At 33.5% G+C, this 144,179-nt stretch overlaps 1 pseudogene; it reads left to right on the forward strand.

The window, feature by feature from the left end:
• The first annotated feature begins 12,523 nt into the window (after positions 1-12,523).
• LOC149575854 (autophagy-related protein 18b pseudogene) lies at positions 12,524-104,247 on the forward strand (annotated as a pseudogene).
• Positions 104,248-144,179: the final 39,932 nt, after the last annotated feature.

Consider the following 144,179-nt stretch of genomic DNA (forward strand, 5'->3'; position numbering starts at 1 on the left):
ATCATCAATAAAAAGTTGCTCATGAAGTAGGAATTTGAGCTATTTTAGAGGACCGAATTCAATATCATTAGTAGTAACATCCACAAATTTCAGAGCACTTGAATGGGGTGAGTGCACTTTCGCCTCTTGAATGTGGTGAGTGCATCGATAACCACAAAGAGAATGGAAGCAGAAATATGTTCAAATAGTGAGGTTTTTGAACTAGAGAAGACATGGTTCTGTTGAGATTGGGCTTTAACAGAATGATAGTAGCAAGGGAGCAGCTGGTAGTCTTAACCCTCTCCATCCTCCTTCTGTAGTCATGACTTGAAGTTTCCAGAATGCTAACAATTATTATTATTATTATTTAGATATTGATTTTTTTAGAGTAGAATATTTGAAGTATTAGCTTTGTATTTTAAGATTGAAGGGAATGTCATTATAAGAAGAAAAATACTATTGTAAAAAATAATCTATTTAAACTATTGTTAAAAGTGTAAAAATAATTGAATTGTAATTTATTTAGAATGTTGTAAAAAATTAAAAATTAAATGAATTATTATTTATTATTGTATAGATACATGCAAAAATTTAAGTTTTGCATATTGTAATAGATTTTGATTCTATTTTCTTTGGCGAAATAAATGATTAAAAAATAGAACTATTTGTTAGAGTAATTATTTGTTTGCACTTATTAATTAAATCACTTTGATTTAATTAATTAAGTTGCCTATTACTCTAGTTTGCTTAAGCTATCTTGTAGGTGCATATAATTAATATTTTATTAATTGTATTGTGCAACCTAGCCTTTTTAGGCTTTAGGTTACCCTTTTTCGGGTTTCGATCTCCTTTATAAGGATTGATCTCTTTGTATTTTTCATTATGAAGATCCGTTGAATAATATTTTCTTCATCTGAGTTTTTCAGATCAAATCCTTGCCTCTTCTTGTCTTTTTCTTCTCCTTGACAAGTTTTCTGCATGCAGTTTTTTTGGGCTTCGTGGATTTGTTGTGCGCTTTTGCTCAAATCCTACATGGTATCAGAACCAGATCTGTTGTAGCTTGTTTGGTGTTTCAAGAAAAAGGGAGAACAAGGGTTTGGCAGATCAGATTTGGTGTTTTTTCGAGCTTTTTATGAGAAAACAGGGGGGTTACTGATTTTCAGAGCAATTTGAGGCCAAACAGACATCACGGATGGATTCAGAAGACATCAAAACCCTTGTTTTGATATAAAATTTGTCCGATTTGGACAACGTTGATCTGGGAGGCAAAAAATTTTTGCCGTACAGGGCCGTACGACCTCTGCACGCAATCCGAGAAAAAAAAAATTTGCAAAAAAATTGCACAGGCATTTTTTCAGCCCGTGGCAGTTAGTTAACCGCGGCGGAACCGCTAGCGGTTAACCGTTGCGGTCATCGCTGGCAGAAACCATGAGCAGTTACTGCTGGCGGTCCGCCAGTGGCCCGCAGTGGCTCCCGCCATAGCTCCACCCCGCGACGGCCCTCCGCCCTCCTGCCACCCCGATCGCCGCTCCACCGATGGTGCAGGGGTGGCGCCCTTTTTTTGTTTTTTATTATTTTTTTATTAAAAAAAATATTTTTTCATGCATTCTGGAGGCCCTGGTGGTTTTTTCTCCGTAACTTGAGCATACAGACGTATTTTTTCGATCCGAAAAGTGCATCGGAAAGCTGGTTCCGAGACGAAGATGATGGTACAGGTGTTTTTGGGTTTTGATGCAGTTTGGTTGCCTGTTTTGGCAATCAAAGCCAGATGTTCTGTTTTGCACTCTGGGAGGCGTATCTTGAGCATCCGATTTCTGATTTTGGACTTCTTTATATCGCTGGAAAGCTCTTTCTGTGCTCTTTCTAGTGATGCTAATTGTTGTTCTAGATTTTGTTTCAAGCACATCCTATTCATTCTTTTGCATTTTAGCATTCTGGTGGATATCCTGTTTGTCTCAAGTCTGGGGATCGATTTTGTTGCTTCAGTTGCTTCGTTTTGGGCTCTACCTTCTATTGTTTCAACTTTATATTTTTCTGATCATTGTTGATATTCATTGTAAGCATCTTTATGCAACACACTGAGATAAAGTGCCACTCTTGCGTTTCGGGATCCTTTTCATCATTGTGATTCATTGTACTCACACTATTTTATAAAGTGCCATGGGGGGGATAGTTGTCTGCTGCTTATAGGCCCTCTTTCTCTTTTGCCTCATGCAGTGTCGATGACACGTGCCTTTATTGGTGTCCGTGCCTCACTCTCGATGTGTTTGGTTCCTGTGTTGTAGGAGATTTTTGGCCCATCTTTTTAGTTGCCTGTCACCTCACCCCGTTTGCATTAAGGGGGGGTTATATTGTTTTTCTATGCTTCCTTGGTTCGATGGTTCGTTGGCGTGAGCTATGTATTTAGTACTTGATCCTACATACTAGGCGATTGCAGTGGCTGACTACCTATGCATTTCGGTGAGATGGATCATCTACCATATAGACACGCTCGGTTCATGCCTTCTATTTCCATGGAGGTTCTACAGATCAACTTTTTGACAGAGTTTTGCAGTTCTTCATGCTTTAGTGATTCTTTTCTGATCTCTCTTTGTTCCTTCTTCTGGAACATTCTTTGCTATCTCTTTTTGGAGTAGGGTTTTTCCCATGTGGTTTTCTCTATTTCTCCTCTTTATAGAGATTTTGTTGTGATTGGGTACCTGATTAGGCCTTGTTGTCAGGACCCAATTTTCCTGCTTTCATAGCTATGCTAGGTTAGCTTACCTCTTGAGCTTCGCTTAAGGGGGGGTGTTAGAGTAATTATTTGTTTGCACTTATTAATTAAATCACTTTGATTTAATTAATTAAGTTGCCTATTACTTTAGTTTGCTTAAGCTATCTTGTAGGTGCATATAATTAATATTTTATTAATTATATTGTGCAACTTAGCTTTTTTAGGCTTTAGGTTACTCTTTTCAAGTTTCGATCTCCTTTATAAGGATTGATCTCTTTGTATTTTTTATTATGAAGATCCGTTGAATAATATTTTTTTCGTCTGAGTTTTTCAGATCAAACCCTTGCCTCTTCTTGTCTTTTTCTTCTCCGTGACAGGTTTTCTGCATGTAAGTTTTCTTGGGCTTCGTGAATTTGTTGTGCGCTTTTGCTCAAATCCTACACTAATGTCTATTTGTGTTTAACTTCTTAAAATACCAAAAATATTAAATTCTTCACTCTATTTTGATTATTGAATATCTTTTTGAAGATAAAAATAATTTAGTTTTATTTCTATTAAATTAAGATTAGAATCAAAATTATAAAACAAAATATAAAATGTAAATGATTATATTTGAATGTTCATCAAATTATTAAAAACAAAAAATAAACCTTTGAATGCATTTATCCATTTCAAACTCTCACTTTGTTTTGGTTAGTAAATATTTCTTAAAGACAAATATTAGTTAGATTTGTTTATATTAAATTAAATTAAAAATATAAAATATAAAAAATAAAATAAAATGCAAGGACAAATATTTGAATATTTCAGATGTAAGATTAAACTACAAGTCACATGCTTTTGTACATGCAACAAGTGTGTTGATAGGAGATGAGATTTAAGTGAATAATGTGAATGAATACTAAATAATGTAAATATAAGTTTTTAAAAAATGAAAATACAAAAATAAAAAAGTTGAAGATTAAAATATAGATATAAAATTTACAGTATTTAGGAAATTTGAATATTGCTTAAAAAACTTGTTGAATAATTTCAAGATTTTGCAATTAAATTTAATTTATCAAATATGAAAAAAATAGTCATTTAAAAAAAAAACCATCAAAAAATGTATTATGCAAAATTAATAAGAGAAATAAAAAATAATAATATAAAAAATAACATCTCTTAACAAATATTCTATTGAACAAATAAATTATAAAAACTGAAAAAATAATATTTAAAGAAAAAACTAAACTAATATTAGCAGTCACATGCTTTTGTACATGCAATGAGTGCGCCGATAGGAGATGCGATTTAAGAGAAAAATGTAGAATGAATATTAAATAATGTAAGTTTTTTTTTTTTTCAAAGTTAAAGATTAAAACATAGATATAAAATTTACGATATTTAAGAAATTTGAATATTGTTTAAGAAACATGTTCAATAATTTCAAGATTTTACAATTAAATTCAATTTATTAAATATGAAAAAAAAATCATTTAAAAAAAAATCTCATGAAAAAATTTATTACGAAAAATTAATAAAAGAAATACAAAAAATAGTATGAGAAATACCGACATCTTTAACAAATATTCTATTGACTAAATAAATTGTAGAAATGAAAAAACAATATTTAAAGAAAAAACTAAACTAACATAAAAAGGAAAAAAAAAATTTAAAGTAATTTAAAAACTAAAACTTAAATCAAAATTTCAAGTAATTATTTTTTAAATAAATAAGAAAAAAAAAACAATAGTTAAAAGTGGATATTTAAAATATAGTCTTATGTGAACAAATTAGATTATTAATAATTTTTAATTTAAATAAAATAATATTTACTAAAATCTTTTAAATAAATTAATAAATATTATTTATTTAAATTAAATTTATTAAATATGAAAAAAAATCATTTAAAAAACCCATCAAAAAATCTATTATAAAAAAGTTAATAAGAGAAATACAAAAAACAATACATCTAACAAATATTCTATTGACTAAATAAGCTATAGAAACTAAAAAATAATATTTAAAGAAAAAATTAAACTAATAAAAAATAAATTAAAAATTAAAATCTAAATCAATTTTAAAAATCAAAAGTTAAATGAATAAATCACAACATGAGCTAATGTGGAGATCACAACTAATAAATAGTAAAAGAAAAACAATAGTTAAAAGTGGAGATAACAACTAATGAACATGAAAACAAGAGTTAAAAGTGGAAGGAAATAAAAATTGGCCGATAAATAATTAATGAGAAGGATTTTCAAATTTTCGGCCAAATTGACAACTTTCCAGCCAATTTGCAATTTTTTCGTAAAAAAATAATTTTCGAGAACAAAGTTCCCACAAATAGCCTATTCGTTAAATAAAAATAATAATTTAAAGTAATTTAAAAACTAAAACCTAAATCAATTTAAAAAATTAAAAGTTTATTAAATCGAGATCACAACATAATCTAATGTGAAGATCAACAAGTAATTATTTTTTAAATAAATAAGAAAAGAAAAACAATAGTTAAAAGTGGAGATAACAATTAATAAATATCAAAACAAAAGTTAAAAGTGGAGGGAGATTAAAAAACTAGCCGGTAAATTATTAATGGGAAGGCTTTTCAATTTTTCGGCCAAACTAACAACTTTCCGTTAAAAATTTAATTTGTGGAAACAAAGTTTCCACAAATAGCCTATTGGCTAAATTATTAAAAAGAATGGCAAAAGTTTTTACATTTTAATCACTAGAATCAAAATTAATTAAATATATAGATAAAATGATTAAATTTTTGAAAATAACTCTTAATCCCATTCAAGATAGTAGACAAAAATAATGTTACTTATTCCAATTTGTATAGAACAAATATAAGTCATCGTAAAAGGTATAATCTAAGTATGTTTTTCTTAAACAATAGGTAGAGACTCTAGCTCTACAAGAACTCTTGTTTAAATTAGTTTAATTTACTTCTTGTAATTTAACTTAATGATTTGTATTAATGGTCCTCCATGATATAGGTAATTTCATTCCATTCTACTCATGACATGTTTACTATTATGTTTTTATTTATAATCATCATTAAGATGAAAGATATTTAATTTTTTATTAATGTTTGCAATCATAAATTGATAGAAATATGATAATAAAAATATTTTTTAAAATATAATTTTAAGTGAATAAATTAAATTATAAATAATTTTCAATTTAACTAAAATGATATATATTTTTAATTATTATTTATTTATGTCTAATTATCATATATGAATATTTAGCTTATATATAATTATATATATTATTCAGCATATACAAATATGTTCAAATAGTGAGGCTTTTGAACTAGAGAAGACATGGTTCTGTCGAGATTGGGCTTTAACATAATGACAATGGCAGGGGAGCAGCTGGTAGTCTTAACCCTCTCCATCCCCCTTCTGCAATCACAACCTGAAGCTTCCAGAATGCTAACAAATATTATTATTATTTAGATATTGATTTTTTTAGAGTAGAATATTTGAAGTATTAGCTTTTTATTTTAAGATTGAAGGGAATGTCGTTGTAAGAAGAAAAATACTATTGTAAATTTTTTTAAAATTTAAACTGTTGTTAAAAGTGTAAAAAAAATGAATTTTAATTTATTTAGAATGTTGTAATAAATTAAAAATTAAATGAATTATTATTTATTATTGTATAGATACATACAAAAATTTAAGTTTTGCATATTGTAATTGTAATAGATTTTGATTCTATTTTCATTGGTGAAATAAATGATTAAAAAATAGAACTATTGTCTATTTGTGTTTAACTTCCTAAAATACTAAAAATATTAAATTCTTCACTCTGTTTTTATTATTGAATATCTTTTTGAAGATAAAAATAATTTAGTTTTATTTCTATTAAATTAAGATTAGAATCAAAATTATAAAACAAAATATAAAATGTAAATGATTATATTTGAATGTTCATTAAATTATAAAAAACAAAAAATAATTTTTTTAATGCATTTATCCATTTTAAACTCTCACTTTTTTTTATTAGTAAATATTTCTTAGAGACAAATATTAGTTAGATCTATTTATATTAAATTAAATAAATAATAAAAATAAAATAAAATGCAAGGACAAATATTTGAATATTTCAGATGTAAGATTAAACTAAAAGTCACATGCTTTTGTACATGCAATGAGTGTGCCAATAGGAGATGAGATTTAAGTGAAAAATGTAGAAGAAGTTTTGAAGATCTGGAAATTTTGGAATTATAGAGCGAACTTCAGCAAGAAATCTTCAGCAGCGAATGTGATGCGATTGAGTTTTGCTTTCTCCAGACTTTTTTTCGGCTCTCGCGCACGACTGGTTGGAGCAAATTTTGATCCGAATCTTGACTTCATGGAGGAGAAATATCTCCTCCACGCAGAGTACCTTCTCCCTTCCCTCTACAATTAATTTTAATTCATTTTCATTCTCTCTGTCTTGTGTGCTGTTTGTTATTTTATATTCTCTATGGAGCCCGAACCTATTATTGCGCCATTTCCCCCTGATCTCGGTGCCCTAAATCCGCCAAGGAGATCCTTTGCTGAGACGGTTGCCCCTCCCAGCAATGGTATCTCCTCTTCTGTGAGATTTATCCATGCTCCTCTGTGTGAACGATCCGGAACCGAAGGTAAGGGCTATGGTAACTCCTTGGAACAAGTTTTCATTATGCCAAATGATGAGATGTTGCAAGAGATTTCAATGGAGAAATGTAGGTTAAGTTCTACTGCTATTTTCTTCTCTTGTGTTGATGTTGATAAATGCCCTCCCCATAAATTTATGGATGATTGATTTCGTAGCCTTTGGAACTTGAAATTGGGTTTAAAAATATCATTCTGTAGGCAGATTCAAAAGGGCTTGTTTATCATTTTCTTCAGCACTCATGAATCACAGGTTGAGGCTTTGAAAAGGCAATATTGGACTGTTGGTAAGACGTCCTTTCGTGCCTTAGCTTGGTCTCAGGATGCGATTAATGAGGAAATTATTGCCTTGTCATGCCCTCGGTGGGTTATTGTTAAAGAGCTTCCACCATTCCTCTGGAAATTTCTTCCTCACTTAATGGACAATCTTGGGAAAATTATCCGTATAGATGAGACATCCAGATTGGTGCCTAATCTAGATGCTCGGATGTTGATCTCTATCAAACCCGGGATTGACATCCCTCCAAGCTTAAATCTTAATATTGGTGGAGACATTTTTACTTGCCCTATTGAGATTCTAGGCGGCCTAAACGCTTGCTTTCTTTGTAAGAAAGAAGGGCATCAAAGGAAAAATTGCCCTATTATTGTGAATAAGAAGAAGGCTTCCTCGACTGAAACCTTAGATACCTCTAAAAATGCCAATACCCCTGTGATTGCTCCCAACTCAACTTCTCCCACGACTATTTCTGTTAACCCTGTTAACTCCAAGGTGACTATAAACAATGTTAGTGATAAGGGTGCTTCTTCTTCACTCTCTATTGGTACTCAAAACCAAATCACTGACTCTAGGGGAATTATTAACCAGACCCCAAATGTCATGGCTCTGAGTCTGATTGTCTTTTCCTCTAGTGAACTTGTTGCCATTGATGATTTCCAGACAGTCGGGAAGCGTAAACGACAACGAAAAAATGCTCAACAGTTAGCCCTAGAGTGCATTTGTGCTATCTTGCCTAATGCTAATAGGTTTGATGCCCTCAGTTCTCTCCAAAAATCTGAATCTAATCCCTTGCCTTCTCCCTCTGACCTCATTAACCTACATCAAGTGTTTCCCCCATGGAGGAGATAAGGGATTTCAGCCCTGACATGGTTCCTCCTCCTCCTAACCTTGAATTCAACTCAGAAGAGATTCCTCCCAACCCCACTGTGCCTTCCCTCAAAGAGCTTGATGATAATGTGGTTATCGAGGTTATTTATGCCAAGCCTAACCCGGTCCCTTCTAACTCTAAGATGACTCTTAAAGACTCTGCTCTTCTTACTGATGATATCGGTGAGGATGGAGATGCTTTGATTAAGTCTGGCTCGAAAAAAAGGGTCGACCTCTTGGTTCTAAAAACAAGAAGAAATGTGGGGATTTTGATCCCCTTACTAGCTCCAACAAAATGCCTTCACAATGAATATTATCTCTTGGAATGTGAGAGGCCTTGAGTCTCCTGACCATAAGATTATTGTGAAAAATTTCATGGACTCTTAGGCTAAGTCTGATATTATGATGTTACAGGAAATTAAGACTGTTGGCTTCAACCTTGATACTGCCCTTAACTTTATCTATAAGGATTCCTTCAAGATCGTGACTAACCATACCAAGGGAAAGGGTGGAGTTGCTCTCCTTATCAACCCTAAGTGGACTCAATTTATCACAAATTCTGGAATCTCTCCTTGCAACAGAGCTGCCTGGGTGACTTTTACTATTAATAACTCTCACTTTGGCATTTGTTCTCTATATGCTTCTAATGATTATAATGAACGAATCATCCTTTGGGATTGGCTCACTTCCCTCCCTGGCATTCCTTGGTTTTTTGGTGGCGACTTTAATATGATTGAAAACACCAGAGATAAAATTGGGGGCTCCCCCTTTGAATGGAAATACACTGAAAAATATCACTGGGATAAGTTTAAGCATCACTTTCATCTCTTCGATCCCCTTGAAGGAGAAACACCTGGGAATAGGTCTCTTTGGTTCACTTGGTGTAATTTCCAATAGGGAGTTAACCGAATTTACTCTAGGCTTGACATATTTTATGCTGACAGTAATTTCTTTTCCTTTTCTCTGAATCAACTCGAATCTCCCATTACCATCCTTCCTGCTACTTTATCTGATCATTGTCCCACCCTGGCCCAGATCAAATTTAGGTCCCTCACCTTTCCGGTTAGTAGTTACCCCCATAGATTCATCCTTAATACTTCTCTTCTTGAGGACCAAGATGTTAGTGTTGCTGTTAATATGATTAGACTCATCAACCTGCAAAACAACTCCTTGACTCATAGTGATAGATGGCAGCTAAATATCTCTTCCTGGACTAAGATCTTTCAAACCTTCAGCCAAATGAAAGCCAAAAACTATAGACGAATTGAGAAGGTGCTCTCTGATTGGCTCTTTGTGGCTGAGATCAATATCCAATCTCAATCAGACTCTACCATCCTTGCTGAGCAGGTGTCCCTTGCTAGGAACTCTCTCAGGAAACATTAGCATATTAAAGCCAAAGGGGCCTTCATCAGAAACTGCAATCACTGGCTTCAGTTTGGTGATAAAGGTACTAAATATTTTTTAATCTGCTCAAAGAGAAACAAAGGAAAGAGAGGATTGATAGAATCTTTGATAATGATAAGGAGTTGCTTACGGGCCAGGATATTTCTTTGGCCTTTGAAAATTTTTATAGGAACCTGTTTACTTCTGAAGATGATGATAATTCTAGATTAAGGAGACTTAGATGTTCTGAGCTTATTCCCAAGAAGCTTGCGGAGGATGATATTTCTGCCCTCCAAAGGCTTCTTTCCTAGCAAGAAATTGCTGATGCCATCTGAAAGCTAAAAGATAACAAAGCCCCAGGCCCGGATGGCATTCCTGCTGAATTTTACAAAGCCAACATTGATTGGATCTCTAAAGACCTCTATGATTTATACTTTGAGGCCTTCTCGCATGGCACTCTAGGGATTGCTATTAACACTGGTATCATAAAACTCATCCGTAAAGAGGGAGAAAGAGCTTTGATTAAAAATTGGCGCCCTATCACTTTACTTAATGTTTCCTATAAAATTCTTGCGAAAGTTTTGGCTTCTCGGTTAGAGACTATTCTCCCCAAGTTTATCTGTTCCACTCAGACTGGATTCATTAAAGGTAGATTCATCCTTGAGAATCTCCTTACTAGCTAGGAAGCCATGGAATGGGCCAATACTTCACATCAGGAGTCTGCTATGCTTCTTCTCGAGTTTGAGAAGACCTATGACAAAGTTGAATGAGACTTCATCTTGATGATGTTAAAAGCTTTTGGATTCCCTGATATTTTTTGTAAATATATTCAAATTCTTCTAAAAGATGCTTCTGCCATGATTGATGTTAATGGTATCCTATCCAATCCTATTTCTCTGTCTCAGTCCATTCGGCAGGGGTGCCTGCTTGCCCCTGCTCTATTTGTTATTGCTTCTGATGCTCTTTATTATATCCTCAAAGATGACACCATTTCCCCTAAGGTGCATGGTATCACTCTTCCTAATGACTCTGAGCTTCTTAATATTCAATTTGCTGATGACACCTCTCTGTTCTTGGAGCTCAGCCTAGATAACTTCATTTGCCTTCGCAATAAACTTGATATGTTTGGTAAAGCTTCTGGAGCTCGTATCTCCAGCTCTAAATCCATTTTTTTAGGATGGAATGATCTTCCTCTGGACTCTTTCTCAATTTGGTTATTCTTGGGGAGGACCTAACAAGATTGTTAGGTATCTTGGTATCCCATTTTCTGTGAGCCCTTCCCTTAAGGATATGTGGTTATGGATAAAAGGAAAAATCTTCAGAAAACTTAATAAATGGAATCATAGGCTCCTCTCCCTTGCTAGGAGAGTTTAGGTTTGCCAGAAGATTCTTTCCTCCTATAGCATCTACTACTTTTCTATTTGGATGTTTAGTAACTATCAGATTTTTGAAATTCAGAAGGCCATCAGACATTTTCTTTGGTCAGATGACAAAGGTACTAAGAAAGCCCATTTTGTTAAGTGGGCTTGGTGCCATCTAGAGAAAGGTCTTGGTGGGATTGGTTTGAAAGATCTCAAACTTCAGGGAATGGCTCTTGCCTCTAAATGGATCCTTCAATCCCTTGTTGGTAATGAGCCCTGGAAAGTGCTTGTCAGAAGTAACATTCAAAATGGTGTGCCTAAACCTGCTAAATCGTGGAAACATCTGCCCCTTAGTGATCTGATTTTTGGCAAATTCCACATTTTTGTGTAGGGATCTTGGGTTTTTCGTTCCATTTGGAAAGCGTGGGAGAACATTCGCCACCATATTGATAACTCAGCCTTTGACTATCACTATACTCTTCATGGTGAGCGATCATTATGGTGGAATCTTCTCCATCAGGGAAAACCTCTTGCTTTGACCAAAGGCTGTTTGGCTAGATTTTGGGCCAACAAAGGTGTTAAATATATCATGGACATCCTTGAGCACAATCAGCTCATCAGCTGGGATGTCCTTGCCAATCAATATAATCTTCCTGCTTCTCATAAGCGTACTTACAATCTTATCAAAATTATTTTTTCTCAGCTTAATCTTCCCCATAATACTGATGTGGATTCTCACCGATTTCTCTCCTTTAGATGGCAAGATGGTACTCTCCTCACTTCTGTCAAAGCTAAACATATTTACAGATTTCTTAATCATGATAGCTCTATTTCCCACCATCTTAATGGCATTTGGTACTGCTCCTTTACCTCCTCAGACTGGCATAATTTTTTTGATAAACTCTGGAAAGCTCCTATTCAGCCTAAAATTCAATGTTTTAAGTGGCAACTCCTGCTAGACAGACTCCCCAAAAGAAACCAGCATGCTAATCTTGATATTTGTTCTATCTACAGAGTTCTTGAGACTATGAGACATATATTTTTTGATTACTCTTTTGCTAGAGAAATTTGGCTCATGTTTGGTATATGTGTCACTCATTATGTTTACACTTTGGATATTATTTCTAGTTTTATTGAGGGCCTTAGAAAAGATGCTAATTTGTTCTAGCAGATTCTCTCATCGCTCATCCTTTGGCATATATGGAAATTTAGAAATGATGCTAAGTTCCAAGGTTTTTCCAGATCTCCTACTAGATTTCATAGAAATCTCATACATTTTAAAATTGCTTCATAGGTTTGCTGCGTGTTGAATATGGAAAAAAGGAAGTTGCTTAGATTTCTGAGGGATGGTCAGGCTACCATGTTTATCTACGAGATGCAGAATGGTTACGAGCTGGCCAGTATAACAGAAAATCAGGTGGCGTTTGATGAAGCCCTTGCCAAACTCATGCAAGAGATCAAGAACAACAAGAACCCCTCTACGGATAATCTCCACATCTTTCACCAGCTGCTGAATCAGAAAAAAGCCATATGGATGGAGGGGCCCTTCGATTGGACATCCTGGATCAATAAGTTTGAAGATGCTATCCCGTAGCTTTCCATTTGCTATGACTCTGGCTCACCTTTCTCCTTGTATTACTCTGATGTATTTGTATTTCAGATAGCAGTCCCTCTTGGTGGACTGTTTCTTTTGCTATTTTTTCAATTAGTTGGTTGAGGCTCTGCCTCCCTCCTTTTTGATGTACCTTTTTGATCCCACGATTTATAATATTAAAAAAATGTAGAATGAACATTAAACAATGTAAATATAAGTTTTTTAAAAATGAAAATACAAAAATAAAAAAGTTGAAGATTAAAACATAGATATACAATTTACAATATTTAAGAAATTAAATATTGTTTGAGAAACTTGTTGAATAATTTCAAGATTTTACAATTAAATTCAAATTATCAAATATGAAAAAAATAGTCATTTAAAAAAAAAAACCCATCAAAAAATTTATTACAAAAAATTAATAAGAGAAATACAAAAAGAAATACTTGAAAATCAGAAATATAGAAGAATATTTTCCATTCATTGTATTCACATAAAACTGTACAGGTACATATATGGTTGTGTGCCAAAAAACATAAAGCTACAGGGAAGGAAACAACTACAGGAAAACTATAGGAAAGGAAAAAATCATTTTAGGAAAGAATAGTTTAGGAAAGAATTAGGGAAAGAATCAGTTCAATATTAGAAACAATCTAATATTGCAACACTCCCCCTTAAGTTGGTGCATAGATATCCCACATGCCCAACTTGCCCAAAAACTTTGAGAACACTCGACTTGAAACCACTTTGGTAAGAATATCGGCCAACTGATCTTCTGATCGAATCTTAGGTAGCTCCACAATCTTCTCATCCAACTTCTCCTTAATAAAGAATTTGTCTACCTCCACATGCTTTGTACGATCATGTTGAACCAGATTATGAGCAATATCACATGTTGTTTTATTGTCACAATATAGTTGAATTGGCTGCCTAGGCAAACAACCCCAATCTCTCAAGAGAAGTCTTAGCCACAATGCTTCACATACTCCAAGTGCCATACCTTTAAATTCTGCCTCTGCACTTGATCATGCAACAAATTCTATTTTTTGCTTCTCCATGTAACAAGATTACCTCCTACAAAGGTGAAATAACCTGAAGTAGAACACCTATCATCTACTACTGTAGCCCAGTCAGCATTAGTATATGCATCCACACTTTGATAATCCTCATTTTTAGTGAATAAAATTCCTTTTTCAGGAGCAGACTTCAGATACCTCAAAATACACATAACTGCATTCATATGTTGCTCTCAAGGATTATGCGTAAATTGGCTAACAATACTTAATGCATAGGCAAGGTTTGGCCTTGTGTGTGCTAAGTACATCAATCTTCCTATGAGTCTTTGGTATCTTCCTTTATCAACTGGTACCTGATTAGACTCAATACATAACTTTAATCCTTCTTCCACGGGTGTATCAATGAGTTGACATGTTGGCATACCGGTTTCCTATAACAAGTCCAAGGCATACTTTATTTTCAAGACAAAAAAAATCCCTTTATCAGATCGAGACACTTCGATCCCAAGGAAATATTTCAAGGGACCGAGGTCTTTCATTTCGAATTCTCTGAACAAGTAATCCTTGAGAGCCCTCCTTTCTTCAGGATCATTTCTTGTAACTATCATGTCATCCACATACACAATGAGTGTAGTGATCTTACCCCGTTGATTCTTTATGAATAAAGTATGGTCTGAATTGCTCTGATGGTAACCAAAGGCTTTCATTGACTTTGTGAATCCTCCAAACCATGCCCTTGGAGATTGTTTCAACCCATATAGCGACTTCTTTAATCTACACATCTTCAGACTATGTATTTCTAGTATCATGCAGCCAGGTGGGAGTTCCATGTAGACTTCTTTGGACAACTCTCCATGTAGAAAGGAATTCTTCACATCACACTGTTGTAATGGCCAACCCAAGTTCGCAACTAGAGACAACAAGACTCATACTGTATTAATTTTAGCTACAGGTGCAAATGTCTTTGTATAATCGATCCCATAGGTTTGGGTGTACCCTTTTGCCACTAGTCTCGCCTTAAAGCATTCAATTGTACTATCTGCTTTGTACTTAACAGTATAAGCCCACCGACATCCAACTAGTTTCTTTCCTGGTGGATGGTCAACAAGTTCCCAGGTATTATTTTGCTGTAATGATTTCATCTCATCATTCATAGCAGTTTTCCACCTTGGATCAGCTAAGGCTTCCTACACATTGTTAGCAATAGATACAGTAGATAATTGATTTACAAATGACTGATTTGATTCTGACAAATAATGGTTAGACACATAATGACTCATAGGATATTTAACTTTACTAGAAAGTTTGGGTTCATATGTGGATTTAGGGATACCTCTGGTGAGACATTGAGGTAGCTATTTTCTAGATGGTTCAGGAACATCCTTGGTAAGCGATTGGTGTGGTGTGAGGGACTCAGATGGAGGTGGACCCACAACTTCACTTTCTAGGTGTTCATCACTGCTTTGATCTAAAGTTTCACCTACTTCTTGATTAACAATTTTAGAGAGTTCCCCTTCTTTAGAGATGTACAAGCTACCCACATCTTCAGGAATGTGAACATCCACATCTTTAGAGGTGTTATCCACATCTTCAAAGATGTCCAAGCTACCTACATCTTCAGAGATGTGAGCATCCATATCTTTAGAGATGTGATCATCATTGTCTAGAGTTTGAATTTCCTTCTGGTACTCCCCATGAAGTTCAGGCTCAAGGAAAAATATATTGAGTCTTCATGAAAAACTACATCCAATGTAATAAACATTCGTTGAGTTGGAGGATGATAGCATCAGTACCCCTTTTGATAAGTAGCATATCCTAGGAAGACACATTGCATCGCTCAAGGAGATAACTTGTTGCGCTGATGCTTATAGAGGTGTAAGAAAGCTACACAACCAAAGATACGAGGAGGTAAATTTGGGATAGCAAGAGCAACAACTGCCTCAACAAGAGCCTGGGATGGTATCTAGAAATCAATAGCATTGGAGGGTACCCAGTTGATCAAATATGCTGCAGAGGTAAGTGCTTCACCCCAATAGGATAATGGCATATGGGTTTCTATTAGAGAAGCATAGACAACCTCCAACAAGTGACGATGTTTTCTCTTGGCTACCCCATTCTGCTGAGGTGTATTGGAACAAGTAGTTTGATGAATAGTCCTATGTTCTTCTAGATACTACTAGAGTTTAGAACTCAAATATTCACCTCCATTGTCACTATGAAGAACTTGAACTTGTGCATTGTACTGAGTACAAATCATGTTATAAATTTTTTGAATATACAAGTTCACATCACTTTTAGACTTCATTACATATACCCAAGTCATCCGAGTACAATCATCAATAAAAGTAACAAACCAACGTGATCCACCCAAGGTGGTGACTTTGGATAGACCCCAAACATCAGAATGTATGATCATAAATGGAACTGGACTTTTATTCAAAGTTAATGGAAAAGAAGCATGATGGCTTTTTGCAAGTTCACAAATTTCACACCGAAAGTTAGAAACATCAAATTTTGCAAATAAACAAGGAAATAATTTCTTTAGATAACCAAAGGAAGCATGTCCCAGATGTCAATGCCATAACCAAATTTTAGATTTTTGCTTGTCCCCCTCAGAGCCATCCATCACTAGAGCTTGACGCAGCTTCTCCGAACTCTTTGACACCAAGTCCAAGTAATATAGCTTCCCTTGCCTAACATCACAACCAATCATTTGCCTCATTTGGATGTCCTTAAACACATCAAAATTAGGCCAAAAAATTACAACACAAAGTAAAGTAGTAGTGATTTGGGAAACTGACAACAAATTGTAATCCAAAGATAGAACCACTAAAACATAATCTAGATTCAAAGTATCAGTGAGAGGTAAGAATCCTTCTCCAATAACTAGGGCCGAAGAGCCATTGGTAGTGGAATTTTTCTTTTGTGAGGATGGTTTAAGGGATGAGACCTGTCTAGAATCAAATGTCATATGATCCATAGCACTAGAATCAATTATCCATGCACTATTAGAAACAAGTGTAGACATATTTAAAGACTTACCATCATTACCTGCCACTGTTGTTAATGTCAAGATCTGTCCAACAACATTATCCTCTATCTTTGTTTCAACAAATGTTGCACTGGAGGTCTTCTTGGAATTCTTCTTCCATGAATTGTGGCTACGATCCCACCATTCTAGATACCTAATAAGTTCAAAGCGGTGAATTTTGGTATGACCAGTTTGATTACAATGTGTGCATTTGTAGGTGGATTTATCAGTACCATTAGTGATCTTAGGTAGGTTTTGAGGAGGCCCATTCTAATTAGATTGGTTTCGAGTCACCATGGCTGAGGCTTCTGTCTTTTCTAGTTCTCCAATCATTGTTGTGTGTCAAAAAGATTCACAACGAACTAATGCATAACATGCTTCTAATTCGAGAATAGGATCCTTTCTCAAAATTTCACCACGAACTTGTTCGAAGTCACCATCTAATCCAGCAAGAAAAATATGCACCCTTTTTCACTGAACTGATTTTTAGTAAGATTCAACATCGTTCTCACTTTTCATGATCACTTTATCATGATGATCCAAATCACCAAAACTCTTGATTAATTCTCCATAATACACAAAGAGTGTTTTGCCATTTTGTTTGGCAGAGAAAGCCCTCTGATTCAAGACAAACACTTGCAATTCATCCGCTCCATCATAAAAAGCCTTAGAAAGAGCTTTCCAAATATCTCGAGCAATTGGTAAGCGAATGTATCACTTTATAATTTCTAGGGACATAGATATCAATAGCTATCTTTTGACCTTATGATTGTCTGCATACCACTTCTCATATCCATCATCCTTCTTGGTAGGTGGCTATGAGTTACCATGAATGAAAGAGAGTTTCTCCTTCTCAGCAATATGCATCTCCATGATTTGAGACCACAAATCATAGTTTGCTTCATCGAGTGTAATCCCTACCTTGAATGATGAACCTTTGGATTGAATAATAATGGGAGTAGATTTGCTTTCAAATGATTTGTTTTCAAATACTTCCAAATCTAAATCAGCCATAGTTCAATAAAGGGATACAAATAATTCAAGCTTCAAATCTTTGATACCAACTTGAAAATTAGAAATATAGAATAATATTTTTTGTTCATTATATTCACATACAATTGTACAGGTACATATATGGCTGTGTGCCAAAAAATATAAAGCTATAGGAAAGGAAATAGCTACAGGAAAGCTACAAGAAAGGAAATAATTATTTCAATAAATTAGAAACAATCTAATATTGCAACAAAAATAATATGAAAAACAACAACATCTCTAACAAACATTCTATCGACTAAATAAATTATAAAAACTAAAAAAACAATATTTAAAGGAAAAACTAAACTAATATAAATATAATAATTTAAAGTAATTTAAAAACTAAAACCTAAATCAATTTAAAAAATCAAAAGTTTAATAAATAGAGATCACAACATAATCTAATATGAAGATCAATAAGTAATTATTTTTTAAATAAATAAGAAAAGAAAAACAATAGTTAAAAGTGGAGATAACAAATAATAAATATCAAAACAAGAGTTAAAAGTGGAGGGAGATTAAAAATTGACCGATAAATTATTAATGGGAAGGATTTTTAAATTTTTGGCCAAATTGACAACTTTAGGTCAAAAATTTAATTTCTAGGAACAAAGTTTTCATAAATAGCCTATTGGCTAAATTATTAAAAAAAAATGGCAAAAGTTTTTACATTTTAAAATTCATTAGAATCAAAATTAATTAAATATATAGGTAAAATGATTAATTTTTTGAAAATAACTCTTAATCTCATTCACAATAGTAGACAAAAAAAAAAATGTTACTTATTCCAATTTGTATACAACAAATATAAGTCATTGTAAAAAGCATAATCTAAGTTTGTTTTTCTTAAGCAATAGGGACTCTAGCTCTACAAAAACTCTTATTTAAATTAGTTTAATTTACTTCTTGTAATTTAACTTAATGATTTGTATTAATGGTCCTCCATGATATAGGTAATTTCATTCCATATTTTGTTCCATTCTACTCTTGACATGTTTACTATTATGTTTCTATTTATAATCATCATTAAGATGAAAGATATTAATTTTTTTTTAAAAAATGTTTGCAATCATAAATTGATAGAAATATGATAATAAAATTATTTTTTAAAATATAATTTTAAGTGAATAAATTAAATTATAAATAATTTTCAATTTAACTAAAATGATATTAATTTTTAAATTATTATTTATTTATGTCTAATTATCATATATGAATAACTACCAATTTTTTTAAATAAAAATTAATAGGAGAAATAAAAAGATAGGAATTCCTACATATATCTCATAAGCAATATTATTTATTTTTTAATTAATTTATCATATATGAATAAAATAATTATATAAAAAAAGAATATTATTTATTTATATTCAATTTATCATATATGAATTAAAATAATCATTTAAAAAAACTCCACCAAACAATCTAATATAAAAAAATTAATAGAAATACAAAAATTAATATTAAAATAGTAACTCCTCTCACAAATACTAATTTTTTTTTATAAAAACTAAAAATCAATATTTAAAGGAAAAAAATTCATAAATTAAATATAATCTTATATGAAAAACAACTAATAAGTAATTTTCTTTTTTCAATTTATTTTTTAATCGGTAAACGACCTTAGTCTTGATTTTTTATATAGTGATAATTGTTCACAAATCTTGTGTCTTATGAGCAAGAACATGGAACTTACAAACTTATTAAAGATCCTTATGAGCAATCACACTAGAAACAACATTTGGAAGACCAAGATTCACAACTTAGAATTCCACAAAGACGTCCCACTTGGGTTTTGAACCAAAGTCTTCACAATGAGAGCTCATTTCTTCAACCAAACTAAACCCCTTGGACCTTAGCTTTGATTTTTATTTATTTGTTTTTAATGTTTTTTTACATTTACCTCCATTTAGTGCAAGCATTGGAAGGAAATAATGAAGGGAGGAAAAACCTTCAGTATCACTCATGATTGAAGTCGTGTTACTAATACAAAGATCACTAGGAGCATACCCCTTGTTAGAATGATAGAGAATAGAAAAGATGAAGCTTGCAAAATCAGAATTTATTATAAGGATATCAAGGGCTTACCTTCGTTTTGTGTTTTAAGTTACAATGTGTACATATTATCAACATATTGAGATTACATTTAACTTAGTTTAGAGCAAAACATAACTTTCCCTTTCTCAAACTTGGATTCCTCTGAGCAACAAACAAAGCCTACTAGAGTTGTGTTCTTTTCATAGGTTCTAATGACAATCCTACATTGTGTTTAAAATAATTCTCACCTAAAACAATAATTAGGTAAGTTAACAGTATGGGCATAAGTACCTATAGACTGATCATCAATGATTCTTACCTCAAGATCTATCAACAATTAATGAAGGACCTCAAATTAAGCAAAAGGTCCAATAATGCCTTTATTGATTTTACTTGAGGCCATTAAGAGAAAAATTAAGATAAAATTCATGCAAGAATCAAATGAATGACTTTCACTTCATTGAACTCCTTATATAGAACTAGGGTATTCAACGACAAGTTGTTTGAATGTAAATGTAAAAACAATGTAGATCTAAAAGGAACACCTTTATTGTGTCTTCCTTACTGCAAAAAATCAGTTTCGAGCTTGGGCTTCATAATCTTATTATTGTTAAAAGCTATAAGAATTGACCAAACTAAAGGGGGAATAATAGATTGAAGAGAAAAAATAAATGTAATTCATGCCTAGTAGCTAACTTGATTATATGGTGGGGGACTAATGATTGTCTAGACTCATATCTACTTATTGAGAAAATCTAAAAAATGAACTATGATGAATCATGCTTGCAAGTTATCAACGAATAAAAAAATAAGTAGAAAATTGCTTGTAATGTCACTAGGATGACTTGTCAAACCATAAAAAGTGTTAAAACATAATTGAAATAATAATGTTTAACTTTTAGAGGTCTTAATTACCTTAGAGGGATCCTACAAAACTAATTTCTATTTACTGAAGGACATAGCATAAATGTACTAATTTCGAGCTGGGAGATAAAATACTTGTGGTTCTCTGGAAACTTGCAAATATGTAAGATTAAACAAAATATACGATACTTTAATATATTAATTTCTACAAAGATTGAGGATCTATAGAAATTATCTAATTATATGATAAAACAAAGTCCACCTATCTACCGATTAAAAAGTAGACTTACTTACAATATATGTGTTAGTTCAAGTTTGAATTTAAGTAGGCCTAACTATGGGCTAGGGATAAATGAAAAAACAACTATTTTAACCAAAATGGATAAATATATAAATAATTTCCAATTTATATAAGATTATATATATATATATATATATATAAGACTAAGAAATATTACTTATTTATATTCAATTAGTTTTCTTAGCAACAATCGAATACTTTTTTTCAGTTGAACACCAGTCCAAGAACTTTTTGATTTTTTTGATTTCTCTAATGCCAAGAAATCTTGTTATCAAACTTTGTACCCTTTTACAATGCAATTTCTGCAAGGATTGGGTGCGGCTATCCAAGTTTTCTTTCTATCATTTTCATCTCAAGAAGATTTATTTATGTGTCCTTCCTAGGACAACTTTGAATCCAAGGCTCAATGGAAATGTAGATTACATGAAAAAACATGGAGGTGACTGAGTTAACAAATTTGGAGATTTCATGCTAATGGCAATGCACAATGTTGGCTCGGAAGATCCTTCATTTCAAACTTCTAGTAGGGGATAGGTTGAAATGTTTGATTATTCAACATAACACTTTTCCATTTTGCTGCAATATTGAGAACTTAAAGCATATTTTTTGGGAGTGTTCATTTGCCAAATAAAATGGAAGTCTATCCTCATTCACTTCCCTATGATTTTTTAGCATGGTTTGGGCTGAAAATATACTATTCTAGGGCTTGACCTTCATGATAATGTGGTTTCTAATACTCTAAGACATTCTATTTTACTCAATATTTGGAAATGTGGGTGTATGACTAGGATATCTTGTTTCAAGTTGTCTCGCTCTATTTTTCAGTGAAGGGGGTCTCCAAACAACTCAGGATTAGACATTTGTTGGACACAATCAAACTTCAAATTCTCAGACTTTATAGGAAAGACTTCTTTTGTTTTGTCTGACTACAATATTATTTCAACTTTAATTTGTAAGCAACTATTATTTCATGTACTATAGTACTTTATGTTGGTTAGTAGGTTTCTCTATTTTTATGGCCTATGCTACCCTACTCAACTAATATTCTTTTATATTCTAAACTATTTCAATAAAAAAAATTCATTTTAAAAATAATCTACTTATGAAAAATTAATAAGAGAAATATAAAAATATAATATTAAAAAAATAGCTACTCCTACAAATATACTATTACTTAAATAAAATATAAAAGGTAAAAGTTAATATTTAAATTTAAAAACTAAACCAATTTTAAAAATAATTTAAAAAATTAAACTTAAACAATATTAAAAAAAATCGATTTAAATAAGCCAAAAAAGCAAAGAGATTAATATGTTATTCAAATTTCAAAAATAATTTGTTAATTTTTAAAAAAAAATAGAAAAACTCAAGGTTGTAAAAAAATTATTGACAATTTTCTATGATTTTTTTAATTTCGACATGTAAAACCTATCGATTTGATTAGGAGAAAACCATTTATGACATGATTTTGAATTTAATATTACATAATTAAAATATATTTTATAGACATTATTATTATTATTATTATATATACACAACATTTAAAAGTAATTATAACAATTCATGTGTGTGTGTGTGTGTGTGTGTGTGTGTGGGTAAAAGCACAAACCTATGTCACCCTTTTGTAAAGGAAAATGCTAACAAAAGTACAACTATTCATCTTCAATGACATAAAACTAGTATTATTATTTAGAATTTAAAAATAAAGTAAACTAATGATATGTGTAGAAATGGTTGAAGTTTAAGATTATAATTTTAAATAATTCTTTGGAATAAGAAATGATATATTTTCCTATTTTTTTATAAAAAATAATTTAGTTGCTGAAAAATACTGAAAGTTAGGGGTTTAGTTCCCACCACAAAACTATATGGAAATAAACTTATTTCCATTTGAACTTGGACTATGTCATAAATAACACATATAGGTAGAACAATCAAACATAAAAATTGACTTTAGACCTATATTTCCTCTTTTATAATGATTCAAATTTCAACTCACCTAAAATTGATAGTTTTCATCTCTCACTACATTTTTAAAAACATATCTATTCTAACCAAAAAAAAATTATACATTTTGAAAGAGGACTCTCTTTTCTAGAACGTCATATAATTAAATTTTTTTTTTTGATATGATTTAATATTATTTTCTTTCTCAAAATTGACATCTTTTCGAGTGTTAAAATACATGCTTGTAGATTTTTTTAATTATAATATACTATATCTAATTAAAATACTATAAAATCTATATAAGAATATTTTTGACTTTGACCTCTATAAAATGGTGTTTATATTATACTAAAAAATATTTTAAAAAAATAGTAAGAATTATTGAAACATCAATTTTCTGAAATAATTCTATTTCTTTAGTAATTGGATACAAACTAGAATAAAACATACATTTAATAGACATTTTCGATTAGAAAAGTGTGAGACCATATATAACATAGCTAGAATGAATTTATCTAGATCATATGTTCGAGCAAAATTGATTTTTGGATAGAAATACTTTAATTCAGTTGTGCTGATATGTTAGCCTAAAAAGTGACACAACTTTGTACTTTTACCCATATATATAATAATAATAATAATAATAAAAAGAAAAAAAAAAGCTGGTTCAATGGCTCATGAAAGGAAGAACTCAGCAAGAAACCCTTCAGTCGTTACCAAATACAAAAAATATTGTAATATAATTCTTTACAATGATACATCTCCTGAAATTATCAAGCAAAGACAAATTGCAATGTTAAACAAATGAAATTGCCATCTCATAAAAAAGAAAAAAAAGAAAAAGCATAAGGCAACCACCTCAAAAATCCATACTATAAATTTGTACAATGAACCACAAGTATATATCAAGAGATGGAACTAATGACACATATATACCCTTGTCCTTAATCATCCACACATATGGCCATTACATACTAACCCATATTTTACAATAGCTGATAAAATAAGTATTGTTTAAACTTTTTAAACAACACTTTTGCAAATCGAGCATGAACCAGTCAGTATGAAGGTCGGGCACGAACCAATTGTTATGAAGATCAAAACTAAATACAACGAAACTTAGAAGATCAAAATGATTCCCATTCCATCTTAGCTAGTTCATTCCCTGCAAATAGCTTCAATCTCCTCATTGGATTATCAATTTGCATAATACCAATATTCTAGCTACTAGAGACCCCCAACGACACAAGTGTTGGAGCTACCACATAGTTACTAGTAACATCCTCATGATCATGAAAAAGTATTTCATCAATTTCCCTGGCTTTGGACTTTAATGCATCAATGACCTAGGGCATTAAACATTTTTGGTATCTCCAAATATAATGATCCACTTGGCCTGAACTCCCACCTCTCAGAGCATTGGAAAATGATGCCAAAAAAGAATTAAAATCTACTTTCCCTTTATCTTGAAGAAAACTATTAACTCCTATATAAGGTGTCTTTCCCCCTATGAAATCATACTAACGCAAAGCACCCCTAATAACTTTCATCCCAAACAAATGACCTAACCTAAGCTTGTTTGTGATACATTCCACACTGCCCATGTCTTGAAGAAGGTTTGAAGTGTAGGTGAAGAAAAATGAAAGTAACTAAGATGATAGGATGACATTTGGGCTAGAAGAATATAGCACATCAGTGCCCAAGATTTCCATGAAGCACCACAGACATATATCACATCTTAATTTTAGTGCTTCCTTTAATTCCCTTTCTGGAATATGCCCATTTCATGGCTGTTCACATCATTGTCCTACAATAAAGACTTTGAGAAAGCTTTTCCCATACTTTGAATTTCCCATTGCTCATAAAAAAAAAACCAACAAAAAATTCAAAACAAAGGTACAATTTTAAAGCTTGCATCACCCCAGTGACTATTAATTACAACTCCTTAAACTTGCCACCTCTGCTTACCAAATTCTAGGACCAATGCAATAAAAAATATTTCATCTTCCGTGAGAAAATCACATGGAAGTAAATGTTACCATGTAATGTACTTCCAATGTCAATTTGTAGTCATGAAGAGATCCATACCATATGGAAATCTACTTTGTACTTGCCCTAAATTGTAAAATCCTCTACAAAACAAGTTGCTAGTAGTAAACCCACCAATGCTTGTACCTGATAAATCTGCTTACCTCCATAAGTTTCATAAATTTTGAATCGTGAAAAATAAAATCACATGCTTTACAAGTGATCATCTATCATTGCATACTAATCAGTAAATATATTATTAATTATGAAAAGTTTTTTTCTTGTTCAATTAAACTGAATAGAGTGGGGAAGTTTTCAAAGGAAAAGTTCATAATCCTCATCTCAACATCCTATAAGTCACAACCTAGATTAGAAAAACAATCTGCAACTCGATTTCCCTCTCTGAGGGTGTGAAAAATGGAAAGCATTTTAAATTTTTCAATAATTGACCAAGCTTTCTCTAATATATATCCAAACTTCCAATTCTCTGTTTTTCTCTTTAGGCATGAGCTAATGACTAGTGTTGAATCTCCCTCAATATGAATATTATCCATTCTTAGATTAAGTGCCGACTCTAATCCTATTAAGAGTACCATGGCTTCTGCTTTATTGTTTGTACCTACCAGTAATTTATGAGCCAGCATACCCACCACTTGCCCATTATGGTTTCTAATACATACTTTGACCCTCGATTCCCCTAGATTACCCCTAGAACAACCATCACAATTCATTTTATAAACACCTGCTCTAGGAGGAATCCATTTCACGCCTTGCCTATTCACTTTAACACTAGGTCCCATAGTATTAATGAACTTATAGCATGGAAAGGATAGATATGTCCATCTATTTGCCAATGCAATATCCCATCCAGTAACAATAAGATGCTCAAAAGTTCTACTAACATAAGCTACCACTACTTCCCTCACTACAGATTCTAATGTTGTTAACACACCTTCTATAGTTGAAGATTGATTCCTTAAAATTATTTTATTCCTCTCCCACCAAATAGCCCAAATAACAAGTGCTAGAATTCACTTCCAAATACACAAATAATAGGAATGATTTTCTAAACATGGCCAATCTTGGAACATATCCCATATTGTATTTGGAAGAGGCATCATAAGATTTAGTTTTTGTAAAATGAAGACCCAACATTGATATGCCACTTTACACTGAATGAAAAGATGATCAACATTCTCCTATTGCTCCATACATAAAAAACATTTCATATTGTGTACTATATTCAATTCTGACAACTTTTCCCCTAATAAGATTCTCTTCTTCAGGGATAACCAAGCAAAATAGCCCACCTTTGGTAATACAACCACATTCCAACAAAAATTAAATGCCCAGAATGACTTGCTGCCTAATTCTAGGCTTTTAATAGCTAGATATCCCAACTTAACTGAATATCTTCCCCTTGATGTAGTGCCCTAAACAACACATCTGGTTGGTTTGACACTAAGACAATTCTAGCATTGCATAGACTTACAAATTCTTTTTTAATCTGGTCTAGAATTGGTAACCTCTCTAGATTTTTCCAAATGACTCCACCTGAAAGTGGATCAATAAAATGAAAGTAGTCTACCATATGTGAACTCCATTCATCACAAAATATATGCCTCCAATCTTCAAAGATTTGAGATTTACATAGTGGTGAAAGGCCATTCCATGAATCTAGCCAAAAAAGTGCCTTGACCCCATTATTAATTTTCCAAGACAAATATTTGGTGGCTAAGTCATGGGACTTCACCATAAAATTCCAAACTGCTAACCCTTAAGGAAGCTACTCCAAAGTGAAAATTCTAGTAGGATCAAAAGAATCTAAGTATTTCCTTTGCATTATCCTGCACCATTTTTTTTAGCTTTCTCATACATAAACCAGACCAAATTTCCACCAAAAGATAGATTGCTTAAAGTTAGTTTGGGAAAATTAATCCCTTCATCAAATTTCTCAAAAGATATTTCCTTTAATGAAATTAACACAATCTTTCTAGTTCTTGACATATTATTTGTCCATAAGAAGTCTCGAATAATACCTTCAATCTGCTTAGTGATAAATCTAGGTGCTAATAAAATAGAGAAATAATAATTTGGGATAGCTACTATAACCGACTTAATCAAAAGAATTCTACCCGAGAATGATAACCATCTCACTTTCCAAGACATTGTTCTAGCTATGATTTTGCCTACAATATTTTTCTAGTAAGAAGTTTTGTTACTACCCATAAAAAATGGGACACCCAAATATGTAGAGGCAAATTTATCCTCCTCAAAATCTAGAATCTTTCTAATATTTTTTGCAATATTGGAACTGGTATAAAATAAAAAGATTTTTTATTTTTCCACACTAATCTTCGAACTTGAGAGTGTCAAGTACTAATACAAGATATATTTTATATGCTTGGCTTCCTTTACATTTGCTGATCCAAACAACAAAGTGTCATCTGCAAATAATGAGTGAGTAACTACTAAATCCTTACTTCCAAATTGAATGCTTTTCCACAACTCTAGTTGCTAAGATTGAATAATAGCCCTGCTAAACACTTATGCCATAAAAATGAATAGGGATGGTGATAATGGATCACCTTGTTTGATGCCTTGAGAAGAATGAAAGTAGCCCTTCGGAGAACCATTAATAAGTACTGAGAATTTAGCCCCCAAAACACAAGCTTTAATTCATTTACACCAAGCTTTGCTAAAACCAAATTTCTCTAGAACTTTCATAAAAAAGGACCAATTAACCCTATCATAAGCCTTCATAATATCAAGTTTAATCACAAAAGAAGGATTTTGGTTTTCTTTAACATGGTGTAGAGTTTCACGAGCCACGATAACTCCTTTTGACATTTCTTTACTAGGCACAAAACACCCTATTCTGAAGAGATGATAGTAGGCAAGATAGCTTGAAGTCTAGAATATATGACCTTAGTGAAAATTTTGTAAATAGTATTACACAAGGAAATTGGTCTAAAATCAACAAAAGTATGAGGACCCCCAGATTTAGGAATGCCAACAATATTTGTAGAATTAAAATTTTTGAGCATGATACCCTTCCATCTGGAATATTCTAAGGCCAGAAGCAATCTCAACCTAGAACATCCTAGCATTTCTGAATGAAAAGAGCAGTGAATCCATCTAGACTCGGGGCTTTGTCTGGTGGGAAGGAATGGACAACTTTCCAAATTTCCTCCATAGAGAAGGGTTTCATAAGTTTAGCATTATCTTGATCCGTTATGATACTGGGATCCGCCTCTAAGAAAGAGCTAATTTGTTGTTCATTAGCATCCATATGACTTGATGGATCAAGGAGCTCTTTAAAGAATCTAACTCCTTCCACTTTGATGCTTTCTTCATCTAATAAAAGTTTACCTATAGGTTGTTATGTAATTGAAAAAAATGGATTTACTTGCCTTCCTTTGACTTGCTACTGCATGGAAGAATTTTGTATTACGATCTCCATCACTAAGCCAAAGCTCCCTTGATTTCTGCCTCCAATATTCTTCCTCTCTATTACAAAGCTCCACCCATTATGACTATTTTTCTTTTTGTTGAGAAAATGAATTTGGGTTTAAACCAAAATTGATGATTTCCTCATTGATTTCTTATAGTTCCTTCTACACTTCAATCTTCTCCTTGAATATGTTTTTGAAGACTTGTTTATTCAAAATTTTAATTTTGTCTTTAAGAAATTGAAGTTTCTTGTAAAAACAAAATATACTATTACCTTTTCCTTCGGAGCATTGACCCACCATTGTTGAATTAAAGGCAAGAAATGAGGATGTCTAAGCCACATTCTTTCAAATTTGAATGAAGATTTCTAATTGGAAGATGTCTAAACCACATTATGTTCTAAAGTTAAAGCTGTTGGAAAGTGATTAGAGCTCGAAAAAGATAAAATTTCTGCCAAAAATTGAATGGAGGATAATTTCCATGCTTGAGCTAATATGAATTTGTCAAGTTTTTCAGAAATTTGCAAGAAGCCATTTCTTCTATTATGCTGAGTGAAACAACCATTGGACATTCCAACCTCGAATAATTCATTAATAGTAATAAAATTATCAAATTCTTCCTTAATTTTTATGGATGGAAAGATACCTCCTATTTCTCCTTCTTGTTCCTTATTGCATTACAATAATACAATTTTGTTCTGATAAAGATCTAATCTCATTTGAAATCAAGTTCCACAATTTTAGCTTATTTGAAGCACTAGATGGGCCATAAATATTGAAGATTACCATTGAAAATTCAAAATATTGAAATTGAAAACATTGTCAACCCAAACCTTGATCTATCAATCTACTAGAAACTGACCTCAGATTCCACAAAGTAGTTAAACCTCCCGAGGTCCCCACACTAGGAAAATGAGTAGAATTCCAATGCTTCCATTTAATAATTGATTCCTAATATTTTTCATCTAATAATTTTGTCTCTTGAAGTAATATAATATCACCTTTCAAATCATCAAGAAGTTTTTTAATCCTACTTCTTTTGTCAGGAGTGTTGATACCCCTGACATTCCATGTAATAATCTTCATCCTACTGCTAGAGGAAACTTGGTCCTTTTGGTTGTTCTTTTAACTACTTGAAATTTTTCTTCCAAGGTAGACTGGATGCCTACTACAATTTCTTCCTTTTCTTTCATACTTTTTCTCTTTCTACCATGAGTCTGTGGTGTAAAAGACACCAGAATCTGATCTCCTAGTGTTTGCATAATTGATAGGGTTTGTGAGAAATCAAATTTAGGATCACATCCAACTTTCCTAAATTGACCTTCATTAACCACCTAATTTGATTTGTAGAATCGATCTCTCAAAATCTCCATTTTTCATGTGATCTCCATCAAAAAGATGTGATGGTGTTTGGAGCATGTCTTCTTGCAAAACTTCATTTGCAATTGACTAAAATTGTTTAGAGACTACAAATTTAGATATTTCTTGAGTCAATTGTTGGATTTGATCACTCTCCACATTTCTTCCCAACCTGACTGCTTTCATAGTCTTCTAACATGTTGGAATAAAAAAATCCAATGAAGATTTATTGAACATAACTTCATGTGTGACTATATCTTCTATGGACCATCTCTTCTTATTCCAATAGGTCGAGAAACATTCCTTATCAATCATTTTTTTACAAATTATTACTCTAATGAAATGTTATGAACTTTATGAGAATGAGCCATAAAAGCAATTTGATCTTTAAAACTAACTTCTAAGAGATATAATGAGAATTACATGGCAAAATGACATTTTTCCAAGCCCCTCATAAGCATTAAATTTTGGCTGTTCTTTGCACCTTTTGTAGATTTTTGTTGCAAGGGATGTAGATGATTAAACTACATATTTGTCTTACTATGGAAGTTATTATAGCCCCCCACAATAGAGCAGATCAATGGTTGATTTGAATAAAAATCATCCTAATTCTGGGTACCGCTAGTCTCATCCTTGCCACTAGCACCCTCTTCCAAGTCACTTACATAATCTAGGTTTGGAAGAAAATTCTATAGCCTAGGATTTTTGTGAACCTTATTAAGTGGAGAAAAAATTACCTCGCTTACTGACCCTAAATCTAACCCATAAATAGCCACATTTCCTTATTATTAACTACTATTGTGGTTGCTAAGACATTTTGTGCAACATCCTTCCTGAATTTACAATTTTCAGCCTTAGTAGAGTGATCTTCACATACCATAATCCAATCTTTAACAACACCTTGAAAGTCCAAATTGAAATGTCCTAAGGATGATGCATATTGCTCAATTACCTCTGGCCCCTGAATTTGCATTTTTTGGCTCCAATCTCCCCATTTCAAATGAAAAATAATACATTCTAGAATTGGCTTTTGATTGCTCAGAAGAATACATACCCTAATTGGGCGATAAACATGTTCAAATGGGATCAGATCATGTTTGATGAAGGTACCCACCTTGTTTGCTATCAATTTAACAATCTCTATATCTCTATATTCTAGGAGCAACTTTGGTAATTCTATCCAATGAGGAAAAATATTAACATCACCCATCTTTTGAAAAAAGTTTGGGGAGAATGGACAAGTCGAGATACCATATCCCTTACAGAACCAACCTTTGAATTCATGTACCCAATCCCTATGCTCAACTGAACTAAAAAGGACTATAAAATAATTTAAAACTTGGTCATGAAATAAAACCTCTTTTGTACCTGGCCAATTGATACTAATCCATACTTGGATTTCATTTCTTCGCAATTTGTTGTCTTGAATCTACACCCTCAGTGCTCTACTTCTTAAAAACTCCACATGCAGAGACAACAATCTTTTTGGGATAGTGATTTCAATGATGCTTTGACATGCAAGCACATTATCCCCCTTCTTTATAATACCCAACTATTTTCTTCTCCAAATCTGCTTTGATTTTGTAGTACTCTCTATGCCCTTGCTTTTCCCTTGCTTTGGATTGAAGGTAGCTCTATTTGATTCCCCAAAAATCCTTTGATTTTTACTGCCCTATAGAGAAGACTCACCCTCCTCCAAAGAACTATTAAACTTATGATTTGCAATCGTACCTCCCAATACCCTCTTATCTAGATTTGAAACAATCTATTCCCCAAATTTATGGCTTTCTCTCCCTACACCCCTTGATCTAGAGCTGACTCCACTTTCAGTCCATTAAAGGATGTATCTCTTTCACAAATATCGAATGACACCTATTGTTTGGGTTTTCCATGGTGTTTAACCTGAAACCTGGGGTCAACGAAGAAGGGTTTGGCTAGCTACACAATCACTTTTATGAAGAAAATTTCTTCCCAAGACTTATCTCATCCTCCTCCAAGATACTGAATGCAATCAAGTTTTCTAGAACCCTTACTGCATTGCAACTTCTCTGAAAATCTTGTTGTCTGTAGTTTCTTGTCCTCTCCTTGCGTCTAGTTCTCCATCATTTCCCTACCATGCATTTACTTGGCCATCATTTTATGATCTTTTTAGTGTTAATTAATGATTATACAAATAATTTTTTTAAATTTTAAAATTTGGTATTTTATTATAAACTTCTTGTTTTCTAAAGTTTAGATGCAATAATTTAAACTTTTTAATTTGTATAAATTAATGGTTAAACTAGATTAGGTCTTCTTTATTTTTGCCACATTTTTATATAAAAATAATTATTTTATTTTTTGAAACTACTTTTCTAATTTGCTTATATATTTTTAGTATTTTTTTAACCTTATATATATATATATATAAGCTATAAGTAGTGATGTAATTATTGTCATTAATGGCAACACATGATGTGCATGTTGTAGAAAGCCTCAAAAATAAAAATACTTAGCTTTTTGGTACTTAGAAAATTATCAAGTATGAAACTGGTTTACAACAATGTATCGTTTTGATGTATAACTTGTTTATACAATGTTGTTCTTGAGAGAGAAGATATATGGAAATAATATAAATGTTGATGATGATGTGTATAACCTCAGACATCAGTACGAGTAGTATGAAAGAAAGATATTTAAGATGTATAGAAGATCAGAATAAAAGGTAAAGAGATTATTTTGTTTACAAAATAATTATTTGACCAATCAAGGCCGACATCCTAGATGTTTATTCTAGGTTGGAAAAGTATACTATGGTCCTAGCTAAGCCAACAAAAATTTGTGTAAAGGCATGGTATTTATGCAAAGACATCTTGCGAGATTATTGTGAAGTGATTTTGGAAGTGTAATGTGAAGTTTTGCATCATATGCAAAAGAAAATTTTGATAACCTAATTTTGTGATTTGAGATCAAGATGAGGTCAGAGATTAGCTAAAAGAAGGTACAACATTGATACTTATGTATTCAAGGAACTTTAATTACTTTTTTGGGCAATGAGCTCTTCTTGTAATTGAAAGTGCATGTTTGGGCAGTGACCTCTTCTTGCACTCATTGTACCACAACTCCTAACAGGGTTGAAATCTCCTAATAGGGACTCATATGTACTAAATGAGTTTATAGACTCCTAATAGGTTCCATCCTCTAACAAGAAAAATTTATATTAGTACATCATCTAGTGGGTATCATCCCCACTAGGGTTTTCCCTTGGCCAGGGTTTCCCTAGTTAACAAAATATTGTGTTATGAGTTCTATCTATGCATGGTTACTTTTACTATGCAACATTACTTGTTTACTTTCTTATGCATGGTTCAAAGTAATAAATAATATCCAGTTGGCAACAAAAGTTTGTAGAATATTGATTCACCCCCCATCTCAGTAGTCCTTATTTCTGACAATTGGTATTAGAGCACAATTACTTAGAAGAGGGTTAACAACTTGAGTAAGATCCCTATGGATATGGAACAATTGACGAAGACCCTTGAAGAGACACTTGAAAAAATTGATCTCCTTATTGAAGAAAGAGATAAGCTGAAAGATAGATATGAAGACTCCAAAGTATACTATTGAATCTGAAAGTAGTGAAGATAAATATTCAAAATTGAAGACAAACTACAAGATCTTGAATCATGAATTGAAGTTTACCAATCTAAATTTGAGTTTGAAGAATGATCCTAGAAAATTTGAATCTGATTTGAAGACTAAAAAATTCAGATCTTAGATTGAATCTAGCAAAGAGGACATCTGAATTTGAAACATTAAAAGAAAATCATGAAGAACTTCAGAAGTACAACACTATTGTGAAAGGTGAACTAACTCTGTGCAAGCTACAAATTCAAAAGCTTTATTCTAGTAGAGAAAAGCTTGATGAATAAATGTTAATACAAAGACCTTCCTATGATAAGACTGGTCTTGGTTACCTATTTAACACGATTGCAAATAAACCTAAAAGTGGTCCAGATCTAAAAGAAAAAGAAAAATTTGATGATACGATTGAATCTAGTCAATCTTCTAATAAATCCAAAAAAGTTGGACAAGAGAAGTAAACTATGAAATTGGATGAACCTAAGCAAGTGGAATCTTCTAAGGAAACTAGGTATGAATTTAGAGGTAAGTGTTTTTCATGTAATGAAATAGGTCATATGAAAAGATATTGTACAAAAAAGTCATTTAATCATGTTACAAATTTTTATTGCCATAATTGTCATGGCATGGGTCATAAACCAATTAATTGTAAGAAACCTAAATATGATAATGATAAAAGAAATAGCAGAATGTTTAGAAATACTAACCCTGCAGATAAAGAAGATCTAATGAGAGGACATCAAGAGAAAGAAGACCTTTTGATAAATGAAAACAAATCATGTGTTATAAGTGTAATTACTTTAGACACACAACCCAAAATTTTCAAGCACATATTGATCAATAGAATCATAGAAGCAAACCCCGATTTGTCAATTATGCAACAACTTTAGACATACAACAAAATACTGTAGAATGGATAGAAGCAACAATGGAAGAAAATTTAGAAATGAAAAGAAGGAATCATGAAAGAAACTTCAGGAATAGAATAAACAATGGAAGAAACTTTAGAAATGACAGAAGGAATCATGAATGCAACTTTGGAACTAATGAAGATCGAACAAATGTAGTTAGTGAATTTCGAGAAGCACTTGATGAGGTATTTGTAAAAGGATTAAATATTTCTAAGGAAAAGTTAGATGATGCAGAGATAGGAAGATTGAAGTTATGAATTGAGTTTGATTCAACCAAGTTGAATTAAGCTTGTTGACAACACTAGAATTTGAAACTTCATTTAGAAATCAAGCTGTGAGTAGCGAGGTTGAGAGAAGATGTATATAGAAGAGTTGACATTGTAGCTAAACTCACTTGTGATTTTGAGCTTATCGAAATAAGTTACGAAGGAAATAAGAGTTATTGTTATAGTAGAGAAAGTTTATGCTATGATAGAAGATGAAATCTATGTTTTCACAATAAATTTCATGGAGTGAAGTTTTGTGGAGCATTTTCATGATGAAAGGAAGCTATGATTAAACTTAGACAACATCTTAAGATCATACAGATGATCTTGAGTAGATATTTGATTTCAAAGAGAAATAAACAAGTTTTTTGATTTGGCAAAGTATGCAATTAATACAAGTTCTAGCTAAATAAATGGAGTACGAACTTGATTATTTCCACATTGTGATTATCTCAAAATCTTTGAGCACTCAAAAGTGATTTGACAAGGCTATTTCAAGGAAAACCCTACTTCAAAAAAAGGTATTTTATCATTTTCATTCATAAATTCTTCAATAAATCTCTATTTGGTGAAATTATGGATATGTTAGTAATTCAGAATGTTGAGAATGTTGAAAGACCCAAATTGAAGGTTGTTGCTATGAAACCCTTAGAAGAAAACCCTAATTCAACTTTACCTACTACTCTGAACAACGTAGTATATTTGGAAGATGTAGGAAATTATTTCTCTAGTAAATTTGAAATTATTGGAGGAGAATTCATGAACAAAGATATGGAATTTTTTTTTTCAATCATGATATGATTGTAAAGTTAAAATATAAGCATCTGAAGGATTTAGACTTAATCAGATATTACTTTTACCATGAGGTTGATACCAAAGAATGGACTCAAATTATATTAAGCAGAATTCATAATGGAAAGATTTGGATGGGAGAAGATGTAGTTGACATCTCTGCTGACCTTATTCATGAGGATACTTGTCTCAGCAAACAAGGTAGTGTAACCATTGGTGAGAAATTAGTTAAGAAGAAGGTGGAACTTAACACTAAGGTAGTTTATAATGGTAAGGCAATGGTGATCAACACCATCAGACAACATGATGTGAGATTCTTGAGCATAATAATTGCATATTCTATTTGTGCAAGTTCTAAGAGTGATGATTTGTCAATAGGATTTATCTATGTAGCTTATAAGATTTTCATTGAGAAGGAGCAAGTAAATTTAAGTGAGATTCTGAGAGTACAACTGCTTGAGAATTTGGAGAAGATTAAGATAACTAAGAATGGTGTATTCAGATTTTAGTCTCTGATTAATCATATTTTCTTTCATGTACTTAAGAGATTTCCATTTTTATTAGTTACAAAGATTATAAGCAGTGAAAGATGCACTATGGATAAGATAACAGATGTATGTAGAAGGCATCCTACAGAGGAAATCTTGGATAGTGGTAATTTAATCATGAGGACATTTTAGAATGAGATGAAATAGAGATTCAAAATTGAAACAACTTGTTGATAGATTTAAGAATGATATATGTTTTATGATGGATATAGACCTAACTTATATTAAAGTAGTCAAACCTCGAAAAACATTTCTTAATTCATAGTCCACCTCACAATAGGTGTGTGATAATCATGCCCAAAGCCTTACTTACGAATAGTTTATTCAATCTAATGATGATTTCTCCCACCATGAGGTGCATTTAGTTTGTCAACCTAGGGATGTATACTTGAAATGGTTGGCACAGTATGTGCACTAGGTTCCTTGAAGATTCATTGTGCTTATGCTATAGGAAAGTAAAATGCATATAAAGAACCCACAGTAGTGCTGCAGGAAAGTAACACACTTAAATCTTTACTGAAATGAATGCTAGAAATGTAGCTCTATGCTAACCTATATTTCAACCTAGACCATCCACTATAACTACTCTTGTAGATGCTACAGGAATATTTACAAAGTACGATGTTGTAGGAAGAAACTGTAACTTCTATCTAAAATACTGGAAATGGTGAAAGTAAATCTACACTACTTTAATCTAATCCACCTCCTAAGTGGGCCTCCTTGGTTGGCTTATGCTAATATACTAACATAGAATGTAAACCAATAATTACTTCATTATATTTCAAAAACTCCTTACATAAGAACAATATATAAAACTGCAAATAACTCGCTACAAGAGACAACAATGTTTTTCCATAAAAATTTTTCAACCAACTTAAACTATTTATCTAATACCTATAAAGAGAGGATCAAAACTTATTCTAAAATAGAAAAGAAAACAATCTGACTGAAGATCTATGAGAGAGGAAGAGGGAAATATAACAACCCACAGAATAAGCAATAAAGTTTGGGCAACCAATTCAACACAATAGTAAATGTAGAGGGAATATAGCAACACTTCAAACCCTGCATTCTTGGAATAATGGCTTCTCCTTTGTAGTAGCCATGTCTTCTGGTACCATAATGATTCCTCTGCCATAGTTGGGCCTTGACGCTCCTTCTTGAATGCTACTGACCACTCTCCAGCTTCTTCCTTTCCTAGCAAGTTAGTTGTGATGCAAAAATATTTACACAAATAGGCATAATAAAAATAAATCCAAATATTAGAACACACATTCTGATGGTTATATGAAATACTACATTATATGTATAATATTGGCAAATATGACATAACTATCCACCCATGGTTTGATAGTTCTATCTAGACTTTATCATAAGTTCAACTGGTTATGAGTTCACAAATGTCCTAATAGTATTAACAAAAAAGTATTAAAATTAATATAAAATAGAGGCAATAATTGGCCTCATCATCTACCCCCTGGTAAATTTAATGCTTGTCCACAAGCATTGTATCTTCTAGAAATTGATCAAAAGTCTCCAACCCTAGTCCTCCCTCTCCTATTACTCTTGAAAGTGTAGTAGAATCCTCTTCTTCTTTCCTAAACTTCCCTCCTATGATCCTCCTTTAACTTATCAAGTCATTCAAATTTGATGTCATATAGGGGCCGAGGGAGCATGGGTGGCTGCATTGTTAATGGACACCAAAGTTTTTGTCTAATTTACCTTCCCATCTACATGTATATTGGTGCGTGGTGAAGGGCTACCTCAGGGTTGATAGGGCTATGTGGTTAGCAAGCCTTAATTTTTATCTCAAAGAGCCATGGTCGGTGCCAGAAGCAGATGGAGTAGACTACCCAAGGAAAAGTAGATCCAAGTAAGGCATGCTATCATACTCTGCATAGACTTTTGTTCTAGCCTCAAAGATTTTTTTTCTTATTTCCTTGTGAATTTTTCCATAGGTCAGCCTAAACCAATCCCTAAGGATTTCTTCTAGTGTAGTGCTTGCTTCTCTTAATGGTAAGGGTTATGTTCTCTCCTATTCTCTATAATTGTTCAGTTGTCTATCATAGTCAGCCTCATTGTGCATCCAAGACATTAGGGCCCTAAGGTGTATATCCCCTATATAAAGTAGAGGGTTTCATTGAGTTTCTGTAGGGATAATGAAATTATGCATATACAATTCATAGAGTAAATTTTGCTACCATGATGGAAGGGTCTGGTAGAAGCCATAAAATTCCTGCACTGAGCTAAATTTTGTATCTAAATTTTTGAGGTTCATCATCAACTTGAATAAGAGAAATTGTTCTTTTAAAAAGATGGCATAGATCTTAGGTGGTAGCCTACAAGTAATTATTTGGTTAGCTAGCTTAAGGGAATGATCCATCTTTTGCTTCTATCTCATCAATTTCACTTTTAATTCTATAATTTCTTCACCTTGGTTTTTTATTACCTTCTTCATTTTCTTTTTCTCTTCTTCCCATAAGGTTGTTGTTAACACATGTTTATTATATAGCTAAAAAAGAAGCATTTGTAAGTAATTGGGCCACTTTCTTCATCCTAGTTATTTTTCTTCCTCTAGTTCATCCACAAGAATTCCAAGAAGCTTGTACACCATGTTTGCTTATAGGAAACTAGGATAGATTTTGAACAAGCTAGTTGGTACGTTATTGGGTCTTCTTCGGCTTCATGGCTTGGGGTATTTTGTTGCCTTACTTGGGAATCATTTTGGCATTCATTCATCTCAGATTTACATTTCTCATGAAGATTCTAAGGAATGTTCTAAATTTTAGGTTGACTGGGGGAATCATCTAGGATAACTTGTATTGGAGGTTCTTCATCAGATTGTTTAGGTAAAGTGGGCTAGGTTTTTGAGGGCACTTTAGGAATTTGTTCTCTCATTCTAAGGCTTCTTCACATAGGGGTTTCTTCAAGCACCACAACCTTTTTCTTGTTAACCCTCTTTGGTGTCTCTACTGTAGGAGTAGCTATTGTAGGAACCAACTTTGTTTTCTTCCATTTTGAGACTGTAGGGTTTCATTTTTCTACTACTAAAACTAAAGTTTCTTCTTGTAACTTCTTTTTTTCTTTTTTTTTGGGCAAAAGTAGGTACATTCCTCATTTGAGTAGGTAAAGGCACATTTTCTTGCACATTTTTGGTTTCCACTCTTGGGTGCCTTGCTCAATAGCTATGTCAAGGAAGATTGCATTATCTTGGCTAGGCTATACATTAGGGGCAATCTGAGCTTGCAAGGTTTTATGGTAGGAAAATTCTGCCCATAACATAGGAGAGACATCCCTAAGAGATCTTTCTATGAGCAATTTAATTAGGGCATGGTGAGTAACATAATTTTCCTTTCATTTCTGGGTTTCCTCAACACTAATGCATAACATATTGAATAAGAAATTGGGGATATTTACTGCAAAATTATGCCTTAGACAACTAAATAACTTAAAATGATGTGCATGCAAATTAGAAAATCTTCCTTCATAGGTAAAATACTTGATAATATGCATGGCCAACTTTGTGTATGGTACAGGAATAGACATTCTATTGCACCCATACTTAGTAATCTCCAATGGAGGGTCACTTGGTAGGGAAAAATAGGCCCTAGCTATTCTAGCATCATTCTCATTGGGTAGTGTTCCCCTATTTCTGGCAGCCTAGTTACTTCCACTATTTGTTCCTCTATGGGAATGAGTGTCAATCCCCATACTGTTGCTTCACCTTCCTCAATTGTATTTGTAAATTTAGTAGTCACTTCATCAAACTCCTTTGATTTCAAAAAATATCCTAGCCAACCACATGCATTGAATCTTCTTACTACTTCTACATTAGAAAGTAAAATACTATGATCTATTGGCTCACATCATATTTTCAAAAATTACCCTCTTCCCTTCTATAAATTTTAGACTTCTTTATAAAACCATAAACCCTTTTCACATTCTTTTGGTGTCTCCATCATGAACAATAATAATGTGGTTTTAACAAAATGGATCATAGATATGCTAGAATCACTTCAAAATTTAATTTGGGTCATATATAGTTTAATTTGGGTCATATCTAATTTAATTTGAGTCACATCTTAGTCTAACAATGAGAGATTATTTGGGAATAAAGGTACAACACTTGACACTTGCGTACTATGGCAACTAGATTTTAATTAAGCAAAGGGAAAGTACATATTTGAGGATCTTTAATGAGTAAATAGGAATATCTTTTGGAATTAGTAACCTTCCTTGCCCCCTACAAAACATGGTCAAGTGTCCTCACTTGTCATATTTGGCATGAGGTATAGAACTGGCATACTGCTGGAACAATATATTTAATGTAGTAGTAGATATAACCAACTAAATCTATGTGCTAAAAATGAATAAAATTTAAAAAGCTTATACTTGTCAATTTGATTATCACACGTGCTAGATAAAGGTGGTGAGAGTGGAAGAATGACAATTATAGCATATGTCAGTAGACTCACCATATTTTTAAAATCATAGAAAAATGATGATGTGGAAGGTGGGTGGGTGGTAGAGAAAGAAATGAAATGAGTTGAAAAAGAAGAATGTAGAAAGTGAATGGAGAATTGAACTTTAAGTAAACATAAAGTTTTTATTATGAACCTGCTCAAAGAAATTCTTATTGAAGAGCTATAGGAAGAAGGTTGGCACCCTCTACTACAGGAAGTGTTACCTATTGTTCATTTGAAACTGACTGTTGAAATTGCTGAAAGAAGTCTTCTTTCATTTGGGGTTGGTCATACAACTTTAGTTGATGTCTATTGACTAATAACTTGAAGTGTACTGGACCAACTATGGTTAACTAGACTACTCCATTTGCAAATACATGGTTTAGTTCATAGGGAGCCAACCATCATGTTTGTAGCTTGCCTAATATTTCTTTGAATTTGGAATCATAAAGCAATGCCCAATCTCCAACTCGAAATTGCTTACTCTTAATGTGGGAGTTGTGCCATTGTTTCCCTTGCTTCTGTATGATTTCTATGTGTTCTAGGGTAGAATTGCACATTTCATCCAAAGAATTAAGATGTAGTTAAGTGCTCTCTCTATGCTATAGGAAGATTAATGTTTAACTCCAGCACTATTCTTAAAGTTTTGTTTTCAAATTCAATGGGTAGAATTGCTGCTTTTCTATACAATAGTTTGAATGGTGTGAACCTTGTGTTGGTCTTCCATGTTCTTTGATATGCCCAGACAACTTATGGTAGTATGCTACTCCAATCTCTATGGTGCAAATGAATTGTCTTTGTTAAGATGGCTTCTATCTCCCGATTTGTAACTTCTGCTTGTCCATTAGTTTGAGAATGATAGGGGATTGATTTCTGATGTTTGATATTATATTCCTTCAAGAGTTCTATTATTAGATTGGAAGTGAATTAAGCACCCTGGTAAGTAACAAGTTCTCTGGGTAAGCCATATCGAGTAAATATTTCTTCATACAAAAATTTGGTAGCTTTATGGTTGTGGGCATGCTTTATGGCTTCGACTTCAACCCATTTTCTCAAGTAGTTAGTGCATACAAGGATGTGTGATTTCCCATTGGATGGAGGATCTATTGGATGAATGAAGCTCATGCCCCATTTATTAAATGGTGTTACCACCACCTGTGAATTGAGAGGCATTTCATTTGATCTTGTTGGTCAGCCCATCCTCTAACATTTATCACACTTTTGTGTATAACTAGTTGCATCTTTATGAATTGTAGGCCAATAATAACTAGTTGTTAAAATCTTCAATGTTGTTCTTTTTGTTGCAAAGTGTCCCCCACATGGTTCATTATGACATGCACATAGAATGTCATATATCTCATCTTATCACACACATCTCCTCATAACTTGATTAGGTCCAGTGTAAAATAGTGTGTTATCAATCCAAGAGAAATGGAAGATTTTCTCTACAAGCAACCTCTTATCCTTATAAGAGAAATGTGAGGGCATTTTGTTAGCTATAATGTAATTAGCCATGTTTGAATACCATGGGGTTTGGACAAAAATATGAAATAAATGCTCATTTGGAAATGTATCATCTATCAAAGTAGTATCTTCTTCATCATGGTGGATTCTAGATAGATAATCAACTACCACATTCATTTTCCTAGGTTTGTCAATGATTATGACATCAAATTACTACAAAAGAAGTAGCCATCTTGCTAACTTGCTTGTGATGGTAGGTTTTTTCATAAGATACTTAATGTTGCATGGTCAATATGAACAAATATGGGATAACTAGTTACATAATGCTAGAATTTGTTTAGAGCATAAACTACTACTAATAGTTCTTTTTCAATCATTGTATAGTTTAGCTCTGGTCCATGAAGGGTCTTACTAATATAGTAGATTGCATTTTCAAGGTTTTTAGATTTTTATCCTAGGAATGCACCTATGGCATAGTCAGAAGGATCTATATGTATTTGAAAATGAAAGTTCCAATCAGGACCCCTAAGTATTGGTGTAGTTGTCAAGAGTGACTTGAGCTTCTGGAAGGAGTCATCACATTCCTTTGTCCACACAAATTCAGCCTCTTTGGTAAGAAAAGTATATAGAGGGCTATCTATCTGAATAATTCATTTGATAAACCTCCTATAATAGCTAGCATGTCCTAGGAAAGATTTGACTTCTTTTTTCTTTGTGGGAACAAGGAGTGTGAGAATTACCTCTATTTTTGTAGGGTCTACCTAGATTCCAGCTTTAGAGATAAAATGTCCCAAGACCACTCCATCCTACATCATTATAAAGGATTTCTCACTGTTGAGAGACATGTTGTGTTCTTTACATTGGATTATTTCTTTCTCCAAGTTCTTCAAGGATTTCTCAACTATGACACCAAACGTAGTGAAGTCATCCATTTATATCTCCATGCAATCATGTGATATGTTAGCAAAAATGCTTATTACAACTCTCTAAAAAGTAGTAGGTGCATTGCATAAGCCAAATGGTAATACAAAATAAGCATAGGTACCCCAAGGACATGTAAATATGGTCTTCACTTGATCTTCTGGAGCAATACTTATCTTATTATAACCACTATATCCATCTAGAAATGAGAAGTATTTCTTTCCAACCAAAGTATCCAAAACTTGATCAATAAGGGGCAAAGGAAAGTGATCCTTCTTTGTGGCATTATTTAACTCTTTTTAATCTACAAATATCCACCACTTACCCCCTTTCTTATGTATAATAACTAATGGTGATACCCATTTTCTATCAGAGAATAGATAGATGAATTTAGTCTTAACTATCTCATGCAATGCTAGATTTATTCTCCTCTGAGGCTGACAGAGTGGCAAGCTTCCATAATTGATTTAGATCCTATGGGTGCAAAGTTTAGGGCTCAGTCCTACCATATCCCCATAATCCAAAACAAAGGCTTTCTCATGATTGAGGAGCTTGGTTAACAATCCCAATTGTGATTGGAACAACTTGTTATTTACTTGGAGATTATGACCAGGAGAAATTTCCATAGTAGTTGTTAACTCTACCATTAACACTTTTGGTATTGGACTTGTAGCTACTTCACTTGGTAGTAATTGATCAATTATCTTAGGGCTTGCTAGCTAGACACAATCTTCATAGGTACATAGCTTTAAGACATAACTCTCAGCAATATCTCTAGCCACTATACATTCATTGGTAAGAATGCTCTATATTACATCATCTTCCTCCTAAATTTTCAAAAGGAGTGCTTATGAAACATCATGAGTTGGGGTACAAAATTCAACTCTTCCTCTTTATCCCCTAAATCTATCCAAATAGGTTCTCCCTAGTTTGGCTGGTGTTGGGAAGGTGGATATAGCATTAGTTTCTTTATAGTTTGACCATTTGAAATTGTCATACTGCCTGATCTGCAATTAATTTTAGCATCAGTGGTGGCTAATTAGGGTCTCCCTAATATGACAAGATAGCCATCAAGTTTTAATTTAGGTGATAGGATAAGAAAATCAATAGGGTATTCCCATGAATCTATAGTCACTATCACATCTTCTATGAGACCATCTAGAGTGATATTTGAACTATCAACAAGTTGTAACACTGTGGGAGTTGCCTTTAACCCTTCTATGCATAACCTATGCATTGTATCTTTACTCATCACATTTATTACTACTCCCAAATCAAATAAATTATTTTTCACAGCTTGTCCATTTATGATCAGATTAACTACTGGACTACCAGGATCTGAATACTTTGGTATCACTACCTTCCCTAACATGATATGCTAATTTCCTAACAACATGATTTTTTAAGGATCTTTCTTCTTCTACCATGGCTTCGTAAGGCATGCTTCCTCAGCAATCTTTCTATAAAGAGGGACATCCTTGATAGCTTGGAACAAAGGATTTGGATGTGCATGCTTTTTAGCTGCTCAATCAATATCAAATGTCTCTTCCTCTTGGGATATAGATATCTCTTTATTTAGCCAATGTGGAAAGGGAGGATTCACTAAGGTGTGGTTAGTAGTCCTATTGGGTACATCAGTTGGCAAGTTGGTATTCGATAGTGTAGCTTCTAGAAGTGGTGCTGCTGGAGTGTCTATAACTTCTATGATAATAGGATATTTTGGTGTAGGCAGAGTTGTACCAGATCTCAAATGGATATTAGATATCTCTAGTGAATAAGTAGGGCACTTTTGAGTATCAATAGTGTATGTTTGCTACTGATACTATTGCTTGTTGTTTGGATTTGGTTGAGATTGAGAAGGAAATTGGGTTGGCTTAGGATTAGCATTATTTGGTGTAGGAAGTGGCATTGTTGCAGGTGGTTGCATTGGAGGTGATAGTTTTAGGTTGCCAAAATTTTGGTTAGGCCACTATGGAGGCCCCCTCCATTGGTTATTTTTTTGCCAATTTCTTTGAGGTGGTTGTCATTGATTCTGTTAATTTTTCCACTAGTTATTCTATTGATTAGGCCACTAGTTATTTTGCTAATTTTTCCATTGAATATTTTTCTGATTAGTACACTAGTTGTTTTACTGGTTTTGTCAGGGAGGTTGGGAGTATTGAGAATGATTTTGATAACTTTGGTTTTTCCACTGATTATTGTAAGGATTTGAAAATTGTAGAAGATTTTGAGGCATTCCTTGTCTTGAAGTCCATGGTTTACATTGAGCAAAAAAGAACACTTCATCATTGTCCTTGTCTATCTTCATATACTTAGTTGACAAATGTTGATTCTCTAGGTTGGATACCAGCTTACATGTGTAGTCTTGCTTTTGTTTGATGTAGTGAGGACATTATTCTGCCAATTGTGATTCATCCTCTACATGCTTCTTCTTTGCAGTCATGGTGTTGAGATGTGTAGCGACATCATTTATGATGTCCTTCTTGAAATATGAGATTAAATTAGATATCTTGAGCTTTGAAATTTCATGACTAATCCCTTTAGTGACTGTGGACTGGTACCCTCTACATTTCTTCATAGTTGACCTTGAGTAGTTAAGACAGATTTTCTTGAGGTCATCCCAAGAAGATTGGTATATATTGCCACTAGCCATCAAGTATAATGCTTCCAGACAATTAATGTTTACCCCTCTCAAGAAGACTAGTTTCTAGGAATCTTCTGCTAGTACATGCTAGGGGTTCTTTTACATTGTGTACAAAAAACATGAAACATAGTCTTCCAATGTTTCATCCTCCTTTTGTGTTATTCTAAAAATTTCATCTTCGCTTGGATCACTCCCCTTGTAGTAATATTTGTGTTTCTCCAGAAATAGAGTCTGCATCTCATCCCAGGTACCTACTACATTAGATCCTAAGCCCATGAACCATTGTAAGGATGATTCTTTCAGTGTTGTTGGAAATAACTTGAGCTTGTGGGCATTAGTGTTATAGTCAAAGCTATGATAGAGTATGTCGAACTCAAACAAGAAAGTATCAGGATCCTCAATTAAAATGCCATAAAATTTTAGAAGAGTAGTTGTGGTATATTTTTGAGATTAGCATTGTTTATGAGGCTCGAGAGTGGAAATGGAAAAGTAGGGCATGCCATTACTAGAGGTATTTGATTATGGGGTTGCTGCTAAGAAGGGGCATTAGCTATGGGATTGTTAACAAAAGGTCAATTTGGACCACAACTATCAACAAAGTTGGCCAAGATTCTAGCAAAAGGCTGAAGACCTCTTATATCCAAAGATTCTACTCTAGAGAAAGATGTTGTAGGAAAATCAAGACTTGCATCCTCAAAAGGAAACTCAACTTCTTCAATTTTGTCATTCAAATTAATAGACCCTCATTGAAGAAATTTTCCATATTCATCTCGTTGCCTTCCTTTTTGGTGCATGCAATTGAATTCTTTACACTTGTGAAGCAATTTTTAGGACTGTAAATCTCTAAAAAAAACTAGCTATAAAAAAACTATGACTCAAAAAGATGTTCCTAGCTTTGCACCATCCCCAACAATGGCACCAAAAAAATGGTCTGCCTTACAATAGGTGTGTGATAATTATGCCCAAAGCCTTACTTAGGAATAGTTTATTCAATCTAAAGATCACTTCTCCCACCATGAGGTGCATTTAATTTGTTGACCCAAGGATGTATACTTGAAATGGTCAAAACAATATGTGCACTAGGTTCCTATAAGAGTCATTATGCTTATGTTGTAGGAAAGTAAAATGCATATAAAGAACCCACACTAGTGCTGTAGGAAAGTAGCACACTTGACTCCTTACTAAAATGATGCTGGAAATGCAACTCTATGCTAACCTATATTTCAACCCAGACCATCCACTATAACTACTCTTGTAGATATTGTAGGAATATTCACAAAGTATGTTGCTGTAGGAAGAAACTGTAACTTCTATCTAAAATACTAGAAATGCTAGAAGTAAATCTACACTACTCTAATCGAATCTACCTCCCAAGTGTGCCCCCTTGGTTAGCTTCTACTAATCTACTAACATAGAATGTAAACCAAGAATTACTTCATTATATTTCAAAAACTCCTTACATAAGAACAATATATAAAACTATAGATAACTCGCTACAAGAGACAACAACATTTTTTCATAAACTTTTTCCAACCGACTTAAACTATTGATCCAATCCATATAAAAATAGGATCAAAACTTATTATAAAACATAAAAGAAAACAAACTAACTAAAGATCCACCAGAGAAAAATAGGGAAATACAACAGCTCATGGAATAAGCAATAAAGTTTGGGTGACCAATTTAGCATAATAGTAAACATAAAGGGAATATAAAAACACTTCATCCCTGCATTCTTGGAATAAAAGCTCCTCCTTTGTAGTAGCCATGTCTTTTGGTACCATAATGATTCCTCCACTGCAGCTAGGCCTTGATGCTCCTTTTTGAATGCTATCGACCACTCTCTAGCTTCTTCCTTTTCTAGCAAGTTAGTTGCAATGCATAAATATTTATACAAATAATAATAATAAAATTAAATCCAAATATTAGAACACACATTCTGATGGTTATATGAAATGTTACATTATATGTATAATATTGGCAAAATATGACATAACTATCTACCCATGATTTTACAGTTCTATCTAGACTTTATCATAAGTTCAACTAGTTATGAGTTCACAAATGCCCTGGTAGTATTAAAAATAGAGTCTTAAAATTAATATAAAATAGAGACAATAATTAGCCTCATCAATCCCTTAGGTTATGATTTAAGTGATGATGTAGCTATTGGTTACATTGATTTAATGTTGAAATCCAAAATAGATCAAGCATCATGTAGATTTGGAACATATGAGGAGATAACTCATTCAGCTTACCAGACATCATTAGAGAAAGCATCACATAAGAAGGTTGCAACTATAGTGAAGAAAGCACTATTCGAGGCCAATATATTAGAAAGTGAATCACGGGTAGTTAGGAAAACTATCTCCACAATAAAACAAATTGGTGAACAAGAGGTGATGTATGTAACACCTCTGTCAGTTGACCAAGCATCTGGTGTATCCATTGTAGAAGCTCCTATAGAAAAAAGCATCCCATATGCTATTGTATCAACCAAGAAACCTAGTGGATCTAAAAGGTAGTCAAAGAGAGTTAAGAAGAAAGCTATTAGACAAAGAAAAGAAAGAAGAGATTGTTGACAATTAAAGATTCTAGTAATGAAGAAGAAGAAGAAGAGGAACAAGAAGACAATTAGCTAGAGAAAATTATTGTTTCCAAGTAGCCAACAAGTAAAACAAGGCAACTCTAGAAACCAAAGATAGAGAAAATTAACACAACCATTGTTAATGAAGGGAACTTTGTGCAAATGGACAAGTTCTATGATTTGTACAATGACATCGAGAAAGAATAGATTGATATCTCTACTCTGAGATATATGATTATTAATAGTTTTAAATTCAAAGATATTAAAGGTTCTATCAATTAGAAAGTATATGATAGAATTATAGAAAAGAAGGCACCAATTTGGGAAGAAGATATGGAACTTCAAAAATCAATAATAAGAACTATGTACAAGATTAAAGATGAAGAAGTAATAAAGAAATTGATGGGTAAACTTGCACCCTATCTACGAAACAAAATGAGGCCAATACTATTTATGGGTGGTGATAAGAACATAATTAGAAGTGAAAATTTTGCAGTTATCAATAAAATGATGATTGAGGTAGAGGTAGCTCCTATTACTATAGAGAAAACTTTGGAAGTGTTAGTAAGTGGTGACACCATGCAAATTGATCAAACTAATGTTACTATTAACATTGATGAGAATCCTTTTCAAAGCTTTAATCAACCTAATCCCCATTCTAAAGCTATTTAGGATTAGTTAAGACTGACTGAAGAAGAGAAAAGATAGTTAGAAGAAGAAACAAAGAAGATTTAAGAAGCCAAGCTGAAATTGCTTTAAGAGGAGAAGAAGTAGAAAGAAGAAGAAAAGAGGAGAAAAGAAGAAAAATAAAAGAAATTGGAAGAAGAAAATAAAGAAGCATAAAAAGAAATAAAAATAATGAAAAGAAGAGAGGAAAAGGAAGAAGAAGAGAGAAAATCAAAGAACACAACAGAGAAGAAATAAGAGGAAGATGAGGTGAAAGCATCTAGCTCATCCACTCCTATATCTCTTGCTAACCTTATGGATGATGATGAAAATCAATCTAACGTTATCTCATCTTTGAACAAGTTAATTGAGAAGAATAGAATGGTCAAGAGTCTACAAAGAATATTAATGAAGGTGATAAAAAGATTGCACAAAACCCTCATAGCCAAACATACATAAGTAGACCCTGAATAGAGAGCTCAATGCAGTTGTAAAATTATTTGATGATGAGTTTACAAATTTGTTGAATATTGCTGAGTCTAAGGCTCAAATTTCACATGTTGCTAATCTTTTTAGCACCATTTGTCAAAACATTTAGAATGAATTTTTGAGTCTTGATACTTGTATCAAGGAACTGCAAAGATGTCAACAAGTTTGCAAGGTACTATACATCAAATGTACTTTAAGCTAAGTGAGCTAGAAGCTCTAACTAGTCATATACATCAATCCTCTTGTAGAGTTGATGAGTTTGAAGGAAAAGTTGTCAGTGTTCACATAGACATCAGGAAACTACAACTTGAAAAAGAGCAAGTTCTAAGAAGACTATTAGAATTTAGAGAGTCTATTGCTTTGAAGATATTAGCCAATGAGAGACAGTTGGAGAAATATGTCAAAGCAAAGGACACTTATTCCAATCTCACCTACTTTGAACTTAATGTATTTGAGATTATATCATATGCCTTATGTGCAATACTCACTACTACTGAAGCAAAAAAGGACACATGGGATAAAGGTATGAATAATCTAAAGGAAAAATTTGATGATTGTATGAAGATAATAGCAACTTGAGGTAGCAAGATAGAAATTTTGATAGTTTTTGAAAGTTTTGTTTTGACAGTAAACAAACAACACTTTTTGATATTTTAATCTTGTAGTAAGTTATGTATGTAGTAATCATATAAAAAAGGAGAGCATTTTTAATATGAAGCATATGTAATAGATGATAAGTTTTGTAAGTTTTGATAAGGTTTTTTGTTACTTAGCCAATTTTCCTTACTTTGTTTCCATCAATGCTAAAGGGGGAGATTTTTGATAATTGGCTATAAGTAGTGACATAATTTTTTTCATTAATGGCAACACATGATGTACATGTTGTATAAAACCTTAGAAATAAAGATACTTAGCTTTATGGTACTCAGAAAATTGTCTAAGTATGAAACTAGTTTACAATATTGTATCATTTTGATGTATAACTTGTATATGAAATGTTATTCTTGAGAGAGAAGATATATGGAGATAGTATACATGTTGATGATGATGTGTATAACCTTAGAGATCAATACAAATAGTATGGAAGAAAGATATTTAAGATGTACAAAACATTGGAATGAAAGGTAAAGGAATTTTTTTTTTTACAATATAATTACTTGACCAATTAGGGCCAACATCCTAGATGTTTACTCTAAGTTGGAAAAGTATATTATGGTCCTAGCCAACCCAACAAAATTTTTTGTAAAGGCATGTTATTTATGCAAAGATATCTTGCGAGATTATTGTGAAGTGATTTTGGAAGTGTAATGAAAAAGTTGTGAATGTGAAGTTTTGTATCATATATAGAAGCACATTTTTATAACTTATTTTTGTGATCCAAGATCAAGATGAGGTTAGAGATTAGCTGAAATAAGGTACAACATCCATACTTATGTATTCAAGGAACTTTAATTACTTGTTTGTGCAGTGAGATCTTCTTGTAATTGAAAGTGCATGTTTGGCTAGTGAGCTCTTCTTGCACTAATTGTACCACAATTCCTAATAGGGTTGGAATCTCCTAATAGGGATTCAAAGTCTCCTAATAGGGACTCATATTTACTAAATGAGTTTATAGACTCCTAACAGGGTCCATCCTCTAACAATGAACATTTATATTAGTACATCATGTAGTGGGTATCATCCCCATTAGGGTTTTCCCTTGGCCAGGGTTTCCCTAGTTAACAAAATATGGTGTTATGAGTTCTATCTATGCATGGTTACTTTTACTGTTCAACATTACTTGTTTATTTTCTTATGCATGGTTCAAAGTAATAAATAATATCCAATTGGCAACAAAAGTTTGTAGAATATTGATTCACCCCTCCCTCTTAGTATTCCCTATTTCTAACACACACACATATGGTCAGTAAACAACCAAAGCCTTTAGATTATATTGATTAAATAAAATAAATTACAAGTATCTCTATTCAAATAGGCATTGGTAGGAAAGACTAGAGAAGAAAACCTCTAGTCTAGCCCATGATTGAAGTCCTATACAAATTACATACTTAAAAGGGGTATACCCTAGTTTAGAATTTTTATAAAAGACTTCCCATTTGATCACCTAGAGCTTAGTTTCATGATGAAAAGACAAATTTTAAGTTTTAAATTCTATACATCTACCTTTATGAAATTTAGGTCTTAAGAAAGCATAGCTTCCTTTACATCAAGATTTAACAATGTGAAAGGGTCTAATAAGTGAGGAGGTGCATGATTGTCTAATGAAGCATCACATTCCATCAATAATGAATAATGATTTGATATAATGATCCTTCTTGTCCCCCTACATTTTAGAAACTATAGGCTCACATTAAAAATTAATTCTTGATTACCATATTTTATTGATAAGTAGCAGATAATTTCCACATCAAGTCAAATTGTGATATTACTATTAGGATTTAACTGTGTGATTTTTGAGTCAAACTCATTGACCCATGTTTCATGAGTAGTGATTAAACATGAATCCATATCTCATAAGAATAAATGGAACACTTAACACTCATTGGATGTAAGTGATGCTCATAGGGGTGAAGCACCAAGACTTCCTAAGAGGTCACCCATCCCAGTACTAGTCTAGCCTGATTGCACTTAACTACGAAGTTTCCTCCATGGTTAAACCCAAAGCCTAAAACCCCATTTGCATAACCTTCACCAAGTGTTGTGCCTTATGAACCATTCATTAGAAATACCCTTAAGCTCATCAATTAGCCTTGTGCTTTATGTACAATATTTTAGTCTAAGCATCTTACTCCTTTTTTAACTTTGTCTCTCAAGAGGTATTGTTAGAATTAGCCATCTTGATAAAAAATTAATTTTTTGAAAATTTTAATGGCTACATCATTGAAATATTGATTGAAGATAAAATAGAGACAAAGGAAATGTGAAGTCATGATCTAGAAAGAATCTCACCAAAATATCCTTATTTTAATTCATGAAATAGGAAGGAGAAAAACTTAGTCTTATTCTTACTAAATAAGGATGCTAAGATAAGGAGCAATAAGAAGTCTAGGCAATAACTCTTTGATGAGAGAGAAATGTCTGAGAAGGTTTACCTATTAAAGTGTTATAGAACTCAAGAAAGCCAGCTATGTTTAAAGGCTATCTTGAAATTTGGTAACATTCTGATTAGGGTCTAGATCTATATATTCAACTTATAAATTCTATTACTTGTCTAAAGGTGATTGAAAAGGAACCCAACTTACTCTTTGGGAAAATCAACTAGTAAAACTTATTTTAGAGATAATAGCTTAATAAAAGGAGGATTAGTCATCAAGTTTTAATCTTATTTTACTTAGTCTGAGCTTCATATTTCCTGACTATTACTGAAAAAATCATTTTTTAGAGTTTAATTGAACTTATGTTTTAGCTATTAACAATGGGAGTTTAACCTCCTGGTTTGAAAATCTAAGATGATTCTAGTCTTAGGTTTTGAATATGATGAAAATAATCTTTATATGCCTATAATTGTAAAGGGTTGATCCTATATTGTGATGAATGAATACTGAGTAATCCATTTGGTTTGATAACCTTAGATTATGACTATTCTTCATCTATATGACAAAATTTCATTGACAAAAATATCCATAGAAGATTAAAATGATACCAGAAAAAAGACGACAAGAGAAATTGAAATTAACAAAACTTGAAGATAAGGAAAGACCACCAGTGGATAGAAAAGGAAGAGAGAAAAATAAAGAGGCTAAATACCAAAAGAAACTAGCTAGCCTCACCACGAACCCAAAAGACCAAACTAGATACCAATGCCAATGTTTTAGATGGATAATAAAAGGTATAAACAATAATAAGAATTTTACTCATAATTCCATGTAAATGTAAAGTAGGTTTCAATTCTTCCATAAAAGAATTGGGATCCATACAAATTTAAAGTCAAAAGAGGATACTGGACATATCCATTTAAGGCAAGAACAACTGAAAATAAAGCTTTGAATAATCTTTCTATTAAAAGTCCAGATTTGTACATATAGATTTACATATACATTTTCGAACATCTATAGATACCAGATAAAAGAGAAAAATAGGGCCAACTATACTAGGCCCCCTGAGGATGATATTAAGCCAAACCATGAATAAAGCTCAACACTAGAAAAACAAAGAAAACTACATGAAGGGATGAAGAAAAAAAACCCTAACAAGAGAAGAGGAAGGAAAAAATAGTGAAAACCATCTAGCAAAAAGGGAGAGCCCAAGAAAGACCAAACTGATAGATAGAGAGAAGGAACAAATAGGAGAAAAAATCACAGAGGATTAGGTCTTAGCTAGTAGACCATGATAAGGTCATCTAGATCTTCAATATTATGAACCTGCAAACCTGAAGCTAGTTCAAAAGCAGTCTTCAAACGACTTGATTTATTGTAATTTGGTAGAGCCAAATCATGTTTTCTTAAGTCATAAAATTCAACATCTAGTTCAATATATGAATAAAAAATTCTTAGATAGTCGATGAGTTAGTTGGAGCTAGGGTCATCTAGGATACCTCTCCATCTAAGCAAAAAATTGATGCTGGCCTCCATTTTAGGCCATTCCCTATTAAACATGTTGGTGTCCCTAATAACATAATGAGATGCTTAAGAAAAACCACATGAACATAGCTACCCAAGGAATGAGCCATGTATTCTTCAGTGAAGGGAATCTTGAAATTACCATTGATGCTCATAACTACATTTTTGAGACCTACCAACCACGTAGGGTCAAAATATTTATAGCATAAATGAAGGATATACGATTGATCAACTCAGGATCTAGAAAGATAGGCTATGAAAGCCCCTAGAATTGAGGAATTAGTACTCCAAGAGAATTCATAATCAAACATCTTTTCCCCTAGGACCCTACTAACATTTTCTCTAGTCATACCATCAACCATATTGAGAAGTCTATTCTATCATTTAGGAGTGACAAAACTTCTAAAAGCCATAGTTCTAGCCTCATTAGTGTGAAACAAATTGATAGCTGCCTCCATATTGAAAAAGTGACAAACAATGAACAAAGGGAAAGGGAGAAATGGGTTTGAATAATTAAAAAATAAAACACATGCCCTTTAAAGGTAACCGAAGAGTCTAGGGGAAGATAGAAGAATCAAGAAGCTAAACAAATGTGGATGATCATGATGCAGAATGACAAAGATTCACAAGGGAGTGAAGGTTGAAGATTAATAATTCAAAGTAAGGGATTGCTGAGAAATGATTGAATGGGAAAGGGGAAAAGCTAGCAAGAAGTCAAAAAATTTATACTGTGATTTAAGTGTTAATAATAGAGTTAATTCACCCATTACACTTTGATATATATTGACTAGTCTTATGTAGTCTTAGGGTTTGATAAATTGCTCATTCATGACTCTAAGGGTATAGACCCCAAGTTCTTGCTATGAGTTCCATGAATTTATTAGGTTCTCTAAGTTGAGAAATTTATTGAGCATGATTTTATAATTATGAAGTACAAATAGATAGATTTTATACTTAGATTATATATAGTTTGGAATTAATCTTAGAACATTCTTAGTTTCTTGGACTAATTTGGGTTTGAGAATATTTAGGGCCTCTTAGATTTACATTATCTAACAATTTTCATTCATAAATTTCCTTACCATTTTCTTCTCTTTTATTTTTGTAGTTTTTGATTTGTGTCACCCAAATTTGAGTTAACTTATTTTTGATGTTTCTAGTTAGGTTATAGCTATCTAGAGATGATTGACCTATTAGAATTCTTTAGAATAACTTGGGGGGGAGGGGTGAATCTGTTATCTAAGTTCTAGATGTATAAATAAAACTTTTCACAGCTTAGTGAACCTACATCCATATGATTATGCAATCACTTAAAACTTGTAGGTTACCATCAAATCAATTTGCAAAAATGTAAACATGAAACATAATAGATTCAACAACACACTTGACACAATGATTTACATGGAAACCCAATTTGGAAAAACCACCAATAACATGCTACTCTTTTTCACTCTTCTAAAGGGATGCCCTATGAATGGCCAACCCTATCAAAGGTTGCAATACACACTATTAAATGAGACCCTATTAAAGGATTTCAATCACCCTATTAGGAGTGAACCTTGTTAGAGGACTTTAGACCATTCACTTGGAATGTCACCTATTAAAGGATTTACAAATGATTGTTAGCTCAACCTTAATCCAAATGATTTACCCTAGAATGATACAATTAATAGAGAGTAATAGTAAGGCTAGATTTGATAAAAACTTACAACTCCATTTGTAGATTATAGATCTATATTTTAGTCCTCCATTCTACTTGGCTTTGACACATTTCAACTCTGATATCTTGTTCACCCTTCAAGCATCCATAACCTTAAGCCTTCTTGTTGAGCTTGCTAATACAAACTCTTCACGTAGGTCACTTGATGAAGTAATACCCTAGACTCCTTATCTTCCTTGGGTTCTCGCACATAACAACTCTTTCTTTTGACCAACCATCTCTATAAATAGAGAATTAAGATCATTTTATGTTCATTCTCTATCATCCAATTTAGGGTTAGGAAAAATTAGGTAGCATTCAATGAATCTAACCCTCATTTTATATCACTTCTAGAAAGTTCTCCTTTAATCTTCCTTGAACTTGCCTCAAAATAGTTTACCATGAATTTTGTGCCACCAGCTCATCAATCTTATCTTCCACCCAGTTCACACAATCCATGAAAACAAACTTGTCATCTCAAATCCATCAAATTCATGATCTTTCTAATAATGTTGGCACTTGACATTAACTAGCTTCTGATGCTCAATACACACTGCATTGCTTGACATCCTTTAAAAAATCACTCAACACAAAAGTTTATTGGTGCTTGACATCAACTAAACTTTACTTGGCATCAACTATTGTGCTCAGCATACACTAAAATGAACTTTTACTTGGCTCCAACTGATTTTTTTCTCAGCTTGCACTAACTTTTCTCAACACCTATTTTCCATTCGATCAAGCTTGGCAGACAAACTTTTTAAAATTTATTCTTCTAAACTTTCTTAGTGTAAAAAACCTTTGCAAACTTAAGTAGATTATCAATGCACTATGATATCATTGTCCTAGCTGATTCTTATACTTCTTTTCATATCATAACTCAACCTTTCCTCTAAGTTTTGTTGTTACATCTTTTGATCAAATCCTCTTCATAAATCAAATACATAATAGTACTTAAATCATATAAGTAGTTTCCTTACCAAAAAAATAGCAGGTTTGACATTAGTAACAAAACAATGATTGAAACACATTTATCGTACTTGCATCAATCTAGTTTCAACAATATCCCTCTTTGGAATTGATGGAAAACCAAAAATACTAAAAAGAAAATAATTCCTTGTATTGAAATCTCTCCCTCTATCATCAACTTTCATCTTCTAAATAGGTTACAAAATTTGGTTCTATCTGATTAATAGATAATCAACAATTAGTTCAACCTTATGACTCCTTTTGAATTACTTCTTCTTATATATCCCTTCTATAGTTATCTCCCTCTTACTATGTAGATATCTCCCTTCTAGAGTTATCTCCCTCTTACTAGGTAAGTCTCCCTCATACTGTATGTTAGTATTTCTCCCTCTTTGTTTAGTTTCCAATCTCTTGTATTTCCCCCTTCAGGATCAATTCTAATCTAGTATTTCTCCCTCTTTGACAATAATTCCAAAGAATTTTCATGTTAATATGCAGATATAAACTTCTTTAGTTTCTCTTGTGTCACCTTGCTTGTGACTAATTTGTAGTTTCTACTCTTTGATTACTTTAGGCAACTCCTAAAGTAAGATCCGGTGCATCAATGTGTAACATGTGTCAATCAACTTGTTTTATGCAAGGCACTCTTTTTGTTACTTAGATAGCCTTTGATAGGAGTATCACCCCTAGTTTACCTCTTACATGCTCATGAGCATCCTTAGGTAATGCTTTTGTGAAGATATCAGCAATTTTCTCTTTTGTGTTAACATATTCCATCTTCACCTCTTTATCTTGAACTAACTCTTTCAAGTAATGATACTTGATTGCAATGTGATTAGTCTTTATGTGCATCACAAGATTTTTTGATATATTTATAGCGCTTATATTATCACAATAAAGTATCACTGGTTCAGTGATCTCTTCCTTCATACCTTTGAGTAGTTGTTTGATCCATACAATATTTGTAATATTTGTACAATTTATAGTAGTAGCAACATATTCAGCTTTAACAGTAGATTGTGAAGTGTAATTTTGTTTCTCACTAGTCCATGTGACCAGCCTCTTGGCTAAGAAAAATGTTCATCCATTGGTGCTCTTTCTGTCATCAATGTTTCTAGCCCAATCAACATCAATATAGGCTCTTAATTCAAATTTCTCATTTTTCTTATAGTATAGACCATATTCCTATGTTCCTTTTAGATATCTCATTACTTTATTTATAGCCATCAAATGATTCTCCCTAATATTGGTAGAGAATCTTGCAACTATCCCTATAGATAATGCAATACCAGGTCTACTAAATACTACATATTGTAATTTGTCAACCATAGACCTCTATAATGTTTGATTCACCTTAGTTGAATCATCATTCTTTGACAATTTATGTCCTATCACCACAGGTGTACTTACTGGTTTGGAATCCTCCAATCCAAAAGTTTTTAGTATCTCCTTGACATATTTTTATTGAGTGATGTATATACCATATTTTATTTGATGTATTTGAAAACTCACAAAGAATTTGATCTCTCCAAACATAGACATCTCAAATTCTTGCTTCATTTCATTTGCAAAAGCCTTACATAAAGCATCTTGACCTCCAAATATGATATTATCAAAAAAAATTTAAGATAACAAAATATCTTTACCTTTCTTTGTCTTCATGTATATATTGTTGTTATCACTAGTCCTTTCAAATCCAATCTTCATAAGATAATTATGAAGTCTCTCATACCATGCTCTTGGTGCTTGTTTCAAACCATATAGAGCTTTGTGTAATCTACATACCATGTTCTTATTATTAATATCAAAAAATCCTTCTGGCTATTCTACGTAAACTTCTTCCTCTACAATTCCATTTAGAAATATAGATTTAACATCCATTTGATAAACTTTGAAACCTTTGTATGCATAATAAGCAAGTAGAGCTCTTACTCCTTCCAATCTAGCAACAGGAGAAAATGTTTCTCCATAGTCAATTCCTTCTTCTTGTGCATATCCTTTGTAGATTAATCTTTCCTTGTTCCTTATGACTTCACCATTTTCATATAGCTTATTCCTATATACCCACTTGGTACCAATCACATTTTTGTCTTCTGGTCTAGGAACTAGAGTCCATGTTTTTTTTCTCTCAAATTTTTCAATCTCTTCTTCCATGGCTTTAATCTAGTCCAAATCTTCTAAGGAATATTTTATTATTTTGGTTTCTTTTATGCTTAGCAAACATGTATCATTTCTCAACTTATTCCTTTTCTTTGGTCTAGCATCTTTATCTCTAATGATTTGTGCAGTAGGATGATGTCTCTTGTCATATTTAGACAATCTTGGTTCAACTCTAGTTTCTTCATTTTTGTCTCTCAACTTCAAAGTCACTATGTACATCTCTATCAGGTATTTCAGCATCTCTCTCATGTACACTAATTTTAGAATTGGAATGTACCTTAACTTTATTCTATAACTCAGTACCTAAATGTAGCTTGGTTCTTGAATGCAACTCAACATTCATAGTATGTGACTCGGCAGTCACTAAAACTCGATGCTGGTTTGTAGCTTGATTTGTAGCACCTTCTTCAATAGACATACTTTCATAAAAGTATACAAATGATTCATATTCTTTTGGTTCTTTCATAGGTTCAGCCTCATATACTTCTATATATTCATCAAATTTCATATTTGCACTATCCACAACTTTATTAGTGTTAGTATTTAAATACTTATAAGCTTTACTTCTTATGGAATAACCTAGAAATATAGCTTCTTCACTTTTTGCATCTAGTTTACCATTCTTAAAATATTTGAGAATACAAAATTTGCTTCCAAATACCTTAAAATATTTTACATTGGGTGAGTATCCATACCATAGTTCAAAAGGTGTTGAATGAGTACCTTTCTAGAGTTGTACATGGTTCAAGGTATAGAAAAGTGGACTTAAAACTTCTCTCTAGTAGTTCAAAGCAACATTTTTCTCCATCATGAGTGTCCTAGCACATTCCATTATAGATATGTTCCTCCTTTCAAAAAAATTATTTTGTGGAGGGGTTCTAGGAGAAGTTGTGTCTTTTGATACCTCTATCATTATAGAACATCTTGAACTCATTTGATGTAAATTCTCCTCCTCTATCAAATCTCAAACATTTTAGAATTTTACCTATTTCTTTCTCAACTCTTGCCAAGTACCACTTAAACATTTGGAAAGCATTGAATTTCTATTTTAGTAACATAACTGTCATCATTCTAGAATAATCATCAACACATAGCATAATATACTTATCTCCTTTGTAGCTTTGTAGTTAAATTGGTCCACACAATTCAGTATGAACAATCTCTAGTATTCCTTTAGAGGTATGAGTTTTACTCTTAAAACTTGACTTTATCATTTTTCCTAACTGACATTGTTTGCACATTATGCTATCAGGCTTCTTCAACTTAGGAAAACCTCTATTTTTTCTCATGTTACTGATACTAATGAAGTTATCAAAATTAACATGACATAACCTCTTATGCCATAGCCACACATAATTAAATTTTATAATTTGACAAGTAGTATCCTCTATATCAAGGTAGAATAGATTACTTCTAGTTTCATCACCTTTTCCAATCAGTTTTCCATTAGTATCATATATCTTAGTGATCTTGTTTTCAAACTCAAACTTACATCCTAAATTATTCAATTGTGACACACTCAATAGATTATAGTTAAGTCCTTCAACATAGTAAGCATTGTCACATAAAATATTTTCTATGATTTTGATAGAACCTTTTCCTTTTATCAAGCATGGTGCATCAATACCAAATCTTACACTATTTTCATCATAACAATACAAGGTAATGAACTTATTTTTATCTCCAATCATGTGATGTGAACATCCACTATCAATGACCCATCTCTCATTTGTGTTCACACAAGACACAAGTGTAGTTGCATCAACTTCATCAGATTCATCCTTCATTGCAACATATGCCACTTCATCATCATGTTCATTAAATTCATCTTTTGTTTCCTCTTCATCAATGTAGCAAGACTTCTTGCCTTTATCTTTGTAATCCTTGATGTCTTCATCTTTTCTACTTTTGTACTTGTCACCACATTTTTAGTTCTTCTTCTCTAGACATCTAGTAGCAATATGACCAACCTCATTGCAATTGAAACAAATCATAGGTAATTTACCTTTAAACTTGCCTTTATCTCTATGAAATCTCTTTGCCAATAGTGCTTCAATTGATCTACATCCTCCTCATCTATATCACTATCACTGGACACATATTTTGTCTTCCTCTTCTTCTCATCAGGTTCCTCCAATGGCAACTTAGCTTTGAAAGTAGAATTAATATTTTTAGGTTTGTAATTATCAAAGTTAGATAGCTCAAAAGTAGTGAACCTACCCACTAGACCTTCAAGAGATAGATTATTTCCTAGTATACATCTCAGTTCTTGTATTTTAGAAACTCTAATAGCATATACAAATGCTTGTATTCTTAAAACTTTACTTAGTACAGTTCCATCATCTATTGTACTAGTAGCTCCTCTTATTTCATTAACAACATCTTTTATCCTTGAGCAATACTGAGAAATAATTTCACCTTCTTGCATTCTCATATCATCTTACCTTTGAGAATTTTAGCTTTGGCTCTTAGAACATTTGTGTCTCCTCTATGGATGGTGTGTAGAGAATCCCACATTTTCTTTGCATTATCAAGACTTTTGATATCATCAAATTTAGCATAGCTTAGGGTAGAGGCAATCTCCACCATTGCCTGGTTGTGTTCTTTCTTCTTTTTCATATCCTCAATAGTTATGGCTCTAGTAGGATCAACATGCTTAGTAGTAATGGTAGATTGTGCATGATCTCTAAGTCCTCCAAGGTGTACCTTCATCAAACTTTTCCATGTAGGAAAGTTATCTCTATTAAGCTTGTGTACATCTCTTTTTGACATCTCGATCTTTGTGCTTTGAGTACCTTCAAACTAGTCCTCTTAAGAAAATGGTTCTGATACCAATTGTTGGAATTATTTAGAATAATTGGAGAGGGGGGGTTGAATTAGTTATCCAAGGTCCAAATGTATAAATAAAACTTTTCATAGCTTAGTGAACCCATAAAACATTTATCATCATGGATACATCCATAAGATTAGATTATGCAATCACTTAAAACTTGTAGGTGTAAGAATTTGCCTTAGGGAAAAATTAACCCAAGACCAAGGAACTCAAGTACAAGCACAACAATAGACCAAAAGAGTATGATTAGAATGATGATATGATATTCATTCAATGTATAAAAAGACACTAGGAGTACTTGTATATAAAGACCTCTAGAATTCTTCTAGAATGCATAGGAATCAATAACATGATAAATCATACAACTAGACAAATGTCCACAAGGTGTGGTTATCTTTCATTAAGCATAAGAGTAAGTGCAATGATGAGAGGATAAGCCTACAAAGGTTTAGCATGCAAAATAATGTTGTAGACACCATGTGCTAAAATGGGAGTGCAAATAATTGTGTTGTCTACATGACAACTTAGTTAACAATGAAAACTCCAATGTTGTAGAAACCATGTGCTAAATTAGAGTTTTTTCATCCAGTGTTGTCAACATGACAACTCATAAGAGTACAGAAACTCCTAAGTATCTCATCTAAAAAATAATAAAATAATGCATTAACCTAAGTAAACTTAAGTAAAGTGTAAATAGTAAATATTTATTTACACCAACAACTCCCCTTAAGTACAACTTAGGAGAATGCACTTAAGCTTATGAAAGGTAAGGTGAAATGTAAGATGGGTCTTGACTACTAGGCCATGTTAGGTACCCATTTACATAATTCAATGCAATCTCTCATAAAGTGGAGAAAGAGGGAAAACCTCATGGGAAAAATCCTCCCCCAAAAAAGAGAGATGAAAAAACTAGATGCATGGATGGATGGAGTAATCAAGACCCCCCTATTATGACATACATCAAGTATATACAATAGAGAAATATGAGAATGCAATCCCAAAAGAGGCAATGGACCTCCCCACAAGAGACAAGGTAGTCCCCCCCCCAAAAAAAATAAAATAAAAAAAATGTAGAGTGTCAATCAGTGATAGCTTCTCCGATGTAGAAGCTAATCCATGACTACTAAATAATGTTCCTCCCCTTTGGAAGAAACAATATCCTAGGTACATAAGAGATGCTTCCCCTATGTGCAGAAAGAATCTTGATGATTAATGATGCCTCTAAAATGTACTCAACTATCCCTGTGTCGATAGTAACTATCACCCCTTCTAATGCTGCTAAAAAGAACACTCTTAGATCTAGCAAGGATGGATGTATCCCAAAGAACTAACTATCTCCTCAAATGATAAAGAGATCTCTTGTAACTATTGTACATAAGAATCCACAATCATATCAACCTATAAAGATTGATCATGTAGAGAATGGACATGAGGGTTAGAGTGAGTCCTCACAACAACTGAAGAAGGTTCTTCTTCATCAAAGATAAGATGTATATCATCAATGATGTCTCCCAAATCTTCTATTCATGAATCCACAAAAAAACTTGGAATATCTACTATGTAGTCATCTTCTGATGCTGGAGCTAGAAGACAAGGTGCACCCTACTATGCTAGACCTATTGCTATGGAAATATATGCATGTGGAATGTGCTAATGTTGTGACCTCTCCCTAAATTTATCAATAGGATCCTAAATATATGAATCTATTGAACCACTATCACTGGTGTCACTATCAGTTTCCATAGTGGATGAAGTGTAGAGTGGATTAGAGGATAAGATGGGTGAACTTTTCTCAAAGTGTACATTCCTCTCTATGAAAATATCATGTCTTAGGATCCATAATTTTGTATGCCTTAACATTTTCTTCATATCCAATGACAGTACAAGGCCTAGATGGTGGTGCCTTACATCCCCTGAAAGATATGTTTGCCCATGCTGGACAACTGAAGACTCTGAAGTGTTTCACAATTGGTTTTCTACTGCACCATGCCTCAAAAGGAGTTTGGCCATCTAAGGCATTATGAGGAGAACTATTAAGTATATGATTGGCATTGCTTATAGCTTTGACTTCAACTATAGGATCAAGAGACTTGGCTTGTATCTTGCAACTTTCCATTGACTTAAGAATTCATAACCTCATTGTGCAACATCTATCTTGTGTGGACTAAATGCTGGTGGATTTTGAAGATCAATACCCTCAAGTTTGAAAAATTATTTAGAGTCTTGTGTTCACATATCTTTTTTCATTGTCCATCCTTAGAAATTTGATGGATTTCCTTGATTTTTGTTCAACATAACTCTTGAAGGCTAGAAACTTGTCCAACACTTAATTCTTGTGATGAAGAAAGTATACCCATGTGTAGCATGAAAAGTCATCAATGAAAGTGAGTATGTAGTGACCCTGGCTAACTGATGTCATTGCAAAAGGACCTACTAGTACCATGTGAACCAACTAAAGAAAAACTAGTGCTCTTGAATACTTCCTTTAATCAAACTTCTTCTCTAGATGCATATCCACTAAACACATTGAACATTCACCTTTAGAAAAGTTGATTGTAGGTAGACCCTTGACCATATTTTGTGAGAAAAGTTGATGAGTATAGCGGAAGGCAAGATGACCATACCACTCATTCCATAATTTGATTTGTGGATGAGATTGAGTCAACAAGGCATGTGAAGGAGTCTTTGGCACAAAGTGGGAGAAAGAAGACAACTTTCTATCATGATTAGCGTTCCCCACCACAACCAATGAATCATCTTTGAGAGTGTACACCATTACAAAATCTAGAAGGAACTCAACTTTATTGCCATCTCCAAGGTGAATGATTTTGTAAATTGAGAGGAGATTCGAGCTTAGGTTAGGAACATAGAGAATGTCTTTGAATTCTCCATTTTCCATTTCCACATTTTCTTTTCCTTCAACTTCCATTTTTGTATCATCTCCTACAAAGATGTGTGGTACCTTAGACTACTTCGATGAAGAAAAATATCCTTTTGAAGAACCCATATGATATGAGGCACTTGAGTCAAGAATCCATTTCTTTGACAAACTAAAATTTTCCATGAGTGCTTGCCCTTTACCCTTTGAATCTGAAGATGGGAATCCTTTCTCCTTATAAGCATTAGGTAGTGGAAAAGTGTGTTTCTTCATGATGTTCGTTAACTCATCAATCTTTTTATGATAACACTCATGTTCATCATGACCCAACTTCTTGCAATAGGCACACTTTTTCTTCTCCTTATTATTGTCCCCCTTTTGGTTTGAATTCAAGGAAGACTTACCTTGTTGATTTGATTGTGGTGTTGTCTTTTCTATATCCTCTCGTGTGTTATTTTTCCACTTCTTTTTCTTGCCCTTTCCTTTATTTGAAGTTTGAGAACCCTCATTATTGGCCACCAATGCCTTAGACTTGGTCAAATTGAGAATCCCCATTGATTTTAACTTCTATTCTTCTTCATCCAACAATATAGCATAGTGATCAAAATAGAGTTTCTAATAGGTAACCCCTAATATTATCTTTGTGTTGTTATAAGAAGAAATAAATGTGGAGTACTCAAATGGCAGCTTATTATTAATGAGATAGATTAACATGTCATCTTTAATAGGACTCCCACAATCATCAAGTTTCGTTCTTAATTTATTCACCTTTATGATGAAATCCTATATAGAATCAAATTTCTTAGGATCTAAGGATACAAGCTCATCTTCAATTTTATAAATATCTTCCTTAGACACTTTACCATATAGGTTTTTGAGGGTATCCCAAGCTTCCTTGGATGTATGAGACTTTTGGATCTAACAGATGATCTTGTCTTCAACCCCCAAAAAAAATCACTAAGGGCTTTCCTATTTGTTGTTTCCTAGGTGAATATTTCACTTCTAGATACTTGATCACCTATTGGTTTAGGAAGGGTACCATCTACATATTGAGAAACTCCATTATGCATTAAATGACACCACATTTTAATTAACCATGTAGCATAGTTATGTGGTGTTAGTTTTGGAAACTTAAAATTTCCCATGGTGCAAAAATTGAAAGAAAATAGTAGGAAAAGAGGAACACAACACCAAGAAATACCCCCCATTTTTACTCAATCAAGAACCCACCACCCCCCCCAAAAAGAAAAAAGAGATGCTTTTGACACTTTATATGTAGTGCATTTACAATAGCCACTTGCCAATTTTGGCCTTAGTGGACTTCTAATTTTGCCTTTTTACAACCTCCTTATGGAGTTCAAAATTAGAAAATTATAATGTATATTAGATATACAACAATTTTGAAGTTATATCAAAGCATTACAATGCAGAAAAGGACCTAATTATGAAAGTGATAATTTTGTCCATACAACCCTATAATCTGATTGTAGATCTAGAAAGTACACAAAAAATAACACACTTTCAAAAAAAAAAAACCTATTTTTGAGTCTAGATGAGCCTGTATGGAGTGATTGAAGTTGCAAAATGTAGGATTGGATAGGTACAGTCACTAAAAGATGTAATTTCTAATAAATCCATTCACCAAAACAAGAAAAGAATTGTACCACTAAATTTTTTAGGAAATTTTAGCCAAATCAAAGAAAATTGCACTTGATTTGGAGCCTGGTTGACTGAGATATGGCCTTCCAAAGTCAGACTATCAAATCAAAAATCAATCTGGAGAAGGGTATGATCAGTAAAAGATTAGGTTAAATTTGACGGTGAAATGACCATCATAGTAGTTCTAATTTTCCTCCAGATGATGGTTAGATGACTGTCAATTTTAAGATAGTGAATTACTGCTGCAAGCAAAAAATTGGCCCCCCTAGCTGACATGGTAGTACAGAAGTGGCACATGGCAACCATACAAATTTGTTGAGTTAGATGTATAGATAGGGTGACTGGGCAGCCCACATGGCTTGTGTGTATAGGAGCTAATGTGGCAAATTTCTATCCATGTGATGATTGTATGCTTTGCAATCGATGTGGATGGCTTGAACTTGGAATAGCAGTAACAGTAGTTAAAAATCCATCATTGACTAGAGGAGGCATGCGAAATTCCAAGAAATCATTGCAATCAGTTGGTAGGAGGCTAGTTAATAGAAAAGGACACTAAAGGAATTTATTATAGTGGCATCGAGATTCAAACATAGTTGTTGGCGTATGATATACCAGTGATTGGAGCTGGAAGTCGGCTAGTAGTTTTGTAAATGGTGATTGGAGGACTAAGCTTTAGTCCCACATTGCTAAAATATCCACACACATAGAGATTTAAAACCTCAACATCATTAGGGGTAATTCAAAGGAAAGCCGCTAGGATTATGTTGGTTGCTGATAGTTGTGAAGCCATGGTCAGATCTATCCATCGGTGAAAGTGTAATGTGTCAGATTATATGCAAAATTTACCAGAGAATTTGATAGTGTGCCCACTAAATTTGAAAGATACCTCCATACTATGATAAATTCCGATGGAATATTTTTCTTGTAGGGACCGGGGTGTCACTGCCCAGTTCCTGCAATTTTTTTTCTCTGTAGGTCCTACTGGGCAAATTTTTTTCAAAAAATTCCAAAAATTTGAAAATATTTGCAAAGACAAAATAATTGTAGATTTGAACAAAATAATTGCACACATTTAATAGATTGTAAAAAAAAATTTCCTCAAAATTGACTTTGGCCCTATGTAGGTGAATTTATAGCCGATTTTCATAGAATCGAGGTTTTGGATGTTATGGTGAGGTTTGTTTTGGCTCTAGATGCTCCCAATATCTACGGATACTCTAGATTTGGGTCAAGGTGTAGAAGCAAGAATGATCTCAAACAGCTATGTGAAGGGAATCTCCCTCATCTCTGATACCATGTAAGAATTTACCTTAGGAAAAAATTCACCCAAGACTAAGGAACTCAAGCACAAGCACAATAGTAGACCAAAAGAGTATGATCATAATGATGGTATGATATTCATTCAATGCATAAAACTACAATAGGAGTGCCTATATATTAAGGCCTCTGGAATGCTTCTAGAATGCATAGGAATCAACACCATGATAATTTATACAACTAGGTACATGTCCACTAGGTGTGGGTTATCCTCCATTAAGCACAAGAGTAAGTGTGATGATGACAGGATAAGGCTACAAAGGTCGAGCATGAAAAATAATGTTGTAGACACTGGTTGCTAAAATGGGAGTGCAAATATTTGTGTTTTCTACAGTATAACTTAGTTAATGATGCAAACTCTAGTGTTGTAGACACCATGTGCTAAATTAGATTTTCTTACTCTAGTGTTGTGAACATGACAACTCATAAGAATACAAAAACTCCCAAGTGTCTCACCTAAGAAATAATAAAATAATGCATTAACCTAAGTAAATTTTAGTAAAGTGTAAATAGTAAATACTTATTATTTACACCAATAGTAGGTTACTGCCAAATCAACTTGCAGAAATGTAAACACGAAACATAATAGATTCAACAACACCCTTGACACAATTATTTACATGAAAACCCAATTTGGGAAAAACCATAAAAAAAATGCTACTCTTTTTCACTCTTCTAAAGTGATTCCCTATGAAAGGCTAACCCTGTCAAAGGTTACGATACACACTGTTAAATGTGACCCTGTTAAAGGATTTCAATCATCCTATTAGGAGTGAGCCTTGTTAGAGGACTTTGGACCATTCACTTGGAATGCCACTTGGTTAAAGGATTTACAAATGACTGTTAGGTCAACCTTAATCCAAAGGATTTACCCTAGAATGATACAATTATTAGAGAGTAATAGTATGTCTTGATTTGAAAAAAAATTACAACTCCATTTGCAGTTTATAGATCTCCATTTTAGTCCTCCATTCTGCTTGGCTTTCACACATTTCATCTTTGATAGCTTGTTCACCCTTCAAGGATCCATACCCTTAAGTCTTCTTACTTAGCTTGCCAATGCAAAATCTTCACTTAGGTCACTTGATGAAGCAACACCCTAGACTTCTTGTCTTCCTTGGTTTCTCACACATAATAACTCTTTCTTCTGACCAACCATTTCTATAAATATAGAATTAAGGTTTTTTTTTGTTCATTCTCCATTTTCCAATTTAGGATTAGGACAAATTAGGTAGGATTCAATGAATCTACCCCTCACTTTATATCACTTCTAGAAACTTCTCATTTAATCTTCTTTAAATTCACCTCAAAAAAATTTACCATGAATTCTGTGTCACCAGCTCATCAATCTTATCTTCCACCTGGTTCACACAATCCAAAAAAACAAAATTTTCAGCTCAAATCAATCAAATTCATGATCTCTCTAATAATGTTGGCACTTGGCATTAACTATCTTTTGATGCTCGACACACATTGTGTTGCTTGACATCCTCTATAAAATCACTCATAATGAACTAAAGTTTATTGGTGCTCAACATCAACTAAACTTTACTCGAAATCAAGTATTTTTCTTGGCATACACTAAAATGAACTTTTACTTGACTTCAACTAGTTTTTTGCTTGGCTTCCACTAACTTTACTCACCACCTACTATCTGTTTGGTCAAGCTTGGTAGACAAACATTGTTTAACTTGTTGTTCTGAGCTTGCTTAGTGTAATCAACCTTTGCAACCTTAAGTAGATTATCAATGCACTATGATATTACTGTCTTAGCTGATTCTTGTAATTCTTTTCATATCATAACTCAACATTTCCTCTAGGTGCTATTGTTACATCTTTTAATCAAATCCTCTTCATTAATCAAATAGGTAATAGTACTTTGATCATATAAGTAGTTGTCTTACCAGAAAAATAGTAGGTTTGACTTCAGTTACAAAACAATGATTGAAATAGATTTGTCATACTTGTATCAATATGGTTTCAACAATCTTCTTCTTCAACATGACCATCCTAAGAGTCTTCCTAGAATAATGCTTTATTGCATATCCCTACATCCCAGGTTAGATTGTTGCTAATAATGGGTCAACATTTTATCATGAAATTCCAAATATGTGAACCCTTAGATTCCTTGTTCTAAATAAAGATAGTGGCTCATATTCATTTAGATATTTGTGATAGAGTATGTTTTCCCATTTACTTTACTTTTCGTTAAACACCCTCCATATTAAATTTGCTCCTAGAGCTAGATTTTTCCAACTTAAATTTTTGAATCTTAGACCTCCTAGCCTCTTTGGTCTACATATGTCTTCCCACTTTATTAAGGCCCACATCTTTTTATCATTGGTTCCTTTCCAAAAGAAAATTTTGAGTTTACTTTCTAATTTTTTGTTAATACTTTTGGGCAATGGTAAACATGATAGATGATAAGAAGGAATGGTTGTAAGTACAACTTTAATTTTTGTATTTCTTCTTTCTTTAGATAGCCATTTCCCTTTCCAATTATTAACTTTTTAAAAAACCTTTATAAGGATGCGGGGCCATAATTTAGAGTTATGATATTATTTTTCTAGGTTGACCCCTAGGTATTTGCAAGGAAAGGATCCTTTCCTATATTCCATAATTCTACATATTTCATTTTTCATTCTAGGTTTAGTATTGATAAAGAAGATTTCAGATTTCTTAGCATTTACCTTTTGTCTTGATGCTACAATGTATCTATGAATGAGTGATTTGAGATTCAATGCCTCTATTGCCGAACATTTGCCAGGTAAAATAATATTAGTTACAGATTGCTGATGGGTGATGTTCATGATATTATTGTCTACCATTATTCCTTGAAATTTTCCTTCTAATTTGGATTTTTAATAGTTCTTTTGAAGGCTTCTACCATGATGATGAAAAGAAAAGGCGAGATGGGGCCACCCTATCTGATACCTCTTGATATATTAAAGAAATCTTCTGGTGTACCATTAATCCATAGGTGTAGCAACATAATTGAAAATTAGGTTAACCCATTGACTAGAAAAACCAAAGGTTTCCAATATTTTACATAAAAATTTCCAATCCACTATGTCATAAGCCTTCTAAATGTCTAACTTTATAAGTATACAATCCTCTTTGTTATTAAGTGCCGAGTGAATAGTTTCTTGAAAGATGATAATCACATCTAGTATTGATCTTCTTGAGATGAATCTAGTTTGTTCCTCTAATATAATTTTAGGGAGGACAACTTTTAGTCTCATTGCTAGAATTTTAGATGATATTTTATAGATGGTGTTACAAAGAGAAATAGGCCTAAAGTGTCCAAGTTCCTCAAACTCTATCTTTATAGGAATAAGAGTCAAGAAGGTATGATTAATTTTGCTTGGCAGCATCCCTGAATTTATGATTACCTCAATAGCTTTCCATAGGTCTACCCCAATTATGTCCCTGCATTTTTGAAAGATGAAATCCTAGGAACAATCTAGGCTTGGAGATTTATCTAGATGCATATTAAATAATGTTTATTTTACTTCTTCTAATGAGATTGGTTTGTTTAAGAGTTTTTTGTCCTCTTCTAAAACCATTTTTGCAATTGAGCTGAGTATTTCCTTTTGAGCTAACAAGTTGGATGAATCATTATTTAGGATTTTAGTACATAAGAATCAACAAAAAAATCTTCTATTTTGTTAGGATCCTCCTCAATAACTCCATAATTATTTTTAATTTTAGTTATTTTGTAGAAATTTCTATTATTTAAAGTGTTGTTGTGAAAGTATTTTGTATCCAATCCCCTTCTTCCAACCATGTCTCCCTAGACTTTTCTTTCCAATATACTTCTTCTTTTTCTAATATTGTGGCTTGTTTTCCTAACTATTCTTTTTTCTTTTAAGGATTTATCATTGTCCATTCTAGTTTTAATGATTTCTTCATTTAGGTTTTTTAATTCTTCATTATCTAGTTTTTCTTTGAGAACATATTTGAAGTGTGTTTTGTTCCATTTTAAGATATTCTACTTTAGCCATCTTAGTTTAGATATGAAACATAACATTTTAGATCCTCTAAATGAACATTCATTCCACCATTTCTTGATATTTTCCATAAATTTCTTATCTAAAAACTACATTTTTTTGTATTTGAATAAATTTTTGGTGGATTTCCATAATTCAACAAATTCTATTATGACTGGAAAGTGACCAAATCTAGCATTTGGTAAAATTCTAGCCTAGAGGATTGCATTAAGAATACTTTAATCTCTTTTAAGAAAAATTCTGTCTAATCTTTATGCTATATTACAAAATCCTAGCCTTCTATTATTCTAAGTATAAACACCATTTATGTTGTGTATGTCCATAAGATAATTATCCTCCACCCATTCTTTAAAGTTTAAAGTTTTCGAAGAGAGATTTTTGGATTCCTCCAGATTTCTCATTTAGATTCAAAATTGCATTGAAATATCCTCTAATCAAAATATTGTCCCTTAGATATCCTTGCATCAAATTGCTTATTTCTTTTTATTGATCTTTTTTAGCTGCTGATTGGAAAGGGCCATAAATGTTTATAAGGATTAACTAAACGTTGTTACAAAAGCTTTTAATTATACCAGCCATCTAGGTTTTTGATTCTACAAGTTTGATAAACTCTACTTTCATTGAATTCCATATTATTCCTATTCCTCTTGAGGCTCCATTTGAATCAGTAAAATCCATTTTCCAGTTACCAAGTTTATTTTTAAGATTAATTCCTTCATCTTTTTTAAGCTTAGTTTCTTAAATTAGAATGACATTTGATTCAAATAGAGATAAGTTATGCTTTAGAAGGTGCTTCTTCCTAGGATTGTTGAGGCCCCTAGCATTCCAAGTCACAATCTTCATTGCTTAGTGGGAAGGTCCTTCCCCTTCCCACTATTCAACACCTCTAAAATCTTTTTCTAATTGTTTGCTTGCCCTAATACACATCTTAATTCTACTAATGATTTTCTACCTCTCTTCTTCTACTTCTATTTCCCACATCTTGGGGCTTTGTTACTTGTTGTGTTATTTGATATCCCTAAGTTATTAGTGTGCCTGTGAGCATTTTCTCTAACTAAAAGTGGAAGTTCTTCATCCTTAGATTCTAGATCTTCATTCCATTCTTTAATTAATTTCTCCACTATATCTAACACTGTTTCTCCCTCATATGCTTGTGGGTCTTCATATTCTAAGTCCTTATTTTATTTTCTTGCTTCTTCTAGTTCTTTTATAACCCCAAATTCTTCCTAATTAAAACTATTGTTTTCTGTAATACCTATATCTTCTGACCTTTTATTGTTGGCTTCTTCTGCTACATCATCTTTAACTCCAAGTGAATCTAAGATGGATTCTAACTCTATTGGTATGCTAATATTTTCCTTATTAGCTTTATCTATGTTGAGGTTTACTTCTTGATCATAATCTTCAAAATGATGTTTTCCATTTTCTAGTGTTTCCCAAAATTTGTATGTTTTTTTCTTAGCCCTCATCATACTAGTAGTTTCTTTCTTTTATTATTTAAGAGAGGGATGGTTTGCTAATAGTTGAGCTCATTTGTTATGCTGGATTACTACTATTTTTTCCTTTTGATTCACTTCCTTAGATATGCGTTTGTCTTCTATTAGTAGGATTGAGACTTTCTTGTTGATTCTTTCCATATCTATCTATATTTCTCCTTCTTCTTCTTGTAGATTCTTGCCTACATTTTGAATTTTCCTAGATAGATTTATTGGACTTGCTATTTTTTATTACATCTTCTCTTATGCTTAGATATGTATTTCTTAAGATAGTTCTACAATCTTCACATTACGTTTGAACTTCTGGATCAACTATTGAGTTTGGGTCCTTTGTATTGGTTTTCAAAATTTGATCATGTGATTCTTCCCATAACATTAGTTGGTATTCAATATCATTGTGGATTAGTAGGAGTTTATGGATGAGGTGGTTATATTTTAGAAGGTTTGCTTTAATATCTTCAATTGATATGTCATATTTTTCACATTGATCACAGTGCTTCATTTTCTCTATCCTATAACAAGATTCTTTATTTTGATTTTCATCTGTTGTTTCCCTGATCAAACTAATTTTTTCTTCAGCACTGCTTATTGGTTCCTCTTGGCAACTTTTATCTTCTTCTAAACTTGGTTTCCCCTTATCTTCTTGAATTTCTCCTTCCTCTAATTCTTTATTTTCTTAACTGCTAATACTTCGAGGCTAATTTTTCACTCTGGGGTAGTTTTTAAGATACATAGAAGTGTTTGGAGTTTGCTAAACTTGTTTATCAGGGCTTATAACAATTTCTCAAATTTTAAGCTTTTGAAGTTAGTGTTTCTCCTTACCTGACTAAATTCTATAAAAATATTTGCTAAAGACTGTAGATTTGTTAGAATAGAAATGTTATTAATATGTCCTTCATATTTCTCATATTGTATATTTTTTTCAATGAAACATTAAATTTATATTAATAATAACTGGTTCAAAAATAACTCCTCAAGAAAAGAGCTAGAAAATAAATTTTTTGATCATTTCATGATAAAAAAAGAAGAAGAAAGACTACATATACTAGAGGAAGTATCTATCAACACTAATGAATCTTGTCCTTGTGATTCCCAAATATAGAACATTGTGATTACAAAGAGCCCAAAACTCATATGAACACAATTCATTTTTTGGTGTCAAAGACAACACCAAGAGCCAAGAATAAAACTATCATAAAAGTTTCCATCATTGATCTTCATCTAAAACTACAATTGAGACTATGATATTAGAAAGCCATCTAATGCAAGTGAAATCCAAGACCCTAAACTGCATACAATATCTCAAAAGAAAAAGTGAGATCCATAAAAGTAAAACATGTGAAATCATAGAAAAGTCATGATTTACTATCAAATAATATTTGAGAAGGGCTCAATCATTATTCTAAACATATTCTTTAGTCATAATATTAAACAAATTGGGGAAATCAAGGAGATTAAGTAGGAAAAGTAAAGAGTAAATATAAACCCCATCATTACCCAAATTAGCTAGACAATCAACTAATAGATTGCCTTCTCTATAAGTATGCATGATGTAAAATCAAAGATTGAATCAAGAAGAGACCATACTTGATGCAATATATACTATATGGAACAATTATATACATGATGTTTAATGAAGTCATTAATAATAATGGTTGAATCCCCTTTAACATGTAACTTAGATATAGATAGTGATTTTGCAAGTTCCAAACCAAAAAGAAAGGCCAAAGCCTCAGCTTTGTTATTAGTAGTTGGAGGGAGAGGAGATGATTTTTCTACACTCACATGAACTTTAAAGTCTATAATGACTATGCCATAGCCAGATTTACCTAGATTTCCCCTAGAGGCCCCATAAAATTGAGTTTTTAATAACCCTCACTTGGTGGAATCTAGTTGGTTTGTGCTTGGATAAGAGGAACCTTGGATGGACATAATGGACTAGGAAGATAAGGAAAAAGTAAACCCTACCATTGATGAATAACATAGCCATCCCAAGGAGAAAAAAACATGTCCACTTATATTTACTTACTGTAGCATTAACAAGTTCAATGATTGATCTTTCTAATCATTCCATAAATTGAGGGATTGGAGATGATGTCTATACAAAAATTCTCTTGTTTCTCTCCCAATAAATTTCCCATACTATAGATCTAGGGATGCACTTCCAAAGACATGAAAATATTGATTCATAATATAAGATTGGTCATGCCTATAATAAATCCCACAAAGAGTTAGGTAATGGCATATGGAAATTAATCTTATTAAGAACAAAGTGCCAACAATCTTGGGCAAAAGGGCAGTTTAAGAAGAGGTGATTTGTTGTTTCTATAACTTGCATATAGAAAATATGTGTAAAGGGACCAAAAATGTTCAATCTATGAAGTCAATAACTAGCTAAAATTAAACTATTCCAACAAAATTTAAAAGCATGATATGTGGTCTGATTAAACTAATTGTCTTAACCTTGTTTAACAAAATATTTACCATCTTTAGCTAGAACATAGAAGAGGCAATCTGGTTGATTAGGCATAATTTTTTTTCTTTCAACTAATACTTGTTTGAAAGAAGTATCCTAATTATGAGATATATGAAGAATTGAGGGGTCTTGCCAAATGACTAGCCCTGTGACTCTATATATTACAGAGACATAATTAGAAAAATATTTCCCCCAAGCTTGAAACACTATGTTTGAGAAATCCTTTAAGGAATCAATAGTGGCAGGGGGACCCATTCCATGAATCAAACTAAAAATTGACATTATCCCCATTGTTCACTTCCCAAGATATAAATGAAGTAATAACTTCTTGAGAAACCATCATGAAATCCCAAATGATAGAGCCTTTTGGTGGGTCTAGGACAATAAAAACCTTGGAAGGTTCCAAGTTATCTAAATATTTCTCTTGTAAAAGGCGACACCATTTGGCAGAGGATTTGTCATACATTTGCCAAACTAGTTTAGCACCAAAATCCCTATTCGTATTAGTAATGTTGGAAACTCTAACACCTCCTATTTTCAAAGCAGTTGAAACGGCATGAATAGAAATTAGAGGTATTTTATTCTTTCCACTCATATTTTATGACCAAAGAAAGGTGTAGATTAAAGTTTCAATTTGAGAGATGATACCTTTGGGGCCTTGTAAGATGGAGAAGTATTAATTAGGAATGACAAAGATAACATTTTTTATAAGAAAAATTCTACCCAAGAATGATAACCAATGAACATTCGAAACACTAATTCTACTTTTGATATGATCAACCACATATTTCCCATAATAGGGTTTGTTTAATCCCATAAAAAAAGGAACACCAAGATGAGTATAATGAAAATAATCAAGCGAAAAACCAAGAAGATGTATTAAAAACATAAATTTTAGATTTAGTTGCATTGAAGCTCATCCAATAGTGGTACATAAATCATCCTTATATAGCACAAAAGGCCATTTGACTCTAGGAAATAACCTAAAAATATGCCCTTTAAAGGTCTACATGAATCTATCTCCATGCTTACCTCTTGATACCAAGTATCTTTAGGAATTGCCTGAAGTATACCGCTCCTCAAATCCACACTAAGAGTCAAAGCTAGTGTCTCATGTTTCCTATGACTAAAAGCGTCAGCTACCAAATTCTCCTTTCCCTAGATATACTTCACCTTAAAGTCATACTCACATATAAACTCCATCTAACACCTTTTCCTAGCATTCAGATTAGGCTGCATGAATATATAATATAAATTGCAATGATTTTTATGAAGTTCAAAATGATACCCCAACAAGAAGTGTCTCCATCTCACTAGAGCATTAACAATGCCAACTAGCTCAAGATCATGTGTGGGATACTTCAACTCATGATCCTTGAGCTTGTGAGACTCATACACAATGAACCGTCCATCCTATTCCTTCTAGGGAAGCATCAATATAGACCATAAAATCACCTACTAGATCAGGTACTGCTAGAATTCATGTGCTAGTAAAAATCTCCTTGAGCTTCTAGAATTCTTCCTCACATTTCTATATCCAAATGAACTTCTTCCCTTTTCTCTAGAGGGAAGTGATTGGGTATGCAACTCTAGAGAAATTTTGAACAAAAATGAGGTAATATCTAGTCAAACCCATAAAGTTATGAATCTCAAACACATTAGTGGGTCTAGGCCAATCTACCATTGCTTGGATCTTCACAAGATCCATTGACATACCATCTGTTAAAATGATATATCTTAAGTACTATATCTTTAATTGAAATAAGTCACACTTTTCCCAATTAACATACAAATAATTGTCTCTAAGGCACTGGAGAACTAATCATAGATGTTACTCATGTTCTTCTTGAGATCTAGAATATATCAATATATCATCCAAGAACACAAGTAAAAATTGATCTAGGTAAGAACAAAATACTCCATTCATCAAGAACATGAAAACTAATGGAGCATTCATCAAACTAAATGGAACCACTGTAAACTCATCATGTCCATAATGAGTTTAGAAGGATGTCTTATGTATATCAACATCTTGAATGTGTAGCTAATCATATACTAACTTAAGATCTATCTTAGAGAACTCTTTGAATCACTTGATCTAGTCAAATAAGTCATTGATGCTCAGTAAAGGATACATATTCTTAATTCTTACCTTGTTTGAATATCTTTAGTCAATGCACAAGTGTAACAATCCATCCTTCTTCTTCACAAAGGGAAATTGTGCTCCCCATGGAGAAACACTAGGTCTAATAAAACCTTTGGCCACAAGATCCTCAAGTTGTAGGTGCAACTCACTCAACTCTTGAGTGGTCATTTGATAAGGAGTTTTAGATATGGGTTCTTATCTTAGGATGAGGTCAATGCAGAAATAAATGTCCCTCTTTGGTGTCATACCTAACATCTTGTTGGGAAAGACATCAACATACTCCTATAGTATAGGGTGATCTAGGGTCTTCTTCTTCCAGTTCACTCAACTGTAATGATGAACACTTGACAACCCTTATCAATGCTCTGCTTCGACCACATAGAAGAGATCATCCAAAGAGATATGGTTCTATGTATGCCTACAATCTTAGAGTCCTTATCATGGTCATCTCTACACTGAACAATCTTCTTCCTACAGTCAATGCTAGCTCTATGAGAGCCAAGCTATTCCATACCCAACACTACATCATAAGAACTAAGGGGAATAAATCAAAGGTCTACTAACATAATAAAGGCTCCTAGGTTCAATTTTCACTATTGCACTAGAGACTTTAGGGGAATCTTAGCTCCTAAAGCTAGTTCCATCTTCCAACCTATGCCTTGCTTAACTACCTCTAGCTTATACTTAATACATATGGGAGGTGGTATGAAGGAATCTATAGCACTTAAATTGAATAAGATGGAAAGGGGTGTACTTTTCATCACTCTTGTAGTCTCAACTATAGTACCCTAGTGATATGTCTGGTGGTGATCTACTCACATCACCAACTGTAGGCTTATATGTTGTTGGCCTAGGTCTCAAATAGTGAAATGTACATTATGGGTAGTTGGATGCAATATTCCTAAACTTTCCACAAGAGAAACACCCTTTTCCTCTTCCTAAACCTCTCCCTACTAGAGGTGTACTAGATTGTTGGTGACTATCTCTACTGGAAAAGGAGTGATTACTCTGTGCAAGCTGATTATTCTAATTTCTCTTATTGTGTTGTTAGTTACAAAAGTTCCTAGAATTGGAATCACCACCACCACTTTGTGCTCAAGGATAGGATCCCTTCTACTATTTTTGTTGTTTTTTTTGATTTTTTTTTGTTGTTGTTGACCCTAGTTTCCCTTGGAATAAGGAGGCTTCTAATTGTCACGTATTACCTGGTGTCCTTTGGACCTTGATGTTGAAGGTGCTCCCACAAAACCACCATGTCCCAAAGTGACATTCTTCTCTACATGAATAGCCTAATGTACCACATCCTTAAGGGTTTTAGGTTGGAATACCTTAACACTCCTAATGAAATGGTTATTCAGACGTTGAATGAAATGATGTACCATCAGTGGTGAACTATTAGCGATCCTTACATAAGGAATGAGTTCATAGAATTTCTACTCATACTCTACCATGGTCATGGTAGACTACCTAAGATTATGGAATTCATCTTTCCTCTAATGGTGCCACTCTTATGGTAGGAAGAGATCATGAAAGCTTTTGAGCAATAACTCCAAAGTAACAGTGTTCATATCCACACCTAGTTTCTTTTCTTCAAAGTTCCACCATGTAGTTGCAAAGGATTCTAAATGTGTGATGGCATACCTCAATTTGGCATTGGAGTGAAAGTCTTGCATAGCAAAACATTTGTCTAAGGCAATTAACCACTGCTTTGCCACATATCTTGTGCTTGCTATGGAAAAAGGTTTGATCTTGCACCTTTATAGGTCCCTCATCTAAGTGGTATTAGATGACCTCTATTTATCACCATAGAGGTCTCCTTGAGCACTCCTGGATCTTTGCCTCTCCTCATTCTCACCATGATGTGATTCCTCTTGATCAGAACCCCTTGAGAAGGTATGTTCTCTAAGATCATCTTTATCATTTGTCTTAAATTAACCTCTTTTGAATCAGCCTAATTTTCCCCATTGTGTTCCTTCCTGTTCTCTTCTTGTATTGGACTCTCATGACAAAACTAATGCAAGATTATATCCCTTCCCATCACATGGAATTTTTTAAGGCTCAAGCTATGGCCTCTCACTATTGATCTAATCCCAAATACCATCCTACAACAATATCTAGGATAGAAAAACAAAATGCCAATAATATCAACATGGACATAGTATTGTAAAGCATAAACATAAGAAACATGTTTTGAAAAAAAATCAATATTTATTCCAATTTTCCTATTTCTAGGTTTAAGTATTTGAGTTTGAAGCTCAAGTGTTCAAGTTGAAAAATATACATATAGTTGTTTAAGTATCATTTAAGTTTAACTAGTTGTCATCTAGTGGTTGCCATGACCCCTCCTAAAGAGAATCCTATAATTATTGGATAAAATATAATAATAATTCATATACTATTCCTAAAGAAATAATATTGATAAACTATAAATATTTATGATCTATTTTACTTAATTATTTATATGAATATAATGAAATTATTATTTATAATAATAATATCAATATATATAAGGAATAAACGTTATAATTACAATGTAAATCAATAAGATGATAATATATCTAATTATTATCACATTTAAATGATAATAAATAAGATAAATCATATTAAATATATGTGATATATATATATATATATAGTATATATCTAAATACGTATAATAATATATCATTATTTAATATAATGATCGTAGGGTATGTTTAATAATGATATAGTTATAATTCATCATAATATCTAAGATTACATAATATTGTAATAGTCTTTACATAATATATATAATATAGTTAATATAATAATATGGTATATAATCATTAAAAATAATATATAATTAATAAATTAATAAAATACCTTATTAATATTAATTTGAAAGGACACGACTCTATGAGTGTACTCATATATCAACACATTGGAAAATACATCAGAGAAAAGATATGGAAAAGGGGATACAAATAAAAGAAAAAATCACAAACGCATGACCCCTAAAAATTCATTACAAATGGAAGGACCCGAGAGAAAACATATTTATAGTAAGAAACCCTAATGTTCCAAAAGGGGTCATTACAAATGGTATCAGAGCTAGCATCCAACCAGCCTGTGAAAGATAGTTAATGAAAACTAATCTAAGGGAGATAAAAACATATAATAGATTTAGGTCTTCTGAATAGAAGGGTAAGGCATGAAAGAGACATTCAATCCACACCTGAAGATACAACGCTGATAGAAAAATAAATAATTACATGACAATCCAATATATCTAATATAGAGAGCTCAAGAAGCCACATCAACCAATGTATCTAATGCAACACACTTTTCTTCACAAATATTTCATCATTTTGAAGCATTTTCTTGTATTTGGAATTGAAGAAATTGAATTCCATACTTGAACTTCTAACGGGCACAAACCATCTGCAGATTGAGACGTAGTTGTAGATGATTTAAAGAGGAGCAACTAAAATAGTAGGAAAAATAAAAGATATTGTTGATAAAAGTTTGAGAATGAGAAGAGTATCTCCAAGAAGGTATTTCAAAATTAACAAAGGGGGCATGAGAGTAAATCACAAGAGTATTAATTTTGAAAGAACAAGTATTGCTAAATCGGGTTATGGAGGCATGCGAGCTTAAAGAGATTAATGCCAAGTTTGTGAATATGGAGAGACGTGGAAGAAATATGCCCTGGAGTGCTTTCCTATTGGATGAGACCAAAGAAATATCTTGGATTCTTAATTTAGTTGGCTCCATTATAATATTTTAGAGCACAATAAAAGATAAACATCTGAGATTGGAGTTGGTGATTAGGGCAAGATGTTTGGCTATTCAGCTGATGAGATTCCTCAGCTCATTCCTATAAGCTCATGCCTATAACTCATGTCTTAGCAACTAAACTTGGTTCCAAGCTTACCGAGGTCAAAAATAAGTTATCTTTCTTTGACAAGAGACATGGGTTTTAGCTGGATTTGGTGCTAGAAAATGATACTTCTAGGTAGCTTTTTCCAGAAGTTAAAGACATAAATTTTATCCATTTTCATAGTGTTGAGGTAGCATGTCAATAAGAAATGCTAGCAAAAAGTAATATGACCAGTAGGAGATCGTCAATTCTAAGGTGCAACTACTAAATGAATTTGGCTCTAATACAAATGAAGATCTCAACAATTTGAATGAAAAAAAAGACATGAAGACAGCCAACAAGCATATCAAAGACAACGAACATTTAAGAAATGTGAAGCTATGGTATAAAAGACACATCATTCCATCAGGCATAATCAAGAAAGGGACACATAACATGATTCATCAAACATCACTATATTTGGTAGAATAGAAACATTGAATACCTCTTCCACAATTCAAAGGCTTGGAATGAGCATAGCAGTGGACATCACACAAATCACATTCATAGAAGCATATTAAAAATAAGAATGAACTACGGGTTAAATTGAAGTAAATAAGAAACTATAAAATCTAGGATTCGGTGGCATCTAGTAGAATAAGGGAATCTTACAAGTTTCCATTTAATGCTTTGATAAAATAATGTGAATGGCAATCTTGGTCATATGTGCCTGAATAGGTATCAAGTACCATTCTAAAAGTCATTGAGCTTAATCGAGTAGATTTCCTGCTACATAGTGACTCCTCCCAAAGATCGGACATCTCTTTTTAATGCCAAAGAAAAGCAAGAAGTGATAGTAATGCTATTTGGATATACATAGTGATCATGACTTGTTCAGCCTACATGTGACAACTTTTTTTTTTATAATGTGAACATGTTGTATGGAATAAATGATCTCAAAAATATGAAGTCCTTTATCTAGTTAAATCAACAAACGTTCTACAATGCAAAATTGAACAAGTCATGGATGATTATACCTAATCCTTAGACATGTTATGAAGCGGATGAGTGTCGCTTTAGATAAATATGATAAGAGATCTATTTGGCAAATAGCGCGTAGAGGAAATTGTGGAGTAGTGGATTACATAAATACCATCATAAGACATTAACTTTATTCCAAAGAATAGCATGAGGAGGGGATAAAGTTAAACACCCACCATATTGAAAAACTAAGGATAAAGTGCTTTATGAACAACCCTCAAATTGGCTATTTTTTTCACCATACATTAGTATCATGGGGACAATATTTTTTCTAAAGGCTATTTAGCACCATGGACCCACTACTGGTGAGCAAGTCATATGTATTGAATAAGGTCAAAGGAAGGAAAGTTATGAAGAAGGGAGAACCCTATAATAAAAGGTGAATCACATGCATGTCTTCAAAGAAGAAAATTAAATAAAGGGGAGGAAAAATCAACTAAGAAATGAAGTTTGAAAAGACCATCGTCACTCCCAACTCAGTTGGTCTATGCCCCATACTAATCAACATTAGATAAGAGACTTTAATGTGGGAAGTGGATATGAGGATTATGTCATACTCCCAAATCACCACTTCAAACACATAATGGTAATAAGGTATGGTAATGAGGTAAGTTTATATCTTCTTCATATGTTTTATTAAGAGATAATTGTTAGTGTCTTTCTTATTACTAACACATTTGTTATTGTGAAGAATATTGAATAATCTATCAATGATTTTAGTTACAAGGAAAGGAAATTAGAATATATGAAAATGAAATATAAATGGAAAATATATATATGAAAAATAAAAAATCAATGAAATATAAATAAATGTTGATTTAAGGAAAACATAGTAATTGGAATACATTTCAATTATAGTATAGAGAGTCTATCTCTCATCCAAATTATGTAATCTTAGATAGGGAGTTGGTGGGTGGAAAGGCAGAGTAATTTTGAGCACTTGTTGGATATGCTTGGAGCTTGTTTCATGTGCCCTCTGCACTGTCATTCTACCATCAAGATGATCATAACAAGGAGAGAGAAAGTTGTTTGTGTACTATAAGAAGAAATTTTTCAAATAAACTAAGTAAATTGAATTTAATACTCATCTTCTCATCCACATTATGATATCCTAAGGGAGGGAGTTGGTGGAGGGAAAGGCGGAGTAATTTTGAGCACTTGTCGAAACCGCTTGGAGCTTGTTTCACACACCCTCTGCACCATAAATCTACCATCTTATGATGATCGTAATAAGGAAAGGGAGAAAGATTCCTTCCAAAGGATTATGTAAATAAGAAAGGAGAACCCTACCACTTTCCTATGGAGTCTGCAATTAGGAGAGAACACCCTATTGTAGTGCTAGTTAAGGGAAAGATAGTAATGGCCCCTTTTCACAAGAACATTTCTAGCCAAACAAGCAATCCACTAAGTAGACCACCTCGTGTGGATGCCTAACACCCACCACCGGGGCCAAGGGGGCCAAAGTTTCACTCTTGGGCTTAGTATGGAACTAGCATGGATTAACTTATTATTATTCAAATTTATTTGAAGCTTATATATATATTTATATACATGTATTGATGCTTATTTTGTGGTTGCAGGGTTCATAATCCTAATGAAGAAGTATAGTCATTGCGCATTGTTAATTTTAGGTTATGTATGATGTGTTTGCATTGTGTTTGCTCCGTGTCTTCATCTGTCTACATCATGTCTACTTCATGCCTTCATGCATCATCTATCTTCATTGTGTATGCTTTGTGTTTACATGTGTCTACTTCATGCATGCTTTGTGTTTGCTTTGTGTCCTCATACATTCATGTGTATACTTTGCATTCAGATGCATACTACATATGTGACTCTTTTATAGAATAAACGAAGTAATATTACAAGTAAAAATTTGAATAGGATCTAGTAGTCAATTTCATTATATAAGGTGAAACAAATATGAAAATGTTTATTGCTTGAGGACAAGCAAATTCGAGAGGGGTGGACTGTCATGACCCCTCCTAAAGAGAATCCTATAATTATTGGATAAAATATAATAATAATTCATATACTATTTCTAAAGAAATAATATTGATAAACTATAAATATTTATGATCTATTTTACTTAATTATTTATATTATTAATATGAATATAATGAAATTATTATTCATAATAATAATATCAATATATATAAGGAATAAACGTTATAATTATAATGTAAATCAATAAGATGATAATATATCTAATTATTATCACATTTAAATTATAATAAATCAGATAAATAATATTAAATATATGTGATATATATATATATATATATATATCTAAATATGTATAATAATATATCATTATTTAATATAATGACCTTAGGGTATGTTTAATAATGATATAGTTATAATTCATCATAATATCTAAGATTACATAATATTGTAATAGTCTTTACATAATTTATATAATATAGTTAATATAATAATATAGTATATAATCATTAAAAATAATATATAATTAATAAAATAATAGAATACCTTATTAATATAATTAATATTAATTTGAAAGGACACTACTCTATGAATATACTCATATCAACACATTGGAAAATACATCAGAGAAAAGATATGGAAAAAGGGGATACAAATAAAAGAAAAAGTCACAAATGCATGACCCCTAAAAAGTCATTACAAGTAGGAGGACCTGGGAGAAAACATATTTACAATAAGAAACCCTAATGTCCCAAAAGGGGACATTACAGTGGTGTTCCAATATACCTAGAGCTCCCAATGTAGAAAAATAGCCTTTAATAACATATTTAATGCCCTACCGAGGAACCTAAAATAAATTAACCTAATATGTGTTAGTTTGTGGTGATTGATTAAGGAAGTATTGTACATACTTCATAAATTCTTTGGGGCATAAAATTACTTGTATAAAAGGTCTTAGGATTAGGTATTTTCATAAGGTGTGATGTGGAAATTGGTTCTTGCGGTGGTATTGAGCTATAAGGGATTAAAAATTCTAATCAGGTTGTAATTAGTGGATTGTAATAATACTAGACTTGTTGTTTGGTGGATTTAGTCTAGGGATTAGATGAACCATGTTAAATCTTGGTGTCTTGTGTTCTTTTCTATGTGATCTATTATTTTTTGATATTGTTAATATTTGCATGTAATTGTTATTTCTATTTGAGGTTAATAATTGGCTACTATATGAGGTAAGACATGTTCCAAGGCTGAGTAGAAATTTAATTTCAGCAGGGCAACTCGGTGATGAGGGTTGTGTAGTTACTTTTAATGATAAAAAATGGAAGGTTTCAAAAGGTTCTCTTGTAGTAGAAAAAGGTGTGAAAGTAGGCACCTTATATCTTTAAAAATGTCATATTGTTCCTTTTAATTTAATTATTTCAAAGAAACATGAATGTTCAAGAAGAGTTGCTGCAGTTGAGCAAGGAGAACAAATAACTACTATAGATTCTAATAGAATGCTTTTGCACTATAGGCTTGGGCACATGAGTGAGAAAGGTATGAAATTAATTCATTCAAAGAAAGTTTTACCAGGTCTGAAATGTGTTAATATAAATTTTTGTGAAAGTTGTGTGTATGGAAAACAAAAGAGAGTAAGTTTTGTGAAGACTTGGAAGGAAAATAAAAGGGAGAAATTAGAGCTTGTGCATACAGATGTATGGGGATTGGCTCAGGTATCTTCCCTTGGTGGCTCTCATTATTATGTTACATTTACTGATGATGGAAATAGAAAAGTATGGATTTATTTCTTTAGATAGAAATATGATGTATTTCAAACTTTTCAGAAATGGAAATGCTTGGTTGAAAATGAGACTGGCAAGAAATTAAAATATCTTAGATCTGATAATGGTGATGAGTATTGTAGTCATGAATTTAAAGATTATTGCTCCACTAATGGTATATGTAGAAAAAAAAATATTCCAAGGATTCCATAGCAAAATGGAGTGGCTAAATGCATGAATAGAACTATAATGGAGCGTGCAAGGCGCATGAGGTTGCATGATGGGTTGCCCTTACACATGTGGGTGGAGGCTATCAATACTACTATGTATTTGATTAATAGAGGTCCCTCTACTCCTTTGGGTTGTGGTATTCCAGAGGAAGCATGGACTGGTAAGAAGGTGAGTTATTCTTTTCTTAAAACTTTTGGTTGTGAGGCATTTACTCATATAGATTTTGAAAATAGAAACAAGCTGGAAGCTAAGTCAAAGAAATGTGTATTTGTTGGATATGGCATCAATGAATTTGGTTATAGGATTTGAGATTTTGAAAATTGTAAAATTGTAAGAAGTAGGGATGTCATATTCAATGAGAAAGTGTTGTAAAAAGATCTATTGTAGCAACATGAGAATAAAGAAGTTGATTATGTAGTGTTGGATGATACTCCAAAAGATGATGTTATAGCAATTTCTCATGATGTGTAACAACCACAAAAACAAATACCACATGATCCCGTGAATGATAGATAGTCAACAATGCTAAGTAGACCCCAGAAAGATTTTCTCCTTCCTTGTATTCTATTTTACTTAATGATATTAGTGAACCTAAATTTTATGATGAAGTTGTGCAGGTGGATACTAAGAGTTAGTGGGAGTCTTCCATGAAAGATAAAATGGACTCTTTGTTAAAAAATAAGACATGTGATTTATGAAAGTTGCTTGCAGGTAAAAGGGCTTTGCAAAATAAATGGGTGTATAGGTTAAAAGAAGAGGATGGAGGTAAGAAAATATTTAAATCCAAGTTAGTAGTAAAAGGATTTTCATATAACAAAGGCATTTATTTTGATGAGATATTTTCTCCTATTGTTAAGATGACTTCTGTTCGTACTGTTTTAAGTATTGTGGCTACTAAAGATTTGCATTTGGACCAGTTTGATGTTAAAAAATCCTTCCTTCATAGTGATTTGGATGAAGAGATATATATGGCTCAACCACATGCTTTTGAGGTCGAAGGTAAGGAAAACTTAGTGTGCAGATTGAAGAAAGTTTATATGGCTTGAATCAAGCACCTCGGCAATGGTATCTAAAATTTGATAATTTTATGCATGAGCATGGATATAGTAGGTGTAATTTAGATCATTGTGTTTATTTTAAGATGCTCGATGATGACAACTACATTATTTTATGTTTATATGTTGATGATATGGTTGTAGTTGTGTCTAACATGGATCACAGTTTGGGGTTGTAATGCTAGTTAGCACATGCATTTGCTATGAAAATTTTGGGAGCAGAAAAAAAAATCCATGGTGTGAAGATTTTTAGAGATAGGAAGAACATAAAATTGACACTATCTCAGGTTGATTGTGTTGAGAAGGTGTTGCAACATTTCTCTATGGACCATGTTGAAACTATCAAAACACTTTTACCTAGTCATTTGAAGTTGACTAAGGAGATGTGTCCAAAGACACAAGAAGAGGAGGGTAAGATGTCCAAGGTACCCTATGCTTTAGCTGTAGGAAGCTTGATGTATGCTATGGTATGTACAAGGTCAAATATTTCACATGCAATGAGAGTCATTAGAAGGTATATGAGTCATCCAAGAATTGAGCACTAGAATGCAGTAAAATGGATTCTTAGATATTTGAGAGGAAAATCTAGTAAGTGTTTACATTTTGGGGGCTCTACTACTACTTTATAGGGATATATTGACTCAGATTTGGTAGGGTAAATTCATACCAGGAAGAGAACTATAGGTTATGTATTTACTATTGGTGGGGTAGCCATGAGTTGGGTTTCTAGGTTACAAAAGGTTAATGCTTTATCTACTATAGAGGTAGAGTATGTTACTACTACAGAGGTACCCAAGGAGATGATATGGCTTCAGTTCTTCTTGGAAAAATTGGGACACCCTTAGAGGGATAATTATTTGTTTATAGATAGTTAGAGTGCCATTCATCTTGCAATGAATTCAGCTCTGCATTTGAAGACAAAATACATTTAGTTGTGGTACCATTTCATTCAGTCAATTTTGGATTATGGATAGTTAAAACTGGATAAGATGCATATAGATGACAATCCAACATATATGTTTCCAAAGGTAGTGACAAGGGAGAAGCTAAAATCCTCTTTAGCTTTGGTTGGTCTTCTAGAGTGAATAGGAATAAAAGAACAACAAAGTCTAGGGTTCTTTTATCTAGTGGGAGCCCCATGTGGTAGTGCTATTGCTATAGGATCAGTGTCCAAGTGGGAGATTGTTGTCTAGTGTGGAGTTTGATTAGTCCTCAAGTGGGAGATTGTTAGTTTGTGGTGACTAATAAGGGAAGTATTGTACATATTTTATAAATTTTTTGGGGTATAAAATTACTTATATAAAAGGGCTTAGGGTTAGGCATTTTCATAAGGTGTGATGCAAAAATTGGTTCTTGCAGTGGTATTGAGCTATAAGGGATTACAAATTGTATTCAAGTTGTAATCACTAGATTGTAATAATATCAAACTTGTTGTTTGGTGGACATAGCCTAGGGATTGAGTGAACCATGTTAAAACTTGGTGTCATGTGTTCTTTTCTGTGTGATCTATTATTTTCTAATATTGTTTATATTTGCATGTAATTTTTATTTATCTGAGGTTTAATCCTAACAATATGTTACTAAGTTTTCCAAACATTTTTTTAAAAAGATTAAAACAACAAGAGATAACATCGCGGAAGCAATAACTCACATACATAGAAGCAATCTAAAAATATATGTCATCTCTTAAGGGTTCTATGATGTTGTATCACATACATAATTTTCATCAATACTAAACCTTATACATCACAAAATACAAATCATAGAATAACCATTAGTATGAATCCAATGAAATAATATACAGTTACATAAGATGCTACATGACATAAACAAAATGCATAATCATCCACTGTACAAGTCATAGGGTATGAAAAGCTCAAAGAATATACATCATGAATAAATACAACATCTCATACAATCTCTAGATAATCAAGTATAATACATTAAAATATGGCCACCAAATATAAGAACAAGATCATAATGAAAGGAATAACTAAACAACTACATCTTGCAATGACATCTAGTTGTTGGATCTCAATGGTATAAGAAACACTAGTACCTACCTCATGGAAACTAAATGGCCCACTCCATTCATATTGAGAAGATAATCTCAAATCTCAAATAGATAACAAATCTAATAGTCATAACTATCATCTAGGTCAGGAAAATCATGATAGAAATCTATCTCAAAGGTACTAAGATACAAGTAACATCTAATCCTAGATGTAATAAAAATACATAGGAAATATACTATGTAAGTGAGAAAGTGTCATCACATGACTCAACTATACGGTTACCTTGGCAACCTCTTTGGAATCTGCCCCCCTAGTGACTCTATATGGCATCAATATCCTTTTGTACAAACAAGTAATACTAACTAGAAAAGGTTGCAACCAAGCATCCTCTCTGCTCCCATCCTAGTCTATGCCAGCACTCAAAGCATGAGTGAGGTAAAATACCAACTCTTATTAATTGATTTTAAGCCCATCTAATAAAATATTATTACTTAATAATACAACCTACAATGGGTTACCTAGGAAGCCTCTTTAGGGCTTCGACCTCCATTGCATGCCACTTCCATCATGCATAAATATGACCTACCCTAAGCTCATAAAAGAAAATCTGATAAGGTCACAATACCACATCAGTCTTATACAAGCAACTGGAAATCATAATATAACTACTAATCCATAACTCAAAGATCAAATCACATAACCATGACATCTCATACAACATCATAAGACAATGACTCCTAGGCCTTTATTCAGCATCAAAAAATGGCCAACATACTAAGTAAAACCCAACCCCTTAAAATAAACCATACATCAGATCAAGTAATTTAACAAGTGTAGTTTTATAGTTCATTTATTTTGAAATCATAAAAGTTTGATTCACAAATGGGTTCAAGTTTTCATTTTTTCAAAGTGTGACATTTGATACAATTTTTGGGTTCACAAGTATTTTCAAAATACTCAACAATCCATTAAAATTCATCTTAGTACAAAAGACCTATTTTCATAAAAAAATGAAATCCCATTTAAACAAAATCAAAATTTTAATAAAATTTCCCCAATTTAAAATTAAAATTACAATTAGCATTTTAAATATATACAAATTAAATGATAACTATATAACCAAAACTTTTAATAAAATATTATTAAAATTAAACAATAATTATTCAATCATTAATAATAATAACTATTAAATTATTAATAAAATAATATTTATTTATTTATTAATAATAGTAATTACTAATTGTAGTAATATAATAATAATTATTAATATTAATAGTATTAATATTAAATATTAATTATAATAATTAAAACTATATTTTAAAAAATTAATTAAGCTTATCTCATTTATTTATAGCTCATAGGCTTGTTTGAGTGTCGTGGCAGCTCTACTGATGCAATAATAGAGTACTTCTTATGACAGTCCTTAGTGCTATGGTAGTAGAGTCTGGACGTGAAGTAGTCTTGAAGCCCACTAGTGGCTCATGCGACCGAGTGTGCGAAGAAGGAAGGAGGGAGGAATGGTGGGTGGTGGCCTTGCCTCCCAAAAATATATTTATATTTTTTAATAGTATTTTTTTTAAGAAAACAAAGCCCTCCCACAAATAATATGTAGTCAAAATTATTATATATTTTTTTGGTATAATTACCATAGTAAGTTATCAATTGCTATGGTAAGTATATATATATTTTAATACATTTCTAAGGTAGATCTTATAGGGAAAAGAAATTGAAATAATCAAAATTAATGAATTAAATCTAGCTTTCATTTTCAAACCATACCTCATTCTTAACTTTCTAAAAACAATCCAATTTCCAATAAGAATTTCTCAACTGATTTCTCTCATAGTGAATTCAATTAACAAATAACAAGATTTGCCAAACAAGGGTTTCAACAAGAATCAATCTTTGAAAACAAGGTCTACAATCAAATACAAAGCAAACAGAGAGAAATTCAAAGAGAAATTGTTGTGATAATCTCAACATAGATCCTACCTCCATTTGATGCTAAGTGAGCGAATGCTTAGAAGTTGCAAGAATTCATGTCTCTCAAAACCCTTTCTAGAAATTTGCTCTTACAAACTTGTGTGTGGATAAATGAGCTCTGATTTCTTAATAAAGAGCTTTCTCCTTTAGGGTTTTAGTCTTCCAAATACGCAAATCCTTTTTCTTTAATATTTTAATTTATTTTAATTTTATGTGCAACTTTTTGTGTTTTAATGAAAATAAACTTTATTTAATTTATTCTCTCTCTCTCTCTCTTTCTCTCATATTAAATCACAAGTCGTATTTAATAGTATATTTATTAATTTAAATAATAATAGTATTTATAGTTCATTAAGAAAAATGAAACTCCTAAATTAATTATTATTAAATTAAATAAAATTATTATGCCAAATTTGAAACTTTAATTAAATCTTTTGAATTTAATTCTTCTATTTAATTAATCTCTTAATTAATTAAATATAATTAAAATTTGTCCTTTCTTTATAATTTTTTTGTTAAATTAAATCAATTAATGTTTTCTTAATTTGATTTAATTAGAACTAAAAATCACAACAAACCCACAAAATTGAATATGAAAACCCATTTTAAAGACAAGGTACTAAATCAAGGTCAAGGGTCAAAATCTCAAATTTGTTGGAATTCTTTAGAATAACTAAGAGAGGGGGTGAGTCAATTATCCAAGGTCTAGAAGTACAAATAAAACTTTTCATAGCTTAGTGAACCCATATCTATAAAACAAATTCATGCATGAATCCATTAGATCATATAATCACTTAAACTTTGTAGGTTACTGTCAAATCAACTTTGCAGAAATGTAAGCATAAAACATAATAGATTCAATAACACATTTGACACAATGATTTTGCATGGAAACCCAATTTGGGAAAAACCACAAGTAATATGTTAATCCTTCTCACTCTTCTAAAGTGATGCCTTGTAAAGGGCCAACCCTATTAAAGGTTACAATACACACTGTAAAATGTGACCTAGTTAGAAGATTTCAATCATCCTGTTAGGAGTGAGCCTTGTTAGAGGAATTTAGATCATTCACTTGGAATGTCACCCAGTTAAAAGATTTACAAATGACTATTAGGTCAACCTTAATCCAAAGGATTTACCCTGGACTAGTACAATGATTATAAAGTAATAGTAAGGCTTGATCTGATAACAAATTATAACTCACATGTAGATTACAGATCTCTATTTCAGTCCTCCATTCTACTTGGCTTTCACACACTTCATCTCTGATAGTTTGTTCTCCCTTCGAGCATTCATACTCTTAATCCTTCTTTCTTTGCTTGTCAATAACATTCTCTTCTATTCTGTCTCTAAATGAAGCAATACCTTAGACCTCTTGTCTAACTTAGGTTCTCAAACATTGATCAACCTTTCTTCTTACCAACCATCTCTATAAATAGAAAATTAAAGATTATTTTCCATTCATCCTCTATCATCCATTTTAAGGTTAGGTAGGATTAGGTAGGATTCAATTAATCTACCATTTTTTCACTTTAGTCCCTTCTAGACAGTTCTTCTTCAATCCTCTTTGAATTCACCTCAAAATAGTTTACCATAAATTCTATGCCACCAATACATCATAGTTATCTTCCACATGCTTCACAAAATTCAAGAACAAAAATAGTCGGCTCAGATTTATCAATCCATGATTTAACATGAGTACTGGAACTTGGCATCAATATGCTATCACTCAGCTTCCATACTATTCTTCCACTCATCTTCAACTAAATCACTCAGAAAACACTAAAGTTTACTGGTGCTTGGCATCAATTAAACTTTACTCGACTTACACTATATCACTCGACATACACTGAAATTTGACTTTTCTTGGCTCTAGCTAATTTTCTGCTTGGCTTGCACTAACTTTTCTTGGCACCTACTATCCACTTGGTCAAGCTTGGAAGACTCAATTCTTCTTACTTGTTCTTCTAGACTTTGTCAGTGTATCCAACCTTTGCAACCTTAAGTAGATAATACATGCACTATATCATCACTATCTTAACTAATCTTTGTACTCCTTTTTACATACCATAACTCAACATTTTCTTTGGGCACTTTTGTTATCTCATTTGATCAAATCCTCTTCATCAATCAAACAAATAATTGTACTCAAATAAACTAAGAGGTTGTCTTACCACCAAGTAGTAGATTTGACATCAGAGATAAAAAAATGATTGAAACACATTCTCATATTTGGATCAATTTGTTTTCAACAATCTCCCTCTTTGGGATTGATGAAAAACCAATACCAAAAAGAAAATAGTTCCTTGTATTGAAATCTATCCCTCTATTAGCTTTCATCTTTTGTATAGGTTACAAAATTTAGTTATGATGAAGAGATAATCAACTCATCCTTATGACTCCCTCTTGATCACTTCTTTTTTCTAATATCCAAGTATGTGTCTCCTCAGTAGTATCTCCCTCTTACTAGGTAGATGTAATCATTTCTCCTACTATAGTAATCATTAGGTACACTATCTCCCTCTGAGTAGATATTCCATGTTTCTTCATTTTTGTATTTCTTCCTCTTCTATATTTCTCCCTTGTCATCTTACTATGTAGATATTAACATTTTCAATTTCTTCCTCTATCACCTAGCTTGTGACTAATCTGCAACTCCATCTCTTTGATTACTTTAGGAAGCCCCTAAAGTAAGATCCACTGTATCAATTTGTAACATATGTCAATCATTTCAGTTGACATATGACACTTATCATGCTTCTTAAATAGTCTTGGATAGGGATATCACCCCTAGTTTACCTCTTATATACTCATGAGCATACTTAGGTAATGCTTTTGTGAAGATATCAACTATTTTCTCTTTTGTATTCACATATTTCATCTTCACCTCTTTGTCTTCAACTAGCTCTCTCAAGTAATGATACTTGATTGCAATGTGCTTAGTCTTTATATGCATTACAAGATTTTTTGATATATTTATAGCACTTGTATTATCACAATAAAGTATCATAGGTTCAATGATTTCCTCCTTCATACCTTTGAGTAGTTGTTTGATCCATACAATGTTTATACAATTTACTATAGCAATAGCATATTCAACTTCAATAGTAGATTAAAATAGGCAGTTTTATTTCTTGCTAGTCCATGTAACCAGCCTTTTTCCTATGAAAAATACTCCTCTAATAGTGATTTTTCTTTCATCAATATTTCCAGCCCAATCAGCATCAATTTAGGCTCTCAACTCAGATTTCTCATTTTTCTTGTAGAATAGACCATAGCCTTCTATACCTTTTAGATATCTCATTATTCTCTTAAAAAACATCAAATGATTCTCCCTAGGATTAGTAGAGAATCTTGCAATTATCCCAAAAGATAATGCAATATCAGCTCTACTTTGCACTACATATTGTAATTTTTCAATCATAGACATGTACATTGTTTGATTCACCTCAGCTAAATCATTATTCTTTGACAATTTATGTCCTATCACCATAGGTATGCTTACTGGCTTGGAATCTTCCAATCAAAAAGTTTTCAACATCTCCTTTACACATTTTGAGTGAGTGATGTCTATACCATATTTTATCTAATGTACTTGCAAACCCACAAAGAACTTGATATCTCCAAACATAGACATCTCAAATTCTTTCTTCATTTCATTTTCAAAAGCTTTACATAAAGTATTTTTTGTGAGTCCATAGTGCACACCTAATTTCCTAATCAAAATGGGGACCACCCTACTTCATTTTTTCTAGATTCAAGCCAATTTTGAGGCCCTACCTATCACTAAGTTCACATCCTAGGTCCTGGTCAAGAAAATTTGAAAAGTCAAAGTCAAAAAAGTCATAAAGTAAAAAGTGAAAAAGTCAAAAAGAAGAAGAAAAGAAAGTACACACCTGTGCACCTGGTCTGATGCATAGTAGTGCATCACCAATTTAGTGATGTGCAAGTGCACACTTGTGCAGATGCATAGGTTCACACTTGCATACCACTGAAGGGGGTGAGGTTATATAAATCCCCATCCCCTCCAAACTTCCCACCTTGTTTTATTTTATTATTTTTGCAATCTTGCATCTCCACACTTCACCTACATTGCACCCTCATCAAACACCTACTCTACAAACTACAAACAAAAGATCTGGTGTGCCTTCCTCTTCCTCCCACCATTGCAAAACAACTATGTTGTGCAGTTGCACACCTAATCAGGTGTGCTACTATGCACCTATTTGTGACAAGATTTTTAAAGAAAATAAAAGGAATGGGGTGCACAGGCACACATAAAGAAAATAAAAAGTATAAACTCTTAAAAGGTGTGTAGCTACACACCAGATCTAGTGCGCTACTATGCACCCCCTTAAGAATTCATAGCCCAAAAGATGAGGTGCACTCTTGCACACCCAAACAAGTGTGCAAGTGTGCACCTCGACACAAAGGGAGTTAAAAAATATAAAAAATAAACCAAACCCAATTTTCGGTGCACACTTGCACACCTAATTTGGTGTGCTAGTGTGCACCCATAACCAAAATAAAATGCCAAAAGTGCACAGGTGTGCACCTTATATTTAAATTTTTTTTTTAAGAAAAAGAGGATAATACTAGGTTTTTTTACATCTAAATTTTTTAGATTTTTTTATAGTCTTATAATTTTGATTTTAATGAATGTCTTCATTTTCTCAGATAGATATAATGGCATCCTCATCTAGCAAAAAAATGGCATTGAAGCCCATTGTATTTAAGTTCCAAGGCATTTCATTGAAGTCTAGATTCCAAGATGAATACATAGAGATAAAAGACACACCAACTTGGGGGAGTTTCTAAGAATTTGCAACAAACCCATAGAGAGATCTACAATGATATCTAATTTGATTTGATCAGGGTTGAAAAATGTAGCTTTGCACCTGACATCAATATAGTCATCTGAGCTCATAATGACACTTGCCGAACATTTTGTTCCTAAGGAAAGGGTTGTAAAGAGTGTGATCGAAGAGGTTGTCCTTGACCTCTGACCTAACAATATTGAAATAGTATTTCATCTCTCTAGGGCTGATTAGTTCATCAAACTCACATATGAGGTAGCGAAAAGGTGGTATAGGTAAAATCTAAAAGAGGCTACAGATATCATTCAATCCTCTTATCTCATTGAGAAGAATCTTCTAGGAAAGGTGATTGGGAAGGTGGATATGATGAGAGGATATATGAAGGATGATATCAAATACTCAATTATTCTTTTAAGTAGGGTGATGGGTCTATCAGTAGCCAGAAATTTAAATGTTTTCATGGTGAATTTTATTGAAACTATCAAGATGACAAGGATGCCACTTGACTGGGCCACCACATTGAGTGAAAACTTATGTGAACAATTGGAGGTAGTCAAGGACAAGAAGAAGTTCTTCATGACTTCATATATGGTGTATCTGCTAGTGGCAAGGGCAAAAAATTATCTTGGATAGTACAAGAGGGGCAGCATGTAGGATCCCAATGCTTCACCTTATATTGTCTACCCTCAATTCGTAAAGAAGAAGCTCTCAGAACAGAGCAAAGAATACAGAATCGTGAATGATGCATTCATTTTTGCTATCATCTAATTTATTGAGGGAGACTATGCAAAATGATTATCTAATGATGTAGTAGCATAGATAATAGCTCTCAGGGCTTATTACATTTAGTTTAAGAAATTTACATCTCTAAGGGTAGTTGGTGCCACTGTCAACCCAAAGAAGCTCCCTAGATATCTGAGTGATAGACTAGTCCTATTGGAGATTGCAAGACAAATTGAGTTTGCATATAATAGGGTAAGGAAATAGCACATAGCATGTTGGACATGGCCCTTGGGCATAGGACCATACCAAGTTAAGTAGAAGAAAGATATTCTATTTTTTGAATGGGAATGGGATTAGTATCCCCTTGAGGAATACAATTCCCCAAGGTCATGTTTGGATAATATCAAAAAGGTAAAAAGTCTAGCAGCTATAGAGGACCATTAGATGAATGTAACAAATGACTACGATGTCCATATTAGGGACTATTGTAGGATGACTTTGTATTTGGCTGATAATGCTTTAAAGATTTAGATTCCTAAGGAGATATTGAAGCAAGATTCAAGGGAGCTATTGTACCCTCTATTTAATGTAGATAAAATTGGGGAAAGGCCCATAATGAATGTTGAGGTGGACAAGGAGGAGAGTGATGACATAAATCACAGGGCAAGGCACATCATTAAGATGACAAAGGATTGGATCAAGAAATATTTCAACTTGATCCAATACCAACTTGATCACTTAGTTGGATACTACATCCTTTGGAGAGGAAAAGAAAGGGAAAAAGAAAGAGGAGTTCTCCTTAAAGGGTTGAAATAGAAGAGGGTGAAGTAAAAACACCTCCTCAGTACTAGGAAGGGAATGTACAAGGGTCAAACAATATTAGAGTAACTCAAGTCTAGGCAGATCCTCAAGTGCCACCAATTGCACCTAGCTAGACTAAGGGTGACATCTAATAAGTCTCTCCTCCTCCACAGATAGAACTAGCATCCCCTTTTGCCTCTAAGAAATAAAGAAAGATTAAGATCTACATGAAGAAGAGGTAAAGGGTGATTAAGAGAATGGTTCCTTTTCCATCTATCCCCAAAACTATTCTCGAGGGAGAAGAAGAAGAAGAAAAGGAAGATGAGGAGGAAGATGTGCCCTTACAGAGAAGAACTCAGCAAGCTAGAGTTGTAGAACAAGAAAAGAGGAGAAGTTCCATGGTAACACTGCCATCTACTTGAGAGGAACCTTTGGAAGTTTCTTCTTCAGAAGATGAAGTACAAAAATGGGTGGATCAACAAGATGTTGAGGTCAATGATGTATTTAAAATGTCAAATTTTGACTTCATACCCATGGGCATGGAATTGGTTGGGGATAAGATCAGGGATACCTCAATAGGTGAACCCCAATAGGAAGATTGGACATAGATGCCACTAGAATCATAGGGTCCTGATCTTACTCCCCCATCCCCATCACAAGTTACGGTGGTGAATAAATGCTCAATAACTCCATTGCCTCCAAGTTCCAAAGAAGAACATGTTTGAATGGAGCCTTCACAAGAGGAGTAGCCACAAAAAATTGCAATAGATCAAGTGTTGAAAGAATGAAAAATGGTAGAATATTCTCAACCAACCTCCCAAGACACTAAGGTACAAACTACAGGTTCCACAAAAATGGAGACCGCAGAAGAAGATCCCTCACACAGATAAAGAACTATGCAGAGGAGTGATAAGGGAAACAAGGTAGCTAAACATACTGCTTCATCCTCTCAAGATGGCCCTTCAGCTAAATAGGTTCCAAGGTGCTAAGAAAGGAAATAATGAGAAACAAGAAACCACAATTCTGGGCTAATGAAGAAGATCTCATTGAATTGGCTAAGGTCCTAAATAAATGTGAGTCCCCTTCATAGGAAGTGAGAGTGTTGGCATTTCTCAATAGCACTCAGGATAAGGATTTTTTCACCCAAGTGGTTAGCTCTCCCTCTGAGGTTGATGCAAAAATCCTAGGGCAACAGGATTATCATATTAGAGAAGTCATGCTTGGGAAGCCCACACTGGATACAACCAGATTAATAGTTACCATGGGGATAAAGGAGGTTTTCAAAAGCATAGAGTAGGAAGGGGTGGAACTTAGAACTTTTGAAGAAAAGGGTATCTTAATCATCCAAGGGAATCTAAAATTACTGCACACTACTCAGGAGAATATAAATAAAATGGTAGCAATTTTGAAGCAAGATTTCAGTATACTGAATGAAGTACATTCATGGAGTAAGGACTTATAGGTTTTGCAAGCCATAAAGGGGAAGAGATATAGGATTTTGATAGATGTATATACATCAAAGGAATTGGGAAATGATTGATGATTAGATTGAGAAGATTGTGCATAGTAATAAAGTAATGGAAACATTACATGCAGAGATTCATCAACTCAAGGACCAAGCCTGAAAGAAAATTTTGGAAGCAGAGAGACATTATAGTGATGCATGTTTAAAGATTTTTGAGGATGAGGAATGAGTGAAGTTATTTCTCGTCAAGGTAGTAGTGGAAATTTTTATGAAGATTTTTTACGAAGCTTCCAATGATGAGGACATTTGACAAGCTTTTAGAATAAAGGAAGCCTTATTAGAGGTGGATACCAAACTCGAGCATTTTACTGAGACTCAAATTGAGGTAGAAAACTATAGATAGAAATTTAAAGAAAAGTATGAGGTTTTAGATTTACCAGATGTGACCAAGATTACTGAAATTATAGAGAAATTCAAGGGCAAACATCTAGATGTAGCTTTGGGATGAAGGGGAATAAAATCCATAATCCATAATTTCAATTTTGACACTCAATAAAATTTTGAGATTTTGGCCCCTGTTGAGGTGCGTAGGTGTGTAGGTGCATAGGTGTATAGGTCCATAGGTGTGTAGGTCCACAGGTTCGTAGGTGTTCTTTTCTAGAGATGCACCGATAATTAACTACCAGTTGCAAAAATAGAGCTTTCCATGCATCAGAAACGTATTATGACAGTAGTTTAACTTTGACAAATACCTAGTGAAGGATTAGGTTCCAATTTTGGCACTTCCAAAAACTTCTACTTTTCATGACGGCTTCCTTATTCTTTCTTCTCTCATAAATTCTTTGTTTCTGACATGTAAAGGCTCAAGCATCCAATTAATGAATATAAAATGGATAAAGTCCTATTAAGCACTAGTTAGATTGTTAGTTTATATATAATTAGTTTGTTCTATTAATTTAAAAGCATATTATTGCATAAGATATCTCTCACTCTCAACACAAATTGAGGAGATGATTTTTTATAAAAAATCCATTGTAATATTTAATTGGGGCCACTATTATTTTGCAATAATATTATGCTTTTGGTGCTTGCATTTGGAGTGTAGTGATTCTTGCCTAAATGTGTCATTTTTTTTGTGAATTTATGTTCATGAAATTGTAATTGAGCTAAAATTTTATTGCATTATTTCTAGTTGTGTGATCTTTTAATTCTAATGTTTGCTATGGTTACATGAATTTCACTGATGTATCTAGCTGGAGAAGAAATCATCGAATTGTACTTGCTTAACTTTTTGTCTTGCATGAGTACACTTTCTATGGCCTTTTGATTTGATGGAGAGTGAAACATCATACGATTACTAAGTTTCTCACTGATGATTGCATTAGTGAAATCAAGGTAGCCCTGCTCCTTTCATTGGTTACCCATCAATTTCTTTGAAAGTTTAACTCGTAGACAAGTTGTTTTCCGTAGCTTATGTCCATTAAGATTTTATTTTTATGTTATTTTCTTTAAAGTTCTTATTATTTTCTTTATTAACCCCATTATTAGAATAGGAATTCATACTAGTTGCAATGTTAGATTGCATACACCAAAAAAACAAGAAAAAACCAAAAACATAGTTCTTTTTGTGTGTGTATTTTGAAACAGTGAATAGATTCTATATCTCACCTAAAATCAAAATGAACCAACAAAGGCCTCCTCATGAACAATAACATTTATCTTCAACTGAGTAGATTTTAGTAGGTCATAAGATCACCTAGAACCTTGGAGTTGATTCACAAGTTTGACTTTTCAAGAGAGGAGTTCATAAGAATTCTTGTCATTTAGCATCGTGCATAATGAAAGCTCAACAATATCCTAACCTCCAAATATGATATCATCAACAAAAATTTTAGATAGTAAAATACCTTTTCCTTTTTCTGACTTCAAGTACAAATTGCTATTATCATCAGTCCCCTCAAACCAAATCTTCACAAGATGATTGTGAAGCCTTTCATACCATGCTCTTGGTGCTTGCTTCAAGCCATATAAAGCTTTGTGTAGTCTACATACTATGTTTTTGTTGTTAGCATGAAAAAATCCTCCTGGATATTCTATATAGACCTCCTTTTCCTAATATGCCATTTTGTTGCCTGACTTTAAGTCACCCATTTTTTTTTGGCAATATTGGATTCATATAGCCCTCAAGTCAGTTTCATGTCTAGGTCTAAGTCTTCCTTAGGTAGGCTATCCTTACCAGGTTTCCTTGTCATTGCCTTTTCTTCTCTAAGCCAGTTGGGATGTTCTAAAGGTTTTTTCATATTGGGTAGGTTATAGATCCCAACCCAGCAAGGATATCATGTTTTCATTTCAAATCTTTGAAGTTGTGGATGGTCTTGCATCTAAATGGAATTTCAAATTTGTAAGCTTATATCAAAAATCACATTAGTCTCACTCAAAATTTTGAAAATATTATTACTGGGGATAAAAAGTTTGAGCACTCTAAATTCAAGCTTGTTGGATGCCATAAAAGGAAGTGGGCATATATAGTTGTCACATATGGATTATATGCTTTACGCTTCAATGTGGGTGGAACATTAACAGAACTATGACATGTGAATGTTGCTTCGAAGCCCATTTCAAGAGCATTGATTGAGTTTTCAGACACAAGCTTATGGATTTCATGTTGTGAGATTCCTAATGGCCTTATTCCACATTTAAATTCCAAAGTTCATTCAAAGTCACAAGTTCAACAATATGCATAGATATTAACATTATAAGGCTATGCAATGCATTTGGGGGAATATCACAATAATAGTGGTGGGTCACTAGTGAAAAAGTTCCAATCATGGAATATAAAGAAAAATTAAAGTCAATTGGAGAATTGGGTTCATCCCTAGAAAGAAAAATAGGGGACACAATTGCCACAATCTCAATATTCATTTGCAATTTCACGCTTTGAGATGAGACTTCATTGTGAAACAGAAGCAGCTTTATGCCCTGTTAATGAGCCTAGCATTGAGATTCCAAATGGTGCTAATGGTCATCACCTCCTTGGAATGATATATGGGTGTACAGTGAAGTTGCATGATTTGGCAAAATGAAGCCTTTATTAATGCAGTAGTTCCATCATACAGAAACAAGTCAAGCTCATGGAAGATTGTGTAAAAGATCTTAGAAGAGGAACCCACCTGCCTGCATAGAGTTTCAAAGACATTCCAATTCAACATTGAGCACATAGGCTATTAGAACTTGGTATTTATATGATTGTAATTACATAAATACAAATGAAAAAACCAAGCTATTAATATGAATGGGATCTAATCAAAGGCAGACTATGCAAAATTAGTGGGCTCTCAAATCTCCAATGTTGACTCACCTACCTCGACTTCCAAAAAAAATGGTCATGTGTAAAAGGATTGAGTTATTCTATGCCCAATGAAATATTTTGAAGAATTTAGAGTTAGATATGCATCTCTATTATCATGTCTCATGCTGAGGAATTAAGATATCAAATGAACCAAAGAAACTCACGGTATAGAACCCAAATCTAAAGTGGAATAGTCATGCAATTTGAAAGACTATCGAAAAACATGTGCTTGAAAATGGAGGCTCCCACATAACAAGTAAACACTTGGATTTCTAAGAAGATGTCCATTCAAAACAACAAAAGCAGCAGATCGAGCACATCACACTTCTTAGACTCAGTCATATGTCAATAGGTGAAACATATCATGTATCTGAAGCATCAAGGATCAAGTTCTAATAATGCATGGTTAAGTCTTAACAGATCGATTCACTCTCTAGTCTACATCAGTGGCATCTAGAGTCAATGGCTTGGCACCTAAAGGAATCTTGCACCAATTGTTTGACAAAATGCCTCATGTACACCATCTCCACCCAAAGCTTATTCAGAAGTATATAAGGGCAGGTGTTAGTGAATAGAAATTCAAAAAGAAACAAACAAATGTTTTATGAACATTATATTGATCCGTTATACTTTACCCTTCCTCAATTATAAGATGTATAATGTTATATGAGGAAAGATCAGGCCAATAAGATTTGGGAGACAAGTAGGTTCTAGATTCAGTTATGGTAACCAAATGACGTGCCCACACTTTAATAACAAATCAGCATGTTAGTAACAAGTGTTGAGGGGTGAAAAATACCTTAATGACATGGAGCTTTGTTATATCGATTGGAAACTCAACGAAGTTTCATCCAACGAGATTGTTTGAAAGTCTTTGTAAAAACACATCCTAAGTAAACAAGGGATGGTTATAAGATTTTTAATTGTGAAGGTGACAACTTGTGTTATCAAAAAGATGATGGGGCTATAAACATTATGGAGATGCTCTACAGTACAAGCTTGCTTGCCATAGTTGGAGTTGGTGAGCAGCCTGCATTATCTCCTCATAGGCTCTGTTTGTCCAATACTAAGACAAGAACTTTTCTCAAAAAGCTAAATTTTGTCACAGTTATTCTTGCAATTTGACTAAATAGGAAAAGACTTGTTGTGGTGTTAGAGGAGAGTACATACATTTATGATTTAAACAACCCAATCATTTTTTATTCAATTGATACTGTCCCTAACCCAAAAGATAAATGCTCATAAGTCACCATTGGCAGCCATGGCTTTGTCTTCAGATGGATCATATTTAGCAACAGCTTCAGAGCAAGGAACTATTATAAGGGTTTATCTAGTGTCACAACCTTTAGAGAGATTCACTTTTCAGAGGGGTACATATCTAGTTGTTATATATTCTCTTTCATTTGGACCACCTTCACACCTTCCTCATCTACTTGCAGCAACCAACTCCTTTGGTTCTGTGCATATTTTTACCATTGGGCTGATAACTATAGAGAGGAACAAAAGATCTTCTATGTTGCTTGCAATTGTAATACCAACTTCTCTTAATGATGCATTAGAACCTTCTTATCATCATGTTGTGCTTCACAGTGTACTCCCTGTAGGAGTCAAGAGTCGAGCAATAATTTTCAATGTTGAAGAAGTTAGCATGGTAATGGTGATGGGTTTGACAACAAACATACTAAGGGTTCGGATACTCAATATTACTTATAATGGCTATTTCAACGATTACAGTGTCATATTAGATGATGACGATAAACACCCATGGAATTTAGAGAGAGAGTGTAATTAGCTAGCAAGAGGTCAATAGTGACAAGGAAAATCTTCCAGATAAAAAAAAACTTATAATTCCAATGTTGATGTACATATTTTTCATGATCATTAAGATAGCTAAATGATATAGGAAAGAAGCTTTGGCAATGCTAGTTATGCTATAACTATAAGACTTCAAGAGTTTATAATACATCTTCAACTTGATGTCAAGTAGTTTGATAATTATAAACTTAATCATATGGATTAGATAGATGTCTATTTAGTTCTTCTTCTCAAGCAAGGTCAAATGAAGAGACAAAGTCATTTTGATTCTTCTTATTGTATCTTTGTAAGTCCATGGCTTCAGACTTTTCAAAATTTGGAATTTGAAACACTTCACATTCTCATGAAGATCATATATTGTAATCCCTATATAAGCCATTGTAAATAGAGATTGAGGGGTTCAGCCTTTTCTAGATACAGTCAGAGAGCTGGAGTAGGAGGGGGGGAAAATTGTTGATGTATCAGACTTAATATTGCAAAGCCAATAAAGAGGATTTTGTGTCAATGGTTTTCTATTCCATTTAATTAGTCATTGCTTTTATGTGTCTTTCCTTTTTTGAATTACAGAAGGAGAGAAAAGATGTTTTATTCTTTTATCATGAGGATATGAATTAACCACAGTAAGAAGTGCTTTGGCATATTCAGAGAAAGATTCATTAGAAGTCTTTAATCATCTCATTTATTTTTCTATTAGCATTTGTTGTAGGTTAATTAAATGTTGAGTATATGGATTCATAAGAATTGTGAGTTCTATTGCTTGGTTTATAGATTAGAAAGTTTTTCTTGCCTAGATTAAGTCCTATTTAGGCTTAATTCAGTTTTCCTCTTCTGCTCTCGGGTTAAGAGCATACCCTGTGTTAGTTTAGGAGAGAAACATAATTCCTTGAACTTTATTCACATAGGGAGCTATACCTTAATTCAGAGGGAAACTAGTTATTCTCAGAAATAGTTTCCCAACTGTTGTGTAAAGTTGTTCTTCATTAAAAATTGGGAAAATTAAAAGGAGAATCAGAAGAAAAACAATCTATTTACCGACACATTTAGAAATGTAGATTTAATATCCATTTGATAAACTTTGAAACCTTTGTATGTAGAGTAAAAAAGTAGAGTTCTTCCAATCTTGCAATAGGAGTGAATGTTTCTCCATAGTCTATCCCTTCTTCTTGTGCATACCCCTTGAAAACTAATCTTGCCTTGTTCCTTGTGACTTCACCATTTTCATCTAACTTCTTTCTATATACCTACTTGGTTCCAATCATATTTTTATCTTCTAGTCTAGGAATTAAAGTCCATGTCTTATTCTTCTCAATCTTTTCTATCTCTTCTTTCATGGCTTTACTCCAGTCAACATCTTGTAAGGCATCTTTCACTAACTTAGGCTCATGCATGATAAGAAAATATGTATCATTTATCAACCTATTTCTTTTCATTGGTCTTGCATCTTTATCTCCAATAATTTGTGGAACAGGGTGATATCTTTTGAAATATTTTAACAATCTTGGTTCTACTCTATTTTCCTCATTTGGTCTATCAACTTTTGGGTCAATATGTACTTCTCTATTAGGCAATTGAACATGTCTATCATGTACACTAATCTTAGAATCAGAATGTGCCTCAACTTCATTCTGTAACTTGACACCTGACTGTAGCTCAATTCTTGAATGCAACTTTGTGTTCATTATATGTGAGTTGGCAATAACTGAAACTTGCTATTGATTTGAAACTTGATTTAAAAAATCTTCATCAGTAGGCATACCATCATAAAGTATACAAATGATTTGTATTCCTCAAGCTGCTTCATAGGCTCAACCTCATGTACTTCTATATACTCACAAAATTTGACATTTGCACTTTTCACAACTTTGTTAGTGATAGTATTTAAACACTTATAAGCTTTACTTCTTGTGGAATAGCTAATAAATATACCTTCTTCACTTTTTGCATCTAATTTACCATTCCTAAAATCTTTGAGAATATAACACTTGCTTCCAAATACCTTAAAATATTTCACATTGGGTGAGTATCCGTACCATAGTTCAAAAGTTGTTGAATGATTACCTTTCTTGACTTGCACATAGTTCAAGGTATATACAACTATACTTACAACCTTTCTCTAGTATTTCAAAGCAACATTCTTCTCCATCATGAGTTTCCTATTATAGTCCATTATAGATATGTTCCTTCTTTCAACAATTCTATTTTGTGGAGGGGTCTTAGGGGTAGATGTCTATCTTTTGATTCCTCTTTCATTATAAAACATCTCAAACTCATTTGATGAAAATTATCCTCCTTTGTTAGATCTCAAACATTTCATACTTTTCTTTGTTTCATTCTCAACTCTTGCTAAGTACCACTTAAACATTTGGAAAGCATCATATTTCTTTTTTAGAAACATAATTGTCATCATCCTAGAATAATCATCAACAAATAGCATAATGTACTTATCACCTTTGTATCTTTTCACATCAATTGTTCCACACAAGCTAGTATGAAAAATCTTCAAAATTTCTTTAGAGGTGTGAGTCTTATTCTTAAAACTAGACTTTGTCATTTTGCCTAATTGACATTGTTTGCAAATTATATTGTCAAGTTTCATCAAGTTAGGAAAACATTTGACTCTTCTAATGTTACTAATACTAACCAAGTTATCAAAATTAACATGACATAACCTCTTGTTCCATAATCACACATCATCAAATTCTACAACTATAAAAGTAGCATCATCCATATCAAGATAGAATAGATTACCTCTACTTTGATCACCTTTTCCCATTAGTTTTCCATCAGTATCATATATCTTAGCAATCTTGTTCTCAAACTCAACCTGGCAACCTAAACTATTTAGTTGTGACACACTCAAAAAATTATAGTTAAATCCTTCAACATAATAAAAATTGTCACATAAAATATTTTATGTGAGTTCAATAGAACCTTTTCCTTTTATCAGACAGGGTGCATCATTACCAAACCTTACACTATTTCCATTATAATAATTCAGGGTAATGAAGTTACTTTTATCTCCAGTCATGTGATATGAACACCCACTATCAATGAGTCATCTATCATTCTTGTTCACACAAGACACTAATGCAATTGTCTCATCCTCATCAGAATCATCCTTCATTGCAACATACACTGCTTCATCGTCATGATCATCAGATCCATCTTTGGTTTCCTCTTCTATAATGTAGCAAGACTTCTTGCCTTTGTCTTTGTAATCTTTATTTTCTTCATCTCTTCTACTTTTGTACTTGTCTCCACATCTATAGTTCTTCTTCTCTGGACATCTAGCAAAAATATGACCAACCTCATTGTAATTAAAACACATGATAGGTAACTTACCTTTGAATTTGCATTTACCTCTATGGAATCTCCTTTCTAGTAGTGCTTCAAGATGTTCTACATCCTCCTCATCTATATCACTATCACTGGAAACATATTTTGCCTTTTTCTTCTTCTTCTCATTAGGTTCTTGTTGGCCATTTTTGGCCCCCATTTAGCCCATCACTCATAACTGATCCGAGAGGTCTTCAATGGGATGGATTCTTTGATGTGGGTTAACACACTTTTTGATTGGGGTTAACATATCATGCTAACTTGGTCTCTTCATGAGATGAGTTGGCTCAGTTCCTTCATTGACCAAGCTAGTTTTCTTTGTTCTTTAACCAAGTTGGCTCATTTTCCTTCAGTTACCAAGTTGTAGGTGAACACACATTTTCTACCAGGGATAACATTTTATGTAAACCATTTTTTCTATTTTGAGGAGTGACTTTTTGGCTTCCACAAGATCATGAAATCAATGCCATCACTTCAACCATGCATTTGAGAAATGTGCCAACCAAAAATTTCATGCGACGTGGCAAATCCTTTTATTGCTAAGCTACTTTTGATTGGATGGTGGTTGTATTTTTGCAACATTTCTTGGGTCTCTTGTGAAGATATGATGGCCATTAGATTTTGGAGTATCTTTGGATATTTTTGAGTTCATCTCAGCCATTTGTGGTTATAAAAGGAAGATCTTAATCTATGGTTTGGTTTTATTCATATGTTGGGGAGATTTTGTAGCATCTTGGCCATCTATTTTAGAATGAAGATCTACATCAAGGACCCATCCTTTTCTATTCAAATTAGATTTATTTCACATGGGTCAAATCTGTAATTTTCATGGTTGGTTAAAATTGCATGTTATTCCATCCCACATTTTTTGATAGCGGTACAAATTTATTTATTGTGGCCATGACACATGACAAAGATTGTTCTTTAATGTTGAATGACATTATTGGGCCTTGTTTGCATGACATCTTTGCATCTCCATGCCTTATTAATGATTGTAATGATCAAATCTTATGGGATTTTCTATCTTATGGCTGTGTGCATTTGTTTTTTCCTTCTAGTCACTTCATTACAATAGATTGATTTCAAGGTTAGATTTAGTTATGATATTCATTTATTATTCTCTATAACTTAATGGTATTAGTTGAGTTATGCCTTAGGGCAAAAGCTATCTTAGTTATGCTTGAACTATAAAAGCAAGTTTTGTGACTTTTCCAAAGGGTTGATCTTTTCTCCGATTATGTAGCATTAAATGTTGATGCTCTGCTATTGTAATTTTATTAGCCTCTGATCTAATATACTCCTATGTTGTATCTATTTCTTCGATTAATATACTATGTAATACCTTCTTGCCTTTGTGTTAATGTATTTTCTTCAATTCTCAACTATATGATTTATTTACTTGGCTTTTTGAATGATATAAAGTGAAGTCTCCTCCTTATAGCACTCTTTTGGTTTCTAATGTACATATGGTTGTTGGATTAAACAAGGATTAAATTTGTATACTTTGAGGTTATAATGATGAATTGTGCATTCTTGGATAGAGATAAGGTTGAACATAGTATTTGGTGTATCACATCCTCTTAGATTAGATTAGGTAGTTTTCTTTCATCCATTCCTTCTCCCCTTTCCTCTCAAGAAATAGTTAGGTGCATCCTGATAGTAAGGAAGCCAACCTTCTCTGGAGACTCAATCTCAAGCCATAGAGAACCACACTTTAGATATTGTTTCCATGTTACACAAGGCTTCCTTAGGTGAGGGTACAAGATTTTAAGTGAACAGTTCTATCAATGACAACTTAGCTTTGAAAGAATATTCAACATTGTTAGATTTGAAGATGTCAAAATTGGATAGCTCAATAGTAGCGAGCCTACCTACCAGACCTTCAAGAGTCAGATTAGAAATTGGTATACATCTTAGTTCTTGTATTGTAGAAACTCTAATAGCATATATGGGCAATAGTGTTCTTAAATTTTTTCTTAATATAGTTTCATCATCTATCTTACCAATAGATTCTCTTATAGCATTAACAACATATTTTATCCTAGAGAAATATTGAGCAACATTCTCACCTTCTTGCATCCTCATATCATCAAACTTACCTCTAAGACTTTCAAAATTGGCTCTCAAAACATTTGCATCACCTCCATAGATGGTGTGAAGAGCATCCCACATTGTCTTTGCACTATCAAAACCCTTGATGTCATTGAACTCAGCATAACTTAGGGCAAAGGGAATCTCCAACATTGCTTGATTGTGTTCTTTCTTCTTTTTTAGATCTTCAATAGTTAGGGCTCCAGAAGCATCAACATGCTCATTGGCAAGGGTGGATTTTGCATGGTCTCCAAGACTGCCTATGTGTATCTTCATCAAACTCTACCATGTAGGAAAGTTGTCCCTATTAGGCTTGGGTACCTCTCTTTTTTATATCTTGATCTTTCACTTCTATTACCTTTAAACTAGTCCTCTTAAGTAGATAACTCTAATACCAATTGTTAGAATTCATTACTATAATTGAGAGGGGGTGGGGGTTGAATTAGTTATTCAAGGTCTAGATGAAAAAATAAAGCTTTTCACATCTTAGTGAACCCATATCCATCAAACATATTCATGTATGCATCCATTAGATTGTACAATCACTTAAACTTTGTAGCTTACTATCAAATCAACTTTACAAAAATGTAAGCATTAAACATAAAAAATTCAATAACACATTTGACACAATGATTTATCATGAAAACCCAATTTGGGAAAAACCACCAGTAACATGCTACTCATTCTCACTCTTCTAAAGTGATGCCCTGTGAAAGGCCAACCCTATTAAAGGTTACAATACACACTGTTAAATGTGACCTAGTTAGAGGATTTTAATCATGCTGTTAGGAGTGAGCCTTGTTAGAGTACTTTAGATCATTTACTTCGAATGTCAGCTAGTTAAAGGATTTATAAATGACTGTTAGGTCAACCTTAAGCCAAAGGATTTACCCTAAACTAGTACAATGATTAGAAAGTAGTAGTAAGGCTTGATCTTATAACAAATTACAACTCACTTGCAGATTATAGATCTCCATTTCAGTCATCCATTCTACCTTACTTTCACACACTTCAACTTTGATAGCTTCTTCACTCTTCAAGCATTCATACTCTTAAGCCTTCTTCCTTTGTTTACCAATAATAGTCTCTTTTGTTCAGTCTCTAAATGAAGCAATACCTTAGACCTCTTCTCTAATTTAGGTTCTAGAACATTGACCAACCTTGCTTCTAACCAGCCATCTCTATAAATAGAAAGTTAGGATCTTTTTTTTTTCATCCTCTATCATCCATTTTAGGGGTAGGTAGGATTAGGTAGGATTCAATAAATCTACCCATATTTTTATTTTAGCCCCTTCTAGAAACTACTTCTTCAATCCTCTTTGAATTTTCCTCAAAATGGTTTAGGATGAATTATATACCACCAACTCATTGTATTTATCTTCCATAGGCCTTAGAAAATTCAAGAAAATAAAATAGTCAACTTAGGCTCATCAAATCCATGATTTAACACCAATATTGGCACTTGGCATCAATATGCTATCACTCAGCTTCCATAATGTTCATCCAATTGTCTTTAACTAGATCACTTGGCAATCACTAAAGTTTATTGGTGCTCAACTTCAACTAAATTATACTTGGCTTACATTGTATCACTTGGCATACACTAAAATTTGACTTTTCTTGGCTCCAATTGATTTTTTTCTCAACTTGCACCAACTTTGATCGACACCTACTGTCCACTCAGTTAAGCTTGGTAGACTCAATTCTTATTACTTGTTCTTCTAGACTTTGTTAATGTATCCAACCTTTGTAACCTTAAGTAGATAACCAATGCACTATATCATCATTTTCTTAATTGATATTCATACTCCTTTTTACATATCATAACTCAAACTTCTCTCTATGTGCTTTTGTTATCTCATTTGATCAAATCCTCTTCATCAACCAAACAAAGAATAATACTCAAATTAACTAAGTAGTTTTCTTACTAGCAAGTAGAAGGTTTGACATCAATGAAAAAACAATCATTAAAAAACATTCTCATATTTGGATCAATCTATTTTCAATAGAATTCACATAACTTGACAAATTTGGATGGGTAAATAACTCAAATAGTTCTCCCATTTTCTAGTACAATTGGCTTAGGGTTAGGATTTGGACTCGAGAATTATCTCCACTCTTTACCATTGGCATACTATGATAGGGCATGCTCATCCTTGAAATTCAGGGAAGTCAATGTTTGGTACATGCAATCTGCATAAAAGTTGAGCATTTACACACACACACACACACACACAATAAGAAATGATGGGAAGTGGTGCATCATGTAGATCTTTACTAGAAGGTGACTACGACTCCCTCCCTCAACCACATCACAAACATCAAACATAAAGTAAAGCGTACATGCACACCATACACATGCAAGTATGGGGTAGGAAACCTTAGAAAATTGGATATAAATCATCCATCTAACTATCATCATGAAATAACTAAAATCACTATATAAACATACAAAGCGTCACCATCAAAAGAGTAAATATAAACACATGAAATAACTTAGTATCTAGTAGCACATACAATATATAACTGAGTATGAAATAATATCTAATCAAATTAGGTAACTAAGTACCACTGAATCATAAAACATAACCATAAAGCTGACCTAAAAGAATTTGGAAATATAACATGAAAAGTAAACTAGGGGTAGGAACTACATCCACCCCCCTTGACTTAGGCTTATTCGTAGAAGCCTATAAACAAGTAGGGATATAAATCTCATAAACTAGATCCATCCTCCCAACTAGCTAATGAATCATCAATATGGTCTCATTGGAACCTTACCTACTCTATGGTTTGACCCTTGAGGGTCAAGTCTCAATGTTGAAGAATGTGCACCAACTCTAAAGCTATCTGCCCATCCTCCACCTATAACACATTCAAATCAAGAACATGTATCACATTAGGAATATACTATCTAGGAATAGAAACATGGAAAACATCATGAATACGAGCTAAGATGGGTGGTAATGCAAGATGGTAGGAAACTGGACCTATCCTCTCAAGAATCTCACACAACCCAAAAAAATGAGGTGAATGCTTACAAATTGTTTCCATAATGGATTGGACTCTTTTGCAGATGCACTCTCAAGAAAACTTTCTCACCCACTAAAAATTGCTTATTCATCCTATGAGCATTGGCATACTTCTTCTACCTATCATGTGTTGTAAACACATGTTCACGAATGCACACAACCTACTGATCCATATCTCAAATCATCTTAGGACCCAAAAAGATGCAATCCTCTAAGTTTTCCCAACTCAACGGTGTATAAGAAGGATGACAATACAAGGTTTGAAAAGGTGTCATCCTGATAGAATTGTGATATCTATTATTATAAGAAAACTCTATGAGGTATAGATAATTGATGGGGAGCTTCTTCACTTCAAAGCTTTATTTCTCTTCCAGGGCTACTACTAGCCTACTTATGGTTACTATCCCAAACCCAAACCCAAACCTAGAGGACTCCTTCCAAATCCCCTTTCACCAAGAAATTCACCCAAAAATTCAAGTTTCCATCCTCTACCTTTAGTTCACCAACTATGCACCATTTTCCATAGAGTGCCTAAACTTCATCGAATGCACCTAAAGGGCCCAAATCAAGTTTGAACCGCCCTTATGAGGTTCTTGACACATATCCTACCATTTTGCATCATTCTTTCATGTTTCACACACCCACAACTCCAAATTTCCATGCTTACCCTTGTAGCCCTCAGAGCCCCTATTAGCCCTCCTAAAAAAGGAACAAGATATAAATCCCAAAAAATATTAACAAGGCCATTTGGTCTCTTTAGGATTTTTCTTCCTAATGACCTAAACTTGAAGATTTTTTAGGTCTTAACATCCTATGATGACTGCATAGTACAACTTTAGAAGACCCCTATTTCAAGGGTTTCAAAGGAAATGACAATGATTCTTTCACAAATGGTTTCAATCTCCACTTCCAACCTCCTCCTCTAATTTATTAACCCTTAACATCCTACTCCTTCATTTCCCAAGAAATATTGGCACATTCCAATCCACTGTTCTCACCAAAACTTCAATTCAAGATTTCATTGTACCTTGGTAAGCCTCCATTGACTAGGGTTCATTTGAAAAATTAACCACTTGACTTGCATAGACCCAAAAACCATCATTTATATAATATACAAGGGTTATTTCTTGATTTCCAAGAGCCATGGTGTTTTGACCAAGGAAGTTGAAGCCATAGCCATTTTAGTGTTGGTAACAAAAAATTGGACAATAGGAACACAAAACCTAAACAATTTTCTAAACCTTGTAAAATGAATGCTCTGAATCAAAACCACTTTGCATAGATCCAACACATGATCTAAAGACACTACTCCATCAAAAATAGTAAAACTAATTGTACATGATGGAATCACGTATTCATGAGACCTTAGTGCGGAGTGTTATCAAAGTAACAATGAACTATTCTAAACCCAATAAATCACTATTAAAAAAAGGCTCCATGAACATCCCATGTTTCCCTAACTACAACTGCTAAGATTAATCTTAGATCAACATCTTAGTCATATTTCTAGAATGGGAGTGTGCTATGAATGAAAATCTATCAAAGTATGTGCTAGATCTATATGAAAATGCAGATTATGGGAAGATAATAACACTAGAATGCTAGAAACATGTGCATATGCAAGCTTAAATGATATTGAGTGACATGAAATGAATGCTAAAATGGTATCAAAATGACATGAATTTTCTATAATAACAATGCTAAAAGAGATGATAACTCTAAATGTGCCTATAGTGTAGATGTCTAAAACTTGGGTCCCTTGGCTCTTGAATTTCCTACCTATTTATATGATTTTAGAAGTGGTTGGGGTAATATTAGGATTTCATTTTTTAATGGAGGGTAATGGTGAAACTATAAATATCTCATAAGGCACCAAGAGGAAGAGTCCAATAGACTTTGTTTGTGAGGATAAATGAGGATTTTTAAATTCTTTTAAATGTAAAAAGGAGGATTTTCACGTTTGAGAGGATAAATGGATTTTGTTGATTTATTAAATGTTCCATTTATTTTCAAGTTTTTTATTTTCCTATTTCCTATTTTATTTCATTTTATGATTTCATGAATTGCTTTTTCTCTTTTTAAAGTGATTTAGGTCCTTTTTAATTTGATAGCTGATTTGATTGTTATTGACTTGATGTTACCATTGATTTTGTAGTCTATTGTTTTCCTTTGATTCTATCCTTAATTTGCATTGTTTTAGGTCTTCGCCAATTTTTAGGTCTCTACAAATGCTCCTCTTTGAGCTAATATGTGAAGCATAGTAGTTGAAAGACTGTCTTGATTTTTTGATTTTAGGTTAAATTTTGATGACTGAATGTTTGATTAATGGTGCTTTGCTAACTCAAGGTTGATATGATACTTGATTGCTAATAATTTGATGTCTAATTGTTGATGATTAAAGATCCTTGGTTTAAGATAATTTTATTGGATGGCTTGATTTGATTGAAATTTTGGTTGTGGTAGAATGGTAGAACATTTTTTATATTTGGAAAATTTTTGATGGCCTGGTGTGATATGAGTATACTACCCCCTCAGAAATGAAATTGGAAAATAGGATGTTGAAAAATATGGAGAGTCCAATTTTAGGAAATTTGATTGGATGTAGGTCACATAGGTGATGTTTGAAGAATACCTAGTTCATGAAAATGGGTCAAAAGGTCTTAAAAAGGGCTTATAATGTTTTGAAATGTTATAAAATGCCTTAGAGGAGGATTAAATAGGTCAAAAGACCTTTTTCATATTTCATTTCTACACCCCCCTTTTACTTTTGGTAACTTGGAGCTTTGAGCTAGCAAGGGTGGCGGTCCCATTGCGAGAGCATAGGTTCAAGAAGGGGTCACAAATGGAGCATCCGACAAACTATGGTGCCTTGGTGAGTCATCTAGATCCTCTATCATTTAAGATTTGTGAATTTTTGCATCTATTTTCTATTTTTTGCTGATTTGTTGAATGAATGAGTAAATTTGGCATTTTAGTGCATTTAATGTCTATTTTAGCACTTTTAGGTTCTTTTAATGCATACAACCAATAGAATAGTGCATCCGCATACCAAAGTAGCACATACAAAACCCTAGTTTGACAGTGAAATAGTGTATAACTAAAAAATGTTGCACATCTATAGGTTTCTATAGCACATTTGAATCTTCTAGTGCATACAAGGTTTGTGTCAATAGATATGAAGCATAAAATAGCACATTTAAGGTTTAGGGTTTAATGAGTTGAAACGATGGGTGTATGTCTTGTTGAATGTAAGAGTTATAGTGCATATGCAAGGCTTGTAAAAAAAAATTTGTGAGTAGTGCGTCTTTAGGTTTTGATCATACAAACCATGAATGAAATAGTGCTTGTATATGCTATAGCACATCTATTAAGTATTATGTCACATATGGGCCATGAAATGGTGCTAATGGATTTGGTAGCACATCCAAGCTTTGGAGGAGCACATGTGATGATATTAGTAGCACAATTAATTCTTGTAGTGCTTATGTGAGTTCTAATAGCACATACAATAGTTTAAATGGCATAAATAAATTTTGTAGCACTTTTGGGAGCTCAGATAGTGTATAAGGCTAGGTTTAGGTGTGTCAAATAACAAGGTGGCCACATAACTATTGCAAACATGTACAACACTTCTCAAAGTGTAGGATAGAACTCGAATATGATTTTGAATTCACCTAACAAGTCAAACCATAGGGATTGTGTGGTCACAAAGTGATGGATAAGATTAATCAGGTGATGGTAGATAAATAGAAAATAGTGCCCCCCCTTTAGGATACAAAGTAGGGAAAACTAACATGTCCATCTTAGGATACAGAGTAAGACACATAACTAGTCCAAGATAGAACTATTAGTTGAGTAGCTAGATGTTTATATTTGATTGATGTAGGATGATCACTTGTGCTAAAAATTGATATCATTTTTCAATTGTTTGATGAAACAAGTACTTGGGCATAAGATTATGGTGTGGGGATTGTATCCATGGCCATTAGATTCAATAAGAAGATTGTTTATGGTAGAGTATTAGGTGATTGATAGATGTAGTTTTACTTATCTACTATAGATGCTTCAATTATGAGTGAATAGAGGTTTATTGATAGTTGTGCCTAAGTGGTGGCACTCGGACCACACCACCTTCCATATGTCACTTGGGGAGATGATGATATCTTTAGAGGATGTGTATTGGATTCTCAAGATCCTAACTATGGGAGACCTAGTTTATTATGATCAGGTTGCTAATGGGACAACCTTCAAAGATGTTTTTATAGATGAAAACATCAAGGATGAGAGTATATCCTGGTTTCAAATGCTATAGTATGAGTCATTTCCTATTGTGTTGGCTAGATTGATAGGAGGGTTTTTGTTACTTGATAGATGAGGATGGGGATTTCTAGTTAGATGGGGCCACCTTGTATAGGATATGATTGACTAGGCATGGAGTTTTGCATGGGGTAGTTTCATATTGGCCCACTTATATCATGATTTGCACTAGGTTGTATGTTCTAATGCCTCATCACTATCAACAAGTGTGGTCTTATTATAGATATGGACATGTAAGAATCTTCCCATTACTCAGCCGATATGTGTGTGATAGTAGGCTCAGGAGATACCATATATATATATATATATATATATATATATATATATATATATATATATATATATCTATATATATATATATATATATATATACCTATTTAGGTGTGATCATTCAACCCCATCTTGGCAACATAGAGTATTGGTGAAAAATGTTAGATGAGCTTGATGAGGTGGTATGGAGGTTGTATAGGTTTATTGAGGCATGGGTCGAGGATGATGAGGAGTTGGTATACTTCTTTTGTCCATGATTTTTTCTTGGCTAGACTCCCTCATTGATCAAGAGATTTTGCTTCAGGAGGGTAGTGAGATAGTTTGGTCATTGGTAAGGCATGCCATAGGGATCAACACACTATGCCTAAGTGTAGTTAGAGAGGCCAGTATGGGGGTTGACATTGGAGTACAAGGTATGTCATGAGGCATTTATTTAGATAATAGAAACACCATAGGTATGACTTTTGAGAGATGGAGAGGTAGATGTAGAGATGGATGGGATTACACTTGATGGTTTAGAGAGTACCCATTCCCAAGACACATAGATCTAGTAGAGATGATACCTAGGATTGAGCAGTAGTCAAATGGAGGGAAGGATTGTGATGATGAGGGTGGGAAAGGGAGAGGTAGGGGTCAACATCAAGCCAAAGAAAAAGTTGGAGGTGGAGCTAGGGTATGAGGTAGATATGGAGGGTGAGGCTGAGCAATAGTAGCACCACAACAACAAATTATGGTATGGAGCCCTATATAGAGACCAAGAGAGGTTATAGTAGAGAGACCTAGAGAGGTTCGTAGATGAGGTGGTGTGAAGATGAGAGGAGGTATAAGCAGTGGTGTAGGGTCTATCCGTTGAGCATATGATATCGTTTAGAGAAGGATAGAGCAAGTCAAGTCCAAATTACCAGATGATGTCTAGTTTATTAGGTGATAGAGGGCTCAGACATAGGTTACAATCCTAGGTGCAAAGGGTTTACAACCATAGGGGTAGCAATAGATATTGCCACATGGATAGCTACCACCAGAGAGACTAGTTGAGTCATCATACATAGAGGCTTAGATGAGTTCTATGGAGGCATGGATGAGCAATTTGATGAGTACAATATAAGCTTTTAGAACTATGATGACACCAAGGCCTCTAGCACCACCACTACCAATGATAGATGGGGCTACCATGAGTTAGATGTGTTAGATTGTGGTGACTGATTAGGAAAGTACTATACATACTTCATAAAAAAAAAATTAGGCCCTAGTTTATTGGGATTTTGGGCCGACATGTAATTATTAATTATAACCCTAAAGTAGTTAAAATACTTGTATAAAAGGGCTTAGGGTTAGGGATTGTTTCATAAGGTGTGATGCGAAATTGGTTCTTGTGGCAGTATTGAGTTGTAAGGGATAACCGATTGTAATCAAGTTGTAATCACTAGATCATAAAAATATTGGACTTGCTATTTGGTGGATCTATCCCAGGGATTGGGTGAACCATGTTAAATCTTGGTGCCTTGTGTTCTTTTTTGTGTGATCTATTATTTTTTGTTATTGGTTATATTTACATGTAATTGTTATTTCTATCTATGGTTTAATCCTAACAAGTGGTATCAGAGCCTAGTTGTTTTTTTAAAGTTATCCTCTATAGGAAAGTTTCATGGTTGAGTGGGAGCAATGGTAGAGGGTAAGCTAAGGGTTGATAGGTTTAATGGGTAGAACTTCTAGTTATGAAAGATGCAAATGGAAGACTATCTGTATCAAAAGGATTTATGGAAGCCATTGAAAGGCAAAGCCAAGAATTAGGGATCTATGTCAAATGATGAATAGGATTTTTTGGATAGAAAGGCACTTGGTGATGCAGAGCCACACCTTGGAAAACTCAAGAGGAATCAGTCACTCAACTGAGTTGCTTCAAGGGGCATCTACAACCTCTAGGATCACACACTAAAATTAGATTCAAAACAAAACTTTAAAAATAAAATCCCCCAAAATATCTTCTTGCTACCTCCGGATAGACCTGCACTCAGACATGAATAATTTTCAAACCAAAAAAGATTTACTCAATCCAACCATTGAGATTTGGCGTAACTAGGTTTTAAACAACATATAAATTTTTTAGAGAAATCCAACGGTTCAAACTTGAGATATTGACCCTGCATTAGAGTACATTTTTCTGCAAACATACCAAATTCGACCCAAAACTAAAACTTTTTAATCTTCTACAAACTATCAACTTGTTTCCAGTGAGAAGATAAAAAAATCCATTCAAAACTCAGACCATTGAAAACTTGCACAAAGACAAAATGAAAAAAACATTCCATATCTCTCCAAATTTGATTCCTGTCTTACATAGCCAACTGGCTCACACTTAAAACTGACTTTCTTTTTCCTATTAAAGGATGTGAAACGTTTTCTTCTTATTTTAGAAAAGAAGAATGTCTTCTATCCAAAAAAAGGATAAGAATCTGAAATGTTTTTTCTACAAATATTAGACAGTCGTTTTCTAAGTTAGGAATATTCCAAAAACTGCCTACTACCTATTATTGGATTCTAAAAATCATTAAACACTCCACCTACGAACTAAAAAAAATATATTCTAATTTAAGATCCACACACCTAGTCCTAGGTGGCTATATCTGGAGAGCTTATCGAACTACTACTCTAGGTATGCCACCACATGTAGGACGTTATTACAAACTTCAAAAACTAAAAGCATTTAAAACATAGCATTAAATTCCCTATTACATTTTCAACAATGTTGCCTCCTATAGCGTTTCATTTCTTTGCCACTGCAGCATCTATGAGCAGACTGTTTGCTGTGGCGAGAACTATGTCTACTTGGTTCTGACATTTCTGTGTCTGATGAGTCTGATGAAGTGTCATTGGGTGGTGGAGGTATGTTGGCACCTCGAAGACAGAAAGGTCCCTATTGTTGGGGAACTTGTTGTGGTATTTTATGTGGCACTTGTTGTGGGATTGACTATGATTGTTGTACCATGTGTTGTTATTGTGTCGTGTGTTGTGATTGTTGTTGGTATACCTCTGTTGGTTGTATGTGAGACCATGTGTGTGCTTGTTGTTCTAGAGATATTTGTTGAGGTTGTTGTGGCACAAGTTGTTGTTGTAAAAAATGTTTTTGGTATGCAATTTGTTGCTCAAGGCGTCTTTGGTATTCCAACTGTTGCTTGAGTTGCTCTTGTTGTTTAGAAAACATCATTTTTTGTTGTTGGAATTGCTGCTGAATTTTTTGTTGATAAATTGTGTTTGATGTTGTTGTTGATATGGGGGATGTGTGTCAAGTGGATGTAGACTTGGTTGTGCCTTGGAAGTGTTGAGTCCTTGTACCATTGTAGGTTTTTGTTGTCGTGGGGGTTGACTAAGTCCTTGAGAATTCAACATCAGGTTTGTATTGTTGTTTTGGTACCTTTGTGTTTTAGATGTTCTTGCTTGCGATGTCATATTGACTTGACTGTGAGATGCATTTCTATTGGGAACGGGTGTAATGTCAATAAGACTTTTCCCTTGTGTTTCTATAGGGATGGTTGCGCTTGATGTTTCACATGTTGTACTTATGAGAGGTTCTATAGTGTTTGATGTCATAGCATTGGGTAAAGTTAGGAGCAAAGGTGTACTTTGTTGATTTGCCTCCAAAGAAGGTATGTCTGGCATCCCTAGAGCATAGGTCCCTTTAGGTGCATCTTGTTGTTGCATCATGTGACTAAAATCAAGTCTTAATGTCCTTTTGGGGTGTTTAGGGATTGGTGGTATTTCATCAAACAAGGGGTTAACATTGATGTGTTCAAATGTACTTTGGAGGATCTCAATTGTTGGTTCTTGATGGGGCCTTATAGGTGCCATTATTGTGTTTAAAAACTCCAAAGGTTGTTTTGCCTTGTCTAAGTCCAAATTTATCATGGGTTGGATATTTTCAATTGTTGTGTTGGTTTGATTTTTGGACCTAGGACCTTCCAAGTTTGGGTTAAATTTGACAATTTATTGTGCTGCCAAATATTTGAAGTTCTTGCGAACACTTTTGTCTTGACATGCCCTATCCATTTCTTCATCGGTGATGCCATAATTAGTGTCAGAGTCATCACTTAGGTGTACAATACCTTGTTGTATGTTTGATGTGTTAGGTTGGCTGAATTCAAAGGAATGTGATTGTTCATCTTCAGGTGAGGTTGGTACACTTCCTCCTCTTGGTGGCATTGGCACGAATATAGGTTCAAAGTTAGGACTCCATTGAACCATCCCATGTGTGGGGGAAGTTTTTGGAGGAAATCTCATGGTAGGTGCATTGTTCAAGGTTTGTTGTGCCATAACTTGATTATGAGGATCTTGTGGATACATATTCAAGGGGTCTGATAGTAATGGTTGTGATGCCTCAATTTGGTCTTTGTCAAAGGTTTGTTGGATTTTCTTGCTCTTTCTTTGTCTTGGAAGAGGTTTTGGTTTTGCTTGTGCCTCAAAAAACAAAGGTTGATAGAATTCCTTGGGTCTCTAAGCTGATTGTCTCCTAGTAAGTGCTAGCATGATACCTAAGAGTGAAAAGAGTGGTGGGTATGCAAGATATGAGTGTTTTTGGGATTTTTAATTGTTTAGGAATGTTATGCAATGTGAGGAAAGGCTAGATGAATTATAGTTTTGATGTGGAAAGTGAAAATGTCCTAGGGATGTTATGCAAATGCAAATGCAAGGTGACGTTTTGAAGTTTGACTAGAGGAGATGAAAATGACTCTAAGGTATGCAAAATGACAACTAGGGTTATGTTTTGGACTTCCTAAGGATGCTAAACATTGATTTATGTAAGGTATATCATGTAAAGGATGGTGTTATAGGGTTTGCAATGACGTTTGGAACATGCAAAATGAGGGTAAATGCTTAAGAAGGTAATTTGGTTGATGGACAATTTGATAGGGTTTGGTAGTGAAAATGATGCTAAGGATTTTGATCAATGCAATATGAAGAGGATATACCACTAGGGTAAGTCAAAATGAAGTTTGGGGATGCTAGGGATATGATTATGCTATGACAAGGGTATATGGAAAGTTTTGAACTTAGGTAAAACCTTTTAGAAAGTATTTTTTCTAGGAGTTTAACCTTGTGATAGAGGACTTTGGATCTTGACCAAAAACTGATAAAAGATGAAAAGATCAAATTGATAAAAGATGAAAAGGTCAAATATATCAAGACATAGAAAGAAAATGATAAGAAAAGATAAAAAGACTAGTCAAGATCCATTATCCGTCAACACTAGGAGATACTCTAAGACTCATACTTTGTTTAGATTTTTGACTAAATTCAAAGGTTTTGGGGGTTCAAAATGACATTTAGAGGACTCAAAATGGTGGTGATGCTGAATGGATATGTGATATGGACAATACCTATGATGAAAAAGGGAATTTTGGGTGCAAGATATGGTTTTGGGTCAAGTGTAGAATGGGTAGGTGTAGAGGCTCCTAGATGCAGTTTTGGCATCCTAAAGTGCAGTTCGAAGGCCCAAAATGGTCATGCAAGTACCCAAGTGTGCCCTAAAAGTGCCAAGTGCACCCTAAAAGTACCAACTACATCATTGACACACTTGGAGCTAGTTTGGGTGCAGTTGGTAGTTTCTAGGCGCAGTTGGTTAGCTAGGAAGAATGTTTGCTGGTTCTGAGGGGTATGGTTACCAAACTGACATGCCAGGAAGCCAGGATGCTAGGGTTGATGTTAGGATGGGTTGGGAGATGAAAAATGAAGGTTATGATGTATAGAATTATGTCTTAAGTGAAGGTGATGACGATTAGGTGTTGTAGAATGCAGATCCGGGCAAGCTAGTGCAAGGGGAGCTAACCAGGTACCTAAGGACACTGTTGAAGCCCCAAAATGTTATCTGGAACCCAAAATTGGATATCAAGACCACCAAGTGTGCCTAGAAAATGTAGACTACATCAATGACATAGTTGGGGCCTAGTTGGGCACAGTTGGTAGTTTCTGGGCGCAGTTGGTAAACTGGGCTGAAACTGAGGTAATTCTGGAAGCTATGGTTTCAGGATTGATGTCACAGAGAGGTAAATGGTAGAGGACAGTGTTAGGGCCAGTTTGGATGATCAAAATGATGATTAGGACACCTAAAATGATAGATAAAGTGGTTAAGATGATGAATAGGTCTGCAAAGATGCAAGGTGATGAATGCAAAGTGTTGATTCTGAGATGGGAATGCAAAAACTAAGGAAAGTAAAACTAAACCTAAATGGATGCAATATGAAAAGTAATAGATACTAAATGAGGACTAAAAGGTGCAATATGAAGTCTATATGATGTAAGAATGAAGCCTAGACTAGGGTTAATGCAAGTGAAATCTATGCAAGTGTGAGATCTATGTTTTGCCAAGCACATTTAAGAGCACAAGTCGCCATGTTTTCCAAGGTTCGAGCATGTTGAATCAATGTTTGCAAAGTTTGATAAAGGTTGAAATGTTTTGGCAATGTGTGAGGTTTTGACAAGTTCAAATGATATCCAAGGTGTAAATTTAAAAGTTTGGCTTTTATCTTGATTATGTTTACACACACGCAAGACACATTAAGACAAGAATAGTTGTTGTAAAAGTTAACAAACACACCACAACCTAGGCTTTTAGGACTGTATCCACTGAATTCCTACTTGAACTAAAGTTCAGTCGTGCTTATCCAAAGTGGACAATGTAGGATCTTGGCACCATAGGCCCCCCCTTATAATGCACTCACTTCTTGGGGCTACCAAGATCCGCTTCCCAAGGGGCATGACTTCCCAAGGGACTGTTGCCTCTACTAAGGACCACGAGAATGTAGGATGTCTTCACGGGCATGGGTGACCCCTTGAGCCAGTGGATAGAAAGGATTTTGGCCACTAAAACATGGTTTTTAGTAAGGGCATTCCGTTCAGCAAGTTAATGATAAACTTTCGCAGAAGGTCTCCCAGCCCCGAGAATCGAGGTTTGACGCACCACAAGGGTACTGGAGGAGAGCTATCACGCAGCAATACCGCCGACACATCTTTCACTGTAATTGAGTTTTATATAGCAGCTAGAACATTGACCTGGATTTGGCCTGTTACCGCTCTGAGGTCATCCCCTGGCATACCCAATATCAAGTATCTTGGTCCAAGGTAGGCCTCCTATAGAAGTTACACGGATTTCTCTTACACCCAAGATCCACGAATGGCGAGGGGAGAGGATACATCCAATGAAACTCCTAGGGATCTAACACCATAGACATGCCAGGAAAAAAAGAAAATGGTTCTTTTTAAGAACCAAACAAAATGTTATCTAATCTAGGAAATCCACACACATAGTTTGGAAAGACACACAAAGTCTTCGACAACGTCCTGCAAAGCACACATCAATAGTTTGGTATGATCAATATCTTCATCCAACAATCACCACACACTACAAATAGACCATTAGTAACACAAAATCACCTAATCTATGTCCTAGAGAGTGATAGGAACTTGAAATGTGGATTTTCATTGATGCATGTGCTTACTGTGAACCTAGGTGTGTTCCGATAGTGCAAATTGCTCCCCACAAGGCCAAAATGGCTCTGTACATCCCCAAGTGTGCCCAAAAAATGCAAACTATGTCAATGACATAGTTGGGGCCCAATTGGGTGTAGTTAGTAGTTTTAGGGAGCAGTTGGGAAGTCAGGTGCAGGGTGTGGGGAAATGGGTGCCTAGTCAAGACCTAGAAATTGAAATTTTTAGAGCTACACTCCCAAGTGTGCCCAAACAGTGTAGACTGCATCAATGATGTAGTTGGGGTGTAGATGGGTGTATTTGGTAAGTTTGAAATAGCAAAAAGAGGCTTTGGTGTCTTCTGGGCTCCTAAAACTACTCCTAGGGGTCCCAAGTGCGCCTTGACAGAGCAGAGTGTGCCCTAGGATAGCAAGCTAACAGAATGCATGAAACAATAGCATATAAGAATTTTACTGGACCCCCTAATTAATATAGGTGTGAAAAGGAAGAGAAAATAGTCATTATACCCTTCCAAGTGAGCTCCTTCCTTGCACCTACAAGCACAAAACAAGAAAACCCAAGTTAGATATGCATGTTCACGTCGGGTTCACCAAATGTAGGACCAAAAAAATGGGTTAAAATGCATAACATACTATGAGAAAATCACAAAACTCAATCAACATATGTTAGCACCCACTAGTCTACCATGAAAGCCAAACTAATTAAGAAAGCAATAGAAACCCCCTTTTTCGTTTGTAGCTCTCATGTCCTTCTTTCTTCATCAAATGATTGTAGCTCCAAAGTTTCCTATAGTGCACACAAGATTGAAGCCAAAGCCTATGATGTGGATCATGCCATGAGAATACTTGAAGTGTGATTTTAAGCTTGAAAGAGAGAATGCAACATGCAAAGAAGTAGAGACTCAAAGATTCAACAATTTGGATTTTCAAAACTTAAGCATTCGGATCCAAAATGAGAGGAAGAGTGTCCATTTTATAATTTTCATGGGGGTTGAGAGCATTGAATTTTCCACCCATAGATATGCGATGTGGCAAGAGATTCCTATGATGCATATGACAAAATATGCCAAAAGTAAGATTCTATGACACATGAGAGTCAAATTTGGCTAAATGTGGAAGAGAATCTATGACGCGTCATAAGATTCCTCAACCCACTTAAAGCCAAGAATCTATGATGAATAAGCCAAATAGGGACATGCGTAAGAGGTAATAATATTTTATTATGACAAATCTCAGCCAAGTGTCAAAGGAGAATCCATGAGGTGTCACATCTAAGTGTCATGATGACACAATATTTTATGGAATATTTGAATTAAAAAATTTCTTATTCCACAAAATAAGAATTAGTAGAAAATGGATTTAATGATGAAAAATGGAACTTAGGAAATTAAGAATTTCCATGGTTTGCAGATAATGAATCAATTAATTAATAAAATTAATTAATTGAGGGTGATAATTGTGAAGAATAATTAGAAAGAATAGGATTAAATTATGGGTTATTTAATCCTATAGAGAAAATTAGTAGATGATTGGCAAAATTAATTAAATGAATGTGACCGTATCCTTTGATGAAAATGTGATGATGATGGATATCGAATAAAATGATGAAAAGGTAGACCAAAGCCATGGTCAAATTGATTGATTGAAGTTGATAACATGCCAAGGACACATGACATGAATGGGTTGATATGTAACATTTAACCGACATTGTAAATGCTACAGGATTGAAATTGATTGATAAGGTTTGATCATAATAACACTGACGGACACCGTCAACATTATTAAAATGGTTGATGATGTCATGATTTTGCATTAAAAGCCTCAACAATGTCAAAAATTGAATGACATGAATGATATTTTGACATAGCACTGAGAGCCATGATAGCACTAGGGTCAGATTGATACGATTGATAAGTTGATAGGTTTACAAGGCACTGAAAGCCACAACAATGCCTAGGAGTAGATAAATGATGATTGATTTGGGATTTTTGATATGTTTTAGGTTGATTAGGACCAATTTTGAGTGATTTTGAGTGATTTCAAGTTGATTTGGGGTGATTTCAAGTTGATTTGGGGTGATTACGAGTTGATTTGATATGATTTCGAGTTGATTTGAAATTGATGTGAAAGGGGATACAAATAACAAAATATGGTCAATCTAGCCAAAAGATTGAAGTTAGTAGAATGAGAAAATGGGACAAATTAGTATGAAGAAGTGATGAGGTCATAGATGCAAACCATTTTTGAGCATCTACAGGAAGCATGCCTTAAGAAGCTAGGGTAGAAGAAAAAAGATCCTCAAATAGTCCATGTTGTCATGCAATTAGTAGATATCATATTAGGGAAGGTAGTGATACCAAAGTATTTAGATCTTGGTAGTCCAATAGTTAACCTGATCATAAATGGACAGGTTAAGAAAAATTCTTTAGTTGATTTGGGAGCAGCAATAAATGTGATGAGTAAAGATACAATGAATAGGTTACTCATAGAAGGCTTAAGGACAACTCCCATAGTTTCACAACTTGCTAATAGTTCAACTGCCACTACAAATGGTCTCATAGAAGATGTGATAGTGAATTTAGATTCATGGGAATACCCTACTAATTTTCTTATCCTACCACCCAAAGTAAAACTTGCTAGCTATCCTGTCATATTAGGGAGACCCTAGTTAGCCACCACTGATTCTAAAATCAATTGCAAATCAAGCAATATGACAATTTTAAATGGTCAAGCCATAAGGAAGCTAGTGCTATATCTAGCTACCCAACCCCAGCCAGACTTGGGAGAACCTATTTGGCCAGATTTAGGGGACAAAGAGGAAGAGCTGAATTCTGTAGCCCATCTCATGATGTTGCATAGGCACTCTTTTCTAAAAATGTAGGAGGAATATGATGTAATATAGAGCATTCTTACTAATGAATGTATAGTGGCCAAAGATATTGCTAAGAGTTATTTCTTAAAGTTATGTACCTATGAAGACTGTGTCTACCCACCAAGCCTTGAGATAATTGATCAATTACTGCAAGTGAAGTAGCTACAAGTCCAATATCAAAAGTGTCAATGGTAGAGTTAACAACTACTATGGAACTTTCTCCTAGTCATAATCTCCATGTAAAAAACAAGTTATCCCAATCACAATTGGGATTTTTAACCAAGCTCCTCAATCAACATGAAAAAGCCTTTCCTTGGGATTATAGGGATATGGTAGGACTAAGCCCTAAACTCTACACCCATAGGATCTACATCAATCATGAAAGCTTGCCACTCTGTCAACCTCATAGGAGAATAAATCCAACATTGTATGAGATAGTTAAGATTGAGTTGCAAAAGTTGTTGGATGTTGGATTCATCTATCCAATCTTTGATAGAAAATGGGTATCACCATTAGTTATTATACCTAAGAAAGGAGGTAAGTAGGGGTTATCTGTAGATTATAGAGATTTAAATAATGCCACAAAGAAGGATCACTTTCCTTTTCCCTTTATTGACCATGTTTTGGATACTTTGGCTGGAAAGAAATACTTCTCAATTCTGGATGGATACAATGGTTACAATCAGATAAGTATTGCTCTAGAAGATTAAGAGAAGACCACATTTACATGTTCTTGGGGTGCCTATGCTTATTCTATATGACTATTTGGCTTATGCAATGCACCTACTACTTTTTAGAGAGTTGTAATAAACATCTTTGTTGACATATCACATGATTGCATGGAGATATACATGGATGACTTCACTACATTTGGTGTCACATTTGAGAGAGCCCTAAAGAACTTGGAGAAAGTAATAACTGATGTGAAGAATATAACCTATCTCTCAACAGTGAGAAATACTTTCTAATGATGTAGGAAGGTTTGGACTTGGGACATTTTATCTTTGAAGCTAGAATCTAGGTAGACCTTGCGAAAATAGAGCTAATTCTCACACTCCCTATTCCCACAAAGCAAAAAGAAGTTAGATCTTTCCTAGGAAATGCTTGCTATTATAGGAATTTTATCCAAAATTTTAGTCATATAGCTAGTCCTCTATATACTTTTCTTACCAAAGAGGTTGAATTTTCCTGGACAAAGGAATGTGATGACTCCTTCTGGTAGTTCAAGTCACTGTTGACAACTACACCAATAGTTAGGGGTCTTGATTGGAATTTTCCTTTAAAAATACATACAAATTCTTCTTACTATGCCATAGGTGTAGTCCAAGGACAAAAATCTCAAAACCTTGAAAATGCAATCTACTAAATCAGTAAGAGCCTTCATGAACCAGAGTTAAACGATACAGTGACTAAAAAATAATTATTAGCAATAGTTTATGCTCTGAACAAATTTTGACATTATGTAACTAGTTATCCCATATTTTTTCATACTAACCATGCAACAATTAAGTATCTCACGAAAAAACATACCATCACAAGCAAGTTAGCAAGATGGCTACTTCTTTTGTAAGAATTTGATATCACAATCATTGACAAACCTAGGAAAGTGAATGTGGTAGTTGATTATCTATCCAGAATCCACCATGATGAAGAAGATAATACTTTGATAGATGATACATTTCTATATGAGAATTTATTTTTCATTGTTGTCCAAACCCCATGGTTTACAGACATAGCTAATTACATTGTAGCTAATAAAATGCCCACACATTTCTCTTATAAGGATAGGAGGCTACTTGTAGAGAAAAGCTTCTATTTCTCTTGGCTTGATAACACACTATTTTACACTAGATCTAATCAAGTTCTGTAAAGATGTGTGTAAGAAGATAAGACATATAACATTCTACATGCATGTCATAATGAACCATGTGGGGGGCACTTTGCAGCAAAAAGAATAGCGTTGAATATTTTAACAACTGGTTACTATTGGCGTACACTTCATAAAGACACAACCAGTTATACATGAAAGTGTGATAAATAGCATAGGATGGGTAGACCAACAAGATTAGGTTAAATGCCTCTCAATCCATAGGTGGTGGTAACACCATTCAATAAATGAGGCATGAACTTCATTGGTCCAATAGATCCTCCATCCAATAGGAAATCATACATCATCGTATGCACTAACTAAATAAAAAAATGGGTTGAATTCAAAGTCATGAAGCATGCCCATGACCATAAAGTTGTCAAATTTCTATATGAAAAAATCTTTACTCGATATGGTGTACCCAGAGAAATTGTTACTAACCAGGGTGCTCAATTCACTTCCAATCTAATAATAGAACTCATAAAGGAATATAATATCAGACATTGAAAATCAAGCCCCTATCATCCTCAAACTAATGGACAAGTAGAAGTTACAAATTAGGAGATAGAATCCATCTTGACAAAGATAATTCATTTGCACCATAGAAATTGGAGCAGTAGACTACCATAAGTTGTCTAGGTATATCGAACAACATGGAAGACTACCACAGGGTTCACACCATTCGAATTATTGTAAGGAAAAGCATCAATGGTACCCATTAAATTTGTACACAAAACTTTAAGAACAGCACAAGAGTTAAACATTGATCTTCCTATAGCATAGAGAGAGTGCTTACTTCATCTTAATTCTTTCAATGAAATGTGCAAGTCTACCATAGAACACATAGAAATCATACAAAAGAAAAGGAAACAATGGCACGACTCCCACATTAAGAGTAAGAAATTTCAAGTTGGAAATTGGGCATTACTTTATGATTCTAGATTCAAAGAAATACCAGGCAAGCTACAGACACAATGGCTAAGTCCCTATGAAATAAGCCATGTATTTGCAAATGGAGAAATTCAATTAACCACAATTGATCTAGTACACTTTAATTTATTAGTCAATGGACATCGGCTAAAATTGTATCACTAGCCCCAAATGAAAGAAGACTTCCTGCAGCAATTTCAACAAGTAACACTTCCTACAATAGAGGGTGCCAACCTTCTTCATGAAACTCTTCAATAAGAATTCCTTTGAGCATGCCCATAACAAAACTTTATGTTTACATAAATTTCAATTCTCTATTCACTTTCTCATTTCTTCTTTTTCAACTCATTTCATTTCTTTCTCTACCACCCACCCACTTTCACGTTATCATTTTTCTATGCTTTCAATAATATGTCAAGTCGGCCAACATATGGTATCACTGTCATTCTTCCACTCTCACCACCTTTATCTAGCACGTGCAATGATCAAATTGAAAAATACAAGCTTTTCAAATTTTATTCATTTTTAGCACATAGATTTAGTTGGTTATATTTACTATTGCATTAAATATATCATTGCAGCATTATGCCAGTTTTGTACCTTATGCCAAGTATGACAAGTGAGGGAACTTGTCCATGTTTCATAGGGGGCAGGGAAGGTTACTAATTCCAAATGACATTTCTATTTACTCATTAAAGATCCTCAAATCTATACTTTCCCTTTGCTTGATTAAAATCTAGTTGCCATAGTACACAAGTATCAATTGTCATACCTTTATTCCCAAATAATCCCTCATTGTCAGACCAAGATGTGACCCAAATTAAATTAGATGTGACCTAAATTAAATTTTGAAGTGATTCTCGCATATCTTTGATTAATTCTATTAAAACCACATTATTATTGTTCATGATAGAAACACCAGAAGAATGTGAAAAGGGTTTTTGGTTTTATAAAGAAGAAGTTTCAAATTCACAGAAGGGAAGAGGGTAATTGTTGAAAATAGAGCAGAGATTGTGATTAGTAAGCACAAATGGGAGGTCAGTTGTAGTGATGTGAACCAGTAGATCACAGTGTTTTACTTTCTGATGTAGAAGTGGTAAGAAGATTCAATTCATGTGTGTAGCTAGGATATTTCTTGAAATTAATGGAGTTTGATCAAGAGGTAGCTACTAAATTTACAAATACATTTGAGGAAGGTGAACCAATAGTATAGGGATTGACAGTCATTACCATAGAGGAATGAATAATGAAAGTAACTAGGCTGCCAGTAGTAGGGGAACACTACCCCAATGAGCATAATGCCAAATCAGCTAGGGTCTGGTTTACCCTACCAGGTGACCCTCCATTGGAGATTATTAAGCAGGGCTGCAAAAGAATGTCTATTCCTCCACCATACAATGAGTTGGCCATGCATATTATTAGGTATTTTACCTCTAAAGGAAGATTTTCTAATTTGCACACACATCATTTTAAGTTACTCAGTCATGTATGGCATAATCTTCTAGTAAATATCCCCAATTTCTTGTTCAATATGTTATGCATTAGTGCTGAGGAAAACCAGAAAGGAAAGGACAATTTTGTTACTCACCATGCCCAAATTAAATTGCTCATAGAAAGATCTCTTATGGATTTCTCTCCTATGGTATTGGCAAAATTTGTCCATCATAAAACCTTGTACCCTCATATTGCCCATAATGTGTAGCCTAGCCAAGATAATGTAGTCCCCATTAATAGAACTATTGAGCAAGGTACCTAAGGCACGAAAACCAAAAATATGCAAGAAAATGTGTCTTTACCCACCCAAATGAGAAATGTACCTACTTCTATTTGAGCAAAAAGAAAATGGAAGTTACAAGAAGAAACTCTAGTTTTTGTAGTAGAAAAATGAAACCCTATAGTCTCAAAACAGAAGAAAATAAAGTTGGTTCTTGTAGCAGAGACACTGAAGAAGGTTAGAAAGAAAAAGGTTGTTGTGCTTGAAGAAACCCCTATGTGAAGAAGGCCTCAAATGAGAGGAAAATTTCCTAAAGTGCCCTCAAAAACCTAGCCCACTTTACCTAAACAATCTAATGAAGAACCTCTAGTACAAGTTATCACAAATGATTCCCCTAGTCAACCTGAAATTCTCGACATTCCTCAAAATACTAATGAGAAATGAAATTGAAATTAATGAATGCCAAAATTATTCCTAAGTAAACCAATAGGATACCCCAATTTGTGAAGCAGAAGAAGACCCAACATCACACTAGCTAGCTTGTTTAGAAACTACCCTAGTTTCCTACAAGTAAACATGGTTTACAAGCTTCTTGGAACACTCATGGAGGGAACAAAGGAAGAAAAATAACTAGGATGAAGAAAGTGGCCTGATTACCTTACAAATGCTTCTTTTTCAACTATATGATAAACATGTGTTAACAACAACCCTAAGGGGAGAAGAGAAAAAGAAAATGAAGAAGGTAATAATAGACCAAGGTGAAGAAATTACAGAATTAAAAGAGCAATTAGTGAGATAGAAGCAAAAGATGGATCATGCCCTTAAGTTGGATGACCAAATAATTACTTGCAGGCTCACCTAGGATCTATGCCATCTATTTAAAAGATAAATTCCTCTTATTCCAGTTGATGATGACCCTCAAAGATATAGATACAAAATTTAGGTCAGCTTAGGAATTTTTTGTACCAAACTCTTCCATCATGGTAGAAAAATTTACTCTATGAATTATATATGCATAATTTCTTTATCCCTATAGAAACTCAATGCAACCCTCTACTTTATATAGGGATGATACACCTTAGGACTCTAATGTCTTGGATGCACAATGAGGCCAACTATGATAGACAACTAAACAATTATAGAGAATGGGAGAAAACAAAACCCCTACCATTAAGAGAAAAAAATAATACACTAGAAGAAATCCTTAGGGATTGGTCTAGGCTGACCTATGGAAAAGTTCACAAGGAAATAAAAAAACAAATCTTCGAGGCCAGAACAAAAGTGTATGCAGAGTGTGACAACATGGCTTACTTTTTCTTTTAAAGAGCCATGGTCAGTGCTAGAAGAAAATGGAGTAGATTTCCTGAGGGATTTAGAAGGTCAAAACCACATATCCCAATCAACATTGAGGTAGCCCTTCACCACGCACCAAAATACATCCAACTGGGGAAGGAAAATTAGACAAGAACTCTGGTGTCCATTAATGATGTAGCCACCCATGCTCCTTTGGCCCCTGTATGACATCAACTCTAAATGACTTGATAGGTTGCAAGAGGATCATATGAAGGAAATCTGAGAAAGAACAAGAGGATTCTACTACACTTTCAAGAGTAACAAATGAGGGAGGACTGAGGTTGGAGACTTTCAATCAATTGCCATAAGATGCAATGCTTGAGGACAAGCATTAAAATTACTAGGGGGTAGATGATAATGCCAATTATTGCCTTTATTTTATATTAATTTTAATACTTTATTTTTAATACTGCCAAGACATTTGTGAACTCATAATTAGTTGAACTTATGATAAAGTCTAGATAGAACTATTAAACCATGGGTAGATAGTTATGTCATATTTTGCCAATATTATACATATAATACAATATTTCATATAACCATCAGAATGTGTATTATAATATTTGGATTTAGTTTGATTATGCTTATTTTCTTAAATATTTCTATATCACAACTAACTTGCTAGGAAAGGAATAAGTTGGAGAGTGGTCGATAGCATTCAAGAAGGAGCATCAAGGCCTAGCCGTGGTGGAGGAATCATTATGGTACTAGAAGATACATCTACTACAAAGGAGGAGCCATTATTCTAGGAATGCAAGGGTGAAGTGTTGCTATATTCCCTCTATGTTTACTAATGTGTTAAATTGGTCACCCAAACTTTATTGGTTATTTTGTGGGCTATTATATTTCCCTCTTCTTCTCTAGTGGATCTTCAGTCAGTTCATTTTCTTTTTTGTTTTTAGAATAAGTGTCTATCCTCTATTTAGAGGGAATGGATCAATAGTTTAGAAAGGTTGGAAAAAGTTTATGGAAAAATGATGTTGTATCTTGTAACAAGTTATCTGCAGTTTTATGTATTGTTCTTATGGAAGGAGTTTTTGAAATATTATGAAAGAATTCTTAGTTTACAATCTATATTAGTAGATTAGTAGAAGCCAACCAAGGGAGCCCACATGGGAGGTGGATTAGATTAGACTAGTGTAGATTTACTTTGAACATTTCTAGTATTTTAGATAAAAGTTATAGTTTCTTCCTGTTGCATCATACTTTGTGAATGTTCCTATAGCATCGACAAGAGTAGTTATAGTGGATGGTCTGGGTTGAAATATAGACTAGCTTAGGGTTGAATTTCTAGCATTCATTTCAGTAAGGAGTTAAGTGTGTTACTTTCCTATAGTACTAGTGTAGGTTTTTTGTATGCATTTTACTTTCCTGTAGCATAAGCATAATGACTCTTCAAGGAACCTAGTGCACATACCATGCCAACCATTTCAAGTATACATCCCTGGATTGACAAATTAAATGCACCTCATGGTGGGAGAAGTAATCCTTAGATTGAATAAACTATTCCTAAGTAAGACTTTGGGCATGATTATCACACACCTATTGTGAGGCAAACCAACTACTTTAGGAGGTTTTTCTAAAGCTTCCTCCCCAAGAAAGTGTAGGGTTTCATTGATATTACTTTCACTATTAGGTTGTTGTTCTAATTTTTCCTCTTTTGGTTACACAACTTTACCCTTTCCTCTAGTCTTTACAAACAATGGGGTCTTGGGGGCACTAAAAACTTCTCTATTTTTACTTTTCTTCTTGCTAAAAATGGAGGCATTAGCTTTATAAATCATTTTCCTAGTTGGTTTAAAAGTGGAGGGAGAGGCTTAAGGAACATTTTTTTGTCTTGGGAATAACCTTGCAAAAACAGTGGATGTTATTTCCCTTCAGCCAACACCCTAGCCTCTAGAGCCAACCAATCTAGGTTCTACCTCATTTAATTACAAAAACTCTTCCCATGTCCCAATTGATTGTTTGTTTAATTCCCTTTCCATGATTAATTGTATCCAATAATAATAGGAGAAAAACTAATCCTTTCTTGACTATACTAAAGAAGCTTGCTTCTTAATAATATTAAACAAGAAATTGGGAAGATTTACTTGTCTATAGTCATGCCAAAGATGAGTCAAAATCTTGAAATGTAGGGCATCATTCAAGTACTTGTAATGACCTTCACAAGTAAAGTACTAAATGATAAATGCAGCTCACTAGGTAAACTCCAAGGGCAAGGATAACCTGGAAGTGTCTTGCTTCTTGTCTATGTCTAGCAGAGGTTTAGGATGTAAACTAAAATATGCCCTAGTTGTATATAAATCAAAATCCTTTACCCAATTTTTTCCTTCCTGGGGTAACCTAGTGACCTCAACCACCACATCTTCTATAAATTCAATTTTTAGCACCTTGACCATTGGAAAACCATCCTTCAAGGTGCTCATAAATTGAAGAGAAACCTCTTCATCAAACCCCTTAAGACTAAGGTAGTAGTCTAACCATCCTCTTCTCCTAAACATCTCACAACTAGTCATTTCACCTAGCAAAACCCTATGATCGACTATCTCATATTTTTGAAGACCTCCACCCATTGTTATGAAAAGTAGAATCGTGGTGTTCTTAGAACTCAACAATGGTGAATTAACAAAATTCACAGTTTTATGGCACCAAATGTTATAGACAGAAAAATAGCATACAATCACTACATGCCTCTTGGAATTAAGGATTTTTAACACACGAAATCTAATGATATATTTTCTTGCATCAAGTCTCATAATATTTTGCTTGTGTACAAGCCTGCCACCTTGAATATGTTGCTAATATATCATTAAAAGTCAAGTTTCTACTTTTAATGTCTTTAATTTCCTTAATGATGTAATCACAAAAGGATAGGTCATCAAACATGTGACGAAAGTCATCTCATAATACAAAAACTTTAAGTTTTACATGTGATTTGAAATTTTGAAAAATGAATATCCCCCCCCCCCCCCCCACCCCCAAACTAAGTAAGGGCATGGGTCCCACTAGGCCAAGATATGCAAGAGTAGCAAATTTAAACAACATGAATTCCTAATAAAGAATGAATAAAATAAAATATGCACAAGGTTATGTGGCACAAACCTGGCAAGTGCAATAGGAAAAGTGTTTTGAAAAGGAATACCTGAATTAATCGACTGATGGGATGGAATGCAAAGATGGTGAAGAGGGAGGGTGAGGTGGAGTGTATGGTAGAGATATTACTTTCAAGAATAAAGTGTTTATTATGAAAATATTGAATGGAATCAAGAATTAGCAAAAGTTAGGGTAGAAGACCCAGACTCTTTGGTTGTAGGAATGAGTATATCTTCATTGTGTTGGAACTGCTACAAGAACTACTCACTTGGCTAGTTTTTTTGTAGAGATTGAGGCGATACACATTGACAAGTAACTTGAATCAAACAAGATCAAAAGTAGACAGCTGGACTGCTCCATTTGGAAGAACAACAAAAATTTCATATGATCCTAACCAACAAGTTTGAAACTTTCCTAGATTAAGTTGATACTTGGAATCATAAAGAAGTGCCTAATCTCCCACAACAAACATTTTATCTTTGATAAATTTATCATGCCACTATTTCCATTTATGTTGGATGAGTTTAGTGTTATTCAATGCAAATTTGCGCCATTCATCAAGGCTACTTAAACTCAAAATTTGGTCTTGTTGTGCAATAGTAAATTCCATACCAAGCTCCAGAGTAGTCCTTAATGTATTTTTATTCAAAATCCATAGGGATTATAGCTGACCTACCATCAACTAGCTCAAAAGGAGTGAAACATGTTATAGATTTCTAGGTGGTCCTATAAGCCCAAAGAGCTTCAGGAAGGTGTATGGCCCAATCCTTTTCTATAGAGTGCTATTATTTTGGTGAGAATGGCTTCCAGCTCCTTGTTGGTAACTTCTACTTGACCATTAGCTTGTGGATGGTAAGGTGATGATTTACCATGATGAATGGTATATTCCTCCATGAGAGCAGCTATCAGATTAGATGTAAACTAAGCTCCCTTATCAAATGTTAACTCCCTAGGGATACCAAACCATGTAAAAATGGATTCATACAAGAACTTGGCAACGTTGTTATCCCTTGGATGCTTCATGGGTTTGGCCTCTTCCCACTTAGTTACATAGTCAGTGCAAACTAAAATATATGATTTACCTTCTGAAGAGGGTTCAATAGATCCTACAAAGTCAATCCCCCATTTATTAAAGGGTGCAACGATTATGTGAGGCTACAAGGGTATTTCATCTGATTTAGTGGGTCTCCCCATGTGTTGACACTTATCACATTTCTTTGTGTATCTAGTTGCATCCTTATGTAAACTCGGCCAATAGTACCATGTTGTCAATATTTTAAAGGTGTTTTCTTAGTTGCAAAATGACCTCTATAGGGCTCATCATGACATACACTCAAGATATCATATGTTTCATCTTCCCTTATGCAACAACACATTACTTTATTAGGACTAGTATAAAACATAAATCTAGAAACCCAAGAATATTTAAAGCTCTTTTCAGCTAAGAACTTCCTTTCTTTAGCAAAGAAGTGAACTAGCATCTTTCTTGTGGTTAGGTAATTTGCAATATCTTCATACCATGGATTTTGTGCTGACAACAAAAAAAGATGATTGTCTAGGAAACTATCATCTATGGCTACAGGATCATTAGGGACATGTAACCAAGAGATAAAGTCAACTATCACATTGGCTTTGTCAGGCTTATCTACTATTGTGATGTCAAATTCCTACATAAGTAGCAACCAACAAGCCAATCTTCCTGATATTGTAGGCTTATTCATCAGATAATTTATAGTAGAATGGTTAGTATGAATAAATATTTCATATCTAGTGATATAGTGTCCGAATTTATTTAGTGCATAGATAATTGCAATTAAATCTCTTTCAATGACTATGTAGTTAAACTCTACACCTTGCAAATCTTTATCAATGAAATAAATAGCATCTTCAACTAAGTCTACCTTATGAACTATCACTGCACCTATAGCATAGTCTGAGGCATTTGTATGAATGTGGAAATGAAGTGCCCAATTGGGACCTCTTAAAACTGGTGTTGTGGTGAGAACTTCTTTAATATGCAAGAAAGATGTAGCACACTCAGAGTTCCAGAAAAATTTAGAATCCATTTTTAACAAGTTATAAAGGGGTACTGCAAGTTGACTGAAATTCTTGATGAATCTTTTGTAGTACCTAACATTTCCAAAGAAACTTTGCACATCCTTCCACTTTTCTAGCATGGGTAAGGTACTAATGACCTCAACCTTTGTTGGATCTACTTGGATGCTTTTTGATGAGATGAAATGACCGAGTACAACTCCTTCCATCACCATGAAATATTTTCACTATTTAGGGAAAGGTTATAGTCTTGGCATCTCTTGAGTACCTTCTCTAAGTTTTCTTTTGCTTCCTCAAAAGTAGTCCCATAAATAGTAAAATCATCCATGTAAATCTCCATACAATCAGTAGATATATCAGAAAGGTACTTATGATAGCTTGTAGGAATGTAGTTGGGGCATTACACAAGCCAAAAGGTAGGACTGTGTAGAAAAATGCTCCCCATGAGTATGTAAAGGTTGTTTTTTCTTGATCCTTGAAAGCTATTTGTATCTTATTATAACCACTAAAACCATCCAAGAAAGAAAAATATTTCTTGCTAGATAGGTTATAAAGAACTTGATCTATAAATGGAAAGGGAAAGTGGTCTTTCTTAGTGGCTGAATTGAGCTCCTTGTAATCTATAAAAACTCTCCATTTTCCACCTTTCTTTGGTACTATAACCAAGGGTGAGACCCAATGGCTATTAGAGATGGGGTATAACACTTTATAGCTTCTAGAGTTCATTCTTAACTATATCCCTCAAAATAGGGTCGACTCTCTTTTGAGGCTGTCAAACAAGTTTGAAGTTAGGATTGATGTAGATCTTGCGAGTGCAGAGAATAGGATCTAATCTTTTCATGTCTATGTAGTCCCAAGAAAATAATTTTTGATTTTCCTATAGTAACTACAACATAATTTTTTTATGGGAAGGTGATAAGGCATTGTTTACATTCAACTCTCTTCCTGGACCAACTTCCATCTTAATAACCTTATCTGTCATGAATAACTAGGCAACTCGAGAAGAATCCATTTCATGAGGTAATAATGAGTAAAGGGATCGGAAAGCTTCTAAATGTTGAGGTGTGTTAAATGGTGGTAATATGGTTTTTAGGATACATTTTGTTTGAGGACACACACACACACACACACACACACATATATATATATATAATCTATTTTTTCTGAGGAATATCTCCTCCCACCATAAGATCTAGAGCCTCAATACTTCCATCATTTACACCTCTCAAAAAAATATGTTTCTTTGATTCCTCATTCAGATGGTGTTGTGTCATATATATATATATATATATATATATATATATATATACATATATATATATATATATATATATATATATATATATATATATATATATATATATATATATATATGTATATATATATATATATATATATGTATATATATATATATATATATATACATACCTATGTATGTATATATATACATACCTATGTATGTATATATATGTATATGTATATACAATATATATGTACATATATATACATATATATATATATGTACATATATACATATATACATATGTATACATATGTATATATATATATGTATATATACATATATATGTATATATATATATATATACACATACGTACATATATATATATATACATATATATATATATATAACACAACACCATCTGAATGAGGAATCAAAGAAACATATTTTTTTGAGAGGTGTAAATGATGGAACTATTGAGGCTCTAGATCTTATGGTGGGAGGAGATATTCCTCAAAAAAAATAGATTGATATATATAGTGGGTCATTTGACCTCACCTCATTATTTGTCCTTTTTTTAAAGAGGACAATAATTCATTGAGTCATCCTCATAATCAATTGTTACATATTGGAGTCATGATACATCAAAACATGTTTTTCGTGTGCTCATAAACAATGGAGCTGGTCTAAATATCTATTCTGTTACTTTGCTCAAAAATCTATGTTATTCTAAAGAGTCTATTGATCCTCATTGCAAAATAACCATCAAGATATATGATAAAGTTGAACGTAAATCCCTAGGTCTTGTTGTGTTGCATTGGTTCAGTAGAAAGGGATGTTACTTGTCAAGTCCTTGGCATTCCCTTATCATACAACATCTTATTAGGCAGACCATGAATTCATGAAATGCAAGCAATGCCTTCAACATACCACCAATGCATCAAGTTTTCATTCTAAGGATCTTAAGTTACTATACCTGCTAATACTAGTTACACTTATAACATGCTCAAATCTATCGATAGCTTTTTCCTTGCTAATAGAGAGTCCACAGATAATTGCTTCAACAAGCTAAAATAAATGGAGAAGACACTCAAGTTAATAGAAACTAGAATGAGTGAATATCACATTAAACTAGTTTTGTCTTTGACATCTCTTCCTAAATCTCCTTGTCATTATTGGAAACCATATGAAGCAAAGAGACCTTTTGTGATATAATCTTAGACTAAATTCAATGGTGCCTTTGTGAAGACCATTGTACCTCTAGAGGAAAAAGATGAAAATAGAGCTATAGCTGTGTGGTTACATAAAGAATAAGTCCCAATTGATCTCACAAACTAGTCTCGTGAGGTAACTTGAGAAAAGTATAGACTAGGTCTCAAACTAATAAAACACTTTAGCTATAAAGGTAATGGTTGTATTGGATGTAACAACAATGGTCTAATTGATCTAATCAAAGCAACTTTTAGGAGGCCTCATGAAACAACCAATCTAGGCTTCAAGAAAGTTCCCTTTCATCTGGGAATCAATAAATTCACACTAGAATTTGAAAGTTCATCTGAACATGAGTCACAAAATCAATTAGACAATTAGTGGATAGCTCCAATGATGAGGATACTTTTCCTTATCCAATTCCTTTAAATCTTGCTAAGTTCTTCGTAGAGCCAAATGACTTTGTACCATGTGTTGGTACTATTGATGTTGACAATGATTCTTCTAAAAACACTACTGATACTCCCCATATTCAACAAGAATAAGGTGATTCCAATCATGTTATAGTTGTTGAATGACTTTGTAAAAAATCAAGATGATAATGAAAGTGGAGAATAGGTTCCCATAACTGTTGGGGAATTCTAAAATTTGACTCCATGTAGCAAAGATTCTCCAGAATAAAATTTTTGATTCTCTCTCAGAGGCAACTTCAGACAAGGATGTGGATCAAGTTCATGCATATGAAAATCAGCTTGAAATAGGTGAACAATCTAGGGTTTGGTTAGATGAGTCTCCTTCTACTAGTGTTGACGAGTATTCAATTAATGTCGTTAGAACTCAAAGGCATTCAAATATACCTTTGGATGAAATTGCTTTAGGTCTCAAATTACTTGTCCAAGCATTTCATTACTATACCATGAATTCCATCAAACCCAACACTTCTCTCTCACTCAATTATCCCAAGTTAATACACTGGAATTCCAATACTACATCTAGTGAAGTCCCTATACTCTAGAATGACTATGCTCTTGTCTTCTATTTAAACATTGTTGAACCAGTCACATCTTCCACAAGTGAAGAGAGTATCAATATGACTAAAGCTAATATCAAATATCTTAGTCATACAATAAATAAATAAAAAGAAATAGGCGTTTCGATGGTGAAAACCACATTGTGGCAATATCAAAACCCAAAATAGTAAAAAAAAAAAACATATCCAAAGGTGAAAACCTCTCTAAGGCACCTATGAATGAGATATTTGATGTGCTTCCAAGTCATTTTCAAGAAAGATCATTAGTGTTGATAGAGCCAACACAACCATTCAACTTGGGAACTATGGAACATCCTCATATAATACACCTTGCACTATATTTATTTGCAAAAGAAAAAGAGGAGTTTGTTGCCTTCTTCCAAGAAAAAAAGATAAATTTTGCATGGACTTACTCAAATATTCCAAGCTTAGACCTTGACCTCATAACGTATCATCTATTTATTGCACTAGGAGTAAAACCTATCAAACAAAAGATCAGGAAAATGCATCCTCATGTGGCACTACTTGTTAAAATTGAACTAGAAAAGCTCTTAAAAGTTGGTTTCATCCATGTTATTGATTATGTTGAATGCATCTCAAACATTATTTCGGTCTCCAAACGTGATGATAAGTCTATCTAAGTTTGAACATTTTTTTTAGATCTAAACATAGCATGTCCAGAGGATGACTTTCCACTACCCAATATTGATATGATAGTGGATATGATAGTAGGATATGAAATGTACTCACTAATGGATGGTTTTTCTAGTTACAATCAAATTAAACTTACACTGGAAGATCAAGAGAAAACTACTTTCACTTGTGCATGGGGTCCTTTCTACTGGAATGTGATGCCATTTGTTCTAAAAAATGTTGGTGCCACATATCAAAGAGTAGTTACAACAATCTTCCATGACATGATGCATAAAACAATGGAGGACTATGTTGAGAATACTTTGGTCAAGATTACACAATGCAACACTCATCTTCAAGATTTAGGACCAATCTTAGATCTTAGGTTAAATCCTAAGAAATGTGCATTTGGCATCACATCAGGGAAGTTACTTGGATATATTGTATCTACAAAAGGAATCGAGGTGAACCCATAAAACGTTCAAGCAATAATGGAAATGCCTCCACCTCATAACATTAGTCAAATGAGGGGGTTACAAAGAAGACTTCAATCCATTCATAGATTTATCTCACAGTTGGTGGATAGATCACAACCTTTTACTAAGACTTTGCATAAAGGTGTAAAATATGAAAGAAACAAAAACAATGATTAGAGCTTAACACAAATAAAATAGTATCTTGCCAATCCATTGATCCTGATGCCTCTTATTTATGGGAAGCCTCTCATTTTGTATATCTCTACAACAGAGTCATCTCTTGGTATCTTGCTAGCTCAAGAGGACAATAACAGCAAGGAATGAGCTATCTACTATCTTAGTCACACATTGATTTCATATGAAATGAACTATATCATCATTGAAAAAGCTTGCTTGGCGATAGTCTTTGCTTCCTAAAAGTTGAGACACTACATGCTTTCTCACACTACATGACTGGTTGCAAAAATTGATCCTTTAATGTATTTACTTAGAAAAGCAACTTTGACAAGAAGGTTAGTTAAATGGGTCATGATATTGAGTGAGTTTTATATTGAATATGTCGAAAGAAAGGCTATCAAAGGATAGGAAATTGTTGATCAATTAGCAGAAGCACCAATGCAAATTCCTCTACCACTAAATCTTGAATTCCCTAATGAATCTTTTTCAATGCTAACACATCAAACATGGGTGATGTTCTTTGACGGTTCCTTCATACAACATGGATCTCGTTCTAGTCTCTTATTCATAACACCATAGAAATATTTATTGACTAAGGCATACAAGATTCTATTTCCTTGTACAAATAATATTGTAGAATATGAATCCCTAATCAATGACATGAAGATTATAGTTGAATGGAGAGTAGATGAATTGAATATCTTTGATGATTAATAGGTAGTAATCAATCAGGTTAA

Source organism: Cupressus sempervirens, chromosome 1 (genome assembly GCF_028749045.1).
Source record: "Cupressus sempervirens isolate cs-2001-9-10 chromosome 1, ASM2874904v1, whole genome shotgun sequence".
Lineage (NCBI taxonomy): Eukaryota > Viridiplantae > Streptophyta > Pinopsida > Cupressales > Cupressaceae > Cupressus > Cupressus sempervirens.